This window comes from Macrosteles quadrilineatus, unplaced genomic scaffold (genome assembly GCF_028750875.1).
Source record: "Macrosteles quadrilineatus isolate MER2022 unplaced genomic scaffold, UCM_ALF_1.0 Scaffold_6__1_contigs__length_79288215, whole genome shotgun sequence".
Classification (NCBI taxonomy): Eukaryota; Metazoa; Arthropoda; class Insecta; order Hemiptera; family Cicadellidae; genus Macrosteles; species Macrosteles quadrilineatus.
The window spans coordinates 42819873-42964051 of record NW_026542599.1 but is presented as its reverse complement, the minus strand read 5'-3'; the positions used below and the strand labels follow the sequence as shown (position 1 = coordinate 42964051).

Here is a 144179-nt window from a genome sequence, read left to right as displayed (position 1 = left end):
ATACAATCCTAAAACCAATTAATAATTATTAATATAACACAAACTTAGCTTTATTGAATCACGTTTAATTAATAGATAAATGAAACCAATAAAAACTAAGTATCTTACAGTTTGTTAAAATAAAGGCGTAGTTGTTCAATTACGTTATGATCAAATTGTTTAGACTTCTCTATGCCAATGGTTGTGATCTAGTTAATTACACCCTATTAACACCACCTATTCAGCCTTAGTCTATACGACATGTTGCAATAAATACTAATTAACTCTCCTTCTCCTGTGTTCCTCTCTCATGCGCATATTTGCTTTAGTACAACCATAACTTGATATAATGAAATCGGTGTTAGGGGCCTATATCAAAATACAATCATTGTTAACTAGTCATTTTTTATTTTCATTTACTTAAATTGCGTGTTATTGTATTTACTATTTAGTGAGTTTGAATAAAATTTACATTCAAAAGGAATGTTTGTTTCATAATGTTCAGGGTGACTGATTATTAAGTGCGATTGACAACGGTGAGTAAAATTTAAGATATGATAGCCAAATATTGTTATAAATATAGATTAGAATACCTTTGGGACATTTTAAACTACGTCTTACTCTGTATGGGGCTAGTATAATTTTATATATTAATTATTGTTTTTACTTACTCTGAACCAACAAATGTTTTGTTTTGAAAAGGTTCATATATTCGGCTTCAGGGTTCTTTTTAAGTCTGTAGCAATACAACAATGCATTTATAAAGGACGTAAGTATTAATTTTAATATGTTTACTAGAAATGTAAACATTAAGTAAGATCTATATTTGTTCAAATAATTGTGTTATCTTTGATATTACGCTTAAACTATAGATCAACCGCTAGCCTTTAATTTACTATAAAATATTTTCAGAAGTAAATATTCTTAATAACATAACAACGACTACATTGTTATAGGACTTAGTAAATAGCTAAAACAAAAACAACGTACACCTTTGTTGTGACATTTCCACATTCCGTGCTTGATGGTGCAAACGACCTTACATCATGTAAACTACATCTTTCTTACGTTTTACTACAAATAAGGGTGGTATAATGTCAATAATAGAAAGTGAAATATGTCATCTGGTTTTGTTATATTGAGGTACAGTGAGTTACCTTGTACTACATACGTTTCAAGAAGAAATCATTAAAATATTAAAAATTTAACCACACATTTTTTTCCCGAGTGGACCTAGTTATACATCTCATAAAAGTATTGTCCTTCTTAAAATATGACATTCTACTTCTTAAATCATGTCGTCAGATAATCAATATATTGTAATTGGTTTCAATCTCAATATTTTTAGGAACAAGACCAGTGACATAAATGAACAACATTATTTCAATACTATTTTATCAAAATTATTATTTGTGTTAGCTTGGCTTATCCCTCGTTAGGATGATTGCACAAATATAATTGAAAAGTTAATTATCAATTGCAACTTGGCATTGGAATTGAACCTAAGCTAAGAAAATATCGATGGGTAACCCAAACTCCATGATTGTTCGTGTTATTATGTAAGTTTAGGAACAATTCATAGCTGAATGGGCCAACCTTAAGATAATTAAGAGAGTCACTCATTTAATCCTAAATCATATCTTTCAAGTTGATTGCTTCAGTTTCAAACGTTCATTACGCATCACTGAGATGTTATTAGTTATTTATACCCAAGTACTTATTTAGTTAACTCTTGTGTCAAACGTATAATAATAGACTGTATTTCTCCAATAACTTTTTTACCTTTTAATTTACCCCAATAAGAGTCAAACTGTTTAGTCACATTAATGAAAAAAAAATCACGCATTTTTCTTTGACAATCCTATTTTTAATCCAACCTCAAGAACTAATCGTATACAAAATTATATAGTTATACGAAATAATTAAAAACAAAACTTAGAACTTCAGCGATTGCAAACTAATTTTATGATGTGTGATCCCAAACGTATCATGATGCTTATTTGGGGACTTTGCTCTTATTTAATTGCACCAATGGTCAATTTAAAAAAAATTGGAACTACAATCTTGAGGTAAACGTAAACAGTAAGGACAAGGAAAATGATTTCAAAATCGCAGGTTTAGGTGCGACTAACAAAAAATCCTCAAATGGTTAAACTTTAGTCAAACCATTAACCGTTTACTTTAGGCAGGTCTTTCACATCACGCTTTGCCAGTCACGTGAAATTTTCATGAGTTGACATCGGACCTGACTTAGACAAGATGAAATCCAAATCCAATAATTGTCCACATTTAACTGTCCATGATATATTATAATAATGATATTACTAGTCCCACTACAAATTACACTGAATTTAGCAGTAAATATTGTTTAGTTAACAAAATAATAGTATAATAGAGATATTACTACCCACAATAATAGAGATATTACTACATATAATACTGATTTAAGCAATAACAAATAGTAACCGAATTTGTTATAGAGTTTGAGAGGGTTAAAGAAGTTTGTTTTTAGGCCAACAACGATTTCTTAACGTATTTTCCTTCATATTTTGCACGGAAAGCCAAGAGAAGCAAGTGTTGCAATTTACATGCGACATATCCTTTTATCCTGCCTGGAATTTACTCGGATTTCCAAGCTTGTTTGCTTAGGGTTGAATTTGAAATTCTCTTGAATTGTAATAAAATAAAAATATTGTTGAGGAAAATATGAACTGCAATTAAGAAACAATTAGAAAAATTATTGTAAAATTTTAGCTATTTATTTGTTAAGTAGATATTTAAATCGCATGAATACATGAGAAATATAAACCGATACAATATTCACATTTCATCCCGTGTAATAGTTTGCATTTATTTTTGATATTTGCATTTCCCTAATATTATTAACCCTTTAACGTTGGTGGAATTATTTACTTTCTGTCTAATTATTAGGCCTAAACTGTGTTACAATTGGTGGTGAAAAAACTAGCAGCATATATAGCAACAGTAAAAGTCGCATTTTTAAATATAGATTTTTTTTAAACATATGTTATTACAATATTATATACCAAAAACAAACCGACATAAAAACAAAAAGGATGACAAGTTGCGGTGTTTTGTATATGTGAGCCATCTCCCTTAAAAAAAATACATCAACCACATAATTCAATAGTGTATCAGTATAATTCATTGTCATAACTTCACGATAGCATTTTTATGATAAATAGTTGCTAAACGTACCTCGTCAGGCTATCCTTGACATGTAGTATTGAACCTGCTACTCTGCTTCCTGTCCTGCCTACCGGAAGTGCGTGCAATTTAGGTCTATCATAATTTTGTCATGTTTTAAATAAAATGTATAATTACAACACCACTAAAAGTGGATCCTTTTTTAGCCTAAAGATGGCAGAGTTATAAAAATAACCACCGAAACATATGTACCAAGTTTCGAAGATACATGTCAATGAAACCACCGAAACATATCTAGCAATTTTCGGTAGTACATGTTTGGGATTGTGACGAAATACGTTTATTCATTAATTGTTATAGGAGTTTGGTTAGTATTGAAATTTGTTGGTGATTTGAATTTTGCAGGAGTTCAAAACATACGTACGCTACCGCAATCGTATACATTTTTCATTCATATGGACCAGCAACGCATTTATACGACGGCAGGTCCCCATAGACCCATAGGGACCCATATACAGCCGTCGCATATATGAGACGGTTGGTCACATTAAAATAGACTGACTTCGCATATTTGCGTCGGTGTTTCAATGCTATTAAAAGGCTTAATACTTATGTAACTGTTTATTTGAAGGCATTGTATTCTAAGCATTGGTCTACAGGGATGTCCGTCACACGTTTTCGTCACTTGGTCTGTGGATATGATGATAAGTGACGTCATATGATAGTTGGCAAAACTTTTTTTTCCTACATCACAGACCTACACCTGGTCACCTGTTGACGTGGTGTACTGATAACCAACTGACACCCGGTCTATGTGTAATATTAAAATGTATCCTGTTATATTTTTAGATGAGAAAATATTAACCCCATCAAGAGCACATTTTGGTTAATTGCTACACTTACAGTGTAAGTGAGAAGATAAGTGGGTCTACTCTAGTCCTTGGTCTTGACCTTTGAGCTTTAATATGTAAACTTGCATTCTACTTCCTGTTTCTTGTTTAGCTTCTAATTTTATTTTGTTAGTAAGCATTAAGCATGGAATATGATTTTTTTTAGTTGTGTACAGATTTATAATATATGATTTAATATACAGCATACCTCGGTACGTGGTTATGACTACAGCGCCGCATGTGGTGATCAGTAGCAAACGTGCTAAGCGATCTTGCAAAATCAATAACTGTTGTAGGGCGTCCTAATGTGCTCAAATGTATCCTCTAAGGATACGTTGTCCTGTATTATAAAAAAGGAAGTATATTATTAGTTAAAGTAATTTTTTAATAAATAATAGGAAACTTATTGGCAAATGAATTAAACGGTGCATTTTAAAGAAATTAATAAAACTGTTTTTAATATATATGTTGTTAATACTACTCGATGCTATTCAAAGCAATTTTCTAAGGCCTAGAATGAGTGAGAGTTTTATTTCAAAACAAGTGTCATATGAACAAGTAAAGGTGTATATATCCCTCTTAAAAAAGAGAGAGAAAAAAATGGTTAATGAAGAATGGTATTATCTCAAAATTATTATTTAAAAAATCACCCATTTACTGTTAATTGACCAAATAATTATAATTCAAATAAGTTGGTCATTTGCTTGTCGCACAACTGAATACAATATATAAGTACAATTTTAACATACAGTAAAAACTTATTACACGATCTTTGCAAATTCATTATAACGCAAAAATTAATTTAAAGCCAGTATATGTCAATGCAAGAATCATATGATGTACGACGAAGTTAAGGTAATGATCCTGTCATAACTTTGATGTTGACTTGACTGAGCTTTGATCATTGATATGATGTAGGTGAATTGATAATTTGCGATGCTCCTCATACTGATATGATACTGTATTTGGAACCTTTTCCATTGGTTCACTACCACTAGTTTTTAGAGAAATATATTATTAACAATAGAAGTGGTAGTGCAATAAACATTGGTAAGGTTAGGTTGGGTTAGTATAGACTTTAGAAAAGAGTTAGAATGACCTCACCTAACCTAACAACATTCCACTAGTGGCAGTGAATTGACGGTAAAGGTCCTGTACTTGTATATACATTTTCATGTTTAAGGCAAAACAAACATGCCGATGGATAAAATACATGGTCAAAGATTATATCCATTGTCTTAGAAAAGAAAAAAAAATCCAAGATAACGCCAGTACGATTATGGGTTTATTGTTTTCAAACACTTTTGTTAAGGTTATAGTTGTTTTTTTTTGTGGTTTTTTAGACACTCAGCAAAAAATCTGAAAATAAACTCATAGTCTTTTAAAACAAAAATCTTCGATCAATTTTCAGCCCAACTTTTGGTCAAGGAATATGGAGAAGAAAGGGCCAAAATGGAACTCAGAACATTGTATCAATATCATAAGAATCAAAAGTAGAAGATTGAGGTGGGCTGGTCTGGTAAATAGAAAGGAGCTGAACTTCTCACTAAGAATGGAAGTAAAACATCTTCGACGAGGTAGACGATCTTTGGAGCGCCCACAAGACTGCGATGGAAAGATCAGGTGCAGAAAAATATGCAGAGGCTAAACGTTACACCAGTTCTCATGCGATACCGAGTTTGATGGCGAGCGGCTGTTGGCGATGCCAAAAACCTTCTGTGGTTCCAGTGCCCACATAGATGGCTTTAAGAACAGCTTTTGCAAGACCAATTAAACGAGTCATCAAAATTTTATCTGGTGGATTACATAAGTTTCCACACAAAAATATATAGTTGTATAGTTTCGTTAAGAGTCCTTGGAGGCTAGCTATCATCTTGGATAATTTCAAACAGCTGCTGAAGAGTAATTTATCATCCAAAAATAATTGTTTTATCATAATATAAACATCTAGTATACTGTGGGATTAGAAATATTCTTTGCCATTTTGAATTGTTCTCCAAGGAAGTTTATTAAAGCTAACAGCCATATTGGATTTGCCCGCCATAAGAGCAATGTTATTTTTTTTAATTTCAAACAGCCGCTGAAGATTAATATACCACCTAAAAATATTTGTTCAAACACCAGAGTGATTGTATTTTTGTATATTGTGGCATTAAAAAGTTTCTTTGTAGTTCTATAAATGTTATACGAGTTAGAATGTGTACGTCCAAGGACGCTTAATAGTCAATTTTATGAATCTTTTTGCTTGTATAACAAAACAATAGTAAAGAGGTTGAATCGTGAAAACTGGGTGATTTCTTGTCCTTAAGTTAAAAAACCCCTGTTTATTCGTAGGATTTTTTAAATGATAAAGAATAAACAAATATAATATACACAAATTATATTTTTATTTCATATGCAAAATTATTTGTTGTTAATATTGGTTACAAAAACTGTACTAAGTATTCTTGTTTGTGTCTTTTCCTAAAAGTTTCTTTGTACACCCCAGAGTTCAATAAGAACCTTATAAAATATGTAAGCGGGAAATGGGAAGCTTTTACGTCAGTCTCTCTAAGCTGTTTATAGACATACAGTATTACTTATTTAACATTGACATTAAATCGACTTAAGTAAACTTATGATAAGTTCTATGGTTGAACAATTTTAACCATACAATTTTGTTTTCGACGACTCAATGGTTTATTTTCCACTCAGCCCCTAAAATGACTAGTTTTTAAATCGTAACCCTTATTTTAAAGCTAACTGATAGTGTTTGAGATTTAAAAAAGGGGTTTTCATGAAACTGTAAAGTAATTGAAATTGTTCACTAGATGATTATGTAAATATTTTTCATACCAGCAAACTGATTTTTTTTTTCAAAAACAATCTATTAAATAAACTTAATAACTGTATCGTCTATATTTAGTGTTTAACTCCCAATATTGATTAGTCAGCATTTTTCTTAAGGAATTATTTTGAGATAACCATAGTTTATTAAGGAAAACCTACTAATAAATTTATATCTTGAAAAATATTTGAAGCTAAAAAAATTGGCAGTTTTTCTTCTTTGACTGGCACTTTACCATAAATTTCACGTTTGGCTTGGTTCCATCATAACACTAATTGGTTCTTGTGCCAAAACGTAAACTGTTTGTATCAATTTAAGAATCTCTATTGAGAAATATAAATCTATCAATACACATACACAAGGGTTTTATAATTTTTTTAAATAAAAAACTTTGTTGTTTGGTTCTATAATATTCTGTAACAAAGTTGCAAAATAAAATAACTCATGTTATTAAACAATGATTTTCATTAAACTAGATATAAACGTTCTTACGTTTTGTGAATACTTTTTGTGAGTAAATTCTGAAAAAAAACCTTTCTATTGATATAAATAAATCGTGCATCCGATTAAAGATGGGGAATTCCTTACCACCATCAATTCATTATCCACCAATACCATATTGGTGGATTTAAGTAATTTGGATTTAATTGGTAGTATATTAAAAAATGCTTAATGTTATTTAGGTAAGGATATTGTGAAGAACCTAGCCTCTTATACAACGAAAAATTTATGTTCCAGAAATGATATTGTTATATAGGCACAGAATAAATAACCATAATTATTCCCCGTAAATTTTATAAACGATTACAAAATTATATATCTTAACTTGCTTAGAATCTTTAAATTCAACCACTCTATATTGAGAAGGAACAGGTAAATTAAATGACATATGACGAAACGAAACTGATATTTAGAATAATAAACATGGTCTTTTTATAAGATTAATAACATTTAAAAACTGACCTAGTAGTACATAGGTTTGAAGACCTACATAGTGTTTGTTATAAATATGGCGTATTATTAACGGACTTTTTGTTTAATCGTGTTGACAAAGTTACGAGGTAAACTTTCAAGTGGACTTTGTGGATGGAAACGGTTTAACTCTGCTTACCGCCTTTAAGTGAAGATAATTGTCTCTACGTTTTGTGTGAACAATTATATTTTTTGCTTCTACAAAATCTTTTAAGGTACCATACATGATACTGTGACCAACAAAATTACAATATACCAATTTCTATTTTAATATATTTTATTTGAGGTATTTGTTTAACTGTTGTCTACAATTCCAAAAAATATCATTACATTTTGCAGCTGTAAATGGTACTTTTTCAAAGGATTTTCCCACAGTTTTTGGAAACCTGTACTTATCAAATTAGTACTTGGACTTGTGTTAGTATACGGGACCACATGATTGATAAAAAAAAACTAAAAAAAGAAAACAAAATCATGCTCGGATACATATGTAATATAATAAAATCATGTAAACAACGTGATAGTAAGTAGAATGTCGAATAAAAATGAATTATATATACTGCATATAACCCAACTGCATATAATCAAGTACTGCATATAACCCATAGCTCACTCACGCACTGTACAAATTACTTCAAAATTATGAGCTTTCCATTGACATTGAATGATTCTTTTCTTTGTTGCTCAATATTAATTTAAATGTTTATGATTTTAGAATTAAATAAAAACAATTAGTTCTGTATTTAGGAAATTCACGATGTATATCTGATGGTCTACTAAATACATCAAGATAATTTAGTTTAGTAAAAATTAATTAATATATAATAAGTTAATAAAAGTTGTACACACTATATACATGGTAAAAAATATACGTATTTACATTAAATAGGACATTTTTAAATTTTCTTTCGGAAATATGCGTGATATTACTTAAAAGAGATATAACCTGTTATATCGTGTACACCTAATCTATTGTATCTACTGCCGTTCATTCAACAACAACACTAACCATTTAGGTTTACGTTCGTTATCTCTGAGTGACAACATGAAGGCAATGTGTTCAAGATCAATATACAAACTCAGTTATACCCCTGCACCTGATGTGTTATAAACCAAGATATCTTCTATTGTGGCTTTCTTATCCAAGCCTTAGGAAACTTTAACAAGAATCAAGTACTGTTCACTGACCAGAAAGTCTTCTATTTGATTGTTTTACTGTCACAAAAAGCTTATTCGCTAGTTGGGTCCTTTTGTGAGAAGGATTTTTTTTGGATTTTAAATCAATCTAAGTTTAACGTACTATGCATTATATATTCAACGTTTATCTTTTAGTTGACAAATAAATAGCTCCATTTAAAGGCATTTGTCTATACAAGCACAATATTCAAGAAAATATAATTATACAATTCCAATTTACGACAAACGTAGGAATTCTCTTACAAGTACGATGTCATTACCATAGGATAGGTATTTTTAAACTAATTTACTTGTATATTATTTGTTTTTTTAAATTTCCAATGAATAGAACTTTTTCTTTTTCTTTTTTTTTTTGGTTTGAAACATCACAACTTACTTAGATTTCGCAGTAAAAAACGATAAAAGCTTATTCTCTTTATTGGTCAGTTCCCTAGTAAAAGTTAAAAAATACAGTTGCTCTCTAAATCCAACATAACAGATCACAACCGTCTATCACCACCAAATCACGGCGAATAATCATTTGTTAATATAAGTTTGATACTAGTTCTACCAATTCTACTATTTAAACCATGAGATACTTATAAGATAAATTGATAACAACTTAAATTCAAAACATTATCAATTCACCTAGAATTTTCTTACGGTAAATATTCCGCAGAATACTGATATTTTTTTCTTGAAACTCATTCAAAAAAATTTGCCAGCTCTCCAGACATAACTCTCCTACATCTCTCACAAGACTGCGAACAACTTAATGTGCGTCTAAATCACATCATCCAGATCTAAAATGAATCTATGCGTTGTGGACACTACATCGCTGTGCACATAGCATTATAAGCCCACAAAATCATTACACATTCGTACCATACTTAAAGATTAAAGTGAAATGGTCGATTAAAACTCGGGAGTGGGAGTTTAACAAATTTGCATTATACAGGAGACTAATCAAATTTAATATTTCAATTTGAATTGGCTAGCATTCAAACCAAATGTTATCAAAATAAATAACAAATATACTAAAAAACTACATTTAGTTGTAGACCTTAAAGTTTAAATAACAACGCGTTTTAGTAAAAAATAGGTTATAGTAAAGGTAATTTTAATACAAAAATATATTGGCTGCCTTGTGGTGGTAATTGGGTTATAACTAATTTGGGTAATTGGGTAGTAATCGAATAAAGGGAAAGGCTATACAAAATCATATATAAAACAAAAACCGAACTAGCGCTGTTGATTTAAGTCCTAACTGATCCAACGTTATATCGCTATAATAATAGTATTTTACTAGAATTTCGCTCATTATTAGATTAGCAATGCAGTCCTTTTGACATCGTCGGGGTAAATTGACCATAATTGTTTCGGCTATCTATTAAGTACACCTAGCTGTAGTAATTGGAAGATGACGTAAGCAGATAATAGGGCAGATGATAGGGAATATTCCTTCTTTCCTTGAAATGCGTTTATTTATTTAATATCCACAGTGTCACTGGTATAACGATTAACTGTCTTCGCTGTTATCGAACTACCCAAGGTGAAAAGGTCTGCATTCATAATTAATAAAGTATAACTGTTAAGAAATGTATGTGACATCTGTCTGTCTGCCCTTCTATCACACAAAACATTGGTCATATTTGTATGAATGTTCACTTAAAGAGGCTACCCCATGAATGAGTGGCATACGCTTGTTTTACTTTTAATTAATTGGTTCGGTCCTTTGTTATAACCCTTTGTTTACAAAATCGTGTTTCACACCTTTTATATACAAAATCCGTTTATATAATGTATTAAAATGTTGTATTTTTGGAATGTTAAAAGTAAGAAATCGTCTACCTCTCTAAGAAAAATTACCTCCGGAGAAAGCTTTGAACTCCCTTCCCTCCAAGTGATGTACTAATAATGAAAAATACTCAGTACTAAAATACAGTTATTAAAACCTACATACGTTTGCTCTGTTGACCTATGTAGTTTGTTGCATTCAGTAATTTCACTAGATTTAGTTTTCTAGGATTTCTTTGGAGCTACATATTTTACACTACGTTTAGATAAATATTTTGATTTAGAAATTCTTTGATTAAGGTAAAACACTATTTTTGTCCAATTTGCTATATATAGATAGGTGGTATCTCCAGCTGAATTCATTGGAAATCTGTTTATATTTGATAAACAAAATGTTTTAAATCGTTTTCCTTTACCTTTTTGATTACAGTTGAATCAGACAGGTCAGATGTTTTGTTAGTAAAAATATGTTTACAAATATTTAACGTGGGATATTGAAGCATTTGTCCATTATTCCATTTTGATTAGAATTTAGCTAATTATTATGTTTTTAACATGAACAATATATTCAGTTGGGTTATTAGTTTATGTTAGCACTAAACGCATGAACAATAATCATGCTAAACTGTAGTAAGGCATTTGGTTCATGATAGCTACATTATATCTGTATATTGACTAAGAAGTAAGGTTTTCTAATCACGCCTTTTTCTAATCACACTATTCTATTATTAATTCTTATATGTAAAACGTTAAGATATAAAAAAATTAAATATTTTAGGTAATTTTAAAAGTTAAATACTTTTGTGTATGAATTTATTTCTTACCCTTTTATCAAATTACATTAGTTTGGCGTTTATTTGCATATCGGCATTTTACTTGCGATTTACACAAAGTGCAATACAAACCATCATGCGTGAATCTCCAAGTGGTATTTTGATAAGGATATGAAAGTTATTTGTTAAAAACGTATTGGTAAAGATATTATACCATATCTCTGGCACCAGAAGAGTTTCCTGTAAGTACAAGCCCAAGAATAATTGTTTTGGATCGAAGAGCTACATGTTGACTGGGTAATAGCTTTTGTATTTTTTTTTTGTAAATGAAAAACATGACATAGTTCCATTATATAAAAAAATACACTTTAGTTTGTATGTTTTACTTATGCTCCAAGATTATGAGATTATGTTCGCCACCTTATATTTTCATATTTGAGCCTATAAGTTTATATTTGATTTTACAAACTACATGACTTTTACATGTTTAAATATAAAGTATATATAAATAATATCGCACAACAAAAGGTAACTCTTGGCATCGATGAACATTACATTATACTCATAAATGAGTTTCCTGTAACTTTATTGTACGACGCTTGTTTATTCATAATTACATTTTCTCTTAAGGTAACCCGATTTCCATCCTTAACACATACTGCTTGTTGTTTCCTTTAAATTTACTATCATACCATTTGACAGTTATATAAGTTGAAATTAGAACATATGTGGGTTTTACAATTTCAGGGATATGATTTATATTAAAAATACTATGTGATTTACTTTTTTAGAAAATTAAGGAACTTGTTTTTAGTATTTACTCGTAATATGGATGATGTTTCATTGCTGGTTTCATTACTATTAGGATTATTATTGCTGAGTTAAAAATCGTATACCTTCCTTCCTTTTGTTAGTGTAGTTGATAGGTAATAACGTTATGATCTACAATTAATTAATAGTTCCCAAACGTGGGCAGCCTTTTAAATGATTTTGGTTTTTCTTTTCTATAGTTAATATACAAGGTGTGTCCCATTTTAAACTAAACCCGTTTTACACTCAATTAGGCCTATGCATTTTATAGAGCTGCAACTAAAATGCCTGGTTAGTACTACTAGTTTTGCAAATTTCATACCTATCTTAAATAATTTTGTATTAGAACTTATTGTCAGAAAGGTCAGTTTAGACTCTTAGTGTAAAAAAGGATTTAAAAGTCGTTTATTAATATGATTTAAATAATCATATTTAATAACAAAAGGGTAGTCTGCAAATTGAAATCACAATTAACTGAGAAATGTTACGGGGAATTCTTAAGATTTGCACAATATTCACATTATGCATGTAACTTCAAAATATTAATTTTGTAATTTGTACATTTTTAAGAAACCATTTGCCTATGGCATAACAAACTAAATAACTAATAGAAAACTAGTTATAATAGGCTATATTAGACATATTCTTATCAATGAAACAGAAAATATATAAACTTACATCTTTTTACTAATCAATAACTAATGATTTTAAAATATGATCTAATGCCCTTCAACATTTTTAGAAAAATTATATCTGCTTTGACAAGTTTGAGCGATTGTAAAAGTAAGTCTTTTTAGAAGGTGCATTTGGCACTGCACTCCATATACCTCCATTTGGAAACCCAATCCCACTGATTATTATCCTATTTATATATAATTTACCTTTTATATAATTCCTTAATTTAACTCCCGTTGTAATGGATACGTAAAAATACAAGAAAAAAAACTAGCATGTTTAATGCATTATTAAAATCCATCTAATGACAAAAACATACTTCCCGAACAGTATTACTTAGAAACAATATCATAGAAACAATGCCAGCTGGTATCCACAAAGAATCATAAAATATACTGCAGTGCTGCGATATAGACAGAATTCTTAGCGTTTCTGATGTTTGACCAATTCAGCAAATGTATGCGGCTTCAGTATCTGGCGAGTCACACTATTGTCTGTATAAAAACATAAGACATAAGGTGGCTGTTTAACTTAAAGTGTATTAAGCTTAAACAAATTCTTCACATTAAATGCCTGATCGTATTTAAACTGAAAAATTTCTTTCGGCATATCCAATCCATCCCCTGTATAATAACGTTAGGTTTAAAGAACACATTTTTTTTATAAAAGGAATGTTAAAAATTGCGATTATTTTAAAAAAATATTGATGGATTGGTTAAAAATAAATAAATGTAATAAATTTGTACCAAATAAAATTTCTCTTTTCGACAGTTTGGGCACAACCCAACATTAACTGTGTTTTTTAAGCCCAAAAATTTATTTACAAAGAGATCACGAAACCTTATAATTAAGGGTAAACAAATTTGAAAAAATATTTCTCACCCCAAACAAACCCAAAATCCTGCTCCCATATTCTGAACATTGTGGTTCACGAACTCGTTCCAATAAACTTAATTGTATACGTGTTTACTCAATTTAATTAAGATTGCATAGTATGTACTTGGGTCACGGTGCCGACGGACATATAAATAAATAAATCTAATAATTAAATCAACAATATTAAGTAAAGCGGATTTGGTTCTAGAATTTACCATGAGACTCCGGTACGGTAATAGTGTATTCCTTATAATGAAAATTGGCTAAAATGTATTGTTAGCAGTTAGCAACCATACAAACATTACAACAGACATTGGACCAGATAGATGATATGGCTCAACATGGTCGTTCTAAATGTACTGGACTTAACTACAGTTAAACTCAGATAATTATAAATGTTTCATAAATTATGTAGTGATTTTGCCAAGGTAACTAAAGGGAATACTAGTTTCAAATCAGCATAACACGTGATTAATTACAAATGTGGTAAAGTTCGGTAATACCATAATAATAAGTTAAATGGTTAATACAGTTGGTCTATATTTATTTAACCATAATATAGTATTCCGGGAATTCATTTAGATGTAATTTTAAACACTATAATATTTGAATTTTATAAAATAAACAATATGGTGCCATTTTTACATAATGATTCATTTATGAACATAGTATTTGAGTTGAGGAAAACTAAAGCATATAAAATTATTAATTTACGATTATTACAAGTTTGATTTTTCAACATAACATAATTAAGCCAAGATCAAAATTGTAAAACACTAAATATAACCAGCTCCGAGGATACATTTTTATACATTTTTTTAACAGACATTGCTTTGGGACTGACAACTGATATTGCAGCCACGTTTATTTGATCAAACCGTCAAGTGCCAGAAATGTCAGCTGTTCTGTTATATTGCAATAGCGAAACACATTTTATGTTACTTTTCGTGATGGATACATAGAAATGCGTAACGATGAGCAGAGCTAAAAACAATTATAGTTTTCCATCGTGGATTTTTTTGGGATCAGGATATAATACCATGTAATTAGGAACGGATTGTATTTTTGGCCTCTGGTGACATCAACATAAAAAGGGATACTGGCTCCGGGTCTAGATCTTACCATGACACCTACGTAAATATCTTTTACTATACGGGAAATAGAGTCATTCCTAGACCGAAAATTCCTATCTTAAACAGATACTTTTCATTACCGATGTAATATAAAAAAAACTCCCTAGTTTACCAATCACAGTTTACAACAGATCACAATTGTAATGTCCTTTATAATAAAAAATAAAAAAACTATGTTCATTCAAATGAATCGTTTGATCCTGTACAAGTCACATGATGTTTCAGTCAGATCTGCTAGCACATTTGTACAGTAAACATTTATAGATTTGACATCTCCACATTTGTCTTAAAATTACAGTAGTTAACGTGTTACTTGCCCAACATTTGCAGAACAAGTACTGAAGACATACCCTTTGTGTGATTGAGTTCCACAAATTAACTCTGTCTTGTAGAGAGCCAGTTGGAACGCCTTGAGGGATGTGAAAACTTTGTGCATTTGAAGTTCCTTTCTTGTAACTCCGTTAGCTTTATAGTGATACAGTTTGTAAAATCATTCTGAAATATTAACGTGTATTATTTTACGTGTTATTAAAAGGGACAGTAAATAAAATATATATCTAATAACACTTCAAACATAGGGGAGACTGTTGTACCTTGGATCACTTTTTACATTTTATTTTTTAAAAAAAGGTTGGTTAAGAGATATAACAACAGAAACAGTTCCATAATGAAGAACCGGCATTCCTGTAAATTATATATTTATTTGATAATTTTATTGCTAAACAGTTTTGAATACAACATATATTTATAGTTAACTGATTAGTGATCAATGGTACAAGACCATCATGTACCATTGATCACAGCCTAGTGTACCTTGGATCATTGACGTTGTGTACCTTATGAGGTAAATAAATTAGGTTAAAGACATGTTTATGCAAAGAAAAGTGTCAGTATTTATTTTAGTAGAAATAAAACTAGACATACAAATATATTAAACCTGCTTTTTATAAAAAATTACATTTCAAGTTGGTTCGATTTTAAGTTACAGTTCATTTAACGTTAAAGTTGGAAAAGTCAACCTGAAACCACAACTGTCCTTCAGTTCTAGTTGAACCACTTAATTCTACTGGGTTTGGCAGTTTCGCTAAAATATCTTCTGCAACTACATCAAACACCTCAGCGGATTCAGTGATCAATGGTACACGACGTTGTTTTGATCCAAGGTACACGATGGTGCTCATTTCAAGTCTTAGCCTCGTGTACTTTCTAGGTTATGTTCAAACGTGAAATATGACATATCAAAATACTCATGACTAAGTTGTGATTCTGCAGGACTATGATTTTAAAGTCTTCTTAACTCATAACTGGAGATAAAAAATAAGTTTTGGAAACAAAATTTACTACTTTTAGCACGAGAAAACTAATTTTATGTCTCACTTCAAAACAACACCACTTTAGCAACCAAACTCAGGCACCTGCTGCACTCTAGTGGGTGATCATTGAACTACTATAGTTATTAGGGCACAGATGGCAGCACCTGTTAATAAACTGAAGGGTGATCCAAGGCACACTATTATCAAGGTACAACAGTCTCCCCTAATATTTACGCTTATACTGTTAAACTCACAAGACGGCAAATCTCGTACATAAAAGATGATAAGTGGTGGTCGACTTCGATTGGACACTCCAATTATCATCAGACCCAAAAGGCGATTGACGTAAGCTTAAATACATGTTTTAAGTGTTATTAAACGTATATTTAATTTAAAAAGATGGATATTTTGTTTCAAATATTCCTAATATTCTTAAAGTATTATATTGCTTGAATACCTGTCAGGATCTAGTTGCTATTGCCTACAGTACTAAAAGGCGATTAGTTCATTAAGCGTTTTCTCCTTATAACTAAAAAATTAGTCTTTCTTCAATGATCAGTTTAAATAAACAAAATAACACATAATAAAATACAAGGATGCTTAATATACTATTAAAATACATATATAATAATCTCACGGAAATAAAACGTTCCTAATACTGATTATTACTGAATTAAAGTTAGTCTTAAGGAAATATACATGTTGTAAGTTCAAGTAAATGTTGAAAAATAAAATGTAAGTAGATAAGTGAATATTTTGTTTTGAAAATGTTAATGAGCTACGAATGATAAATTAATTATGTTGTTCCGTGGTCAGCCGGTGATACCAACCAAACACTGGTTATCGCAGTGGTAGGTTTGTTTGTTTTAGAGCGTTAAAATATCAACATGATTATCGGAATATACATGTTAAATAAACTTTTGCAAACAATCGGAGTTTTATGATTCATCACCAAGTACAAATACTCGATTTCCAAAAGGATACCTTTTTCATACGGCTGCTATTTGTTGAGTCGGTGGCTCAGTCGGTAGCTCCATCCACTAATAGTCCAATGCAGTAATTTCGTGGGTAAGGATCCTGTCCTGGTACCTGCAACTACTTTTATCGGTACAGTTCACCATTCCACACACAGGCATCTGTGGCCAACGTTTATGAGCAAATTGAAGGTAACAAAATCACCAGCATCAAAAAAGAAAAGAAACATAGGCTAAATTAAAACTTAGTACAGAGGCTCGTAAGCTATCAATCTTCGACTTTGGTCTTCACGTATATCATGACAAATTTAGTTTGAAACATAGAAATTTATTTTTCAATTCTTTTTCCACAGCATATCCCCATTCATCGGTATATAAAGTTATGAATCAATGATCAAACTTGAACCTCTGATTACAAAGTGTCATTGCAATGGCTTGAATTGTAGTACTACGTGATGATATAATATTACGTTGTGATTTCTTCAGTGAATTAGTTGGGAGTGGGCTCGAAAAAAATTCTGAAGTAGAGTCATATGTCATCAAGATTTGATATTCCGCTGAATCAGAAATCAGCCGAAGATTTTTAATTTTATGACACCAAGTGAAGTTAATGCTGTAAATAATATTCTGTACATCGGACAAACTGTTAACTATATTAAACGTTTCAAAAACTACATATTTGCATGAAGAAACAACAATCCGGAGAGATGAAATATTTTAAAATACTTTTATAAAAATGGCCACTCATTAAGGAAAATGAATGACAATGTATGTATTTTAAAGAATGATAAGGCAATGTGATTTATATAGTTATTTATTTATTTATTTATTTTATTATTTTTTTTTCTTTTTTATTTATTTTAAAGATTTTCCATGAATACTATTTTGTCCGAAACTAGATTTACAAGATGGCAGAGGCTGAAAGTTCTGAATAAGTAATTCATTTTAATTCAAACTAACAACGTTAACTAATTAATAAGTAGCAAATAATGAATGTTGTAATGAAATAGTGATGTATATTTGGGAAGAATTCTTTATTCACAAGGAAAAATGTGAAAATATAAATAAGTTCATTGCTGAACAAGTGCATTTTGACCCCAGCTATATTTATAAAAAAATACTAGCTGGTACTCCGGTAGCCAATAGTATTAAGGGACGCCATTGAGATTCTTGTCATTCGCCTATTAGGTCTGATGATGATTGGATTGTCCAATCGAAATCGATCACCACTTACCATCTTTGTAAACCACTTACCGCCATGTAAACAGTAAAAGTGTAAATATATTATTACTAGTGTTATTAGACGTGTATCGTTTGATTTATTTCGGGTAATTTAATAGCACGTACGATGCTGATCACGAAGCTATTCAATATTGAGTTGTAAATTTAGAACAATAACAAATTTGAGTATATAGTTTTATATTATTGATAACAATTTAATCTCATTACAATAGGGTGATCAAACAAAATAGTGAACAATAAAAGTCATGAAAGGGAGCGGTAAACTGAATACAATAAAAAGAACAATATACCAGAGCAGCCGTCTTTATTACTATTGTATGATAAATATCGTGTTGCTTTCATCTTTTATTCTTTATTATGTCTACTGTGCCATATTAACTTTCAAGAATAACCGAAATTCAGTTTATATTTTCATAAAAACTAGAATGTACATACATTTACTTATCCATAGCAATTAATTAAATTTGTTAGGATATCATCTCATCTGGTTTATTTATCCTCCCACCATCAGTATGGTACAACAATTATATTCTATGTGAGTATATAGTTATATAAGTCTTTTATTGACATATTTGAATAAAATGGTGCCATTGGTAATTTTATCAGTTTTTTGTACATGTAAATCTTGGGTGTTACTCATATAACAAAATTTTATCTTATTTCTGCTGTATTTACACACTAGGCCGAAATGTAGCATTTCAATTCATTTCATTTAATTTATTTCAACGGCAAAATTGCCAATTTATACATAGACGATTCAAAATAGACATGATAAGTGTGCAATAAATTTCACAAGCAAAAGCAAAGAATAACATGTTTAACAATACAACAAAAGAAACAATAACAGATCAGTCAACGAGCATGTGATCTAATTGGTTTCATAATCTATGTTTTATAACATGTAGCTAACATCCTACCACAAACACTTTTAAAAACAGTTAAAACCAAATTGTACAAGTTATGAGGTATAGAATAACTCCTAGAGCAAGAAATACACTTGACACAAACATTATTATAGAATAATATCACACGCTGGAGGTTGTTATCCCACTACAGAAGGTGTTTGAGTTCAAGAGATAAAGGATAGTAAAACCTAACTTGGTTAAGAACACAACAGGTGCTCACCCTGAAACTGAGTTATTATATGGATCCTACCCTCATTTCCTTTATGTTGTCATGTAATATAAGGAAAATAAATCATGTTCAGAGTAGTGTCCTTGTTCATTTATGTAAGTGTGGTAGATACTGGTGCAAGACTGTGCAGGTTATAGTGCATTTAAATGATTTAATCATATAGTATGCTGTGGTTGTTTTAACAGTGCCACTCCTTATTACTGAACGGCAAATACATTAATTATACAACGTCGCCTTTGTACTAAATAGTTGATTGACAAGCTATTTTTAATTATTTATCACACATTTTGACCATTCCCTATGCAAATTTATCAATTAGTTGGTCTCGTATCACACTGAAATTGTTAAATGTACAAGTTAAATACTTACAGTAAAGTGTGATTTTTACATACAGAAACACTTATTTTTGCTAAACCTTTCACGACCTTAAAATTGGTTGAGGATGATAGTTGTTTGGCTACGGGTGAAGTTGCCTAATCATAAAAAAGTACAAGTACAAAGTAACAAGTAAATTGTAGTGTTTTAAAATAAAATATATATTGTTAAAATGATATATATGTTGTTGTTGTTATTGTTGGGAGTTATTTGGACCTCGTCGTTGAATTCAGAGGCTCAGGTAGCTGCCATATGCAGGTAGGCGAACAAAATGCTTGGGATTGTTCTTCGATTTCCAGAAATCTTACCAACTTGACCGCACTGAAAACTTTGTACTGTGCATTGGTGAGGCAGATGCTAGACTATGGTTCATCAGTGTGGAGCCCTCATCAGCGGTATCTCTGCGCCGAGCTGGAGGGGGTGCAGCGCAGGTTTGCCAGGATGGTTGGTGTGAGGAATGGCTACCTGTACCGCCAAGTCCCGATTGATGAAATCTATAGTGAGCTGGGTCTTCAGCATCTGGAGACCAGGAGGAACATCGCTGATCTCGTTGTCTTGCACAAGCTCCTTAATGGTTCATTTGACTGCCCTGATATGCTCCAGCAGATTCAATTTCGGACTCCTCAACGCACTCGTTCGAGATACCTGTTTGTTAGACAGCATCACCGCACAAACTACGGGATGAATGCCGCACTCGTCCGCATGCAAAGGGCGGGCAACAGCGTGCCAGAGACTGTAGACTTCTTCCTGGACAGTGTATCTTCGATGAAGAGGAAGCTTCAACGTAGTCCCTAGTTTGAAAATTCATTATCAATATTATATATTTGAATCGTACATTTTTATATCTAATTGCAGTGTCTTTCTTGGCAAGGCTGTGTTCTGATAATAGTAGTCTATTTGTATTGTTATTCTTGTTATTTCAGTATATATTCATTATCTATGTTATTTGTATAAGTATTTATTGTAAATGTTATTTATTGTAAGTGTTATTTATTGTTAATGTTATTTATTGTAAATGTTATTTATTCTTGTTGAATCATTAGGCAGAATTCTTTATTATCAAATGCATGTATTTTTATAAGGCCGTAGCGAATGCTACATTATTGTTATGAATATTTTTTCCATCTTGTTGTGTTGTATGAATGTAAAAATGGAGTTGTCCGTTGGTATGTAAAAAAAAAAGTTAATGGGATTTCTAGTCAGTAAAGTTTTTAGCTTCGTCACCTATTGAATATTGTCTATTTGAGTTCAACTATTTACGCGAGAGGCTTAATGAGGTCTTAGGCTTAAATTATTTTCTCGAAGCTGAAAGGAACCCCGCTCAATTATAATTTGCTTGGTATAGTAAAGTCAAATTCTCATACTTAATTAAAATTAACTTGAAATATTGAAAACATACAAATCATTACCGTTAAATAGCAAACGATTACAAAGACATCACAGAAAAAAAATTGGTAAATAGCAAACATCTGTAAAGCAGGAACACAGGCGTCAAAAATGTGTCTATTTACTTCATAGATCAAAATCGATTAGCAAAATATGTTATTTGTGCAATCAAGTGAGTAGATCTGGTGCTGTAAACCAAACAAAGATTAAACAATCGATAGAACATTTTTATTCTTCGTAGAATACAAATTGGTGGAACAAAGTGACAAATTGACTTGGCTAATTGGATATCTGATGGTGTCTGTGTTTTGACCAAATATCTGCGTAAAAAAATAAAGTGGTGAAACCGATTATCTAGTTCTCATCGTAGCTGGTATGAGTCAATTGATGTAGTAACTGGGTTATATTTTTTGTAATTTGAAATTTCCCCACTGCAGCACACCTTTGGGGGAGTAAGCTGGTCTTGTGGTTTGAGCGGGGAACATCGGTTCCTGGGGACCCGGGTTCAAATCTCGCCAAATCACCCATGGATTTGATCTAAATGATAATGCCGCAACCCCTAGGTCTAGCCTGAAGTAATGTGAACAAACATTCCGGGCTCGTTCCTAGCGTCCTAGGAAACCAAAAACTAGAGGTTTTCAGTTTTTATTGAAATGTTAATTAAAATGAACAAATTTGCCAAATTTGATAAAAATATATTTCTATTCAAGTAAACTTCAACCATTTATTTAACAGTATGACCATTTTAGCGAATTTCCCCTATAGGGAATAAGCTATTACCGTAGAACTCATGGTAAGACCTGGACCCGGGACCGATTTACTTTTTCGTTTTGAGGTCCCTAGAGACCAAAAACACCATCCGTTCAAATTCATATACATACATACTACAAAGAAGACAGAGACAACATTTTAAATATAGTACACACACAAACCACTAATCCTATATTTAACAAAATTATAAGTGTTAGAAAAAAATAAGCATTCAATCACATGCTAACAAAATTTACAACTTTATTTATTCATAGCATAATATTTTTGTTTGAAATTAGGTTAACACATTTGAAAAATGTCCTTAGAGACGAAACATGTTGTGTTTTATTAAATAAAAAAGAATATAAAAAAGGGTACTCATGTTATTTTATATATTATTTATTAATATACAGGTTATTTTTTTTTTTTTAACTTGCATCTTTATTTATGTAAAAACCGCAATAGATAGAAATATGCAGTTTGCGGGAATCATCTATTGACGTAGGGGCCCAATTTCTTTGAATTCAACGTTACATTCACATCCCCTCCCTTTCCCCCCTGCCACCAACTTAATTTTTATTGCAAGGTACACCTTGTGACATATTAAATGAAAGAGCATGAAAAAAGAAAATGTTTGGTGAAATTTATTTTTCATTTGATATGTCTCAAGGGGTACCTTGCTATTTAAAAAAATTAAGTCGGGGGCAGGAGGGGAAAGGGGGGATGTGAATGTAACGTTGAATTAAAAAAAAAATTGGGCCCCCTACGTCAATAGATGATTCCCGCAAACTGCATATTTCTATCTATTGTGGTTTTACATAAATAAAGATGCAAGTTAAAAAAAAAAACACCCTGTATAGGATATATATATATTTTTATTATATTAAAATATATACAGTCCGTTAGCGCGATAACTCGGGCAAAATCATCCGATTTTGATGAAATTTGGTACAAACGCGTAAACCTAGGTTTATTTGAACGAGTTCGCAAACCAGCATAATCGGACTATGAAAACAGGGGTTTATAGGGGGTTTCTATGGGGCGAAAATTGGGTTTTCCCATTTTTTACCCTAAAAACTTAAAATTTAGCATTTGTTTTTCTTAAACCATTTTGTAGAGCTTAAAAGAATAAATAATTTAGTATACTGAAGCGTTTTTATGCGCCTAATGGTTATGGAGAAAATTCCAAAAATCTGTAAATTTAAACTTGCCGTGTTATTCTTATGGAGAATAAGTTAAACTGTTGTAGTATGCTTGTTTATGATCATATTTTGATAAATCTTTTTGAAATGCATTCATTTCATACTAAACTATTAACATAAAAAAACACCTTTTTACCCTCCCTGTTGCAGCAAACCTAAGTAGTCGTTAAACTAATATTATTTAAATAGGGAATAAATGTGATATTTTTAAGGAGACATTTTAGCGTAAATCCAATCAGGTAAATGGAAATTCGCTTAGTCTGCAGGTTTGCTGTGGCGGGTGTATTTTTAAGTTTTTTGTGATTCATCCGTCATCATTAAGAGTAAACAATGCTGTGCTGTAATATTTAATTTGTTTTGTTAAGCTCTACAAAATAGCTATAAAAGAATATGCCCAAACTCTATGTTTCTAGGTCTAAAATGGGGAATAGGGGAAATAGAGAGGTCCCATAGTACCTTCAGGGTGGTTCGCCAACTAGTTTGAACTAGTAGGTTCACACTTTTATGGGAAATTTCTTCGAAATGGGAAGGGTTTCTTTACTTGAGATATTGTTCTAAAGGAAACACATTTGCATATAAATCAATTTATGAATTCGAACATATAGTTTTTACTCTGTAAATATTAAAAAGAAAAAGTAAATAGGACCTGAGTCTAGGTCTTACCCTGAAACCTTCAGTAAAATCGTATTTCCTTTGAAGATTAAGTTTTTTTCGGGCAAAGTCTTAAACCAGATTAGTTTTTTTTACCGTGCATCTTTAGGGAATTTTGTAGCTCCCAATTTTCACGAAAACTTGTTGATATCAATTTAAAAAATCATTGGTCTAAAGGAGGCAAGCTCGTATACCTAAAAACCATAAATGTCAAAACTGCTGTAAAGTCAGACGGAACAAAAACTAAACTCTGAGCGTACGGTCTTGGGTGGTGCAACGTAGAATTTATTATTGTTTTTGGTTCTGTTGAATTTTTGAGTGTAAGTTAGACTCAATCATTTGAGATATACTTTATTTTCTTAGAACTTACTTTTGTGATTTAATTTTCATAGATAAAATATATTTCTAAGGAAGAGCCACGTGGCAATATGTTATTGTTGAAAGGAAAAATCTTTATTTCATTGTATACCAATATTTTACTTTTATTTGTGAACACATTTCACCATCGTTTTGGATTGTAAATTGAACTTCACAATACATCACAATAAAAAAAAACTTGTTTCAGAAAATTACAGAATATAAATATCAAAGTAAATAAAAATATCAAAAGTTCTACAGAATTCTACCAACATCGTGTTTGGTTGAGTTTAAAACACCATGCTCCAAAGTTTTAATTATAACAATATCTGTCATTAATGTACGTTTTATTGATGATTTAAAACTTTTGATATATTTGGAAATACGTAACTTATTTGATTCCATAGGTCGAGGGACAAAAATGGGTTTTGCTCTTCGCACAAATGTATTGTATAAAACGTATACATCGTAACCATCGATATTTTTCTTTTTAAATAAACAAACAAAAGTTCTAATAACTTATGTTATTACTAAGATTTACTCATATCCTGGTTGTATATATTTAAAAGTAAACTCTGCATATATTAAATCATCTAGAACATAACTGTGGAAATAGTCATGTGCACATGAATTGTATTCCTATGGTATTAGCGACTTTCCCTATAGGGAAGTAGCTATTACCGTAGGTCTCATGGTAAGACTTAGGCCCGGGACCGATTTACTTTTTCATTTTGATGTCCCCAGAGGTTAAAAACACCACTCGTTCAAATTTTTATATATGCATATATATAGATATATATATATATATATACATATATATATATATATATATATATATATATATATATATGTGTGTGTGTGTGTGTGTGTGTGTGTGTGTGTCCGTGAACACGATAACTTGAGTAATTTTTGTCCGATTTTGATGAAATTTGGTTTGAAGGTGTAAGGCGGGATAAACTTGAATGAGTTCGCGATCCATCATGATCGGACCATGGGAACAGGGTTTTATGGGGGGTTTTATGGGGTAAAAATAGATTTTTCTCACTTTTGACCCTCAAAACACAAAATTTCCCAATTTTTCTCTAAACCTTCTTAAAGAGGTTAAAAAAAAAACAATGCAGTATATCAAAGTGTTTTTGTACGGTTATTGGTTACGGAAAAAACTAAAAAAATGGTAAATTTAAAATTCCCATGTTATTCTTATGGAGAATATTGTAAAATGTTGTAGTTTGCTTGTTTATGGATATCTTTTGATCAAACTTGGCAAATATATTCATTTTATTATTTACTTAAAACACACACTTTATTAGTTTCCTTGTAGCAGCAAACCTAGGTACTCGTTACACCTAATGTTATTTAAATAGATCAATTGAAAATCAATTCAGCCAAATGGAAATTCGCTTAGGCGTCAGGTTTGCTGCGGCGGGGGTATTTTTATGTTTAACTGACATATTATTAAATTAATTCATACAATAATCTACAAACAAGAGCCGAATATAAGATAAATGAGATTTATAACTTTTATAAAGGAGAGTAAGTGGAAAAGCCAATTGGATGACAATTTGTCTGCTAGACAGAGCGGAATGACTTCCTGGTTTAAACCATAACTGGGATGAAAGTGGAATCGCGTTAAACTTATACGATTTGTAAAGCATAGCCTTCTTAGCATTTACTTCATTAAATATTGATGCGTTTTACAGCGTTCTTAAATGTACCTAATAGTTTGACGTTGTAGGTAATCTAGTATTAGTACACTTTTACGTGTACTAATAAGTTTACACATCAATAATTGATGTGTAAACGAATGTCTTTTGTAAATATGTCTTCAAGGTATAATACAAATAAGTAAATAAGTATTCAACTTGCTACTCGCCTGCATGAGAATACATTGGACTCAAAACATTTTTCTCTTAGTCTACTAAATTTGGATTTTATAAGTTCTTAGGGTCATCATAACACAAGAAGGTGTACAAATACTTTCAATAAATTATTTTCATTTTGGAAAATAAACGAGTTGGTATTATATGATAAAAGTGTTATATTAAAGTCATCCTACATTAACCTTTGTGGTTATTCTGTAGTTTAGTCTGTCACCAGGTAATTTTTAAGTAAAAATAGCAAAAATGGTTTCAACATATAACAGACATTAACTTAAAGCAAATTACGTTTTGAGGTATTCAAATATTTCATTTTGATCTTAACTCTGTTTTGATCGTGTGAATATATTATAAAATAAAGTGTACTCCCTAGTTTGTTTAAACATTTCAAAAAATTTTAAATTGAAAATTTGCATTATTTTTTCTTTAAAAAATTGCTCTGGTTTTTCTTTTCATCCATGTAAACACGTTGTACAGTCCTTAAGACTCCATTTTCGTTTGTCCATTTTCTTCTCAGTCTGGTCAGGTTTAAAGAACTCTCACAGGAAAATAAAGTTCGGACGAGGATATTTTACCCTATTCTTTAATCCCAAGTGGGTCTTTACTGTAAGACTGGTCACGTGGAGATAGCATAGGATTTTTTATATTGATTAAACTTGCATTTTGAAGCCTTAGGATATAATTTTTTATTCGAAGTCCTTTTAATTTTGTGATATGACAAACTTGACTAGAATAAACATCAATAAACATAAAAAAACAGGAATTTTAAGTTCTCCGTGACCCCTTCGTCATCTATAAAAACTAACTTCATCAGTGAAATGTCGAAGTTTTTTTACGCAATTGCCTTTCTAAGCTTATAAATAATAATCAAATAAAAATTCAATACAACGTACCATCGCTTAGGCTGTGGCCACACGGGCGTTTTTTCACGCACATACTCAGCATGAAAACACGCGAAAAATATGAGCAGCATTAAGTAATGGGGAATGACACAAGCAGTGTGTTTTCCCGCAGTAGCGGGCGCCTATTCGTTTTGATATTACTCAAATTTCTCGCGTGTTTTCACCCTGCGTTTGTGCGTGAAAAAACGCCCGTGTTGCCGCAGCATTTTAAACACAGAATCCCATTACGTTTAAAGCTTTAAAGTTCAATTAAAGGGTATTTTATAAAGTTACTAATCTTATGTCTAATTTATTGAATTGATGCTCCCATAAAGCTTAATATACAATATTCAAGACACATTGATCTAATAGTTGATTTCTCTTTTCGGCACTGATGCACATAAACTGAAGAAAGAAAATGAGTCTCAAGTGTAATCATGTTGGGCATACATATTACATTAAGGAAACTCTAAACAAGTTGGAAACTTGGTAAACATCTCCTAACAGATTTTTCTCACAACTAATAATTAAAGGTTACATAAATGATAAGCATTAAGAAAACTCTTTTGATGTTACATTTTGGTGATACCACCAATATCTATGAAATTGTATATCAGACATTAAACATACCTTCAGTCAATATCAGTCTTTGAACTGTGAGTAAATTGATACATTGAGACAAATAATTAAAATGGGGTTTTATTTTCTAACAGAGTATTATAATATAAGAACTTAACACATTACTTAATGAAGAAAGTAGACAATTTAAATTATTTAGTAATATATACCATATTAATAATTTCGAGCATAATAAACTACATTTTGAAAACCATCCTACTTTACGTTTAAGTAGTAATTCTTCTGGCCAGAATATTACTATGAAGTAATAACTACTAAATATAGTTTTTAATAATTCAACAGTACCGATATTTTAAATTTAAAACCATACTTTAATTTCAATCGTATTTTATTTAAGTAGGCTAATATGTTTATCGTATTTTTCCATTACCTTAAGTGTATGTGATTAAAAAAAAACATGCGAATGGTTGTGTAACAAATTTTGTGCTTTCGATGAAGGGAAAACATAGCTACTATACGTACATATTCAACGTGAATGCACTAAATTAGTTTTATGTGTAGACAATTGTTTTTTACTTTGAATGCTGAAACGAAATTAATACATGGAAATCAATAATAATTGGGAATTCGAATAAATAAAAGTAATAATTTCCAAACGTAAATATAATCTTCAATTTGGATCGAAACATACTATTACAAAGTTTCATGAAAAAAAATTATTCGAAACATGTAATGATGTATTCAATTAAGTACACACGTATGCGTACTTACAATTTTACATAAGTAAACATGTGTGCCCAGGGTGTTCAAAAGAAGTTTTATTTATGAGTGATGCAAGTAAAACACTAGACAATTATACTTAATATTATATTACAATTATATGGTACAATCACATAAACGAAACATTCTGCAATGCATTCAAAAGGTTAAAGAAATGGATCATCAAGTTGCAAACACGATTTTAACTTATTTTGGTTGTTTAAAATCAAAAGTAGTGTTCAAACATACAAAAGTAAAGTAATAATTTTAATAAATCCAAACAAATTGTTTTACACAGGAATTTTCATGAATGTAATAATTTTATAGTTGTTTACCTTGGAGAAGTCAACCAACACAGCGATAAAGATCAATTCCGTCAGTTTTTGATGGTGAAACATCCTTACAAAATTTCGCGGACATTCCATATGATCGATCTGTTTCGGATTTAGTGTTGGAGCTGCTTACACCCTGGGACAGGCCTGCGGTGGAACCTCGCTCCGAACCTCTTCATCGCCGCCGTCTCTCCGATGGCCAACCCGGCCTTGACTCCCTCCCGCAACACTCTCACGTCGTCAGGGTCTGTCAGGTAGTTGTGGTACAGTAGAGGGTACTGCATTGGGTCGTTACTCCTCAGCATGATGTATCCGCGACTCTTAGGCCGTAATATCATGGGGAACACCCCGAACGCGTCCTTGTTGACGATGTCCCCCAGGTACTCGTCGAAGTACTCCTGCCTGAGCCCGTGGGCGCGCTTGGCCACAGTCCCTCCGTCACTGATGGTGCTGGTGGACGTCAACATGAACTCCATGTCTGGCCAGTCGTCGGTCACGTTGCCGTACTTGGTCGTGATGAACGCCACAGTCTCCAGGCCCACGGAGCTGGTGAGAGGGCCGTCCCCCGTGATGGCGTAGCGCAGGGCAGAGTTGATGTTCATCACTCTCTGCAGCACCAGAGACACCGGGTAGTCCACCAGGAAGATGATCCCTCCTACAGCGATGTGGTCCATCAGGTTGCGGCCCACTCCTGGCGAGTCGTGGATCAGGGTGATTTGTACTCAGTGTGACAAAATTTTTTTGATGTAAGTACAAAGTAAATGAAGTGTGATGATGCATATCAAATGTTCCAAGTCTCAAAATTAGCGTCACAAAAAATTATTTTATGTTTTTCAAAAATAACCATGCTTTTAAACTTAATACAGCGATTTCTCAATTACCTGTATATGGATTTGAGTAGATAATGTCATTTTCGTGTTCTACATTAAATTTTGAACAAGAATAATGGAAAATGACGGAGGATCAGTTGTAAAAACTCCATTGTAAATAGATTCAAAGATAAAAATTAAGATATTTGATAAAAATTTTAAAAAACAATGGTCTATTGTATTTTTCACACTCTGTATACAAGAAAGTGTCGGAATATGTTAAAAACTGTGCCATTTTATAATCTTTCCAACGATATGCTACACTATTGCGGTTTATGTCTGCTTATGTACGCTTTAATGGTTTGAAGACTACAAAGCATGGTGTCTTTAACATTTAAAACATAGAAAGTCGGCATGTATTAAGCAAAAGTTGTATTTTTGATTCAGCTTGAACAGTAAAAACAGTAAAAAGTTCCCTGTTTTCTGGTATTCAAACCACTAAAACAAACAAAAAAATATCTAAACCTTAATAGTGTAGCATATGGTGTTAAAATGTTTTTTTCGGTGTAAGTACAAAGTAAATGGAGTGTGGTGATGTATATAAGCCGTTCCAAGTCTAAAAATTGGCTTCCCAAAAACATATTTTAGTTTTTGATAAAATAACCATTTCTCAATTACCTGCAAATGGGTTTGCATAGATGGTGTCATTTTCATGTTCCACGTTAGATTTTGAATTAGGATCATTGAAAATTTTGGAGGATCAATAATAAAACCTCCATTATAAATCGTTCCAAAGATTAAAATTAAGTTCTTAAAAAAAAAATAATCATTGGTCTATTGCAATTTTCTACACCCTGTATAAAGGAAGGTAGCAAAATATGTTGAAAACTGCGCCTTTTATTAAGCTTATCAATCATATGATACACTATTGAGGTTTAGTTCTGCTTATGTTCGCTTTAGTGGTTCGAAAATCCGATTGCAGGTAATTGAAAAATTACTTTATTGTGTTTAAATAAAAAAAAAACATTGATATTTTAGAAAACAATTAAATAATTCATTGGCAAGCCAATTTTTAGACTTGGAACTCCTTATATACATCATCACACTCCATTCGCTTTGCACTTACATCAACAAAGTTTTGTAACACTGATGACCAGCCACCCTGTATATTAATATTATTTAATAGACGAACATGAATTTTGTGATAATTGTTCTCAAGCTGTTACGCAATCGAACTACATGTCCAAGGATATCCAAATTTTCTGTGGGTAGTACGTGGGAAATGAGAAAAAATATGTAAAAACTTCATCAAGGCTCAATCCCAGTAGGATACTAAGTTACCATGTTATACTTAGAGAGAATATGTTTGTTTACATTTGTACAGATAAACACATTAAAATTTAGACTAATAACACAGCTGATTGTATCGAAATTGAAATGAATGGTCACAAAATATGATATAACGATTAATTCGATTGGTTAGGCATAAATCATGGTTTAAGAACAGTTAAATTCTGTGAAACACTTCCTAAGATATGTTTGTTCGGTACATATAAAATAAGATTTTACTTTAGGTGTTTTTTTTTTTTTTTTTTTTTTTTAAGATCGGATAATATTCATATACATGGTAAAAAAATCTATCCATGCTAGACATAATAATTAGGTTATTATAACGTAGTTTCGATAAAGTTAGTTTGAAATGATTTAATAGTTTGGGCCATAGTTGTAAATTTCTGGGGCTTTAATTGTTTTATGTAAGGCCAACTGACTGTCTGATAATTTTTACAGCCCACAATAATGCTGCTAGTGTTTAATTATAAGTATTACCTATATATGTATCCTCTTAAACAGTCTCCCTATTATCGATTGTAATATAATGTATTTTATTTTGTTTCACAAGTAAAACACTGTCTATTGTGTGGATATAAAGCATAATGACAATAATGATTCTGATTCTTATTCATACTAATATTTTAATGCATTTGTTGTAGTTTATAACGAATAATATCACACTAACAATGTATAAATTATACGTCTTCAACATAAAAACTGCATTACATTTTCAGTAAAAAAAGATAAAGAATAAGGACCTATAATTGTTTTTCCTAATTCATACCAGTAATCTTAAACTAGTTCTCTATCAATAATTCGTCCGTTTTTTGAATTTGATTGAAATGATCCTTCAAGTTGAAAAGAAAACAGTAATAAATTGAACAGGTCTGTGATTGAGTCTTCAATCTAGGTTTCTTTGGAGAAAATACTTCTGGTTGATTGATATACGTGTTATTTTGTGTTAAAAATGTTTGCCACCTCTTTTACTGAGTAAATATTAACACCTACATACTAAGGTATTTCAACCTATAACATATAAACCAAGGCTTGTTCCTACAGAGTTATACCGGGTGTCCATAAAATAATCATTGGGGCTTAGTTACATATATATCATTAGTGCAAATTATAATGCTGTACGTGAATTGGTTAGATTTCTATGCTTGTTTTAGTGAAGCTATTACGGGTACTTTTAAAATTACACATAATCGGCCATTACAGCTTAACGGCTGGGTTTGGAAAATTAAATTTTTACATTTTTTTGTTACTTTTAGTGAGTAGATTAACTATAAGAAATTAACGCACTCTCCCTGTATATATCTGTAAAATAAAGTATTTTAAATACCAATAAAGTAATAAAGTATTAATTATCAATTATGTGTTTTGAAATCCGATGAATATTTTAAGGAAACCAAGTATAATATTTTTTTCACTACAGGGCTTGATGTTTTACGACGGTACAATGTCGGTTGACTTTTTATCTAAAGATTAGTTTGCAATAAATATGCTTAGAAGTTTAATTATGCTAAATAGACATCGAGATTGTAAAAATTATTATAAACTTACATATCGTTTCATGTTGCAATGCTTACTTATTATTGTTTCTTACGAACATCTACAGACCAATGACGACTTCGCGTTGTTCTAGAACTAAGTTGAATACAGTGATACCTCAGTTGATTCCAAACTTCATTGAATACACAAGCCCTTGTTATGATAGTAAACTGAAACTACCTGAATCCCAATGCTCTACTTGATTCGCTGGTTCAATAAAAGCAACAATCTTACAACTAAGAAGTTATCTACCAGGGCTATTCAGACAACATCTTAAATATATTTCAAAATAACAATTATAAGTTTATTATAATCGAAATCAGTTATACATGCAGTGTATTACCTTTAAACCCTTATTGATAACAGACGTTTTTAAATTGCAACTAGTGGGTCTAGAAATAAGACTAACAATGAAATTATAACAATTAACTAGTAATTGCTACAAACACCTGTAGTTTTAAGCTCTAGTCTTCTACGTTTAATGGTCAGTCAATGTACTGATGTGTATAAGTATATGTCATATTTTAAGATCAATAATTAAAGAAAACTAGCAGTCAGCGTCATTTCGAAACTTCAAAGTGTGTCCTGTTATTTTCTTTAAACGCACGATCTCTTCGAGTCATCTTAGAAAAATTATAAATACTAATGAAACGTACTTAAAAAACAACACATCCAACGTAAGTAATTTTCTTTATATTTTAAACAATTAGGATTACAATATTTTACTTGAACTCAGTAAAACATCACCGACTGTAATAATAACCCCATTTTCGTATAGATGTAAGCATAATTGTATTATGGCCATCTGTTTTGATGTAAACGTAAACTTGATAATGTTCAGAAGATTGACAACAGAATTCATCACAAACTCTGAAATTTTAAAGCTTATAGTACAAAGGGTTTTCTAAATATCATCCAAGCCCTCAAAAAGCACATCTAGAGGATAAGAGCTTTTACACCCAATATGTCTATGAAAATACATATTTAGGGGTCGATTTTGCTGAATACAAAGATCCAACAAGTTCTTTAAATAATATAGATAAATTTATAATTAATTGTGGAGTGAGCTGGTTGAGCATTGGCAGAGTGTAGCTAAACAAAATGGAAGCCATGGTATGGGTACACTTTTATGGAGATAATGAAGAAAAAGACTCATGGAGACTTTTAATCGTCATAGATCTTTAGGTTAACATTATTTATTTATTTATTTGTTAACGGTTGCACCATTTTTACATGAATAATACAATGTCTTACATGCAGAAGAAGCAGAAAAAAATCACAGGCCAGTACAAAAGTAGTGAAAAAAAACTGGAAAACAAGACTTCAATAACAAGACACAAAAAGATAAATAACAACTATAAATAACAAACTATGAATAACAAACTTTAAGTAACAACTATAAATAACAAACTATCTGAACAAGTTGACAAAACGAGATATTCGAAAAACAAAACCAGTATTATTTTGGTAACGTCATCATAGCAAATAGATGAAATTTAATTAAAATTTTCATACGATATCCTTACGTGGTACAAAGAAATCACCATTCAGGTAAGGTTACTAACATCTGATTATTTTATTCAGTCAATGTTATAGAATCTCAAACAAAAATTTGTATTTTCAAGACGACTTAAAAAAGTTACTTAATGGGGGGGGGGGGTTCTTCATTTAAATTACATCCTGTACCTTTTTAAAGAAGTCATATAACACCTAGTTATGAATTCAATTGCAAACGTTTAGCATATATTTGACTTAACTTAATTACTAATTCTACGAGGATCCATTAATGATTAACAGTTATTTACCCCGTAGACCGTTATCTTAAAATTGATATCTTGGACACGTGTGTTGTAAATAGTAACAATGTAAAATGCCTCTTGACTGCAATATTGATGGAACAGTAAAGTTATTGTTTCCGACGCTTGTCAAATTTTACAAACGGACGTGGTTTCAATTTCCGGCAAATAAAAGCATTGCCAACCATAAAAGATTTACTTCAACTGTGTCTGTATGTTATATTAAATTCTAGGTGTGTTAAGATCAACAAAATGCAAAATAATACTATTGCATTAGAATTAAATTAATTTTGTGGCAATAAAACTCCACCTGTGGTTTTGATAAATAAATTTATTCGAACTATTTAATTCATATGCTTTGTAAATGTAACACTAAAAGATATCCAACGTAATATGTTAAAACATGAATTATTTACGGGTTGTTAGATATTAAACTTTACAATGACAGTATTTTACAATAACAATATTTAACAGTGCAATAACAATATTTTAAAATCACTTACCTCGATATTCTGACGCTTGTTAAAGATTGACTTCTGTTTAAAAGATTTTGTAATTGAACAAAAAACTCTTGTTGGTAAGAAAATGGTAATTGTACAACGAATTATGTAATTTAGTTTAAGAAAAACCTATGTTCATAGCTTTGATTTATCCAATGTTCATACTAATGTCAAATAAACTGTAAAATAAACCATCCTTCAGACTAATTGAGAGTACGATATTCAATATCAACATGTTAGTTAGTGATGCTGGATTACGTTTTTACAAGATCCACATATATTAAACATCGTCTTAAAAGAATACACGTCGGATAAATAACATAAAATTAGGTTACTAACCTCTCGTCCTCTTTTGCCTTCGATGGGGTTATAACCCCATTTTCAAATCTTCTCTTCAGTCGTCAAATGTCAAACGTATTCTCTTGCGTAAGCCGTCGTCAAAATTACTTTACACATACACATGAACACACACGAAAACATTTATAATTACAAATCATGTACATGCGCGTGAGGCCGGCCAAGGACAAAACCAGACTGCGGGATTTGATAAGAGTGTAGGTTAGCCGATGCCTACTTGATGGTGTTGACCTTGGGGGAGGGAAACCAGCTGTTTATCTCCTCTATTGTTCTGTAGTTTGGTCACTCTGTCAAATAAAATGTTTGATCCAAAATTTAACTTCTCGTTTAAAACATCATTTGGAAAATGTTTGATTGCTTTGTAAATTTTAAAGGTTTTAAGAACGTTCATTTTGTTACCTTTATTACATTTGTGTAATATCTCTAAATTATCTATGCAACTCCTGACATTGTGATTTTCGTTCATTAGGTGTTCTGCAAACTTCGATTTTTGTGTTTGCAATTTAGGCATGGGAAGGTGTTCTACATACCTTTTCCTAAATGAACGACCTGGCATGTAAGACTACCAATAAATTAGAACAACAATTGAACACATCCCCTCCTGATAATAGTTACAGTCTTGAAACATCTGGCGTGTACAGATTACTATGCAACGATAGTCCAAAGGTTACCTAATGAACACCCAATAAACGAAAATCACAATGTCAACAGTTGCATGGATAATTTAGAGTATAAAGGTTACTTGCAGTCTTCGCAATCCTATAAATTGAGCACTACGGCCGTTTCGGAGATAACTCCAACCAGAGATAACCCGACGATGGAGTTATCTCCGAAACGGCCGTAGTGCTCAATTTATAGGATTGCGAAGACTGTAAGTAACCTTTATATTTATTACACGCAATCTGCCACACTGATTAATAATTTAGAGATATTACACAAATGTAATAAAGGTAACAAAATGAACGTTCTTAAAACCTTTAAAATTTACAAAGCAATCAAAAATTTTCTAAATGATGTTTTAAACGAGAAGCTAAATTTTGGATCAAACATTTTATTTGACAGAGTGACCAAACTACAGAACAATAGAGGAGATAAACAGCTGGTTTCCCTCCCCCAAGGTCAACACCATCAAGTAGGCATCGGCTAACCTACACTCTTATCAAATCCCGCAGTCTGGTTTTGTCCTTGGCCGGCCTCACGCGCATGTACATGATTTGTAATTATAAATGTTTTCGTGTGTGTTCATGTGTATGTGTAAAGTAATTTTGACGACGGCTTACGCAAGAGAATACGTTTGACATTTGACGACTGAAGAGAAGATTTGAAAATGGGGTTATATAACCCCGAAACTATAGTCATCGAAGACAATAAGGACTGATTGACGACAGGTTAGTAACCTCATTTCATGTCAATAGTTCAATCCTGGAGGCAAATTATGTATAAAAGGATAAATAATGTCTTATCTACCTACGGGGTTGGAAGTGTCTATTCTCAAAGATGTTAAACACACAAAACTTAATCACTAAACACCAACTTCAATCATGTAGCACGATAAAAATAACTAGTTTTCTAATTGAAAATGGACGCTTCAATTGGTGATAGTTTTCCTGGACTACATAAATCTACTTAACCAACTCCATACCTTTTGTATAAGTAAGCTTCAACTACTGATTGTCCTACAAGACAACCAAATGAATTAACATCTTAAATACAAAAGCAATTGCCTAATCAAAATTATATGTATTTAATGAAAAGGAATGATGTTACCCATTAATGTAAAATATTCATTATTTATTGGTGTATATTAAAATAAAATATACTTTTACGAATAATTTGCTAGGGTTCCTTATTCCGATGTTAATTTTGCAATGTTATCTTAGAGAATGCTTCGTAATAAAAGTGTACGATCTTAGAAGAACACTTATTTCTGAGTTTGTTAAAGATATAAAATATGTAGATTGTAAATCTAACATCACAAAGAGACGACTTGTAACAAACCCTTAAGGAAATCAATCCACCCAAGATCAGATCATTTTATCATTCTAATCCTTTCAGTACTGATTAATATTTCGTCTTATACCGTCTTACTTCAATTATATTCATTAATATAATTACTCTATTCAAACCATCTTATTTAACCTACCTGAGATTATGATTGGTTAAGTATAATCTGATAATTAACTAGTTAGTAGCTTCATCGTGGATTTAAAGGTTTGCTAATATTTAACCTATTTTATTGAATAACTACATTGTGAATATTTTTCGTGTGGTATTTATTAGAATTTGAAATCATAAAGTTGAGTACATTTCCTTTTTTATAATAAGTTAAGAAATTCGGTACTACCTTACAATTTCATAAAATATTTGTCAGAATTATTAACACAGGAAATAAGTTATCGTAATTTTATGGCCCATGATAAATTTATAAATAATGAAGTTGATGGTTTTAAATATTGAAATTTACTTCCTTTTTGCCGTTGATAACATATACCATGTACAATTATGTGATAAGAACCAAAGAATAAAACATTGAACTATATTGTAAACATTTTCACTATGGCAAAATCTGACAAACTAAGCTTGTAGTTCAATAGAAACCTCGTCAATGTAGTATAACTCAAAAATAAGAAAAAATATATATAAATCGCGGTGTTTAATACACAAACAAAAAGAATCACTCAAGAGAACCATTCTTTGTAACGCTAGAAAGCACATCGACTTACAAGAAGTTATATCTGGTCAAAGAGGCCGTTATTTTCTTTTCAGCGGACTTCAAAAAATTTACTTTGTGGTTTACGGTTTATAATCCTTTTGTTACAAAGACAGATTATTCATGATTTTACCTTAAAACGTTTTAACTCATACTATTAGACATATTTTTTTAAAGATTAATTTTTTTGGACTTAGAGCAAAAGTTAATTAACTATTCTAGCCATAACCTTTTTGGAATTTCTTATATTTCAAAATGTTGTTCCATAAATGACTTAAGAGCGAGCTTTACAACCAAAGATTCCAATCTTGTGTGATAATAACGTGTATGAATTTGTCATTTCTTTTCAATTTGTTTACAAAAGCCCGGTTTATTAACCACTGGATTTTCGTTTGTTGTTGCTTGGCTTCGTAATATGGGTAATATCTTTTTAACTTACTCAAAAATATATTTAATGAAAATACAAATGAAAATACTAAAACCTTACAACGTTATACAATTTACTAATTCCAGTGAGGACGTAAAGTAGTAATTCTTTATAAACTTTTTTTTATTATTAGCATACCATTGTTTGTATTAAGCTGTATCAATTAAATAGCATTGTCCTTGTCCATACTCTACAATTATTAATTAACGACTGCTATTTTTAAGGAACACCAGTTACGTTATAAAACGACACATATGCTTAAAATAATCCCGTATAAAAATTATTAATTTATGTTTTCAAACATTTTATAAATTTTTGTTGTTTAGTATAGTGTATTTCTTCTGCAGAAAATCTTTTTATACACGTTCAAGAGTCCATTTCAATTGTTTAATTGAGTAGCTGAAAACGTCATTAAAAGAACAGCAGACTCTTAATGCGTATTTCCCTAAAAAGTACTACATAGATGATAATTTGTTTACACCAATTACAATGTATTAAGCCCATGAATGGGGGTATTAAGTCTCCTAGTTTATAAAGATTATGGGAGGTCTGTAATCGGATAAAAAATTGTTCCTTTCATTTTTGGTTACTATTTAAACTGCATACTGTTTGAACGATAACGAACTTAAAATAGAATTTATAAATTATGCATAGGTATTCATGTTAATGGAATTGTGATGCTGAAACAGACGTAGCAATAATATTAAAATTATCAGATCCGTCAAAAGGGCTCTATAAGTCCAAATGTATTAAACCCCAATCGCAGCACACCTGTGCACCTAACGACGTTTAAATTCTTCAATGTTAAATATTAAAACATAAAAACCTTTATCAAAGAATTATAAACAATAAAAAGGATGACTTTTTTTTATTTATGACAACAGCTAATTTGCAGCCTAAAGGTGAGTGAGCGTAGCGAACGAACATCAACCTGGAGGTGAGTTAGCGTAGTGAACGAGCTAACCTGAAAAGAAGTGAGCGCAGCAAACGAGCTTAAACCTAAAGGTGAGTGAGCGTAGCGAACGAACTTCCACCAGGACGTGATTGAGCCATGCGAATACTTATGAAGTTAAACGGGGCAAAGCCCGCGGGTACAGCTAGTCTGATATAAAAGTGTAGGAATTCTTTCAGATATTCAGTTTTAAATATTAATAGTTCCGTCATATTAGGTAAAAACACCCCTCTACCTGAAAATTCCCTAAACGAGGAACTTTGCCATGTATAGCAATAGTACCCAGTAACAGCAAATTAATAATCGACATTCGTGCATGCTGTGCCACGGCTGCGATTATGGAAAATGGGGGCTTATTTAATTTCTTTTTGACCATATTTCACAAACCGTTAGGAATACAGAAATTCTGCGTGAACAAAAGTTAAGTTACACCTTTTCGGTTCTTAAACATTTGCTCTATCTCTAACAGTTATTGAGGAAAACTAAAATTAATATTAAATATTAACTTCCCATGTCATTCTTAGGGAAAATAAGAAAACTGTTTTGGTTTGCTTGTTTATGAATATCGAACTTGGTTATGAACAACATTTAAAGCCACCTAAACTTCAAACATATAATGGAAATTAAAATATCTTAAAAAATTAAATATAAATGGACATATCATACGGATTTTACAGGTAAACATTTGGTCTTTTCCAAAAAAACAAAAGTATGTTCTGAAGTATGTAGATGTAGAGGACATATTTAACAATTCGTAGTGGGAAACTTAGGTTACTTTACGTTATAAATGTACTGGTTACGAAAGACATTGATAATGTATAAAAACAAGACTTACACAGAGAGTCTGTATTCACACAAGAACAATTAAATACAAGGATAGTTAATTAGTGCATGTATACACACATGTTGTCCATGGTAAGGCATTGTCCTAGTAGTCAACAGGATCATGATCATTACCTAATGTCGTATTCCTCAGATGTGTCAAGCATTACAAGTTTCCTCTTTATATTAAATTATTTTCAGGTTTAATCTTGAACTAGAATACAAAAACATTAAAATTTGTATAGCTTAATATAAATTATACTAGTTTTCTTTCCGAATCAATTTTAATTTTTTTGAAATCACAAATTACACAAAGAAACTATATATTCCAACGATTTTTCCAAGATAGATAATAAAGGGACTGTTATGATTGTACAGGCTACAAACTCATTTTACATGATTGCTACCAAATATTCTAAATACACAATATTTACTCGCCTGTCATAATGAATTTACTTAATTTACTAGAACTATAAGCCTCTTAGGCAAAGCAATTGTATTACAAAGTATAAGTACAACTGGCCCTACTTAATTAACAAATAATAAAAGAGTGTTAACAATATTAAGTACAATTGATGTACAAGACAACTTCCAACGCGTCACCGAACACTAACTACAACTAAACTGATACACCCATAAACTGACTACAGACATCGCTGTAGTAAAGCAAGTCGTGAATACATTGGGTAAGAACTGATTACCCTAGGGAAATCAATCTTGAGCTACTATAAAATTGTAAATACACAAATGAAACTGTTGACATTTTCGCGATCTGAACAAGATGGATTTGACAATGGTACCATTACCGTTTATGCGACAGGCCTGTTTCTATTGTTTAATCGTGTAAATATTGATGCCAGTTATGTGGTTTATTTCAACGAAGCTGCCTTAGCTAAGAACTGCATGATCATGATGACGAAACGGCCGTAACAAAAGTCAATAGTTAAATCTTTTGAACTGTTTTACCGAGGTTAACCCCTATTTTTCGGTTAAAGGAGGATCTTAGTTGGGGATTTAATTCGCCTGTGATTTCACGCAGTTAAAACCAAAACCGCTAAACTAAAGCAGCTAGGCTAAGTCATAAGACTGCTTAAATGATAATAACATTCATCCCAAATTATTTGGAAATTCTAAATCTGAATATTAAACTTATAACCACTTGAGTTAACATAATTTTTCAATTTCACAAATATTTGACAATAGTAACAAACTACACATTTAATTTTGTGTTCATTAAAAATATTCTAGTAAAATGTCTTTAGCTTAACGCAGTTAAACAACAGAATAAACCAAGTAATTTGATAACTTCAAATGGGCTACCGAAGGGGCAACTAACATACATTTACTAATTAACAATGATTAAAAAATGTAAAATATTTTTTTCTGGAAAACTAAAATAAACGTTTGGTGTTGTGTTTACCAAACTGTGAGCAAATCCTCAAATCGTAAAGTCCTATTATCATTGTCAGGTTTGTTCTAAGCTCGCACAATGTTTTCACTTTACAAAATTAACTCCGACAAAGACAATCGCATCTTATGTAATAATTGTTTAATGTTAATGGTTACTCATACATATGACCAGTTTCAAATAGATCGCGCTATGAATAGTAAGGAAACTATGTTACAGTAATTAATTTATGGAAATACATTTTTCATCATTAATGTCGATTAATAATTTTAAAGTCAACTCTTATTTGTTCAGAAAACCTTACCAATTACTGCTTTCCAATAGAATTAACTTTCTTGAAGCAATAAATTTACAAAATATTTGAATAAGAAGTTAGTTTACCTAGCAATGTTTTATTTTGTATGCCTTATAAAATATCTTAAAATATGTTATGTTTTATTTTATATTAGTAATCTAATTATTTTTACCTTTATTATAGTCTATAAACCAGCTACGTAATATGATCAATAACAATAATTCATATATTCACATAACGCCGTTATACAACATTAGTAATATATGATATATTAAATATAATACGAGTAATCGTGTAGCTAACCATGTGATAGTCGACTAAAACAACTTTTTACAACTGTCCCCAAAATATCATTTGCTTTATATATTGTGTTCAATACAGCTATTTTACTGTTACTAGATTTATATTGGCCAGAGACTGAAAGTATGAGTCGACCAAATGACACAAATTGTGTTTCAATACAACAGTACTAGCATTTGTTCCAATAACTAAAGTACATTACACTGATGGAAATTTCGTTATTTGAACATATAACATTCGTTATATTTATAAGAAAACCTTCGTTGACATTAATACTAGTTTGAATTCAATGAATACAAGGAATTACTTTGTCCTAAAAATACTTGATATACAGTGGCCCTATATCTACTGCTTTTGATCATTTTAGCACTAGGTTCTATTATATATTTCAATATTAGCTTAGTTTTTATCAAATCGGTTCCGTAAATAAGAAAAATACATTCTGTCTACACATTCAAGGTTCCGTACATACATTACTTACAATACATTCAAGGTTGGTTGGTGCAAAGAAACCTTGAATGGTTTTTGCTCCTGTTATAAAATATGCATTTATCTATTGTATTGTCCAATAAATAAATTGATTGATTGATTGAATTACAAAACTTAAAATCAACTTAGATTCCTGTCGTGTTCATTCTTGACAAACCCTTGCGTGTAGTATTTTTCAAATACGATAAGAGTTTTAATTATACATAATAATTTAACATAACATAAGACACGAAATTATAATTCAAGCAAATACGCTTCGATAACTTTGATAACGGTCCTATTCAGAACTCCGTGATCTCAATAATTGTGAAAGTTCAACCACAATTCACAGCTAAATAAGCTAACCTAAAGATAATTAAGAGGGAATCTCAGTTAGTCCAAAATCCAATTCGTGACTTCCGCCTCATTGCTTCAGCTTTTATATTCCATTGGTGATCTCCAATCTTGTTTATCATATATGCATAATAAAATATGAATAATGGTTTTGAGTTATATCATTAGATTCGTATGTAATATTTATGATAATGGTATGTAATACTAATTTGCCATAAGCTACGACTTTCCTCTCTGTAAGTCAAATTAAACTAAAAACAACCAACAAGTACCCATTGGGGTTCTCTGACTATCTTACTTTCAATTAACTATTAACAATAAGAAATTTGTAACTTATTGCAGTCTTATTCTTAACACAGTAGACGTTAAAAATATCAGGAATTTGTAAATAATTTACTAACTCTTTACATATGTTGCTATTTATCTACTGAAAACCAAATCCAATTTCTTGCAAACAAATATTTGACCAAGTTTTATATTTACCACATTACGATAATCTACGAACGGTTAAACCGTTAATATCTACGGTTTGAGGTCCATGCATACAAAGAATCCACCCAACTGGCGAACCTCTTGTCGACCCATAAACTCTGTACTCAAGGTTGGCCTCTTCTATAAAGCAAGGTAGACTGATTTTGAGCTGAACACCAGACATGCTTTTTACGGAATTCCACTTAAGTATTAGTTCCATATCTTCTATTAGTTTACAATTGTAAAGCTTATCTACAATATGTATTTATTTTATACACGTAACGAAAACAGGTCATTTCCCAGTAGTGTAGCGAAAAACAAGTTGCGTTTTTAAATTTAATTAGTGGTCTACAAAAAATGTAGCATGAGTACGGTAGCAAATCTAATCCTGTTAAAATCTTTAAAAGAGAAGTCTGCTATTATAAGCAGCGCTAACCTCAAAGGAACCAAAGGTTCAATAATAAGGATCACCGCCGTCTCTTGGTTGGACACTTGATCTAATTGAGATTTATGTCTAATTAAAAGTTTTAGTTGCCAAACCTTTTGTAACTTTGCATATATTCTTAACATATATCTCCTATTATTGATTATTATTCTGGTTACTCTAAGAAATAATTTATATAACGAAACAAATATTCTTAAACTATATGAAGATAGCTAGCAAGTATTAAAACCAACAATCATCTAAATCTAAAATGAAATTATATCTATATATATAAAATACAATGTTTGTTTGTTTGTTTGTCCTTTATGCTTTACCAAACCAGCCATCCGATCATGACGAAAATTTGGGAAGTTGTTAAAACCCGGTAAGGTTTTTGTGAAGTTTGGTGCAGATCCGGCAAAAGGGCTCCGCCCCAGTGGCTATAGAGTTTCCCATGTTAACCTTATGAGTACTTATATTTAAATGGAATTAAAGAATCTTAACAGCTGGTTCAACTAAACATACTGCAATGTTCAATAGCAATAAAAAGTAAATTATTTTACCAACAGGGTGCAGCACTATTATTTTTTAAATTTATGACAACAGCTAATTTGCAACCAAAGGATGAGTGAGCGTAGCGAACGAACTTCAACCTGGAGGCGAGTTAGCGTAGCGAACGAGCTAAACCTGAAGGCAAGTGAGCGCAGCGAACAAGCTCCAACCTAAAGGTGAGTTTAAGTGTAGCAATTGGACTTCAACAAGAACGTGATTGAGCGATGCGAACGCGCTCATCTTGAAAATGAACGAACCTTTTGACAAAAAACCGCATTAGGACAGGACGACGTCTGTCTGGCCAGCTAGTAACGGAATAAATATTCTCAAACTATATTAAAATAGTTAGTATATATTAAAAACAACAATCATCTAAATCTAAAATGAAATTATCTTCAGAAGGGTGTACCTAATTCTACAATCATATTACTCTTTCTGTCTTCGTTCAACACAATGTACAAGCAAATAGCATAGACCTTTTATCATCATCAAAAACTATTTGATAATGTGTCTATAATGGAAAGTGTAAAACCGAGGTCAAACTATAGGTTCAATAATGTGCATGCTCGACCTATAAAAAAATATATAACAATCTAATTGATAAATGATCAAATTAACTATATCTTAGTAACCTTTTTTTTTTATTCTTTGGGAACAATCTGTCTGGGTAACAATAAAATCAAATGTTTTATCATTTATCCAAGTGTAGATGGATATTTTTCTTAAATCCTGAAAGCTATTTTGATATTTAACTAAATATTTCCTATGGATATTATTATCTAGGCTATTGGAAGCTATTCGCTTCTAACAAAATAAAATAAAATATACAACTCTTAATAATAAGGTTAAATGCCTGTAGTACTTGTCCATGATCCTGTTTTTTAGGTCAGTGACCCAGGTTTCGAACTTAAAGGTTCATTTTCAAGCTGATACCATGGTTAAACTCCTTTTAAACACACTCCTTCCTTATGTATTTAGAAGGAGTTTAAGCATGATATCAGCTTGAAAATGAACCTTTAGGTTCGAAACCTGGGTCGCTGACCTAAAACACAGGATCACGGACAAGTACTACAGGTATTTAACCTTTTTATTAGTAAATTACGTGATTCAGAGGCTAACCATGTTACAACTGTTAACATTCACTATTTGATTTGATTAGTATAAATTATAATGGCATATTTTCCGATTATTATTGGATGAACACGTAACACAAGTGTTTTGCAAATTTATTAGAAATGCAAACGCTAGTTTAAAGCCATGTCAGACATGTCAATATGAGAAGGATTACATGATGTACGAGGTAGTAAAGGAAATGATCCTGTCATAACTTTGATGTTGACTAGCTTTGATCATTGATGTGATGTAGGTAGGTGTATTGAAGATTCGTGATGCTCAAAATACTGATATAATACTGTATTATGTGGATTGGATAGTTCTACGTGTTAGTGAAAATAAAATAAATATTGACGAAGGAAGCATGCAAATACCACCGACGCAGCAAACCTGCAGACTATGCGAATGTCCATTCTCAATGCATAGAAGAACTTACAATAATTGCATGAACTTATTTAGAATGCATGTTGACTGTTCACCAAACAGCCAAGTTTACTTCAAATTTAAGTAGCCAGTTAAATCAATCAATGCATAATTTCAATACATGCATTTGCTTATAATCGGGTTTTACAAGTGAGTTTACAGCAGCTGACTTTTTTCTCCATAGAAACGAAAGAGCTACTTTAGACCCGCAGTGCATGTACTAAAGACCGTTGATTTTTGCAGTACTAGCTGCTGTACCCGTGCTTTGCAACGGAGAGGACACTAAAGCGAAACATTTGATCTTTAATTCTGTAGTATAAAATAGTTAGACATTCCCCTTTGGTTTCAGGAACATAACTCAACTGAAACTCTTAGATTGAAAAATATCTTTCTTTAAGGCTAGGCTAGCTTATAAGGATTCATGTATGGAAATAATTTACCCATACGTTTCATTTTTCAAATGATAAGCTTACTTAAACATTTATTCCGTTGAAAAACGTACATGTAAAGCAAACAAGGAAAAATAATCGCACAACGTAAGGCACTGTAGTAAAGAAAAAAAATTGTTATTTCCAATATTATTGATATGTTTTACCGTAGCTACTGAGCTTTTTTCAAAGTCCAATCTTTACCTGCAGATCAGTGTGTGTGTATATTATATATTGTATATTATATATTATATATGTATATATCCCAATAATAAGCAAAAATAAAATAACGGAATTCTTGTTTTAACTTTTGTTATAAAGCCTACCACTATTATTGTTAATCAGGGCACAAATTTAATCAATTTAAATATAAATCAACAACACGAAACATAAAAGTTTTTTATTTTTACTCGTTTCATAGTTCAAAACGTGTATGAATTTGCAAAATAATTTACATCATCATTTAAAACATTGAGTAAAGAGACATAGTTACATTACAGATATTACATGTAATTGATTTTAGAAACAAAAGTGAATTGCAGCTAAGTTTTGTGATTTCTCCATATTCATATCGAAAAGCAGTGTTGTAAAAACACAACTACTAAGGAGGTTTCTGTAAATGTAAAAAAAAGCGAATGTGATGTAATTCATAGAAAAAAAAATATAAGTAGTAGCTACCTCTGAACAGAATAAAAGTAGGAATAGTTGGAATTTAATTTGTAAATTGTATTAAAACACAAAAGAAAGTGTAAACATTGAGTCAGTTCAATTTTAAAACTGTACCAGTACATATATCTATGTATAAGTTTTTAAATCTTTTAAAAATGCTGATCCATAATTTTTTTATCAGTTCAAATTGTTAAACCAAAGCTACCATATCAAAATTATTCCAAATCATTTAGGCTATACATTGTAATGATTCTTCTGTTTCCATGAAAATCAGTATATTTTCATAAATTTTTTAAATTAACTTAGTATCTTGGGAGCAGAACCTGTACCTCTTAACCTCTGCTGTTTGAACTGTCAAATTAGTGTATTTACAGCTGACTTCAATTAATATTTATGGCTATTTACATTCTTCCAAAATGTAAACATTGAAACTTTGGAAGCCCATGGGGCGTAGCCCAAGGGAAATATGATATCAGGAATAATCCTATATGTTAACCAGGTATGCAAGCTACATTCATAAAAATTTATATTTTAATCGGTTTACTGGATCTTGCGTTATTAAGTAACAGACAGACACACAAACATACACCAACTCATTTTTACATATTAGTATGAATATAGATAACGAATGTATTTTTAATATTATTTTATTTGTTAAAATCAGCTGTGTTTAAATGTGAATTAAAATTCTTAGCATTGACTATACACAGAATTTGTCAACTTAAATTTAGAAATTGTATTTTCATGGTTGCCATGGAATCCAATCAATATTTAAATTGTAAAAACGTCACCCCAGATCCCTGAAAGCCCGTGGGGCTACGCCATATGTCAATATCGATCTGGAAATAATCTAACTTTGAAGTGAATCATAGTAACAATCTACTACTACGATTATGAGTGGGTGGTCATTGATAAATTGTTAGGTAAAGCATAAAAAACTAATTAGTTCTCCTTGTCGTTAGTAAAAACTCATTAAAGGCTGTTTTTTACACAGCTCATAACATTGCGCTATGTTCATATTGTCCTGAGGTCTACATTAATAGTTTGTTTATTTGCTTGTCATCTGGTTTGATATATTATTGTTTCATGTTTACTTTAAGTTTTGGATTTTGTTATTAAATACAATGAAAGAAGTGGCTCTAACAAAATGGGTTTTAATTTAATATATTTAAGGGCACAACATGGTGGCAGCGGTAAAGACCCAATAAATTGAGTAACAGGGTGTCTAATATATATGCTGCATTACAATGTCAGACTCAGAAAACTCAGATATAACAGTAAGAAGACAAACATCTAAAATGACACAACATTCAGCAACATTGGGCTTCATTGATAAATACTCCTTTAAACCAGAAGATTGGGGCCCATGGTTAAAAAAGTTCAATAGGTACAGAAATGCTACCAATTTAGATCAAATAGATGGAGAAAAGCAAGTAAATTTCCTTATAATATCCATGGGTGATAATGCAGAAAATGTATTAATAGCAGCAGGAGTAACAGAAGAAGATAAAAAGACTTATGATAAAGTGGTGGAAAAACTTAATAAGTATTTTACACCAAGGGTGAATTTGACCTATGAGAGAGCGAAATTCAATCAACGAGTACAAAAGCAAAATGAACCGATATTCGATTTTATAACAGATGTACATCAATTAGCTTCTTCATGTGATTACAAAGACATGAAAGACAGCCTTATTAGGGATAAACTCATTGTTGGAATAACAGATTCAAAGTTATCTAAGGAACTTCAACTGATGGCTGACCTAACCTTGCATGAAACAATAAATAGATTGAAACAAAGTGAAATTATAAAGAACCAACAAATTACTGTTAACAGATCAAGAGAACAAGATTTTGCAGAAATAGACCAAGTGAAAAAACATCCGAACTTGAAACAAAACATAAGACAATATACTTCTAATTGTTTTTACTGTGGAGGACAGAGGCATCCTAAGGAGGAATGTCCTGCTCAGAATATTGAATGCTACTACTGTGGATTGCAAGGACACTTCAGCCGATGTTGTAAAAAGAGACAGAATAATAAATACAGAAATCAGAACAATAAATACAGAAACCCAACCCTGAATCAAATTCAGGAAAATACCGAGAACAGATTGAAACAGGATAATAGAAGCGAGGACGGGTATTACATTAACAGAGCTGAAGTTAAGAAAATAAGAGCGACAACAAGGAACTACAATAAACAGAATGAATTTGAAATTGATGTAAAACTTGATGGGAAATTGGAACATTTCAAGATTGACAGTGGAGCCGACGTGACGATTGTGCCTCCAAGAATGGCTAGAAACAAATTATTGACTAAATCAAACATTGTTTTAAAAACACCTGGGGGGAAGTATTTAACAGTTTTAGGTAAATTTGAAGGTGTAATTCAGTATAAGAATAAAACAACTCGTCAAACAATATATGTGATCAATGGTCAAGAGGAAGCATTGATTGGGAAACCATGCATCTCAGCCCTAGGGTTCTTAAGGGTCATCAGAGGAGTTAAAAATTACATTCAGTCAAGTGAATATTGTAGCAACCAGAATATCAACACAGACCTACAGAAGATCAAGAATAAATATCCAAGTTTATTTAATGGGACGGATTTTAAGAACAACTCTACCAGTGAATAAAGCAACTCTACTTCCAGCCACTCCAAATCACAATAGATATAGACTTAGACAAATGGAAGAAAAGAGGAAACAGGAACAACAGTTCAATAAAAGACATAGAGTGACCCAGGTCAAGGATTACCCAGAAAACGCTAAAGTTTGGGTATCGGACCGAAGAGAAGAAGGGGTAATCAAGGAGAAGTTAGAGAACAGGAAATATAACGTTGAAACAAAAAAGGGAGGAAGATATATCAGAAATTCAAAATTCTTATTCCCTATGTTCTCCTCTGGAGAAAGAGAAAATCCTGATAAAGAAAACCCCCATACACAGACACTTCCTCCAAGACAGACACATACACCAAGATCCAACCTACATAATCATTCTTCAACCATACACAGACCTACCAGAATTGTTAAACCTGCCAAGAGGTTCATAGAAGAACTTTAAGAGGGAGATGTCCTGAGGTCTACATTAATAGTTTGTTTATTTGCTTGTCATCTGGTTTGATATATTATTGTTTCATGTTTACTTTAAGTTTTGGATTTTGTTATTAAATACAATGAAAGAAGTGGCTCTAACAAAATGGGTTTTAATTTAATATATTTAAGGGCACAACACATATGATTGACTAAATTTTGAAACTTAACTATATGGGATGTCATTTAACACTATACAGATTTTAAGAAGTTGTAGAGTAATGAAAAATACTGACTACCGTTAGTTTGCATTTTCTTCCTTCTAGCAAACTTACATGTTTTCTGTATAAATTAAAAAAAGTGAAATTTCTGTTTGATTCCATGTCCTTATAATGGCTAAGACCTGTGATATATCAGCTATTAGATTTCGAAATGTACGTACAGATGTGGGGATTACAGCAGAACAGGTTGAAATTGTATTAGTTAAAATGAATCTGGAATAGAGTTTCTCGAAAAGATTGTGAAACTGTAATTCAAAATCCATAATATTATTAGATCCACAAACAATAAATATTATATGTGTAATAATAATTAAAACTGTACAATGTAAATTTGAAGCTTCGCCAGTTTTCAGTTATAAAAATATAATATTAATATAAAAATTCAGTGTGGCATTTTAACATGTAATTTTTCAGAGTCTCGTGCTACCATTGTTTCTAATTCATTTATAGCTATTGACTATGATTAACCATAATTTTTCAATAACCAACTGTAACAACGCATAATTAACTCAGATTCAGAGTCATTATTAAACAATAGATCCTCATTATTGGGTTAATTTCAGAAACAAATTTCCTCAACAACAAAAATTATTGGCATCTCAGAAAATAGTGTCCAGTATATCTAGTTATTGGCAGTACGCCTTATTACTTTCATGTTTGGTTTGAGCCAATCAAAAGAACTATAAAATTTCCAGGTTAGGTCTTGCAACTTTCTAAATCCAAGAACACCAAACCATTTATATCCTCTAAGGAAAGCACCACTTTTCACCTACAAGATTTTTTAAATCTACTTCATCTGTAATGTATGTTAGTTGATTAAGGTCCATGGAGGAATAAACTTTACCACAAATCAACTGTAATAAAACTACACAGTTGCACTAATCGTTAATAAACAGGGTTTCTTAACAGAATAAACAGCCGTGATTTTATATCGAACATAAGAGATACTTACTTTGGTTGAAATGATGGTGAAAGAATTATTTTCACGTGGGCTCACAAAGTTACGAGAAAACTTTCAAGTGAACTTTGTGGCCTTAAATACGGCTTAACTCTGCTTAATGTACTTAAATGAAAGTAACGGTCTATAAGTCTCGTAATAACAATATTATTTCTTACTTTAGAAGCATGAATTTGTGAAAAACATGAATTATAACAAATTTAACCTTAATAAATATATTTTTTTTGTAAAGACACTTGGATTAAAAAACTTCTCCATGGATGGACAAGGAACTAAAAATTCACGTTTCTACACTTTTCATCACCTATATTTAAATTGCTATCTTTATTTAATTTAGTAAAATTCTAAATTCAACGTATTAACTTAGTATAACTGGATATAACTGTGCAAGGTATATTCAATCTCGAATCTATAAATAATAATATTTTGTATATATTTTCCCCTTATGATGAAACTCTTACCTTATACAGCCGTTCAAATTTCAGCCGTATAAATTGAGGCATGAAATCCCACTTGAGATCTGATGTAAGATTTTAATAAAGTGAATATTAAGTTTTTTAGAATTCAAACGGTATTACAGATTAAAAATTAATTGTGATATTCAAATTTTGTCCAGCCTTAATTATTTCTGGTTATTTGTTTTATCAATAATTATTATTAAAATTCATCGACAAACAATTATTGTATATAGACTTTAAATACATTACAAATTAGTTGAGGATAACCTGTAATTAAAACATAATTTATTTTGGGTATTTACCATTGGCATTCCTAGAACGTTTTAGGTTTTGCAAATAGTACTGGATCACTCAATTTTCATTCCGTAATCATTTGGTTGGTGTGTAAAACTAAACATCAATGAATAAGAATATTAGAAGCATAAGAAAATTAAGGAATACATACAATTAATTATCGTCTTCTAAAAACATCATATGAAAAGAAATAACATAAAATATAACTCTACGTGTTATTGGTAACCTCTACTTGTTAATAAAAATGGTGAGATTTTTGCTCCAGATTTGTGAACCATAAATATTTGAATAAATAATTTACGAATTTAATAATTTTGTATTCCTAAACTCGTAAATTTTTTATTCACATTACGTTATTTTTTTCATATATAGTTTTTACAAGATTTTTTAACGGGGTCATTTTGTACTGTTTAATATCATTTGACAATTTAAAAATTTATTCTAAAATGTACTTAGTTTATATTTCATCCGGTCAAGGAATAAGGTGAGATCCTACAACGCTGTTTTCTTTCACTTCGTCTGGCAGATAATCCGCTCATAGATTCGCTTATACACTGCTTGCCCACTCTACTGATTCGATTTGATGTTTGTATATATATATACCACATATATATATAAATTTCAACAGATGGTGTTCTTGGCCTCTAGGGACCTCAAGACGAAAAAAATCGGTCCCGGGTCCAGGTCTTACCATGAGTACTACGGTAATAGCTTATTCCCTATATGGGAAATTCGCTAAAAAGAACACTCAGCAATTGATAGAACACTCCCATTGATCATTGGATACGATAGGTGGAATGAAGTGACAAATGGACTTAGCTAATTGGATTTCCAATGGTATTTGTGTTTCAACCAACTATCTAAAACAACTAAGAGGGAAAATGGATCAACGTTTTCCAATGGGAGCTCAAGTTAAACTATTCATCGCCGTGTAGCAATATCTGGGGATTTTCTGAGGGATAGTTAGTATCAGATTACTTGCGTATGTTTACGAAATAAAGTAGGACCTTTTGGACTCCCGCCCATACTTAATCATGGTCAATGTTATGAACAAATCCATGGAACTAGAATCGTAATGGCACCCTCGGTGAATTAAAATATCTTATGTAAACTTAAAAAGGACGCCATCAATCGTAGTTAATATTGGTTCTTTTATAGAATATGTTGTATAAAGGTGTATAATCTTATCTTTAGTTAACATAGAACCCAATAGACTTTGAATCAACGAGTGTTTTGCCCTTCTATAGTACTAATTAATCGACATAGAAACATAATGTGACCTGTTGACCCATGTTATGGGTTGGGGGTACATTTATCTTAGTATCATAGCAAATAATCTGTATATCATTTGTATTTGTATTTGCGAGCTGGTCTAGGGGTAGAACGTGGAACGTTTTATCATGAAATAATGGTGAAGTAAATTTTTTAACTCATTTTTTAAACATTGTTTTGAGTATTTTTCATTCTGAATTCATAACCTTATTACTACCGAGGATTATGAAAACGTAAGAATTTTGAAGTAACAACGTTTATGTTTACCTAATCACCCAAAAAAGCCAGTTAAAAATAATCAGTAAAGTCGTATAATTTATGAGACGTAAAAATCTAACCATGTGAAACAGCCATATGAATTATTCTACACATCATTCATCTTCTAAGAATTAAATTTGTACATGTACTGCGGATAGAGATACAGAAGATACAACATTTCAACGGGTTTGTGATTTTTCACACAATGAAGGGATTTCTCCAATCCAGGTCAAAAGGCTTACTAACGACTAAATCCAGAACAATAACGTGCCCTACAAACCCAATCCTATCATTTCCTTATCTATTGCACTAGAAAAATCCTACTTGTAACTTTTTACATGAATAAATCATTAAATTAATAAGAATACAAATTATGGAAAAGTAAGGAAGCGTTTCGATACTTTTAAAATTTAAAATAAAATGAATTAACGGTTTTATTTTTGGTTCAAAAACGTAAAAATGTATCAGAATGTACTTGATTCGTTGTATTTTACCCTATGTTCTTTACTCGAGTACTTTAGGTAAAACTACGTTGTTATTATGTTTACAAATATACTAAATTATAAAGTCTCAGACAACACATATTGCAATGTATTTACTTTTGTTCCAAGAACTAATTGTGATAAGCTAAAGATGTCAGACATAAGCCATAGTAACAAAGTGTTTTGTATTTTACCTATTTATATCTTGTAATTTAAATATACATTTTTTTTATAACGCCTGATATGTTAAATAATCTGCGTTTCGTATTACTGTACTCCAGTTTCAGAGTTCTACGGTTTGGTTTAAAAGGTAAAATGAACACCAAATAAATGAGCTTAGCTTATTAATAAACATTAAAATGACATTAAACATTAAAATAAAGCCTGTAGATAATATCAAATTTAGTACAGTAGATTGATTAGAAAAATTGAAAGAGGTTACTAAAATACTACTTCAAATTTAATTTAACAAATAATACTTCTATGTGTACATATTTGTATGGTCTATAACACTAAAATACAAAATGTCAATAATGTATCTGTAAGATAAAAATCTTCAAAAGTAGTTTTTTGGGAGTTTTGGGATAATCCTTACGCATTTAGGGATAACGGTGAGCAGAGTGTGCATCTAATGTTTTACGTCTAAGACTTATCATAATAAATTATTTATATACAAGTAAAATATATTTGAAATTTATTTTATGTTTCAGGTTATATTTAGGCTATTTTGAAACATAAATTCAGTAATATATTAACCATTTAGGTTCATGATTGTATCGATAGCTAAATAGAAAATAGCATAGATGGACATTCATATTTAGGGTTAACGTTGTTTATTTTTTGATTTAACGTAGTTCTGACTTTATGCAGATGCAATGACGCAAAATGCATTTAAAAACGTCCTCAAGAACATAAAGTATAGTTTGATTTTGAATACATTGTAAATAAAGATTTTCAACGGGAAAAAAGGAAGAATAAGGACTTAAACATTCACCGGGTTAGATTGCTTTTGTTCTCTGTGTAAGTAATTTTAAAACATGACATTCAATTTATTCTCCGTTATTTATGTACATTTCTCTTTGCCAATGAATATATTTATATGCAACCAACATATAACTATTCTGATAAGGTGAAGTATTTAAATAGTTTGAAATTAAAGGTTTGGTAAACATTTGAAATGATTAATACAATACTAAATTCCAATGTTTAACAAGGGACAGGATTTGAAAGAGGAAAATATCTGCTAAACTTAGGCTCCTAACCATAGATAAACATTATCGTGACAAAAGCCATTTCTTTTTTTTAATTAAACACTCTTATCCTGGGTAAATGATTTCTAGCCACTAGAAACGCCACAAACACTATGTTTAAGTACTGAATGCGTTTGAACATTATTTTCCAAAATAAGTATATTACAAACTTATCTAGCCTATAAAACCCTTTTTTAATTAAACATTTAAAATATTAACATGTACGTTTATTTTTCATTCGCACTAATACTTCTAGATTCAAAAAGCTAAAAAGTCTGACAAAGGTGGCCAATGCATGGATGTCCCTTTGATGTAAAACCAATTTTTATGCTTTGATTTTGCTTTTGGACGTCATTGGTCCGTAAGGTTACGTTTTTAAAGAGTTTCATTGATCTTTATAAGGTTAAAAGAGAATGATAAATACACTGTTGGCCCTTATTTTTAGTGGATTTATTAATTTGTTTGAGATTTCACAATTTAAGAATTTACAAATTAAGATCCCAACGAAATTTACTGTCCATAGAGTTTTCTCCTAATTAAAAACTAAAATAAAAACCCGAAATATAAAATGACCTTGCCGCAGCAGACCTGCAGCCTTAAGCAAATTTTCCATTAACCTGGTTGTATTTTCCTCAATAATATTCCCACTATAAAAATATACCCTTTTATTTGGCAAATTTATATTGTATTTCAATAACAATAATTTGGATTATTACTTGGTTTTGCTGCTACAGAAATGGTAATAAAGTGAGTTTTTTTAAATTTTAATAGCTGAGAATAAAATCAATACATTTGCATATGTTGATCAACATATTATATTTATAAACAAGATTTTTACAACAGTTTATTCACTCTCCATAAAGATTAAATTGGAATTTTGAATTTAAAATGTTCATATCTTTTTCCATAATACTATTCCAAAAACTTAACTTATGATAAGGTAACCGATCATACTAATTACTATCAAAAACAAATGGCAAAAATGTATTAATAGGTTTACAATGGAAAGACCCCTTTTGCACCCCATAAAACCCGTCCAACCATGCTGGTTCACGAACTCGTCCAAATAAATGTGAGTTTACTTGTGTTTACAAAGTTTTATCATAATCGGATAATTTTTTTGTAATCGAGTCTTCTTGTTAATGGACACATATCTAAATATAATTCATATAAATTTTAACGGGTAGTGTTTTTGGTCTTTGGGGACCTCAAATCCTCTAAATGAAAAAAGTAAATTATTAGTCCCAGGGCTATGTCTTACCATGAGACCTACGGTAATAGCTCATTCCCTATATGGGATTTCACTAACAGTTTAAAATGAATCAATCAGCCCCAAAACGAATACAAGAACAAATGGTGTAGTTTATTAAAAAACAATCGTAAAACATAAAATGCTGGAAATGTTATTTATTTATTTTTTTGTGACGACAACAGTGCAATCTCGCACCTTAAAGTTTGGTAGTTTTCCAAATGTATACAACATAACCTGAAACAAGATGTGTGATAACACATACTCATAACTCTTGTGTCTACATGAGCAAAATTACTCAATGTAATTGTCCTTTGTTGAGACAGTGATCCTTTGTTGATCAACACGAGACAGCGTCACCACACGAAACACGTTTGACACAAAATAATTACCTACCCTCGTGTTTTTGATACGAGTTCTCGTACATGAGTGGGGCTGCAATCAAAATAATTACTGTCCTTTGTTGGCACCATCAAAATACAGTCTCACTACGGTAAACATGCGTGGATAACACACACTACCTAATTACCCTTGTGTCTATTACATGTGAGAGATTGTAATCAAGGTAGCTGTCTTTTGTCGGCCTCACCAAGGGTCTCATTACAGTCTGCAATATAACACACAATATTTAACTATTCTCGTGTCTACAATACATATGAGATTGTAATCAATGTAATTGTACTTTGTTGCTACCAAAAATAATGGGTCTCAATCCGGGGACACCGAGATTGCAGTGACGTTGCAGCAACACCAGGTAGACGGGGAGAAACGGGAAGCTTATAATTCAAATTTTTTTTTTTTACTTAAAGTTTACAGATTAACATTTATTTTTAAGTTAATACGACGACTGGAAAATAAAAACTATTTTTTAGCAATTTCGTATTCATATTTTAGGAGTTGGTTTAATGATGCTTACCTTTACTGGGTGTTACGACTGTTAGAGCTGGCAATAGCCTACACACTCTTTTTATTTTCTCAATTGTACTCAAAACATTAATTGTATTTCATTTGTATTTCAAAAACGTATCCTGCTATGATTACATGATATTGATCTTAAGTAAGTTCTACGATACACACCTTCGTATATTTTTTAAATTTAGTGACAGTGATGATAGAATATTTGTGAAACGATTTCATAAACTAGAGAAGTGTACCATAACGGGCTAAGAGCTTTTGTATAATACAAGGTTAAATACAGTCAGAAGTGATAAATCAAGAAACCGGCCTAAGGCCACGTCACACCGAGCTCGCTCCCGCGGCGGGAGCGAACTTTGGAAAATCGCTCACCATGTTATCAAATGTGCCAAGTCACGCCGCACTACCGCGCGCCCACGTCCGCCTGGTGAGCGATTTTTTGAGACTACCGCGGCGGGAGTTTTGTCTAGCGCATGCGCAAATAGGCATGTCGAATGGCCAAGCTATTTAAAGTTTAAAAGTAATACAGTTTGAAATTAAATTAAACATGTTTATTTTGTTTGATGAAATATGTTGTTTTGTATTATCTTCGTAATATGTTTATCACCAGAAAAAACACTTTTGTTTACCATACAAAAATAATGTTTACGGTGAAAATTTAATGTTTCCCATCAAATTTTTTTATATTGCCGACGTATTAAGCAACGTTTTATTGTTTCATAAACTGTATCAATTTGCAAAAACCAAACCTGTACAATCAATGTAAATTTGAACTTTCAATAGAAGGCTTTGCAAAAAAATTACATTAGTTTTAAAATGGTCTTATTTTTTTATTTAAAAATAAAAAAGTATTTGTAGTGTAGCGAAAAATAACGTTCAAAATACTGAAACCAGATAATTTATCCTCAACCATGTTTAGAATGCTTGCACTTCGAAAAAAAGATCTAAATTAAATTTAAAAAATAATTGCATTTAACTTTTTTAAAAGTACACTAACAAATAAATTAAGATTCAATTGCTTCTTAAACACTTTACTACTTAAGAAAATCTGCAAATTTACATGGCATACTAAACAGGTAAAACGAATTGTAATGAAATCATCTCAAAACTCCCGCCGCGGGCGCAAACTTTTGGTGTGACATGGCTCGAGGAAAAACATCCGCGCGCGGTACTCCCGCGGCGGGAGTGGCGGATGTCGGTGTGACATGGCCTAACTTAAGTATGAAAGCCAAACTTTAAACCATGAGCCATAATGATTTGCATAGATTATAAGCGTCTTTTTTACAAACTTACTATCCACCTCAATTTATTTGTCTTATAATGAGTCATAGTTTTAGGTGTATGTAAAATGTTTGAATAATTTGTAATTAAAAATATATTTGATGGTTTACAAATTGTAATACATCTAAAGTATTTAAATGCCTACGAAAGTTAAAGTGCCTTTTCCTCTAATAAAGGTTTGTGTGCGTGCAGAAAATAGTTTAAGTTCATACTTGTGTTTCGTAAGAAAAGCTATAAACCATTACAAACTCCTTTAGAACAAAATTAATTATGCCATCATTGGTAAACTAAATTAGGCTAATAAACTATTGGTACTTAATATAATTTATTGAAAGTTAGTATAACCTCTAAAGAAGTGAGATTTAATAACATTGCACTAAGTAATAACCCCGCCGCAGCAAACCTGCAGACTAAGCGAATTTCAACTCGTCTGATTACATTTTTACTAAAATATTTCCATAAATAAGACATATTATTCCCTATTTAAATGACATTAGATTTAACGAGTGCTTAGGTTTGCTGCTACGGGGAAGGTAAAAAGTGTTTTTTGACCATACGTCAATAGTATAGGATGAAATAAATAGATTCGCCAAATTTTATCAATATATACCCATAAACAAGTAAACTACAACAATTTTCATTTTCTCCATAAGAATAACATGGGAATTTTTAATTACACTATTTTTGAATTTTCTCCGTGACCGTTAGGCATACAACAGCGCTTTAATATACTAAATGATTTCTTTTTTTAAGCTCCACAAAACGGTTTAGAAAGAAATCGCAAAATTTTTTGTTTTTAGGTTCAAAAATGGGAAAAACCCATTTTTACCCCATAAAACCCCCCATAAACCCCCGTTCCCATGGTCCGATTATGCTGGATCGCGAACTCGTTCGAATAAACGTAGGTTTACACGTTTGTACCAAATTTCATCAAAATCGGATCATTTTTGCTCGAGTTATCGCGCTAACGGACATATATATATATATATGAATTTGAACGGATGGTGTTTTTGGCCTCTAGGGACCTCAAAATGAAAAATTAAATCGGTCTCGGGTCCAGGTCTTACCATGAGTACTACGGTAATAGCTTATTCCCTATATGGGAAATTCGCTAAAATGCAATTATGTGTTTCCAAATTGTCATTGTGATAAGTTACTGGAAATAAGGGATTTTCTGATTCCCGGTTTCCCTGAATGTTGCCAAATTGACCTTCTCTACTTGAGAAATCTGGTGTAACAATTTCAGTATGGATTATGATTATAAAACGTCTTGGCATTTCAGTACGCCCCTTACTACATACAAAATGTTTGTTCACGCACTTTGTTTAAATAAAGTTTTCATATTAAAAACTACTTTGTTATACTACTCTCTACTACTTGTATACTATTTTATTTATCTATTTACTTATTTGTATTAAGGAGGTTTCATTACATAAAATGTAACGTCAAACACAAATCTCAAACTAAAAGGCTGTATATAAAACGTAGGTATTTTTATTTAATATTTTCATTATCTTACAACATATAAATATTCAGTGTAATAAATATTTTCTGCACTAATGAATTTTGCTCGATGAATTCCAAGGACCAAAAGTATTAAGCTTTCCCCAATGTCATCTTAAATTAATAAATTGCTCATTTATTAAGGAATTCATGGTTGTGTTCATGTTTATTTTTGTTTGTATGTAATAGATTTATAATCTTTATTAAAACTAATATATTGTATTTTCATCGTAGAAACTATTATATTTTATCCAAACGGTTTGTCCAGCTAAGTGTCATGTTATTTGACCTTAGAAATAAACAAAAAATAAAAACTGACTAATATTCATTATTTTGTAAACGAGTATTAACGTATAATCAGATTTATTTTTGAACAAATTTCAGATCCTTCAAAACCATTTTCTTTCACTTCGCCTGGAAGGTAATCCGCCGTGTAAATTGGCTTAGGCTTACACCTTGCGCGCTCCGATGTTTCCATTTTGTTCTCTTGATTAAATAGTTTAACTTTTAAGGTTTTTTCATTAAGTAAAAAGAATTTGTTTTAAGTTATGAAAAAATAGAGTTTTAGGTTATGTAATATTTATAGAGATATATTAATGGAAATAGGTCATTTATTTTTTTTATAATGTATGTACTTTCTATCCTGCTATCTACTTATAATGCAGTTTAAACTTAATTTCTTTTCAATAAATACATTAAAATTAAAATAATAATATGATTTTTTGTTACTATACCCTCTACATGCTGCAGATTTATTTAGACTTATAAATGATACTCAACGTATAACTGACGTTGTAAGAATTTACCTAGAGCCAACAATGCTACTAGGTAATTAAATTGAGTTCTATTCTGTAAGATTCAACATTTATGCGAAGCTTATGGGGATATTTGAGTGAAAAACCAACTAGACATGTGGAAATTCGCTTAGAATGCAGGTTTGGTATTTTAATTTGTACCTTATACAAAAAATTACAAAAGAAAACAGTATTAAAGATTAAAAGCCTGTAAATATGATTTGGCGAAAATAAACTATTTTAAATATAACTTGTCTTACAAAAGATTTATGAACTTAATGCTATATTTCGTACATTGCATATACGAGAATCAAGTAGACTAATCAAATAAACTATCCTTGACTACTTTTGCAATTATATGTCTTTTTGCTAGTATAATGTTTTATTCGTACTAATGAAATATTTCAGAACTCGAATGTTAATGTATATAAATATACAAATATACAATATACAAAAATTCTAAATTTGCTTGCCCTAATAGCAATCTCAAAAAACTACACGTTTAACTTAATCTATGTCAACATCATTATAAGCTGGCATACTTAGATACTATAAGTGCTTAACTGTCCTGTCTATTAAAGTTCAACAGTTGGCTAGCTAATGGTAAGAAAGTAAAGGTCACCAAGTTTGTACTCACTTTAATCGTTTCATTGACTTTTATATAAAAATATATATTTCCATTAAACGAACAATATTTTACACATAGCCAACCTACAAGCTTAGTTTGGGTTCTGTTAATGCCCTTTGCTATACGATTGAAGCTTACTTAAAAAACTACGTTAAACATAGAAAACAGTGTTGGCATTGTTTATTTAGGTTTTTTGATAACACGAGTTTCTCTATATTGATTGAACTAAATACATGTGTTTTAATGTTTATGTTCGATTGATATTTTTATATGCACTTATTCACACAATTAGTTTTCTCCCAAACGTTAAAAGCCTTTGTATTTAAACCTTATTTACAGTAATAATAGAACTTCCACAGTGAAATAAAAGGGTCATTTTCAGAAGAGCGCCACCTATATTTAAACTTTGGAAAACCCATTTAGGTTATTTAGGTTAAGTTAGGTTAGTTCATAGCTTAATTAAAGTTTTATTTCTTTAATGAAGAGAAATAATCACAAAAACACTCAAAAATCATCCAACCTAACCTGTGGGTTTTCCAAAGATAAAATAGGGGTGGACCTCTTCTGAAATAGATCCGAATAAAAGCCTGCTGCTGATACAAGGGAGTAAAATGTATATTTTAGCTTTTGTACGGATTTGAAACCATACGGCCGAATATAACGTAATAACATAAATGATACCAGGTAAATGCTGTCCGCAGAAGCTGCTGACGCCAGATATGACGTCGTTTATCAAAAGTGTCAAAACAACGACACAACTTGTTGCCAGCCTTTGTAAATCGAAAGGAAGTTTTATTTAATGACAGTTTCACTCATCGCACATGATTTATGAGCCAAACACAAAAAGTTGGCCTATTTAAACATCTTAAGCCATCTAGTGCATTCTAACAAAATAACATTGATTTAAATACATATTATGATGTTTTCTTATGTGACGATATTTATTTTCAATGGCACAAAAAAACTAAATTCGGACTTTTAAAACAATAGTAAAATTAAAGTGTTATTAACAAATTTAAGGAGGTGTGTGTTTCTTCATTAGACTAAAACAGGTTCCCAAAAAGGCCAATTCAAAATATCTTATAAAAACTTACCTGTATTTGATACGTCGAATATAAAGGAAGAAAAGAAAAAGGAGTGCAAGATGCTTTTTACTCCTTCCACAAAAACATTTCCTGTACGTTTCCTTGCTGTTAAAGCTGGTTTTGTGTAAATCCCTTTGACTCATACATACAGATGTGTCTTGTGAAAAACGTATGGTTCATGATATTTATTTCAATATGTTTATTTAGAAAATGATTAAAGTGCTTTGGATTTTTTTATCATTGGCTCCTCTAAATAGAGATGTAATTCATAGTAAAGAAAGTTAGTGTATTTAATGTTCAATTTAGCTAAACCTTCCCAAAAATTACAGATAAAACTGTCAGGAGAGTATCGATTATTAATTACAGGTCGTTTGTATATCAAATCTTGGTTATGCAAACAAATATCCTACGTTGTGCTTTATTATATCCAATACAATAACAATTTCGTTATTTACGATTCAAAAGAGTATACCTGCTTAGTTGGGTGACATTAGCCATGATATAATTTAAAACTCAATAATAAAGGGTCCATTTGGATTGAGCTTAAATTAGTACCAATGACTTTTGCAAATAAAAAGAGTGCATAAAACCAGACGCACTTACTTCGTCAATTTGATTCTAGTTTAATTTTGTTACACAAATAAATAATTTTCTTATAAATAAAATTCTTCTCTTATAAAGAATCAAATATTCTTACATTAACGAAGTTTTTAATACCTGGTTACGTAAATTGAAGTTAATTTAACTCGTATAAACATAGAAACAATCTTTTTTATTCTACAAAAATAATTTTGTTAAGTAGTTTCTCTCTTAAAACTAACTTTTAATAATATATAAAATTCTATAAAAGATTACGGAGTATTGATTTTTAACAAATATATGTTTGTAGTAATATATATATATATATATATATATATATATATATTTACTTTACATTGAGCACCCTACACGTTTGTGACAACATTCTCAATTGATTTTCTTCTTGGCTCTTATGAATGTTATAAAAGGAAAACATTAAATGTCCTTATGTTATGTTAAAAAAATGTACAACATTGATAGCGTGAAATTTACATTAGGGAAAATAACGAGTTATTTCCAGTTTAAGATCGAGAAAAGTTAAAAAATAAGGAAGGCGAGGTAGCTGTTTTCAACAGGAATTTCAAATGTAAATGGTTTCATTTGTACAACTTGTACTTTCAGAACATTTCCATTCTACATACTTCTTTAACCTGAGGCTTCATTTGGAATATAGTAATTGGAATTTTCGTTAAAGCTGGAATACACACAGCTAATTTTAACATGTTTTATATATTTTTTTAATTTTTTTCGCATTTTTGGATTTTGGTAGAGTAATGCACTTGAACATTTTTACGTTGGAAAGATATTTGTTTAACTACATATAGCCTAGGTGTAGCCATTAAGGTATTAAAACTACTGTCAATTGTCACAAAGTAGTTCAACCTTGACTTGCAATACACGTTCATTGATGCCCGAGTACTACATTTTGTAACGGTGGTTACACTTTTACAAAGTGAGTTAGGTTTGTAAAATTTTTCCATGCGTAAAATACATGGAAATACCCTTTTTCTACGGATATATTTTTTATTTGAAGTAAAAGTAACAAGTTCGCAAAACAAACATTTAATACTATAAATCTAACATTATTTACACAAGACAACTGGGTTGCTCACACCTGAAACAGATAATTCTGGATGATTCTTGCTACGTGTGTTTATGTGTCGATATTTCTTTTATAACGGAGAAAAATAGTACAAAGAAATTGCTCAGATTAATTCCAACTAGACCACTGTGGTGTTTCTTCTTCCACTATTTCCGTATTTGTGTCAAGCACATTTCTGTAATTCAGGGAACAGCTGTGTCTCAAGAACTGTATTGTTACTTATTACGATGCTTTTGTTTTTTCGTAAATGGCACGGACTAAACATTGTCTTTTTGACTGTTGTTTTTGTTATGTATAAATATTTATCTAATTGCTAATGTTAAAAGTTTAATTTTTCTAAGGGGTTTTTCCAAGGTTTTATACTCAAGAAGGATAAAAACAATGTTATTTTTGGATGCCCAACGGTTACGGAAATATTAAAAATTACATTACAATAAAAATTACACCTCAATATCTTCCCTGTAGCAGCTAACCTAAGAACTTACTAAAAATAACGTTATTTAAATAGGAAATAAATCAATTCTTTTTTAGGAATATCTTAGTAGATATCCAGCCAGGTTAAATGGAAATTCGCTTAGTCTGCAGGTTTGCTGCGATTTCGGAATTTATATGTCATTGTTTGTCTTATTTACAAAGTGAAACTATGATAAAAGAATGTGTATCCATGGATACCTAAGAATTTCAAATCATTTTTCATTGCGCTTACAGACGTAAAGTTAAATTTGATTCTCAACGAAGAAAACTTATATTCCATCAAAAGATAAACTAGAGTTTCCTGGTAAAGAAGTGTTAATTCGTGTTAAGAGAACTAAATAGAAAAACACACCTAAGTAAAAGCTTGAAAAGGAACTAGTCGCAGAAGAAAAAGAAAATCCTTGCTAAAGAAGCTAGATTGGGGTTTCAAGAAAACGCTGTAAACAAATACCAGCGAACTTGCAAGAATGCTGCATATAATTTTTAAATGGGCAAGGTAAGAGTAAAATATATTTTGTTAACCTTATAATGAAAGTTATTGACATGTTAAGACAGTTATTATTTTTTTCTTTTGAAATGCTAGTAAACGGGGCCTTTAGTAGTCTAAGATCAACCTTTTGATGATTTTTGTTTTGTTGCTGTGAGCATGTAATTGAGATTACAATCAGCCTGGCCACTGCTGCCTGGGGGGGGGGGGTAGTGGGGTACTACATAATATGTAGTACATTATTGTCCCGACGAGACCCCCCAACTCCCCCAGTAGAAGACGAATACGACCCACTTTTGGATACCACTAGAAGAAACGCTGTAGTCATACAGAGACCAAGGAGACACTAAATTTATGTTTTTTTTTATTGTAACGCTTTGGATTTTTTTTATAATTTTTTTTAGTAGTTTATTAAGGCTATTTTCACTTTGAAAATTACCTTGGCATCTGCCCCACGGGCTTTCAAAGATCTGAGGTGACGGTTTTTAAATTAAAAATTTATTGGATTTCACGGTACCCATGACGATCCTCACAATGTTTACATTTACGTTGAGAAACTGACCAATAGATTTATTTCACAACTAGCAGATTACCCGTCCTTCGTACGGGATTAACGTATTAGTATAACATTCTTATTGCAGTTATACTCGTGTTTTACTTTTAAATAGGGTAGGACACGGTTTGAGAAGATTTGCTTCTTTAATTAACGACATGCTGTAGTATAATACATATACCGTAGCCATAATGTCCTTCCACTGCACCTACTGTAATCAATAGAAAAAAGTGAACCATCAAGCATTCCCACAATATTACAAATTATTTATTAAGTTAAAACCACATAACTGTAAACGATCCTACACTGACGATTCTCGTTGTGTATCACAGCTTTTTGTAGCTGCTTAGTTCAAATTAGCTGTTATAATTGTAAAAATCTTCTAGTGATGCACCCTGTTTTTTAAACTTAATAGAATCATTTATACTATTGAATATCATAGAACTAAGTTGTTTAGTAAGAATAGATGACTAAATTCTTTGATTCCTGTTAAATATGAATAGGCCTATTATTAAGGTTAACATTGAAAAACCCTGAGCCACTAGGGCGGAGCCAAAAAGGATTTTTGAGGTAAAGATACGTCTGTATGTTAATCGAGAATGTGAGCTACCATTATGCTAAGTTTCAGCCCAAACCAGTAGTTAATGCGTGATCAAACTTCAAACAAACACACAATCTTTCAAATCTTACTAATATTATAAAAGTAGGCAAGCATGTTTCTTAACACTTTTTTTCTCAACTCGTGTGCATTGCATGGAAAATCTACAGATACTGTTAGAAAGAAATTTGAATGTAGATGTGCAGAATCCCTTTATATATTAAAATAGATTAAAAAGAGCACAACAAATAATTTTAAATGTAAAAGTATTATATGGCCTCTATGGGTTGCTATTATAATATGCTGGTCACAAGATAACGACGAGATACAAACAGAAAAAAAAAAAAAAACTAGAAGAAATTCCAATCACATGTTTTATTTACAGCATGGGGATAGAGAAGTCTGTACATTACACATTTTTGGTCAAGTTTTCGACCACGAGGCTACCACTAGTTTATATATTAAGGACTAGCAGAGTACTCGTCCTTCGTACGGGGTTAGCATATTATTATAAAATGCTTATTGCAGTCATATTCAAAATTTGCGTTTGCAATGGGGCCTTATTTGATAAAACACAGTTTTATCAAATTTGGTTTTTTAAATTTACGGTATCCTTTAGTATAAAACATAAAGCATAGCCATCATGTTATACCACTGCACCTAAACAATAGAAACAAATAATTATCAAACATTTGCACAATATTACAAATTATTAATTGAATTAAAAACATAAACATAACTGTAAACAATCCTACTTTGGCAGTTCTATATCATAGCTTTTTGTTGCTGCTTGGTTTAAATTAGCTGTTGCCACAAATGAAACAAATAATAGTGGTGCACCCTTTAGGGAAACCTTATAACTTTTTATGCTATTACATATCAAATCAAATCAAACAATCCAACAACACAAACAAACTTTCACATTTATAATATTAGTAAGATGATAGGATTCCACACAGCTGGCTTGCACATTGTATGAGATGGGGTTATTGACTTTGGAAATAAGTAAGGATTTCTACAACTCATGCTGTATCTACCAAGGCTTAGCCCTTGAGTTAATAAAGTTAAGCCATTACATTTTTTTATCGATAGATTTTCATGGAAACTGAGTTATAACAACAATGTTTGCATGTTTTATTAATTTGAATTATTTTATTGACGTTTTGTTTACAAACCTATTTGGTCTAAATATATAGATATTGTGTTTACAAGGAGATAAGCTATGTGTATTTTTACAAATTTGAGATAATGTTTACAAACCAGTTACTTTGTTAATGTATTTCTAATTTTTAAATTTATATCAAAGTACACTACAGTATTAACTGAGGGGTTTTACATAGAGTATACATTTCTACCTACTTATCTTTTCTTTCATCATAAACTTTAAACTGATTGTAAAATCCTATGTATTTTTGATGTTTTGTGCGTGGTTCAGTTGGAGTTCTTTGATGTTGGTAATGTGCTTACTCCTATTTCAACTAACTTGTGCTTGACTATAACCTTTTTAAATGTCGAATAATGAACTAGTATTTTTTCCACATAAGTCCCTTAAACTAAGGCAAAGTGAATACGATACTGTAAATCGAAGTTAAACACAGGGATTCACCACTAAAAATAGTGAAAAATAAAAAAAAAATTCAAAAAAGTGTTTTTGTCTTGGTGATTTATTTCTAAAATCAATGTTAAATGTTTGTTTCTTTAATTGATGGTAAGTGTGTAGGCCTTTAGTTGTTTAGTTTTTCATATTGTTTATAATTTCGTTTTTTATAAGATCTAACATAACACTTTGAACCAGCTGATTATATATCCGCCAGTTTTGCTGCTGGTATTTATATAATGACCTACAAAGCTTAGATCAAGCGGTTAAGAGTGTTGGGTGCTGAGCGTGTGACAAAAATTTGACTGATTTACATTGATATAATATCTCGAATAGGTAGAAAATAATCTCCCCACATACGAGCAAAAAGTTATGAAACGAGAATCAATTTAGTTTTTATTTTAATAGTTTTAAGATCTATTAACTCAATATAGTTGTAATATTGTTCAATTACAACATATGATTGTATACTGAAAGTTTAATTACATGATTATCTCGAACAGTGTTAGATGTTGTGGTCACGAACTGTGGATATTCATAGATATGCACTGTGGATGCGATACTCTCTAGTGTGGAATAACGTCCACACTGGTGAGTACTACCGCAGTATTATTCTGATAATTAGACTAATCCCTTAATTACAAGGCAAACATGTGGTTCGGATTTCACTGTAAACTGTAGTTTTAGGTCCCTTAGTTTCCATTATAAAACAAAATTAGAAATAAAAAGTTACAGTACATTGGCTGTAAGGGTTATTAGTTTACAGCTGTGTTTAAGTAATATGTCGTCATTATATTCTGACAAGACTACAATATTGCGCCACTCACCATACACTTATCTCCATTCAAACTTGGCTTAAAAAATACCGACATTTGTATGGTCGCTATTTCAAAAGTAATGAATTAAAGTAATGCAATTTTTGTATTTTTATTGTTGCAACTAAACTATGTACCTAATGAGCCAGTCCTATCGTTAAATGATGTAAGTGTAAGTTTCCTTTTACCATGACATAATTTCAACGAATAATAAACTAATTAAATATTTGCCCGTATTTTTATATTTTCTGTACGGGAGGATCAAACTATAATCCAATTTCATTCACAACATTCACAAATGTCTGATACTTCAATGTAATTCTCTTTTGCTTCGTCTGACAGATAATCCACTGTTAAATTGGCTTAGGCTTAGCCTACACCTTGCTCGCTCTACTGCCTCCATTTTATCCTAAAACTCCATTATTTCATTTGATTATTGATATAGTTGCATTATTTTTGTTTCATACACCATTTCACTATTCATCATAACTAACGTTGTATTGAACATAATATTCTTGTCTATTTTTTTATACATGCACATCAGCATGAAACTAATGTTTCTAGTATACAAATTTAACACAAAAATTAAGCCACGGGGAGAAAACGCAAAGAAGATATGGCTATCATTTACTGCCTCGTCCAATGCACACTCCTCGGGTAGGATACGAGCGGTGAGCGGTGGGCGGCAAGCGGCGAGTGGCTACGATACAAGCGGCACATTTATAACGCTCATCAAATTCCCTCAGTTTTAAGTCAGTTTATTTGAAAATGGCAAACTGTGCTTACTCGCACGACGTATTGCAAATATTGTTGCTATCTGAAAATTGTTCGCCTTTTAAGAAAAACGTAGGCTTTAGAAAAAACTTAGCCCTTACTTCATCCGATACTTTTCTAGTGACTGGAGTGTTTTTAAAATCTCCGTGCTGTTCATTCCACAAACATTCCCTGGACTGCACCTCACGTATCAGTACGTATCGCACGTTTGCTGTTGTTCCTCTGCCATTTTAGGCTGAACTGAAGCATGACTCACCTGAGCGGCGAGCGGAGTTTTCGTGAAAATCGTTATTGACTCTGAACTATGAGCGGCACTGAGGGGCGTCGTTCACCGCCGCTCGCCACTCAGACGTATCGTGGCCACCCTCAACAAATTTACACGCAATTAAAAGAGACCTGATGTCAGAGCGGCGCCGCTCACGCCTCTCGCCGCTCACCATTTGCCGCTCGTATCGTACCCAGGGCCCTAAGCACTTGCTCTTGTTGTTAATTAGTTTCATCACTGTCCATGTTACAAGGAAAAATAGTTTACAGTTGTTCTTTTCCCAGTGGGAACACGCTCTGTCCAGACTCTACAGTTATTGTGTCACTTAATAATATAGACTACATAACATTTCTCTGTAACATAATTACTTTGTTTTATGAATATACTGAAATAAAAAGTAAACAATTGAAAAATAAGTCAACGGTTTAAACACTATCTTACATAAAAAAACCCGTGACACTTCTCTTGATGCTATATAGTAATCTATGGCAGAATTAAATGGCTAACTCAAGGAAAAGTAAACAAACAAACTAAAATAAAAACTAATTAGTTTTTTGAACAGCCCCTTAATTAAGGGCATACCCTCTAATTGTGGTTCTTGTCCTTAGGAGAGGGTTTATAAAAACTGAAACATTTGGGGGAAGTTTCAAGTCGAGACATTTTATTCACGTATGCGGCTTACAGTTTTCTCAAAAGTTCAAATCCTTTATAACTTTATAATATATCAAGAAGCCTATTCCGCTAACTTAATCTTAGTCAACATGATCAGAAGTTAGTAAATAGTTACGGGTAATTCAGTTACTAACTGTCGTTTCTGGTAAAGTTTAACAGTTACCTAGCTGATTAAGCTTTGACACACGGCAATAGCCATGGAAATTGAGTCTCTAATTAACAAGTTTATAATATAATTAGCATATTTTAACTATCTTATGACTTTTACAAAAAATAAATAATAATTAAATGAACAGTACTTAGAAACATAACTATATTTTGGTTGTGTACAAATAAAGGTAAACCTAAACAGTAAGTTTAACTTTATATAGGCCTTCCTTATAATATACTCTTGATTTAAAATCATAAATATCATTCAATTGGCATTTTGATGATGCAATACTGGTGCTTACAGAGTTTAAATTGTTATTGTAAATATACAATAACAAATAAAACATATATAGTATTATATACAAAAAATAAAATTAAACTCCGCAACGTTAAAGATGTATTGGTACTTACGTATTATACGGAGGCCACTTATTTTGCAGCGCGCTGCGGCGGTTAGGTTAGGTTGGGTTATCATAAGTTTTTATGACTCATCTCGTATAGTTCGATTCATAACGGAACTAGGAAAGTTCTACAAACATATTTATGATAACCCAACTTAACCCAACCGCCGCAGCGCGCTGTAAAATAAGTGGCCTCCGTATAATACGTAAGTACCGATGTATTATAAGAACTTCAATAATTGATTATCTAACAAACTGAACGTGTTTGTTTTCCTTTATATACGCAGAAGATTTGGTTAGGATCTTTAAATAATACGCCCATTCAAAACAAATAGTAATTTAAAGGAGGTGAATATTTTCCAACGCTTGGTGTGTAAAATAAGAATATGTATCGTGTACATTATATGAAATAAAATAGAATGAACTTCTTTTAATGAATTCATTCATACTTTATATTGGATTCAAGGTTTTATCAAGATAAAATGAGTTTAGAGTTTAGAAACAAGTTGCATTAATGTTAATAGTAAAAAATAAATAGTTTCAAGCAGACTGATATTTTAACCATCGTTGCAGATAGGTAATTTCAAAATATAATTATAAGAGTTAAAAATAATTAAGATATTTTAAACAAAAATACTTTTACTTAAAATAAATCACTTTATTTTTTTTCATTTTACATAACGATTCTGTTTTTTAAAACAAATACAAATAACAGGCAGTTTGCATAGCTTAGCTCCTCCCTGATAAAATTTACTCTAATTTGAGCATGTTTTACCAAATACGGCCAAATAGACATTGGATCAGTAAAAATAAAGCAAACCTTTAGGTGTTCTCCAAGGCATGGTGAATGTTTATCATAATAATTTTAATAAACTACTTAGTTTAGTAACTAAATTCATGTCAAGCATTTTTTTAATATTTTGGGTAAGAGATTTTTTTACAAAGGTGTGTTGGTCTTGTGCACTTTGAAAATACATAAAATATAAAATATTTATACCATATTTCTCGATTCTACTTTATTTGATAACAAAGCTATTTTTATGTTATACTTTTTAAGAGGAATATGGTCAATATTGTTTCTATTTATTTTTTGTTGTTGTAATGCTAAAGACAATTTAATGCCAAAATCAAAATGCATTCCTCCTGCATAATTTAGGTAACGTTTAAAAAAAAACATTACTCAGATAACTAGGTCTGGATTAACATAACTATACAATTCGATCATAATATCGTTCGCAATAATAGTAAATTCGTTAGATAAAATTTTTCTAGAAAACGCCAAAACAGCGTTAGTAAATGGTATTTACAGATTATTAAGGGAAACGTGTTTTCAGAAAGCATTACAGTCTTAGGCTTTTTATATTTTATTAAGGTTCAAATAGTGTTTAATGACTTGAGAATTGGGAACTTTAAACGTTTTCTTTGGCTGCCACTTTATGCTATTAAAATATTAAATTTTTTCGACATTTGCTACTTAAAAGTAAAACGATCTGATATCACTAATAATTATAAGGGTTTACCTGTATTAACTTAGCGATTAATTTATTTGACTTATTAGAGGTTTGAACTAATATACATGGTTAGTCCATAAGAGTAACATTACTGCAATCCAAAATTCTAGAAGAAAGTTAAATGTTTTGTAAAAGCATTTAATCATATTCTAAAAGCTAGAAATGCTGGTAATTATAAGAAAACCATCTCTCTGTGGCTGGAGCTTAACAAATTAACAAGGTCTATAACAAAGCCACTTCGAATGCCTCAAGGAATGAGAAAACTTTGTGCTTTGGGAGGTTCTTCGTGGAAAACAGCTTACTTAGAAATAATACAAGGAAATATTCTTCGTATATTTACCTTAGAAAATGTTATCTAATGGATCAGGTTAAATTTTACCTTTTTACTAATGTGTCCAATGAAAACAATTAATCTGTCAACATTTAATTTTTATCTTGAATACTGCCTTAAACACATGTGTATTAAAATTACTCTTTTTTGGGAACAAAAAACTTCACTACCTGCCAAAACTACGAGTGTTGTTGGGTTTTTTTTTATACCAGATGTCCCGTAATAGTCCCCCATGGTTAATTTTTAAACAGCTGCATATATTCAAACAAACTTCGATACACGTTACTAGGGCATTTTAAAGTACTTTTTGGGGGTATTTTGAAAATTCACCTCCCACCCAAAAATAGGGGTTGCTGGGGGTAACTTAACATTTTTAAATAGCAACCGCCATCAAGTAGAACATAATTTTAAAGGTCGTTGGTTAAAAAAAATATCGGCGAAAATCAGAGGTTTCTATCATAACAGAATGGCGGCCATTTTTACTTTCTCCCCATATAGTATACGGAGAAAGTATTGTTAAATAACTTCTTGATCAGCATTGCACGTGTTATTAAATTTACGGAAATTAGATAAAAGAAACGTCTTATAACACCTTAAACATACATTATATACCGTTACTTACAAGATGGTAAATAAATAAAAAAGATGCTGAGTGATGATCGATTTCGATTGCACACTCTAATCATCATCAGGCCAAATAGGTTAACCACCTATTCGAAATCGATCACCACTTAATTTGTTTATGTATATTTACCGTCTTGTGATTAACAGTATAAGCTTAAATATATGTTTTATGTGTTATAAGACGTTTCTTTTATTTACTTTCCGTAAAGTATTGTTTTCGTCACAATTTTTAAGTTTGAGTTTTCAGTGGATAAATCCGTTTTGGATCTCTCTAGACCCAAAAAACGTCGTTTTCGAAGTAATGTGAGTACACGATAATGAGCCTAGGTAACCTATTAATGAGCCTTGGAGTTGCAAATATCACTATCGAACAACCCTCGTCAAAGACGATGGGTCAAATAATCTACGTTTACAATACTTATCTTTGGATAACTTCCTATAATTTACCACGTTTAAACATGGGTGTTTGTGAACTCTCTCGAAAAAATTCACAGGATTATTCCTTGGGTTAATACATGAATATTTTACATTATAAACATGGGTCGCCGGAGCCTCGTTTTCTGTCTGTCTGTCTGTATGTGTTTTTTATAAATAACTTTATAACTCGAGTTTGAATCGAGGTACAAACTTTAAATTTGACACACTTGTGTATTTTAACGTGTTACACAAACATGCACAATTTCATTTCGTTGACTATAGCCGTTTCAAAATGGCGGCCATCTAAAGTCTTTGACCTCAAATTACATGAAAACCACTAGAGTTAGAAAAAAAACACAAGAATAACGAAATTTAGGAAATTTTATGACAAATCAAATGACACCTAGATCTCAAAGATCGGACAACAAACAGCTGAGTTATAAACTTTTTAAATAATTAATAATTTCTTTACTGGCTTTAAATTGTTATTGTTTATTCTTTAAAATCATTATTCCTTTCTAAATTGTCACAACAATGTAAGACAGCTGGTTGGACATATGATTTTGAGATGATGATCACATGATTATTTAGAGTTATTAATTTTTTTGGTTAATAATTAATAATTTCTTTACTGGATTTTAATTGTTATTGTCTATTCTTTAAAATCATCTGATCTTTTCCAAATTGTTACAACAATGTAAGACAGCTGGTTTGCCCTAACAAAAACATTTAGTTTTTTTTACTAGATGGTAAATGTATTAAGTAAGTGTCCTATTTTTACCTTAACTATTGAGATCTGTTTAAGGTTACGTAATGTACTCTGTATCAGATGATTTTAAAGAATAAACAATAACAATTAAAAGCCAGTAAAGAAATTATTAATTATTTAAAAAGTTTATAACTCAGCTGTTTGTTGTCCGATCTTTGAGATCTAGGTGTCATTTGATTTGGCATAAAATTTCCTAAATTTCGTTATTCTTGTGTTTTTTTTTTTTGTAACTCTAGTGGTTTTCATGTAATTTGAGGTCAAAGATTTTAGATGGCCGCCATTTTGAAACGGCTATAGTCAACGAAATGAAATTGTGCATGTTTGTGTAACACGTTAAAATACACAAGTGTGTCAAATTTAAAGTTTGTACCTCGATTCAAACTCGAGTTATAAAGTTATTTATAAAAAACACATACAGACAGACAGACAGAAAACGAGGCTCCGGCGACCCATGTTTATAATGTAAAATATTCATGTATTAACCCAAGGAATAATCCTGTGAATTTTTTCGAGAGAGTTCACAAACACCCTGTATTACAGCAGCCTACCTCTTACAAAAAATTTTCAATTATTTTTTTTTTAGGGAAATCCAAGTGATGAAAGTGGTAAGTATTTACGATTAGAATTATAACACCATTTTGGACAAGAAGCAAAACATAACGTGTACGGTCTACCAGTTTATTTAAGTATTGTACCACCCTGTATTTAGTAAGTTAGTATGGTATGAATAGTAATAAATCCATTTACCCCTTCCCCCGATCATGATTAATAAATAAACACACACCACTAAACCCAACCACAACAAACCACCCGGCAAACCTCGAACCACTCCCACAACCATGCTGTCTCAAAAACAACACCCAACCTACCTTCCCCTAATCAGCGGCTGCGGCAGAATTGCAATTTGTTATTACACTTTTCGTTATTTACACGTATCTGCCGTGGCCGCAATCCTTTCCCTGACTGAAGAGAACATAGTCCTGAAAAAGCCTTAGTCCAGTAGGGTTTCAGAGCCTTGGACTGGAACTTCACACAAAACATATAACAACTTTTAGTCAAACTAGATTATTATCTACAATTGTTGTTAGGATACACTTGAGATATTGAGCCCATTATTTCTTTGATTTATTATATTCATTGTAAACTTCTGGTTACTATAGATCCGTTCTTATAATTGGGAAAGTTTAAAATAAAGGTAAAAAGATATATTTATTCGATTTATTAAAATAAATTTACCGTGTTTTATAGCGTACTTATTACCATGGGCCCGCTACGACATCATAGAATTTCACCCATATGGTGATCCTGTTGGAGACCCTGTCTTAACAACTTTTAAACAAACTGATCAAAACCTCAAGCTCAAGTGCCAACAATACAACAATAAGAGATTCTTCCCAGCCGAATATTCTACAAAAGCAGTAGGATTTATAATGTATAAACATATAATCTTGGAAAAGTTGTCCCTTGACACTTGTACGACCGGAGTTGAAGGAATATACATCAACATAAAAAAATTAAAGACTTACACAAATGCAGACAAAGAATTTACACTCGTGTTAAAGAAGAAAGATGGAAACTGATTTAAAATGTACGTTTGGTTTTCTTTACCTTTATTTGGCCAAGATAAAGTTTCTATTCATCATTACGCTCCTGGTGGAGTCAATTGTCCAGATGATCGAAGTAATAGAGCCTAGTATTGTGTTTACTAGTGACGCAGCCTTGGAAGTGCAAGATATAAGAGTGCCTTAGTACAAGATTTACTGGGTTTCTCGGATTGGCTCGTCTGATGAAAAAGATGAATCAACTAAATAAAAACATGTTGACATAGTATTAGCTTATTTACAACCCTAGCACAATTGGTTACAGATTCCAAAGAGAACCTATTAAGGGATAACATAATATTTCGTTATTAAATCGACTCAGATATACTTTTGAGATATACCGATATAAATATCGGTTGTATGATTTTTTCTACAAATTTTTAAGTGAAAAACTCATAATCAATATTGTACTGTAGATTCCATCTAACTATTCTCTTTGAAGATTATTGAGGTCATAACACAATAATTTATAGATAAAAACATTTTTAAATACCCCATTTAAAACCCATTAAAAAGTATAAAATAATTTATAGATATGAGGAGGGAATAAATATGCAATAGCTAATTTAAGGTTATCTTAACCTATTGAATTAAAATTATCTGTTGCGCACCACGTTTTTCGTTTTAAATCTTACAAGTATATGTTCTCTCCGCATATTTATAAATTATTGTCTACGTTTTATTGCATTTAAAATGTAATATTTAAAAAAATGTTTTTATTTGTAAAATATTTTTTTACTTTTTAAACTGTAATATTAAAATAATATTATTATTTTATCTATTTGTAATGGTTTATTATTGGAAAACCAATCCTTATTAATTGTAATCATATGTTGTTGCTACTATCATAGATGAAGTAATACTTCATCCATCCCAATATTATCGTAATCATAAAACTTTAGAATATCTATGGAGCAGAACCTGTACCTCTTAATCTCTGTGAACTGTCAAATTAAAGTATTTACAGCTGACTTCAATTGATATATTTACATTCAGCCAAAATGTAAACATTACAAGTTTTGAAGCCCATGGGGCGTAGCCCTTGGGAAATATGAATATAATACCCCCGCCGCAGCAAACCTGCCGACTAAGCGAATTTCCATTTGTCTGAATTGATTTTCAGTTAAATATATTTTAATAACATTAGGTTTAACGAGTACCTAGGTTTGCTGCTACAAGGAAACTAATAAAGTGTGTTTTTGAGTAAAATATTGATAGCTTAGTACAAAATAAATAAATTTGCCAAGTTTGATCAAAATATATCCATAAACAAGCAAACTACAACATTTGACAATATTCTCCATAAGAATAACATGGGAATTTTAAATTTACAATTTTTTAAATTTTCTCCGTTACTAATAATTGAACAAAAATACTTTTATATACTAAATTATTTGTTTTTTTAAGCTCTTTAAAAAGGTCTAAAGAGAAATCGGGAAATTTTGTGTTTTGAGGGTCAAAAGTGAGAAAAACCAATTTTTCCCCATAAAACCCCCCGTAAAGCCCCGTTCCCATGGTCCAATCGTGCTGGTTCGCGAACTCATTCAAGTTTATCCTGCTTTACACCTTTAAACCAAATTTCATCAAAATCGGACAAAAATTACTCAAGTTATCGCGTTCACGGACGTATATATATATATATATATATAAGTCCATATATATATATATACATATATAAAAATTTGAACGAATGGTGTTTTTGGCCTCTGGGGACATCAAAATGAAAAAGTAAATCGGTCCCGGGTCTAGGTGTTACCGTGCCACCTACGGTAATAGCTACTTCCCTATAGGGAAATTCGCTAAAATGATTTAATATTGTATTGTCATCCATTTGTGAGCTATGTTTTAAGTTTCAAGTCTCTAGCTCATCGGGCGGATGGTTTAAAATCGATTGCAAAATTTGTACCGAACATACAAAAAAGCGAGCTAATAAAACTGTTAAAAATATATACAAACAAAAAATCTACGTCATTTAATACGTGTATTTTGTTTCCTATATTTTTTCTCATGTCGATTGCAGACTCAATCCAACAATACGTTTTTTCTCGAATTTTATGATTGATTCCGAAAACCCAACCAGGAAAATAACAACTAAAAGATGTCCAATCACAGGGGTGGTCATAGAAAACTCTTTCGTGAATTTTAAACATTCCTTTTTTTCTCGTCCCACACATACGTTTGAAAAAATCTAGATTTGAATCGTACATTTCACAAACTTCAAAGGCTATTTATTTTAGCACGTCAATCGTAAACTGTATTTTGTATGATGGCTACTTCTGAAGTATTTTTACATTTCTGTTAGGCGTGGGGGGTATTTTAGCGTTATGTCATGATTATTTTAACTAGCAAACAAGTTGAAAATTCGGGCTTTTTGTATACATTACTTACCCTTAATTAGTACTTACTTAATTACTGCCATGGCTTTTGGTACCCAAGGAGGTACTTCGCCTCGCCAACACACTGCCTCCAGATTTATCAATTCATTGCTTCCTCCCCTCTTTTTCTAATTTTTTAAAGAGATAAAAATCCTATGACCACAGATTACAAATATGCCTTCTTTTTTTGTACTGTGATTGACAATTCACTTCGTCTGCAGGTTTGCTGCTACGTTGGTATTATTTCCCTTCGCCTTGTCAATAAAACCTCCTGCCATCTTACATCTGTCTGTTTTGTTTGTACATGAATAAGTTATTCATGAAACGCTGACAGGCTTTACATATGTGATGTAGTTGTCTCATCAATATACAAATTTAGACAAACATTTCCGAAAAAATTACAGTTTGTTCATATACTTTGTAATGAGTAAATTATAAATTGTTTTAAATTACATTTATAAATATTTCTTTGTCCTATGATAGTAGTGCAGTAGTAGCTTGTCCGTACTATTAGGCCTATCACTTGTAAAAACTTAAATTCGTTGAAACCTTTTCAGGTCCACGCCATTAGGCTTTAAATAAATTATATTTTTTATTTCAATTTAAGCTTGATAATTCATTCAGTGTGGATTTATTTCACAACTCTACATAAAAACAGTAATCAATCAAATATTTAGTCGTATTTTCTAAATTGCAATTGTGTGGAATTGACATCTGAAACATCTAATTTATAGGCTACGATTATGCCTTGTACTATACCTAATCTCAATCTTAATCTAACAATCTCTGACAAGTTATTTACTAAGTTCTAAACTTATTTGGAGTTTCCTATAAGTAAAATGGAACGCGAAACTTGATGCCGGAAGCTCGTTTGCTAATTTCCAATTATTTACTTTCTTTCAATTTAAATAGAGCTACACTGGAAATTTCCTCAGCTTTCAATTTAATTGCCACTTGATGTAATCCTAATATTTAAGCTTCAGAGGTAGACAACTCAGAGAAAAAACCTGCTGGAAAAGAGGATAAGGTGGATTGAATTGAGGATTTACGTGAGGAAAATAATAGCTCTACTGAAGGTTTCATTATGAGAAAAACTAATACTTTGTAGGAAGTTAAAGATGCATTTGTTAAGAAATTAGCAGACAAAAAGGAAGTCGCAAAGCAAAAGATAAAGGATAAGAGTAAGGAAAATTTGGATTGAGGGAGATCTAGAAGACACAAATCCAGCTTTCCCCGTCGCTGATTTCTCCAAACACAAGGATTTTCGCTAGTGACTTATTCGAACTATTATTACGAAGAAATATTAAACCTCATACTGATACTTGTATACTTGATTTCTGCATCTTTGCCAGATCTAGTCCGATAAATTGCGTCAGAATCTATAATAAAATAAATAAAACTATATACATAAAAATTAAAAAAAAACTATAGGCTACTTTTAAAAAAGCTTGGCCGTCTAACGGATGGTACACTATTTGGATACACTATCTCACGAGGGGCTCATCGTACAAGTTCTTTTCTGATAGAGGAAGAGACTCTCTGATACGCTCTATTTAAGCACTGACCACTGACCAGACCCCAATACAACTATAAACAATAGCAAACGTCCTTTGTAATTCTTCTTCTTCACACAAGGACTACCAGGGAAAAAAGGTTTTATTGGGCTTCCTAGCCAGATCTACAACAAGGATTTATACAGGGTGGCTGAAAAGTAACTTAAACCCCCCCCCCTTAACCTTTCTATCATTTGAGATATTTGAAATCTGTTTGTGGCAACCTTCTTAGGTATGAGGGGCTACGTCAGTTTTGAAAATTTTTCTCTAAGGGTTGCGGGGTAGCTCAACATTTTAAAATTACAATTATAGTCGAGTTTGGTATAATTTTACAGGTCTTGACGGAACATAACAATTAACAAGAAGAAAATATAAATCGGACCATTAATAACAAAATGCCAGTTCAAAATTACTTTTGATAACCATTGTCTGAATCATTTATAGCTGCTATTTTGTTATTAATGGTCCGATTTCTATTTTCTTTATGTTAATTGTTATGTTTCGCCAAGGCCTGCAAAATGATACCAAACTTGACTATACTTGCTTTTTGAAAATTTTGTTGTACCCCCTACCCCCGCTACCCCTAAGGGCAAATTTTCAAAACTGATAATAATTCTTGTAGCCCTTTTTATCCAAACAAGTTGCCGCAAACCGATTTCAAATATCTCAAATAGTTAAAAATTTAAAAGGGGTGCAAGTTAAATTTTAGCCACCCTCGTGGTTATTTTGACTTGAAACGATTTTGAGCGCCATTTTGTTATTAGTAGGCAGATTTTGGTTTTCTTTATGTCGATTTTTATTTTTCATCAAGACCTGTAAAATAATACCAAACTCGACTATATTTGTATTTTGGAAATTTTGAGCAACTCCCTACTTCCACTACCCCTAAGGGCAAAATTTTCAAAATTGACCATAATTATTGTAGCCCCTAGTATCTAAGAAGGTTGCCGCAAACAGATTTCAAATATCTTAAATGCTTGAAAAGTTAAGGAGGGTGTAAGTTACTTTTCAGCCACTCTGTATATACATTGTATATACATACGGTACATTGCGATGAGAAGCAAGTTAGAAACATTTAAACAATTTCTTTACTTTGTTAAGAACACCAGCCATAACATGTATGATAAAATGTGGAAGCTTAATCCTCTTAACAATAAAGTACAAAAGAAAAATTTAGATCATTTTGTGCGGGCACAAGTTTTAAACTATCATGAAAAACTAGAAAAACTAAATTTTATATATCTAAATATTGGCCTTATAGGGTTAAGTTGGCATGATGTTATTAAGAAATTATAAACTAGCAAATTACAAAATACAAGACAAGAAATGACATTTGGATGAATAGAATTGGTTATAAAATATACCTACGAGTATATTACTGAGTAGTAAAATAGATACGATTATTTCACGGTTATATTTGTCATTAGAAATAATTTATTTAGAATAAAAGTAAATTTTCTGTATGCCTAACACAAAACTATGGCAGCTTGTAAAATCTCTCCTACACAAATTTAACTCAACCAAGCAATGTTTTAGTCTAATCTCCTTGTAACTTTTTGGTTGAATACACAATCAAACACATATAAATGGTCTAATGCAGGTCTTCGAATTGAAAATACGACTATATTATAATGCTCTTTATATTAAGGTCAAAATAGAACAACTTAATTTTATATTGCAAGAGTGTAATATTTTGCCCAATCTGGAAAAGCCGATTTGAAGATAATTAGTGTGCTAGATCAAGCAGAACAACATCCGTACCCTGACGATTATTGAGGAAAATCTTACCGATCCACGTGGCAAAAAACTCTATTAACAAATAACTTATAGAGTGAACAAAATGACAACAGCAGGATTTAATATTTAATAATAAACATACGGAGTTGTCACAATTTAATTTTTTTGGTACGTATTATTAGCTTCAAATATGATATGAATGCACTTACGTTGCTGTAAATCTGTGTGTTCATAAATGTCTAGTTAAAAGAATACAATTAGAAATAATATTTCTTATGAAATTTCTTATGATATATATTTTATTATTCTTATAAAAATTTGTTCTGTAAAGCAATTTCCGAGAGTAATATTATAGTAAAATGCTACTCATACGACAGAATATTGAGATTATTACTAAGGTTATATGTAACGCGAAAGTGTAAAATGTATTATATGTAAATAGCCGTGTGCAGGATCCATCAAGCCTTTAAGTAGATATTTAAAAACACATCTTAAAAGATTACAGTGCATAGATTTGTTTATGCAGTTTTAATATTAGTGCAAAACATGATATATACCAATATTTATTCAAAAACATAAAATGGTTTCAAAACAATCATTATTTTATACTTTATTGTAATACCAAGAACTATTTTGTACATTATTATTAAACAATATATTTAAATACTATTTATTAATAATTTAAGTTATACCAGTTCGATTATGGTAAAAGCTCATTTAATTAGGATAATTAATAAATCTGTAACCCCGCCGTAGCAAACCTGGAGTATAAGCGAATTTTCATTTGCCTGATTTGATTTTCAAATTAATTATATTTAAATGGCATTAGGTTTAACGAGTACCTGGGTTTGCTGCTACAGGGAGGGTTATAAATTGCGTTTTTGGTAGAATATTAATATCATCGTATTAAATAAATATATTTACCATTTTTGAACAAAATATATCCATAAACAAGCAACCTGCATAGTTTACAGTAGTCTCTACAAGAATAACATTGGAACTTTTTATAAATTTTTTTTCAATTTTCACCACAACCAATAAGCTTAAAAAAAACTTAAACATACTTCATTATTTGCTTGTTATAAGCCCATCAAAATAGTTTCGAGACAAAAAGGGAAATGTTGTGTTTTGAGGGTCCAAAATTAGAAAAACAGATTTTTATCCTGTACCCATGATCATGCTAGTTTGTAAACTCATTCAAGTTTATCTCACTCTACTTTGTGCACCCTACCTTTAGATACTGAAGGTATTACATAATATGTTTGTGATAAAAAAAAAGAGGGCCGAATTTTAAATTATATTTTGGGTAGGGTCAAGCCTTTAACATTTAAACGTGAAGTTTCCTTGTGTTAAGTACTGCATTATAATAATTTTATATATTTAAATTTTACAGTTGGGTGCGGAAAATGCTTCTGTTGAGTAAATATTTTTAATGAAATAAATATACTTAATACCCCTTAGCTTGTCATTGCAATTTTTCTTATGTAGTATGTTCAATTTATATCAGCCTTATAAACTCAACAGTAGTATATTTTATCACTAGAGTGTTAAGTGACCCTTTTCAACCCGAGCCCAAGTTTTACGATCGAGGCGAAGCCGAGTTTGAAATAGAGCATGGGTTTACAGACACTTTTCGCTCGTGTGCCGAACTATATTTGAGAAAACTAAGGAAACAAACGAAATAAGTTTTTATGTAAAGAAAACTTTAAAAATGACTTCCAACGCGTTTTAATTTTTTCTAATGCAAACAAGCGATTGTTAAGTAAATTTTAATTATTAATTTATTAAGATTGTGTTCATGGACATTACACTATCGATATGTCGAATTTTGGTCAAAAATGCAACAAAAAGCTACTACCTAAAATCAATTAATGTATCATTTCAATCCATAAAAGCTCACACTCGAAGTTTACAAACGAGTGTACAACAGCTGAATGTTACTCCCTAGTGAGTAAAAGAGTTACCTTAGACCCTTAATGCATGTATTGAAAATGGCTGTTTTTGATGTAGTGTGACGAAATAGGATATTTCGAACCTAGGGCCGAAAATTTTTGATTGGTTGAAATAAGTTTTTGCCAGCTTGGAATCATGTTGCATGTTCGAGACGAAGTCGAAAACGAGAGCTGCAAAATCCTTTCGGCCCGTGGTACGAACACTATTTTTAACAACACTATACAAAATTTCGAAAATATAATATACAATATGCACACTGACAGTCAACAAAGCTGCAAAATCAAGGTTATGTGAAGAAATATTTAAAGGAATTAGTAAAATTAATAATTAATAGATACTAAGACGCGTTATTAATAAAACAAGTCTATTGCAATGCATATGCGTACAGCTTGTGTATTGAATATACATTGATGTTTTAAGTAAATAAGCGAACAGCAGGTTTTTGGTCCTACGGCCGCAAAATGATGATGACAGCTGGCATGGACAGCAATACGTAGCTTTCAGCCTCCAATTATTGTTTATAAAACGGCTAGAAATATCTTAGCCTGGTAAAAACTTTTTTATCTTTGATTAATGAAATAAAGGAAAGAGTATCGTTGGTCATAGTCGATAAACTTAAAAATATGAATAAAGTATTTATGATTAAATTGCGACAGAGAATATCTTGAAATGTTTATTAAAATATTTAGTTCTATCACTGGTATTTCAGGTCGACGTCAATAGTTGATGATGGTTAATGACAAGTTCTTCATAACACTGAATCTAAATAATAATATTTAAAGTTCTGATGAATAAATAGTGAAATACAATTCTTAATTCTTTGACCAGCAGAAAGATATATATTAAACCGAAGTTCTTTTATGCTCAACTGAATCATTCATAAGTTAATTTACAACTTTAGTCCTGTTCATTCTCTCAAGGGCATTTACTCCTTAGAAACGGTCTTTATGGAGATTTTTTACGTTTAAGACATCAATTAGCTGTATAAAAATCAACTTAATAAATTAACAAGTAATAAGTTTTTATTGAGATTAGCTAATATTTATGTAAAGGTTTTAAAATATTTTTCGTAATAAACTTATAGTAAGTGTGGTAGTGTTATCGCTAAGACTGTTTTTAGTGTGCTGGAACGACATTGATTTAACCTATATTTAAAATTGATTATTCGTAACATTATTATTTTCAATATACTCAGATAAGTAATTTTTAACTTGTATTTAAGAGAGCTTTATTTTAATTATTTTTACCATACATATAACTTTTTTTTGTATTTTATTTTGGAACAAAAGTTCATAAAAACCGTTAATTTTACAAAATAAATACATACATAAATAGCAGTTTACTCAACGATTACGTAAAGATAGTGTTAACTATACGAGTAGAAATGTATGGTACGAGCCTTGGTGTGTGCCTTAAGAACTTCTACGAGTGTCGTTAACACTATTTACGCGAGTCGCGTACACTACTCTACCTACGACAGTGTTTTAATTTAAAAAAATAGCTAATTATAACTTCTAAGAGCAAATCCTAATTTACAAACACTAACAATTAAATTGGCCGTGACATCTGATTAGTTGAAGTTCGTATCATTACTATTTTACTTCTTCTCTTTCAATCCTTGAACCTTATTGGTCCGTTACCTATGTTGTTATGAGTAAAAGTATGCTGTTATGAAAGTAAACAATGCTGTTATGTAAAACTTTTCAATTCTAAGAACTGAACTGAAACGGCTACTTAAAAAATTGGTCATAGGTAAAATTTATTAAAAGTAAGTTTATGTAAAATGAAATCTCATAACCTTAGTTTGGACAAATATTAACCAAGAAATTATTTTTGTTTCTTGTTCTACCTACAGTTTTCTTCATTTAAATAATCTTGAAAAGTAGTGTTATCGATTTAACATTGTTTAAATGGAAAACACTTTAAACGTCCTGGTGATTCGTGGAGTCATCTCAGTCAAACTCTTGGCAGCGAAGAGGAAGACAGTCCACCAGGGACAAAGCTACATCGGTAGTGACAGCGCACAAGAGTAGAACTAACAACGCTCCCTTATTTTCCAGATAAGAGAGTCGGGAAAAGGATATTCAAAGAGATTGAATGACAGACTTATTAGGCAGATATAATCATGGATGGAACGGTGGCACGGTGAGGTTGACTACTGCTTAACTATTTCATATTCAAGAAAACTTAAAACTCACAACGCACAACCTTGATTTGGCTAGAATTGAGTAAATTTCATCTTGACTTAGTGATTTCCCTGCAGGTCACTGGGATTGTTTACATTCCAAGTATCGTTTTTCTTCCCTTTTCTCATACTTTGGACGTTTTAATTCTGTGTTTAAACAGTGTAACATAATATTATAACAGTTTAGTTAGATTTTACTTTTGGTTGTGACATTCATTTGTAATTAACTAAAATAACAGATATGTCTTACAGAAACAATCAAATAAGACGGAAAAAGCCTTTTTTTGTATCAACTAATCAACATTAAGATTTATTCTGAGGATTTCCGACTAATTTTCAGACTTATGTAAGAGTTTGTAAACTGCAATAATTATGTATGTACTTGTAATTCAACTGTAATATCCATTTTACAAAAAGCCTCGGTTCTAATTTTCTTAATCAGTGCCTTTATGAAGTGTAATTAAACTGATAAGTACCCTAGTATACATTACTATATATACTAATATATACTATATATTACGTATTATTACGTAATTTATTCATGGTACCAAACTAACAGAACCTAGGTAGATGCGTATCTATTGAAATCACCTCAAAATCTCAAAAAGCTAGGCCTATTTCATGGGTGAGATGGTTTATTGACCATGTGCCTTTTATGACTTGTCAATACATAGTAAAATGTGAAATTAATTAAATTATTCTAATTTTTTTATTTATAACATAAGTGTTATTTATATGATTAAAACTGTTGCAATAGGAAATGTCTACTCACTGTTCTGTTAAAGTGACAAAGAAGAAAAAAATGAACTGTTTGCTGCCAGAAAATGAAATGTATTAATAAAAATGTGTTTTTTCATCCCGCGCGTGCTTTGCATGGCACATGGGATTATGTATTTAATTTAAAAATTGCATGAATAAAATTGTTTGAATTGAATTGAATAGTGGATATGTAACAAAAGTAAATGTCAGATATTTATAAGACTGTTGTTTGGTCCTTTCTGATATGAAAATATAAACAAATTTAATTTAAAGAAACACACAAGAAACTAGGATGACGAAGCACAAATGTACCGTAGAAAATGTGATATTTCCAATACCATTCCGGTTAATGCTTGACAGCGTCAATTTAGATTTATTCCACTTGATTTGTCTCGATGGAAAATCCCTTCTTGGTTTCAAGTGAAGAGCAATCATGGGCACAAATTGTTTCAAATAAACTTAATATAAAAAAAAAAACTATTTGTTTTCGGAAATTGCATTTTGTTGTGATAATTTAGAACTGTCGAGTTTAAGAGAATGGTATGGCACAGTTTAACAAATGTTTAAAAACGTACCTTGTAGAAAAAGAAGTATATAGTTTAATAAAATTTATGTCTAACTGGACGAATTTCATGTTTTGTATGTCTATGTGTTTATAATTTGTTATTATATTTAATAATTGATGACTGATATGTATGATTAGAACGAATTATATCTATTCAGAGAATGAATAACTATGATTATACGAATACAATTTGTATGTAAACATTATATATATCCTACCTGTATATGAGCATTCTCCCAGTACATTAGTTTTGTCAGTGATTAACTAAGGTGAGATGTTTATCATGATATAAGACTTTTTTTTTCAAGTACTTGTTCTTCATTCAATTAATTTCGCTTTCAGTTTTGATAAAACTATTTGCAGAACAAGCTAATCTATATTTTTAAACTATTACATAACTTTAAACAATGTTTCAATCAAAGCAAATAAACTTATATTTCGTACGAGTTCTTTTAGTGATTTATAATGTTTTACCGAGATGCATTAATATACGTATTTGACATGGTTAAAGGTCTTGGTTCTAAACATTTACTGTTAGTAAAAACTCGTGTTTTAAATGTAATGGTTGACATTTGTGTTTAGGCTCCGATGGTTTTGGTTTTAACATTTCGAGGAATTCTTTCTCCACATGATATTTGAAAGCTCTGTTTGGATTTATTTATAACCAACAAGGTAGTTTAGTGCGAGATTTATAAGCTTAAGTGTCAGACATTGATAGCTCAAAACTTGATACTTACTTACTTGATACTTGTCTTCTTTATCTTTGACCGTGGTTACGGATTGATAGCGTCAAATTTTTAATACTATATAAAAGAAACATATATTTACAACACAAATACTAAATACTAAGGCTGTGGCGGAAATTTCTACCCGGCATGAGAGGTTCCTCTAACAACTTTAAAAGCTTTTTAAAACCACCCACCTACTCCATCGTGCCACTTAAAAATATTGTATACGTTAGTAAAACCGCAACTGTACATTAATATCACTACAGATCAGTAAGATCACTGTGCGGATCACCAGTAAAGGCAATTTCAGGTTAATAAAATATGTATAAACACGAGTACATGCATTTAATACGAGTATTTAGTTTTATTAAGAAACGTTATTGTACTGAAAAGAAAGTTTCCTTGAACAAAGTTGACGTATAAGGTAAGCTTTTCTTATCTAAAAAGATGTAAGGTAAGCGGAAGTGAATAATTCAGAAGACAACGATGCGCGCTCATCACCATCGCAAAAAGGGTGGTTTCCTTACATCGCCATATTAAATTCCGATTCAAAACTGTACTCTCTCCATTATCGTTTAGTTCAACGTTTCACTGTTAAGTCAAATTTTAATCTTACTTTATTACAAGAGCGATTGGTAACACTATTTAAAATATAAACACATAATAATAATAAAATAGCAACAGTTAATAGGTAAAGGAAATGGATTGTTAAATTTTAGGATTCATAAATCGTTGTGTTCATATCGTTAATCTATTCTATTATAAGGTTTCTGTCTGCTTGTTTAAGTGGCCTGGGTGCTTGTTCATATGCATTACTCAATCTTGTAAAAACTGCTGATCTGACTAGACTTATATTATTTCAAAATTATAGCTACCACGCTGAGGAAAGGCTTAGTATACTCGCATCAATACTAATGGGAGACTCTCAGCCATTGTCTTAAAAATGTCGAGGCATTTTAAAAGTAAATAGTAATCGGTATCCATGGCCGCGATACGATAACCATAATGTTTACATTTGCTTTGTCAATGTGAACAAGTAGAACGTGCAAATGCATTTGTTTCACAATGCCTCACAGCTGATAGTACATTAAGGACAGTATAATTTTGCACAAATATGAGGCAGGTCTATTTATTTTAAGATTGTGGACATTAATTTAATGACTTGTCTGTATAATACAAAATATATGTTTATCTTTTCCAAATCGGTTAGGCTCTTCTACCTAAACTATTTTCATAATTTTAGTCCAAAATTAAAGGTATTCACACACACTGATTTGCCATCAAGTATCGTCATCATTTATCTAACGAATATTTTGGCATATGCACAAAATCAACTCCCTCTATTTCTTAAGGCAGTTAAACTTTGTTTTCCTTTTTTCAATTAATTTGGCTCTTTTACAAGACCAGTTTATAATTATGATCTTCAATTGAAGGTATGCACGTACAGATTTTCCATCAAGCATCATAATTCATTTAGCTACTGTATTACTCGACCAAAAACCATATATTAGATTTTTTGAACTCTTACATCAATTTATTTCACCAGTTCTAATAACATTATCTTAAATGTTTTTGTCTAAGAATCTTTAGTAAAACACCAGCTTTCATTTTTGCTATTGAATTAGATCGTATGTACCCAAAGTACAGTGCTGAATCACAAACAACCCAAATTGTTTCAAAAATCCGTTTCTGTACCTACCTAAGTTCTTGCCTCAGGTATTCAATGACAAACTTTTATTAGTCACCTTATTTAGATTTTTGTGTGAAAACAGTAGGATAATTGTAATGTCTATATTTTTATGATTTAAATTATTTTGATAACTCTTAAGTAAACTATTTAAGATATTTATTGGTGCCAAATCTGTAGCTGCTTATTGTGTGTTAAAGCAATAGTTTCATCAATAATAATAGTCTCAGTAAATATGTTAACAGATATTCTATTTGTACTACCTAAACCATTAATTGAAAGGAGAAAATATGAAATATACAATATGAAGGATGCAACTTCTTAGACAGTATGGAACTAAAGTTAAACTTTGTGAAACTGACTCAGTTTCTGTCTCAAGTTTGTCGTTTGTTGTTTTTAATGTATTGTTTGGTTCTAACTGTTGTATGAAACGGCCAAGAAGAAGTATTATGAATTGATGTTGGTATGAAGACTAATGTATATGATTTTGATTGCGTAATTGAATTACTCTAAAATGTATCATATTACTTTCAATCTAAAACACCATGTCATCTATTTAAATAATTTACTGCTGGCATTGCTTCGTCAACATATAAACTAAACGCTGATTTATTCATGCAAACCTGGTTTATTAACTTCTGACATGCATTTTTTAAGTAGTTGAATCTACTTTGTATTCTTAAAAATATTTTATTTAAAATATATGAAATGATGTGTATTAAGGTGACCATGGGAACCTATAGTAATTTATATATCACTAGCAGAGTACCCGTCTTTCGTACGGGGTTGGAAAATAAGTATAAATGCAGTTATAGGCCCTACTCGACCTTTGCGTTTGAGAAAGACGTTTTGTGAGAAGACACGGTTTGGGAAAATTTGCTTCCTCAAATTTAGGGTATGCCAAATCTATTATTGGTATTACACATCTACCATAGCCATAATGTTCTACCACTTCAACTACACAATAGACAAAGATAGATTAAATATTAGCAAATTATCACAAATTATTCATGAAATTAAAAACATAAACATAACTGTAATAAAAGTCCTACTTTAACAGTTCTCATTGCGTATCACAGTCTTTTGTTGCTGACAAAATTAATAGTGCTGCACCCTGTTTATAAATATTAGAATTTTTTTATGATTTTGCATATCATAGAACTAACTCTTTTAGTTGACACAGCTGGCTAAATTTTTTAATTCCCTTAAAAAATATGAATACAGTACTCATAAGGTTAACATGGGGAACTGCAGAGCCACTGGGGCGGAGCCTGAAAGGATTTTTGAGATAAGTGAACGATTGAAAGGATCGTCTAGGGAAGAAGAAGAAACCTAAGACAACAAACATTAAGTTTCTACAAAGAGGACAAAGCGGTTTGCATTTGAAATGCAACTGAACGTTGATTATTAAAAGCTCAGAGTAATAATAAAAAGTAATCAGTTCTTATTTAGACATGTGAGGTAGGTAGACGTTATGTGGATTCGTGACTGTATTAAGTCCTTTGAAGGTGGTTTAGATAAAGTAGGTAAAGTTTAGGTTATAATGAAACATCGAAACAATTTAACTTGACGTTTTCACATCAAAGATAAGGAAAACCCCTAGACGTGGATGCATCGGTTACACCTTTGAACCGAAAAGTATTTTGGAATTTGTAAAACATTTCCTTATTAAAACTATTACATTTTGATGTATTGTTTAAAATATATACAGGGAACGAAGATGTTTAAACGTTTGTTTTATATCACTTGCCCATTTATTAACCGAACATTTTGAAACTTAAGAAAATGTATAAAGTAGGTTTTAAAAATATTCTGGGAAAGTTCAAATGATCGTAGTTTATTCTTAAATATTATTTTTAATATTACCAAAATATATGTTTGTTCAGTTAATCTTTAGTTTATTAATCGGGAATCCTTCCATAATTTATTTAGGTCCGGTAAATATATACAGTTAAGGCCATATACGTTCGAATTTATAATAAATATTGGTACTTTCTGTAGCAAATAAACAAATATTTCAATACGAACAATGAAGGAAATATAATTGATATTTGAATTTCAAACTACACGTGTAGACGAACAAATTAAACAAGGAAAACGGTTGCAATATTTTACTACGTTCTAACATGACTTCGTTTTGCGCTATAAATGGAACACAATTAATTTTTATTGAAACAATATACCTTAAGTATTTAACGTCAAAGAAAAGGAAACCCCTAAAGTGTGTATGCATTGCTTACACCTTTGAACCGACAAGTATTGAATAACATATGAGCGTGTTTTGGAATTTGTAAAACATTTCCTTAAAAACTTTTACAGATTGATGGATTGATTAAACTATATACAGGGTGTCCCAAGAAGAGGTTTAAACGTTTGATTTTATATCACTTGCCCATTTATTTACCGAACATTTTGAAACTTAAGAAAATTTATAAGTTAGGGTTTTAAAATATTCTGAGAAAGTTTTAGCTCCCTTATAGGAATAAAATGGTGGCACATTGAAAAATAATGCTTAAAAACTACAAAAATTGTGTTTTTGGTTTAGAAAAATATTATCGTCACATTATAGAGAAATAAGGATTTTGGGTACTTACGTATTATACGGAGGCCACTTATTTTACAGCGCGCTGCGGCGGTTGGGTTAAGTTGGGTTATCATAAATATGTTTGTAGAACTTTCCTAGTTTCGTTATGACTCGAACTATACGAGATGAGTCATAAAAACTTATGATAACCCAACCTAACCTAACCGCCGCAGCGCGCTGTAAATTAAGTGGCCTCCGTATAATACGTAAGTACCGGATTTTGTAATCCATCCACAGCAGTACACTGATAAAAACGTTTAAAAAATGAATCGTTATCTCTTACAAAGAAATTCTGTGGTATCCGGACAAGTTCCTCTTTAATTGAACGTTTTAGTTACTCATCATTATTGAAACTATTGGTATAAATGTGTTCATTTAAGATACCCCATAAAAATAAGTCACACATCTGGGGATCGGGGTAGCCAATCTAAAAAAAAATTCTTCCACGACCAAGCCAACGGCACCAAAGGTAACTTAACATGATTTGAGAAATGAGGTGGAGCATCATCTTGTTGGAAGATTGCTCGGTACTTTTCTTAAACCATAAAGTGAGTAAAGTCTTGTTACTTGAAAACTTGTGCATACCTATTCCCAGTCTGTATCATACGCAACGTAGTAAACAAATCAGAATTATCTCGAAAAAAATATTTTTATAGAAATTAAATTGGTAACTCTCAATATGCCACTATATTGTTTATACAACGTTTCACGTTCACAGAATTATTATACAGCCTAGTTCATACATTTTTTAAAGTTTCAAAATGTTCGGCTTATAAATGGCCAAGTAATATAAAATCAAACGTTTAAACCTCTTCGTGGGACACCCTGTATTATTATTATTAGGTTTCTATGAACGATTGAACCCAATATCAGTTAATATAGTCAAAACTATTTTGTTTGGGATCCAATTAACGTTTTGAACATAATTGCATTTAGTAAATACTTTATTTCTATTACTAATGGAAGGGTAAAAATACTATTCGTTAATGTCATTGATACATAGCATTTTATAGCCAGTGCATTGTTATATATATATCAACACTATTCCTGTCACTATAATATTTTTATATCCCATATCATGTTCTTTGTATACAGTTAATTTAGCAGTGATATAAGAAGCAAATTTTACGTTTGAAAAAATCTAAACTGTAACCCAATAAAAGCTATTTATTGTTGATTCTAAATAAAGTATTAAAAAAATTATACGGTAATACGGGAATGAACATTTAAAGTAGAGTATATGTGTATAGAGACAAGGAAGGCGGAATCGGTAATTGATGGATGAAACCACATAGGAATTGCGAGTCAAGTAGTAGCACAGCTCCCTTTCAAATTTGAAAGGAGGGGAAAAACATACTAAGGGTTTCTCGCTTATAAGGAAAATATCCATCCAGGTTTGGGAGAAACATATTTTTATACCTTTAATGTGTACAATGTAATTTAAAATTGAACAGTATTTTTCGAATATGATATTCATGTGTTGACATTTTTAACATTTTTTTTATGACGGATTTAAAGAGTTCAACAATTCCATTCAGAATGAGAATACAAATTAACTTGGAATTTACAGTTAATATCAAAACACAAACTAGAGTAGTAAAGTACACGATATTGTTACAAGCCAAATGTCTCCTTGTAGCACAAACGCGAGGTTTTGGGATAACAATTAGCAAACATGTATTTGAGCAATCGCCTCTTAACCGTTGTGTTTGCCAGGTGTGTGTTCAACATTGCTTGAAGTTTTAATTGGAGATTAATTGTTTAGAAAGTTGGTTGGCTAAATATTTTTCCATTCAAACCATAAGTTACAGCTCTTACTAAATACAAATTCATTTGATGAAAAGATTGTGTACATTATGAATATTATATAATGTAACAAGTGTTCAAAGCTCACGTACTTTTTACCAGAAATGTGGTAATTGCAAGCATGAAGTCTACATTTTGAGTAGAACACTTCGCATCACTATAAATAAAAGAAAGGTTTCGCTAATAATAGTTTGAAATTGTTGACTCCTTTTGAAATATTTATTTATGATTTTGTTCCACGATGAGACATAATGTGTTTAAAACGATACTGATAAACTAATGATAATGCAACCTCTAGGTTTTATGACTTAACAACTACCATATTTTTAAAGGCTTAGCGTAAGCCAGTTTTGAAAATTCTTTCTTTATTTTAGGTGATGATCGCTAGTTATAGGCACAATATAACTAGGACGGGTGTAATCCAGCTACTAGGTCACGAATTGTGGATATTTATAGGCATGCACTGTGGATGCGATACTCCCTGGTGTGGATTAACGTCCGCACGAGTGAGTACTACGACTATCCGCAGTACTATCCTGATAATTAGACCAATTCGTGTATACCATGGAAAAAATGTGGTTCGGATTCCACTATAAACTGTAGGTCCCTTAGTTGCCATTAGCTGCATGGGCTATTAATTAACAGCTGTGTCTAAGGAATGTCGACCTTAGTCTCTAACAAGATTACAAGATCGCGCCACTCATCATACACTCATCTCCATTCATACTTGGCTTAAAATACCTACTTTGTATGGTCGCCATTTAATGAAAAATTATTAAAGTATAAATAATAATTTAGCAACAAAGTAAGGGAGTTGGACCACCAAAGACTCGTTTAATAAGGAAAGCCCTTTGTGAACACTTTGTTGGGTGACACGAATACTTAACAACAATCGAAGTAATAATTAATTCGACGGAATAGTATGATCCCTGTCAAACAATCAAATTGTGTCATGGTTTATTTCGATTTATTAAAAAATACCATGTGAGTTAACTACATAATTAAAAAAAATTTGGTTTTCGTTTTTTGTTGTTGTTAGAGCATAAACGTATTGTTACGCCAACCAAAGAGAAACACAGTCAACTTTATATCCAATAAATTCTACTATTTCATTTAAATCAATAATGATGAAATTATCTGAATACTTTATAAAGAACTAGACACTTTTGGTATAAAAGGATAGGTTTCCTGTCCTTACCATATTAAATTCAAAATTAGATCTTGCGTCTTTTATTGTTTGATTCAATGTGCTACTAGATTTTTAAGGCATCCAGCTTAACTTGACTAACCCAGAACAAGAAAACAATATTTTATATCCAAAGATTTAAATTTCAGTAATTGTTACTTGTCAACTTATTACGAAATAATTTTAGATCATCAGATCTATAAGTTCCAATATCATGTTAATATACTATAATGGTAATAAATATGTAGGAGGTAAAAAAAGTAGGTTTCGATATTTTTGTTGTATAATATTTCTTCAGCGGTACTGTATACTCATATTTTACTCAGTGTTAATAAAAAACCCCAACACTTAACCTATTTCAGTAAAAATTGTCTTGTCATTCATTTTTTAGTCTTAGCTCACTGATCTTATAGATTGGTATTCAGTAAAAAGAGTAATTAAGTTTAGACTTATATTATTGTAAATATTAGAATTAGTAATTAATATATAGTATAGTATATTTGTATTGACCTGGCTAATGCAAACTGTATAATTGTTAATTTGGCCCAATAAAATGATTTGATTTGATTTGATTTGATTTGATTGCCCAATAACTTGACAAGAATAGATTATATTGGTGCTATATACGAATAAATGCATACATTGATTACTATTTGATCTGTCAAATAATGCCTAGGTTTGCACAGACAAGTATTTAGATTACAAACAACCACTTTTGTTATAAATAGAAGTATAATTTGCCAAAGCTTTGTTATACATTCTATTAGTCCAGAATATATGGTTAAATTACATAACTTATGTTGCAGAATTTCTCTCATTGTACAGAATATTTCTCAAAAGAAGGCTATTTTTTTATAAAAGGCTACTTATGGCTAGTGGTAAGTCTAATGGCAAAGCCTTTAAGATTTCCCACCAGTCTGTAATTTAATTTATTTAAACCTCTAGGCCTAACCAGAAGTAATGTGTTAAAGTGGTAAGTCCCAGGTTCCCTGCCAATCTGTAATAGTTTTTTTATTTGCATAGTAATGTAATGATTCTCTAGGCCTAGCCTTAAGGGCCTGGTTTTTTTCTTCTTTTTTGCCCTTGGACGCTGTCTCAAGAGCGTTTTCACATTACTTTAGGCTAGACAAAAATGTTACGGTGGATTATAATAAACTATGATAAATTAGATGATATCATAATTTCATTGGATGAAGCCCATTGGTTAATTGGTTTGATTTCATCCCGGGACCTTACAATTAATAAGTCCCGAGCTCTACCACTAGACCAGCTCACTCTTCAAATAGTGAATTAGAGTCTTAAAATGTCAAAATCGGGATATGAAAAACCCCAAAACTTAGTTTGAATCCATAAGCTTGAAAATTATATCCTTCCTACTAAATTAAATGTAAAACGATGCATTCAATCGTATTTTTCATATACAACTAATACTCAATGTTAAAGGACAATGCAGAATTGAATTTCCAACTAAGTACATTACGATAGTAAATATCATGAAACCTACATGATTATTAGCGCTTCGTCTAGCTTGTAAATTGATGTCAAATCTGATTTTCCTCTCATACTCCTTGACAAGATTGCTTTTTCTTTCGTCAATGAAACCAGTACACAGGAAATACTTAATAGGATTGTTTGATTTCGTTTGAGTAAAGCTAGTGTTTGTAAATAAGTCTTTTGAACCAGAAATTATTTGTAATAAAATAAATAGTTTTATTAATAGACAGCTCCGAAGTAAGCTTACCCATTATTGTTTATTGTTTGTTGTCACTGATACAATTATTAACAAGACTTAATATTTGTTAAGAAAATCGCTACTTTTTTAGATTTATAGTCGAAAGGTTTGATTGAAGGAGACAAATTGCAATACCTAAACATGTGTTTTAGAGTTCTAACTTATGAATAAATAATTCAGGATTGTATATAACAATAGTTAGTAAAATAAAGTAAAAGGTAATATTTATACCGGTAAACTTATTTCCAATTTACCAAACATAAATATTATGGATATAGGATTTTACTAAGCTTATGATATTTCTTCAAATGAAAATATTTAAATAGGGATATAAGCTGTTAAGTTAGTAAAATAAAACACATCTATGAATATTTAAGCTCCATCCACTTACGACTGCGTACTTTCAATAGTGAGCCTTTTAATACTAGAATATATTTGAGGACCAACCCAATAATTATGCTATTAGAGCAGCATAATTAAAATTATCTTATTTTTTTAGGTATTAAAACAATATACTACTTTATTGATTTCATCGGCATTTCTTTCCAAATTGTATATGTGTATAATCAATTATTCTTGATTACTATAAATGTTTGCTCTAAATTGTAATCAAAATGTGACCCCCCCCCCACATGATCTGAATTTAGTATTTAACTTATTTTTCTATGCAATGTACTACTAAGTAATATTTTCATTTTCATTATTTTAAACGGAATAAATTAAATGACCACTTAGGATAAAATAAAGTGTATTGAATAATTTGTTGTTTGGCTAAGAAAAGCAAAACACTCTAACCTGTTGGCAATCCTGCAAATCAGCTGTTATCATCATTGGTCAAAGATGAAATTCGATGAAATAAGTAAATAGTTTAGTGCTAGTTCATATCTGAGCCCCATAGCAAACACACACTCGTTGTCATGTTAAAAAGTTAAATATTTTTTATTGTATTATTAAGTTGAACAAATGTACATATGCATTGTATTTCAGGTATCAATATTCTTATATCACCAAAATATATAATTTATATTTTTGCAAGTCACCACAAAGTGTAAAATTGTAGTGTCAATACAAAGTAAATTTCCTGTTACAGATTGTATAAAAAGCACATGTTTCACAAATATTGAAATTTAACTAAATATGAGTAACTAAATACGCAAGACAAGTTTTATTGTTTTTTTAGAAATCATTATTTACAAACGATTAGGTCCCTACTTCATATTATCTTATCATATATTTTCTGCAAGATGAGTAGAAGCTAATATATATCTATACTTTTATGAAAATATCCGCACCCTTTACAAAGTTCTAGAATAGTCTGGTGTAGAAGGGTGGGTTTCCTTACATCACCATATTAAATTCCAACTCAGAATTTCCCTTACGTCTTCAATGCTTGGTACTATATGTGAAAGAGTTCTGGTTATTATAACGCTTGTTTTTACAAACAACGAAATAAAGTAAAATTCGACCCGGAACCCTGAACTTTAGTCACATTTGAGAGTAACAATCTGAAAATTAATTGATGATAAAACTGTTAAGGTTAGAATGTTGAGCTTCTCCATAAAAAATAAAATATATATAATTATTTATTACAATGTAAATGCTTTAAAAAAACAACCTTAACAGTTTAATCATCAATCAATTAAGGATTGTTACTCGTAACTATGACTCAACTTAAGAGTTTCAGGTACTACTTTACTTAATTTGTCTTCTTAGAAGAAATAAGCGTACTAATAACCAGGAATCATTAACACACATCTGTTCACAAACACAAATTCATGTTCAGCTAGCTTACACGTTTTTTCTCAACCTGAAATTAGAACACGTAATAATCGTAGAATCATTTTATATGTTCTAATATATTCTATAGTTCCACCACCACGAAATATTATTGGTACCATACATAATAAAATACATGTTGGGCTCTGTCTCTGGTTTATGACTGACTAAATTATTATTTATTCATTATTCGGTATGATTTTAAATCTTCCATACCAGCAGGTTAAGGAAAAAACCACTTTAAAAACAGTATTTTCAAGTAAATATAATATTCTAAGAATTGTGAAAATTAAATAATGAATAAGACTTAGTTGAACAAACATCATAAAAACTCAAATATAACCTTGCCAAAACTACTATTGTAACACAAACATATTTTTTGGTTAGGTATGCGATTTAAATAGTACTTTCGTAATATTTATGGTTCAAGTGGGATATTTAATTATCCCATTTAAATATCCTTATAATTATAAGGATTATAAAAAATCCATATTTTTTACCTTACAAGGAAAGTTTCTCTGAGCACATCACTAATGTTTCCCAGCTGGCGTCGGGTGGATAATTGTTTCATTGAATGATTTCTCAATCATTTGAAACTGAAACAAACTTAAAAAAGGGGCTAAGAACATTCAAAAATTATTTTTTTCAGCCTGTAGTTTGATTTAAGTTAAAAGTACAAAAGATACGTAGAATAACACTTATAATATATTTACAACTAATAATATATTTACACTTACACTGTTGACTCACAAGATGGTAAATAGATATAAAGGGTGGTAAGTGGTGATCGATTTCGACTGGACACTCCAATCATCATCAGATCCGATGAGCGAATAATAATTTCGCCTTTTGGAGTGGCCATTCGAAATCGCCACTTACCATCTTTTGTACGTATTAAGAGTCAACAGTTTAAGTGTTGATATATTATTGCAAGTGTAAATTAGGAGCATATTTTTGTAATTTCAGGTAATTTAATAACAAGTACCATGTTATTCAAGAAGTTATTTTGGTTTAAGCAAAAAACCTATAATATAACCATACATGCTATGCAACTCCTTGCATAGGGTCATTTACTGAACACATTATAATAATCACAAATTTGACAGCAAGAAAGGGAGTGGTTTATTTCATTACCCAAGGCGCTAATGTTATTTTGGGTAGTTTATTCCTAAAGTCATTATGTAACACATGGATACTGCAATCCCCCTTATGTTATCAGTAATGTTCAATGTAATTTCCAACCAAACGAGCATTACATTGGCTGATATCATGAAACCTTAATACCAGATTCGTTGTGCTTCGTCTAGCACGTAAATTGATGTCAGATCTGATTTCCCACTTTCATTCCTTTACAGGATTGCTTTGGCTTTGTCAATGAAACCAGTAAACACAAAATGCCACTTTTGGGATTATCTTAACATCAATAATCTGTGTACACCCTGTTTTGTTATAAACTAGTTAGGTGTATTTTAATATACAAGGTTTGTATAATGATATGGTTATTTTGTGTAGTCACATTCAAAAGTGCCACATGTGTTCATCAGCAAGCAGTAGACATAAATACTACAAATCTTTATATGTACAAAAGTTAAATTTAAATGTTTTACTAAATTTCTCTAAGACATTGTATTTAAAGAATGATTCTCTTTTCTTGTAAAATTGAATTAAAATTGAATTTATAATAAACAATAATATAATTAAAGGATTTGTGCAAATAATATTGGTTCATATTTTTTACTTATAAATTATCAGTATGATTGTTTTGTGCGTATTACTTTAAAAGATTTTTACTTTCAGTATTTAATGCAATAATTGCATTAAAAATAACACTTTTACTGTTTATTTGCAAGTTACAGGTTAAATGAAAGACTAAAATAATTTTCTAGATATTGGTGTTGTTTGAAATGTACATATCCATTTCACAAAACAAAACGGGATGTTTATAAATTAATACATTTTTCCCCGTAGATTTTAAGAATTAGATTAAATGTTTAAGCCACATTGTAATTAAAACGAGATTCCCACGGCACCTGTTGCTACGTTGAAATACAGTATTTACAACTGCTTTTGCTCTATTAGGAAATTACAGTTTATATAATCATCATAAAGATTATTTTTACCAACGATCTAGAAAACTATTGTTTTATTTGCAAATATATATATTAGTGTTAAAATAATACATTCAATAATGCGTCATCCTTAAAACCTAGGACAAATTTTAGTTTTTACTAAAATTCCTAATTTATATGAGGTAACCAATTCTTACTTTTAAAATTATATGATTTATTATTGATGTTGGTTTGGTTGCGTTTGCGCCAATTCCCTTGTTTAAATAAAAACAAATATTTTGTAAAAACATTATCATTGAACATAAGGGTGACATTGCTATGGCATCAAAAGGAAGGAAAATTGTGATTTATTACGTTATCCCCTGCAAATTGACTTTGAATAACCTTCGGGCGATAGTTATCACGTAAAACATGAAAATCTGCACTAAAAACAATACGATTTCATAACTGTTTATATTTACAATGCACAATTATTTGTTTGTTTGAAGTTCATTGTCCTCATTCTCATTCAGGAGGTTTCATTCGCCTCCCATGGTGGTTTAATGTTGTTCAAAGTTTTACTGCAGCCATTTTCCATCATAATGGTAAATACCCCCGTCGCAGCAAACCTGCATACTAAGCGAATTTCCATCTACCCGGCTTGATTTCTACTAAAATATTCCCTATAAATCTTCAGATTTATTTCCTATTTAAATAACATTAATTTTAGTAAGTAGTTAGGTTTGCTGCTACGGGAAAGATGTTGAGGTGTGTTTTTTCAATTGAAATATTGATAGCTTAGTATGAAATAAACCAAATTGCCAAATTTGATTAAAATATATCCATAAACAAGCAAACTAGAACAGTTTATTTATTCTCCATAAAAATAACATGGGAATTTTAAATTTACAATTTTTTTAATTTTCTCCGTAGTCAATGAACATTCAAAAACACTTCAATATACTAAATTATTTGATTTTTTAAGCTCTTCAAAATGGTCTAGAGAGAAATTTAGAAATTTAATGTTTTTAGGGTCAAAAATGAGAAAAACCCATTTTTACCCCATAAAACCCCCCATAAACCCCTGATCCCATGGTCCAATTACGCTGGTTCGCGAACTCGTTCGAATAAATGTAGGTTTACACGTTTGTACGAAATTTCATCAAAATCGGATCAATTTTGCTCGAGTTATCGCGCTAACGGACACATATATAAATATATATATAAATATATATATATATATGAATTTGAACGGATGGTGTTTTTGGCCTCTGGGGACCTCAAAATGAAAAAGTAAATCGGTCCCGGGTCTAGGTCTTACCATGAGACCTACGGTAATAGCTTATTCCCTATATGGGAAATTCGCTAAAAACACGACCAAACAAAACTAACCATTATATAAAAAAAATATAAACAAAATTAACATCCTCTTATTGCGGCATCGTACATTGCTCCGCCATTTTGTTGGTTTTATTTTCCAGCGACCGGACGTCATTTCCGGTTGTCTCCGTGTTTCGGATTGGTCAGTCACGATGCTTTGCTTCAGTCTCATTGGTGGAGTCTTTGCGAACTGTGCGATGTCACATTGTGTGACCCACATCTGCTACAGACTATAGTCTTTTGTGATTGGTTATTATTTGCGTGTTGTATCATGACTTGACTGCTATACAGTGCATATATTTTGCTGCTACTCTCTGTAGTGTATTTCTACAACTTAGGCTTTTGTGTATTATTAGTTTAACGTGTTAGTTTCATTCACCTAAAGACGTTGTGTATTGTATTTTACCATTGTGAAGAAAAATGTTCGCAATAAACCTTTGAACAACATCATTATTTGATTTGTTTTGTTCCTGAAGAAAGCTCAAGCGTAATATATTGAATCATTTTCGTTAACAAGTATGATTATAGTTTTTTTTTTATATATAATGAAACAGCCGTTTGGTAATAGTATAAAGAAACTTTACTTGTTATATTTGTTCGTAAAATTTTGTTTTTTAAAATTCCCTTTGCCAGTATTTTGAAATTCTTCTGAGATTAAAATTTACATGTCTTTATCACTTTTTAAAAGTATTTACACTAGGTATATAATTTTAGTATTAACTAACAGGTTTTCAACGATAAATTAAGATATTTTGTGATTCCACCACGTGGCTATTTTAGAATCACGCCCTTTATAATGTATTCTATAAATTAATACTCACATAGTTATTCCGTTAACAATACAGAGGAAGGAAATCGCTTAAGAAGCTTATTTATCAATAAGGAAACTCCATTAGAGAAGCGCTCGTTGGAACAGGAAAATATTAATTTTTTATTAGCAATGTTAATTAGCAGTGCAGTCTTAAAATAACACATTACACGCTGAAACTTAACGAAGAAAATAAGAGGTTTTAGTTACTAGAAACATCCTTCTGATCAAAATATTTGTTATAACAATCAAAAGATAAAATAATTCTCGTAGAATTTATGTGAAGCTTTTGAGTACAGATATCAACATTTCTCAGGTAACATGACATAATTTCGACGAACCCCTAAAAATGAAAAAATGTCGAAGGAGCTCAAAAGCCAAGTAATTACAATTGCACGTGAATATTAATTTACGCGTCCTACAGTTGAAACGCTACGTGTCGAAAAATGATTTGTATTACCAGATAACGTTCCATGCAAAGAAAAATTATCCTTATATTGGTGTAATTATCAGAATGTACAAGGGTAACTAAAGTACACGACATCGTTTCAAGTAAACGCTTTCCTGCAACCACAGAACACGAAGGTCTGGGATTACAATTAGCAAGAATTTATTCCACTTGTGACCTTCTAACTGCTCCTAATTTGCATGAAACAATGTAAGGTTGGTATTGGATTTGTCACGCTGAGTCCTGTAAATTATTTAGTGTATAGAACTGTTATATTTGTTTGATATGGCTATTATAAACTACTATGAAGGGACATTTATACAGTAAAAATTGTTACGGAAACAAAACGTTATTATTTTTTTTTTTAACAAGAAACCTTGTCATCGTGTTATTTTTCCTATTCAGAACCTTGAGTTAACTTAGATCTCCATATACCTAAACTGACTTATATGCCTACACCCAGGGTGCTTCTTTAAAATGATTGGGCAATTAACTGGCTAATAAATAAATACTACCTTTGTTACACTATCAGCTGCACTAAAAATCTAGTCCTACCTTTAATTATTCAAGGTTGTCTAAGTAGCTTCATGACATTGACTTGTAATAAAATATTTTTAGCGATAAAAATGCATGTGGACAACTACAACTAATTTACTAATATCCTTGAGCTGACCTAGGATTTCTTAAGACTAAACATTTAACTGAACTCCCAGTTAATTTAAGAGCTTAGTATACTGTACGATTTATGAACAAAAGCATGTTTTAAACACCGTAGTAAAACAGATAAACTTAAGCTAGGTGCAATAGAATGGGAAATACTATTTAATAAATCACTTCACTTTAAACAAACATATATATTTCTAAGTTTGTTAGTTGACACGACAGAGATTTAAGCCTATTTCCGAGAAAAGACAGATTGCCAGCCTTTGGCCAAATCCTCTTCAGTAACTTATTCTCATCATCAGCATGGCTGCAAGAGAAGAGTTTAAGTTTGTTGGAAACTTATAGCTTGAATTTTGATTGGCAATATTTTAAATATTGGAAGAGTCAGTAATTTACTGAAGGTTTTAGAAAATGATTTTATCGGTAAAATGTATCTTATTGTACTTGAAAATTGGAGTAGTAGAAGCTGTCAATGTTCTTACTCGTATTAAATCATTGTGGCTTGACTGCTAGAAGTGGGAGTTAATAATACAGAAGCTAATGGAAATGACTTCACCTCCACAAAGGACTAGAAATGTCTGGTATATAAGGTGTGGGTTTCCTTACATCACGGTATTAAATTTCCACTCCAAATGTTTTCCAGTCACCATGTTACCAAGTTAGATTCATTGTTTTTGCCAAATTCGAAAACAAAACACCAGCAAAATTAGATGGAACAGTTACTAAAACCCCTAAGTGGTAACATATTTTAGAGGGGAAATCAATTTAAGAAACATTTAAAGCAGTCGAACTTCAGAGCCTGTTTATAGTTATACAGTGTGTAAATTAAGTATTGAAACAAATCTGTATTTTTTAAACCGAAATAGATAGAAATATTCTGTTTGTGGCAATAATTGTTAACAAAGGTTCCGCAATTTTTTACATCAAAAATATTTTTTAACCCCCCTAACAGGGTACGGGGTAGGGGGTGACTCATTTTTTTCAAACAGCAACCCCTGTTGAGTGACCCGTCATTTTGAAGGGTTTGTTAAAAGAAACACAATGAAGCAAACCCGATGTGGATATCTCACCCCTAGCCAAAATGGCAGGAATTTCAAAATTTGATTTACTGTATGTGAAAAAGCACCAATTTCACAAATAATGGAAAGAAATCTGTATTTTTAAAACCGAAATAGATAGAAATATTCTGTTTGTAGAATTGATTGTTAACATAGGTTCCGAAATTTTTAACATCAACAATATTTTTTCAACCCCTTTAACAGGGTAGGGGGTGGGGGTGACTTTTTTTCAATAACAACCCCTATTGAGTGACCCCTCATTTTGAAGGGTTTGTTAAAAGAAAAACAATGACACAAACCCGAGGTAGATATTTCACCCCTAGCCTAAATGGCGGGTATTACAAAATTTAATTTTTGTAAAAAAGCACCCATTTTGGAATATCCGCCATTTTGGCTAGGGGTGAGATAATTACCTCGGATTTGCGTCATTGTGTTTCTTTTGACAAACCCTTCAAAATGAGGGGTCACTTAATAGGGTTTGCTATTTGAAAAAAATAAGTCACCCCCTACCCCCTACCCTGTTAGGGGGGTTAAAAAATATTTTTGATATAAAACTGCGGAACCTTTGTTAACAATAATTGCCACAAACAGAATATTTCTATCTATTTCGGTTTTAAAAATACAGATTTGTTTCAATACTTAATTTACACACTATTTTGAATATTGAAATCCCAGATTTTTTTGTTTTAATACAAATGTATACTATAAAGGAAATTAATTACTAACTTATGACATTCTTTTCTCGAAAATCATCCACACATATATCATGATAATTTGTTTTATAATAATATGCCTGCCACAGCAAACCTGTAACCAACACACTCAACAGTTTGGTTTTCACCTTAAATACGCACTTAATTAACAAATAATGTAATTCATATAAAAAATTATTAGTTTAGATGTAAATTAATATGGTTGTCTTTACTTTTAAACAGGGTAAAACTGTATAAGTTTAAAATTACATTATAATTTTGCATTATTTGGGGTGCCCGCTAGAAGTTAGAATAAATATTTAATGTGTGTATAGGTCGATATGCACACGATTTAATTTCTTTATATATAGAATATAAAGCCGTAAATTTGAGCTCAAAAGAAAAACTAAGTACAAAATGGCTTCTGACACGAAGCGGGCCGCCCATCGAAGTATATAATACAAGTTGTATTATTTACTTCGATGAGGCCGCCCACCCTGAAGAGGTAGCGCATCACTGAATAATGTGTTTCATAGTGCACAGTAACTGTGTACCAAGTTTTGAACGTCTATCTTTATTACTTTTTGCAATATTTAACCGTCTTGGGAATTTTTCCCACCCTGTATAAGGTGTCAACTAACCGTGCAGTAAAGCAAAATCAGATCGAGTGTATAATATAATATCCTGATAAAATTTGAAGTGTAATTTGCAAAAAAGTAATATTTAATAGCGTTTAATAATAGTATTATTACTATCTAAATACATTCTCATTACTTTGCAACAGAAAGAAAATCTCAAAGTTTAGGTGAGAAAATATTGATAAAAGTCATTTTCTGAAAAAAGACGGATTGCAATATTTTGGCCGAATCATTATCATAATCATTATCATTATCATTATCATATTAACATGCTCGCAACAACAACATTAAGTTGCCTTATATTGGTTTGACTTTTAATCGTACATTCTTTTACCTCGTTTATTGGATTTTTGTGTCGCAAATTAAAATATGATATTGCAAAAACCTTTTTAATGTAATTGTTTTATGAATAAACTCAAGCTAAGCAGACGTGTTGAGTAAGATTTCGTATCATGAGTTTCCTGACATTGGAGCATGTGGTGTTAAAAATAACTCAAAATAAAGTGTTTGTTGAATCATCAAGCATTTCCTCTTAAAATAGTGAAAGATATATATTTCTTACATTTTTAGTTTTGTACCATAGGTACAATGCTATTTCCTGTTTAAATAGGTCGGCCTCGTAAAAGACAAGTCTCAGAACTAATCAGACGTGTTTTTGTTTTTTATTAGATTTGTTTAAACCTAGGCTATATAAGGCCATCTGTCACTTCATGCATTTAACACTTGCTGCTGCCTTCAACAGTCAGTTGCTTAGAAGTCGATTACAGTAAAATTATTGCATGCTCCCTTTTTTGAGTAGGTTGTTCATGTAAGTATTTTTCTAAATGTATTAAATATTATCAAAAGTTTTAAATTAATACATGTCTAGGTTTATTATAAAAAACACTAAAAATAATATAACGTAGCTAATGCTACTTGTTTTGTCAAAATTCTGACTAAATAAATAATTTGATTTGATTTGATTGGAAAACAGTTTTTAAACAACAAATGCATTTTTTTATATTCATATGATTAGGTATTTTAAGTACGAATCACAGCCCATGATCGTAAATCAAATGTTTGTGACAATAAAGAAATAAATAATATAATGTTACGTAAATTTCACTTATTTTGCCGAGACCAGCAATGTTGATTACAACATAGCTGGCAGACATTACAGTGGTGGTGGATAAAGGGCACTATACAGTAAAGAAGAGGACATGTCCTGCGTTGTCATTGGCATTGTCAGCATGTTTTTTTTTTTTTAATTTTACATGACGTTCCACCAGATACGATTCCCAAATTGTTTTGCATTGTTTATTGATCACTGTTTCAAACAAGTGGCAACATTTTTAAATGCAGTTGGGTAATTAAGTTATCAACAAATTCTAATGAAAATAAAAGTTAAATATTGCTTTAGCAGTTTACACAATGATCGCGTAAAGATAGTGTTAACGACAAGGGTAGAAAATTAATCGAGAATTGGCGAGTGCCATAAACACTGCTACGAGTGTCGTTAAGACTATTTACGCGAGTTGCGTACACTACTGTACCTACATATTAATTACTAACAATCACTACTTATAACTTCTAAGAGAGGTTATGTTTTTGTGTATAGAATATCATTGCCACTGACAGTGATGCAACAAATCATTGTACCAAACACTAATTGCAACACTCATTAGCAATTAAATTGGTCTTAAGCTGATTAGTTGAAGTTCTTAGCATTACGATTTTACTTCTTTTCTCTCAATCATTGGACCTCATTGGACGGTTACTTGTGTTTGTAAATAAAACAATGTTGTTTAGTGAATTCTAACAACTATATAGCCTAAATGAAATAAAGTTATAGGTGTTGAATTATTCTCTAATACGAGCTGCGTCTGTTTGTCTGTATGTTTGTAGTATATATATCGAAATCAAGCGGAAGTATTTTGGTGACAGTCACTTCCTCAGGAAAATTCATATTTCGCTAAACAACTCATTTAAAAATTTAATATTGGCCTTAGGGACTGCTAAGTAGCTATATTGGTTGAACAAAATAACAAGGAAAAAGTAAACAAAAGAATTGTCACAACTCACATGTGTTTATAACAAGCCACCCATAGTATTCTAGCAAATTACACAATAGAGTAAAAATGGAAAAACATGAGTTGTAAACTAATTACATCTAGGGGTTATAATTGGTATAAAACTATTAGCGTATGCTAAATCCCTATATAAAAATTAAAATCAGACAGAATACAATTTTTTTTAAGTATTATTGGAAAATCTACAAATTATTGTAACATAACAGTTATTATTTCAGCGATCATATGTCTGTATATGGTGTGTAATAAAATGTTTGATTATCAATTATAAAATCTCTGTTTACAATATTGTTTTATTTTAACCCCGATTAACTAAAACCGAGCAAGGCTCGGTCCCCCGGTACTAAATGTTAACTGGCGAATTCAAGTAGTATATATAAACGAAGGGGAAGTACTAAGAAATGTGTTAATATGTAAGCTACATATAAATTATATTGCATGATAGAGGCTTTAATTGATTATTTAAAAATTCATTATAACATAAAAATAAGTTTACTCTATACCGATGCAAAGAGTCCATTTACAATTAGTCAGTTTAAAATATTCTAATTTATTGAAATGAAAAATCAATCTCACTTTATTTTTACAAAACTAATGATGTTGCTTGGTTGGTTTGCAATTGATCTTAACAATTTATTACTAGGTCACACGTTATTAGTATTGATGGATTGTCAACTCACCATGTTCATAAATCCAATACAATCAGCTTTATTTCCCTAAAACATGTCCCACTTAGTATGGTAAACACGCCATTTCCATTTTGATCTATGCTAAAACTTGAATAGCAATGAATCATTGTACCACTATTTTGTAATATTTACTCTCCAATTATTGTATGATTGAAGAGATGAAATTTCCCTTTTGCTACAATACAAGAAAATTGCGTCTACGTACAAATTATGTATGATTTTAGTATGAAAAGAAAATGTAAACTATTGCAATTTTTACCAAAGGTGGTAGGCCTATGAATCTTTATTTGTTATATTGTTTATCGGAAATTATTTCGAGGCCTGAAATCGTAGATTAAGATTATGTAATGTTTTAAACTTAGTGAATAAGTATTTAGATTATTCTTGACCAAATGAAACTTCAAAAAATGATTTGATGTAATATTTATTTAAAATAAGTTTTAAATGTTTTAGGTTCTTAATTATTTAGCACTAACTTAAGACATACTTGATGTTAGGGAACATTTTGAAATCCGTAATGTACGAGTAATACTTAATCTTAAGGGTTAAGGCCAATAATAATTTTGAAAAAAAAAGATGGCCGCTAAACATGCTAATGCTTCTGGACATGCCTCTATGGTAAAAGCTCTCAACATTCTAAAACTAATTTGTTTCCAATGATTGTTTGGTTGTTGTGCTCTTAACATATCAGAGCCTGTAGTGGGTGGAGCAAAACTAATATTTGACTATTTTAAGGAGTGATGAAGTTGATTTTAAGAAGAATGAGTTAAGAAGTTAGTTGCATGTAAAAAAGACTAATTTACGGATTTTCTAAATGATTTTGTACACACTTAAAGAAACAATTACAAGGTTTCTGTTCAGTCAGTGCTTAGTTTGGATCTTTGTGAATATTTTACAGTTCATCTCAACATGTCAAACACTTAAATAATGACAGGATGTTCTTTTTTGTATGACCATGTTTACGTGCTAAACAGCTGTTGGGTGGAACCCTCTTGACTTGTAGTTGGATTTATTAAAAAATATACACAATATGTATTTTTATGTTTTAGATAAAACCAAACAGACGTCAATATCCACCAGATTGTGAATTGTGATGGTCGTTGTTCACAAGTGTTATGTATAGATTGCTGTAAATAATTCAGAGGCAATGTCTTTTTTTTCAAATTTTGAATGATGTTTTACATATGTTTATTAATAAAACACTTTTTCATTTATTTTACCTTAATAAAAGATAGTTTAGTTGTAGTAAAAATATTCAAGTTGTTTCAATGTGGTGTGACAACATCGGAGAATGCATATTGATTTATAAATATGTGTTCGCTATATGGCTTAGTATTTTCCGTCCGTGTACGCATTAATTTTCATATTTATACACATTTTCTTTATACGTGTTTTAAATATTATCTCTTTGGTATGATGACAGCAATGTAATTTCCAAGTACGTAGAGATGAGTTCCTAAGGCTCTATAACACAAGGAGATCTTACAAGTAAGGAGATAGAGCAAGCGAGTAAATTGGCTTGTTGACGAGTACTACATAAAACTCCCGCTATTAACGAATACCTCCTTCCTCATCAATGATAATCCTACTTATCTCTTTTTCACAAGTCTGAGTTCCATTTGAGAGATTTACGATTTATTTGCTCAAAAACTGTGTAGTGGTGTTTAAAGTCACCAGCAGAGTAAGGAATTTCAAGCAAATTATTAAAAGTAGCCATAGAATGAGTGCAGCTGGTATACTGAGCCGAGTGTGAAAAAAACAGTAAACTACCCTTGTACAACCGATCCTTCCGACAAAGACTACACAATAAACACACGATAAATATAAATTTAGATGAACAATATTTTAATATAATAATAATTAAATCCGTCTTACATTTTACATTCACGTAAACAATTTTTAAACGCAAATCAATAACGTTCAAATACTACTTCCTTTGATATTATTACATGCCAACAAAACATCATAATCAAGTATTATAATTACAAACCAAGTGAAATATTAATACGAATTATATGTATAGGCCTACTTAAGCACTTCTTAAGTAATTTATTTTTATTTAAGTTTTTTTGGTACTGAAGAGAAAAAAAGTCAAACACAAAAGGTCTGCATCAGGAGTTAGGTCAGCTGAGGAGTTTATTTCTCATCCGATTAGTCCTTTACAAACACAAAAATCCCTATTACCCTGACTCTGATAATTTTTTCTTTTGTAAATGGCAAAACACTAACTCAAAACAATTCAGTGAATCCTACATTGAATGCACGACGAAATAGGTTAGTGTTGTGTAGGAAGTTTAGTGTTTGTAAACAGTCAAACTACACGTAATCAATGTCAATGACATTGCAGTACATGTACCATCCTCTACAGGGTCGGTCAACAACTTGCATGCATAACAGCAATGTTTCTATAACAAATGTTAATTTTTGACATCATCTGTATCGTCACGTAGCTTTAAAAGCTATCATTAAGCACTTATAAAGTAATTTTAAATGTTTTTTTTTTAATCCTAACATATTTATATTTATTAATTGTTGATAAGTAAAAAAACACGTGTGTATTAATTAATTTACATTTTTTTTATTAATTCAAGGCCTAACAAAATTGTAAAAAAATACTGACTTTCATTACCCCAAGAGTGGAAGAATGGTGGTCGAAGAAGATTTTTTTATTTTTTGTTTTTTGATTAGTAAAGTTGGTGATTTAGGTTTATATGGTGCAAAACAACTTTTGGAACATATTAGCCATGACAGTAGGAGTCGTTGAACTGAAATATTTGTTTTTATTGTGATTCTCCTTTAGGTGACTGCCATTACTCCAGTCTCCCCTATCTACAAATGTACAGATAATAATGCTATAACGTTTATGACATGTAGTAACGCAAAAATCAATGAATCTTCGACCACCGAAGTGAGTAGAAGGACCACGTTATCGTTAAATCCCATACACAGTGTTAGCGATTGGCAGGTCTTAACTTTCGCTTCCGCTGGAGTATAAAAGCTGTTTCTTCCACCAAGATAACTTTGTACAACGCTATATCTGAGCTTCGAACCCCTACAACGATAAAACTTTAATTTCGAAAGGAACAATTCTAACTGCATGAATTAATAAAGCTCCTGAGGAGGTGAAATCTCTTGTATAAAATAATTGAATGAACGAAGTGAATTCTCATACTGGTACGAAAAGCATCTCTATGGATTACAAAAACTCGAGAACGATTACATCTATCAACTTGATGTTTTGCACAAAGATTCTATAGTATAATATCATGCCGGGGATCGTTTTTGGAGCATATTTGTTCAGTAATTACTATTTAATCCTAAAAAAACCATTTTAATTTTCCCCCATAAGAATAACATTAGGAGCTACCTTCTTCTTCTTTTTTTTGTTTACATTTTACGAGCAACAATTTTGTTATTTTGCTTCTTGCTTTTGACAAAGAGACCAAATTGTCTATTATTTCTTTCATCCATGGAGTAAACAGTTTTACGCATAAGAACGCTTTACACTAACTTATAACTATTTAAAAGAATATTTATCTGTGGAAATAAATATCGGATTTAAAAATATCCACCGAAATTTATTAACTTACATTCGATAAAATTATTTAGGTAGTTACATGTTGTTATGGTTGTTTGTTCAGTAGGCTTGAATAATATCAGCCTAATTATTACTATTTTTTTTTTAAAGAGTCACTTTTTTTTCAAAATTTGTTTATCGTCGTCGTCGTCGATTGGATTGTGTTGTGATTCGTGATTGTGTGTGTTCGTGTTGTTGGTTGGGTGCTGTCTGCTGAGCTATTCATTGGTTTTATGTTGATGTTAACGCCGTTAGTTAAATATTAATAAAGTAATTAATTGTAGTAGTTAGGGTGTTATGGTTACACTTTGAAGTGTAGTTTGTGATACTACAGTCGTCAATCGCAACTAAAAGACTAGATCCAGGTTAAAGAGGCTCGATGCACCCCATTGGCAAGGAAGGAAATATATTACTGTGTTGTTTAAAAATTAATTGTCATTGTTGAGATATGATCTTTCAAGTGTTGGCCCATTTTAAACTGACAAGAGTGTGCCCTATCAAAACTGACAACGTTCGTGTTCGGGTAGCGTACAATCAAAGGTAGGCTAATAGCCTAGGCCTACCTTGGCCTATTCTACAGTCCAATTAACTTAAGCTTAAGGACCTAGGCCTTATATAGATCAATTTCTTCTTGCCTTTAACTTAGATAGGTAGGTAGCCTATATCTCTGGGCCTTAACTTAAGCTAGGTTTTTCTCGGCCCGGATTGCGGAAAAGCGAATAACAATGTGTGTCGCTCCGCTTCTAGAAAACAGTAGGCTAATTAAATTACTGTACTTAAGACAAGAATAGCAGCCTGTGTGGGTAAACTTCCATATCTGTTGGCACAAATAACCGAATGAGTAAGTTAATATTGATTATTCGATTGTTTAATTCGATATATTGTTTGGTTAGTTAGGTTAGGTTAACCTTACCTACCTAAGTAACCAAACGATACGTATTTATTCCGTATAGGTGCCTCCAAACGAATTTTTAATTTTGATATCTTAGGCTACTTTATATTTTTTTACCTCCTGAATCCAAATATACTATTATTTTTCACCGCTGATGAATATTTCTCACGATATAGCCGTAGAAATATACAACATTACAATAAACAAGGTAGGATGGATAACATTTACAAGTGGAATGAACTGTGGGTTAACTAAGCCTACAGCTGACTGTTTTCAACCACACGACAAGCAACTGTAAAATTACAGTTGGTTCTCATTTAGGCATGTCAGGGTGGTAGGTCGTGCTTTATGCGAATTGGTGACTGCATTAAGTGTTTTGAAGTTAGGTTAGATTAGGAAGGTAAAGTTTAGGTTATAATGTATCGAGTTGTTAGTTTATGTCGCCTGCATACTGTTTTTGTAAAATTAAAATCTTGAGAAAAACACTTCAAATTACCTTTTCAAAAATGCTTGCATTTTTATCAATACTTGCATTGTATTGATAATTTCATTTACTGAAAATCAATAATTTAGCTCAATTCGACACACATTCAAATAACAAAATTATATTGTGGAAACGATAGCTTCTTATGTATCGAACCGAATCAAAATCGATACAGGCCTCAATTTATTTATATTTAAAACGATACCGGTATTAATACATCACAGGTTCTCTGCCAAACTTTACTCCTAGGCATGTACTTCTTGGTTTTTAATTGACTTTGGAGTATCACCATGAATACATGTTTCATCCTAATTTTACTTAGTTAGGCCTAGGCCTGTAGGGGCCTAATAGTCGACAGAGTTAGAAAATAAGCCAAGTCGTAGTTGGCAATTTTTTGCTTGGGTTTATCCAAATAAGCAACTCCAATGCAGTGCCCCATTTTCAATTTTTAATAATAGCCAATTGCGTAATGAAGATACCATTTAAGGCTACGATATTGCGTAAATCAAGGCCATTTTGAATTGTAGTACCGTACCTATAAATGTTAGGATCTAGATAACTTATGTCCAATTAATTGTGCTTCTATACCTAATATGTCTTAGGGTAAAAAAACACATACAGCAATTCAGAGCGGAGCAGGCGGGCTGTAGCGTCGAGAGTGTGAGCGACTGATGTCGGACACATGCAGCGACTTAAGCGAGAGCGACACGAACGGGAGCTCGATCATTTCCAAGATACCACAAAGCAAGTTTGCAGCAGTTTGCAGCACAGCAAAAAGGCCGCGGCCTTAGAAGTGGCAACATCGCAAGTAGGCTTGTAACAGCTGTTTTGTTTTTTGAGGCAGCTAATAGTATTTGTGTATTTGTTAATAATATGAAAACTTGCTTACCGGTACTGGGCTATGAAAATATGGACTCCCCTTTTAAATGTACAAAAATATATTTTTGATTTTAAAATCTTGTTTTGGTCTTCAATTCTCTATGTTTTATTTTCAATCTTTGAATACATTTATGTTCTTAAATTTAAATTTAAATGGATAGTATGCAAATTAATGAGCTGGTGTCACCTGTTTGCCATGTTATCTTATGCGATGTTTGGCGCTAGAGACAAGTTAAAGGTGGCCGTGGCAAAAGACTTGGCTTAAAACATTACAAAGTGGTTATTCACATGTCAAAATTACGTCACAACCCCTTCCCGTTCCAGTATTGCAAAATAATAAAAAAAAACAGTTACTCTAGACCCCATTATGAATTACTTACCTACTCACTCTGCGAAGATGGAGGTTCCTTTAAAATTTGTCTATTTTGAAGCAAAAGACACGCATAATAAGTTAAGGATTAAACGTTCTAGAACAGTCAATTGAGCGCGAAAGCCATTTGTGTTATCAAAAGGGCCAATTTTTGAAATGCTACAGACAGTTTGGTTAGGTTAGGTTAGTTAAGAACAGTTAGCCTAAATTTCAGAATTCTACTATCATACCGTACCGGTATTTTGAAATGTTACAGCAAGTTTGATTAGGTTAGATGTAATAGTTTAGAACAATTTAATTTCATAATCAATATTATAGGTGCGGGCAGATAAAGTGAAGTTGATTCCATCCATTTCGGCTAATGAGGTTAAGAGGCACTACCGTTCCTATACGGTACTAGGTTTTCTTTGAGGGCAATCTATTTTTAAACAGTTTTAAAAGTAACTGGATTAGGAACGTATAATGTGGCGTCATTTGGAACAGACGTGTGGTAGCGGCGCACATCTGACGTGTTGTTAAGAAGTATTAATCATGATTTATGCAATACCATTCTACCTCAACCTTTGAATGCATTCTTTCAAAAATAGAAAAGGTTCGAGAAGGTTCTGAAACACTCTGGGTAAGTTTTGTTTAGGGTGGAATGGGCATACAGAGCAGCCTACTGGCGAAAGTGGACCTAAAAATGTCCACAGAATCGTTGCCCGCTCCGCTCCCAAATGCTAGTAAAACAAACGAGATTGTTCCTAAGTTAACCGTTTCGCTCCGCTATGCTCGCAACAGCAGTTTGTGTGCGTGTTACTACTTGATTGTATTGGTTTGATTTTGTCACTCTAAATCGCGCCGTTATGCTCTGTTCCCAGTCGCTGTATGTGTGTTTTTACCCTTAGGTTAGGCTAGACTGGTCATATAAAGTAACGCTAATCGCATCTTGGGTAGGGGTAGGCTACATACATAACATCATGTAAATATTATAGGCTATGTGGGTAACATATATGGTTTCACGTTGTATAAAATAGCTATGTTAAAATGAACATTTTGGGTCATAGGGCCTCTAGGTTATTTTTAAGAAGAAACTTTTACACTGTTCTGCGGGTATTTGGTTAGCTTAGTTGAGTTTCGCTAGGTTTAGTTCATGGTACAGTAAAAACTACCTTCTTTTTAAACACTAGGTCCCTACTTATCAAAAAGGTTGAATTTAAAAAATGATATTTTGTCATTATCATAAACTAAAATGTTTCTAACTAATCTAACCTATATGCAGCAGAGTGGCAGGGCTTTTATAGATATACTGATAATAACGACAGAAAAAACTATAACGTTGAATGAAATATTTGAATAGGCCTACATATTTATATCAAACAAACATTTCATGCGATAATATATCGTAAGTACTCTGTGAAACTGTTCACTGTGTTTTCCTGCTTACAGTAAGCATCACAAAATAACAGCCAATAGTGCCTTGGTAATCTGATTATTTTTGTATCATAGTCTGATCCGTTAAAACGAGTGTGAAATAACGCTCATCATGTCTTCCTTTCAACACGTTCGCTACCGATTGCCACATATATACGATGCTGAGATCATTGTCACGGACCAGGGTACATTTTAATATTACACATCTAGAGCGGGTAACACTTGGTTCACAGTACTCACAGACCATGGACCAGTGATGCAGCAAAGTAAAAAAACTGTTTTGCCAACTATCATACAATACCACTAATCATCATTTACATAGACCAAGTGAACTGCTTAGTCTCTTGTTTACATTCTGACTGTGGCTCAACATTCACACAAAGTAACAGCTGTTAAACTACCAGTGGCAATTCAAAGGGGGGGGGGGGCATAGAGGCTTTAGAAAGCCCCTCACCCCAATTGGACCCTGGAAGTATAAATTAAAACATAAATTTCGTTATAAAAACGTAACGGTGGTTATGGACCTTAAATACATGGCTTTAAAAATAGAAAATTGTCCGTGCGAGAAGCTCTTGGACTTCCTTCTGGTGAAGAACACCCTGCAAGCCCCCCATGATAAGGCCCTAGAACCGCCACTGTAAATTACAATGCAGATTTTAACCTTTATAAAGAAAGTTTGTCATTATACCAGACATGCTGACCCAAAGATCGAAGATCTTTGAAAATGGACTCTGGATATAAATTCAACGTAGAGGGGTCAAGCCCTAAAGGAAATTACCATTTGCAATTGCAGCTTGATTATTAGCTAAAATTACACCTAACAATTAATATAAAAATCTGACACTTACATTACCTATGTTTTAAAGTAAATTGGCTGGAAAAAGGATGTTACAGGGAAACCCCTTATTGTTTTATGATTATGGATAATTTAAAATAGTTTTAGACCTACAACTTTTTAGTTTGGTTTCTTAGCTACTATCCAGCGAATTTCTCATATATACAGTATTGGGAATAGACTAAGCTATTACTGTCTCAGGTCTCATGGTAAGAAATAGACCTGGGACCACTTTAATATTTAGTTTTGATGTTCCAGTGGCAAAAAACTATATCCGTTCAGATTCATTTATATACCATCCAATTTCAATGAAATTTTGTACAAATCTGGTCAGACGAGAGAGCGCAGAACTATGATCGAACTACAGGAACAGGGTAATGGGTAAAATTTGGTTTTTCTCATTTTGGACCATATCAAAATAAAATATTTTCTCTCTAAACCATTTTGAACAGCGTGAAAAACAAGTAAATTAGTACATTGGAATATTGTTGTACGGTTATTTAATACAGGGAAAATATAAAATATCCCCACCGCAGTAAACCTGCAGACTAAGAAAATTTCCATTTTCCTAGCTGGATTTCTACTCAAATATTTCCTTAAAATTCTCAGATTTATTTCCTATTTGAATAACATTAATTTTAATGAGTTCTTAGGTTTGCTGCTACAGGGAAGGTATTGAGGTGTTTTTTAATTGAAATGTTGATAGCTTCGTATGATAGCGTTGATAGCTTAGTAGTACAAAAATGGCAAATTTGATTAAAATATATCCATAACAAGCAAACTAAAACAGTTTATTTATTCCCCATAAGAATAACATGGGAATTTTAAATTTACAATTTATTTAATTATCTCTGTAACCGTTAGGCATACAAATACTCTTCAATATACATAATTATTTCCTTTTTTAATTTCCACAAAACGGTTTAGAAAGAAATTGTTAAATTTTGTGTTTTTAGGGTCGAAAATGGGAAAAACCAATTGTTACTCCATAAAACCCCCCATAAACCCCCATTCTCATAGTCCGATCATGCTTGTTTGCGAACTTGTTTGAATAAACGTAGGTTCACACGTTTGTACCAAATTTCATGAACATCGGATAATTTTTGCTTGAGCATATATAAGCAGCATATAAGCATATAAGGGTTGGCATTAAGTATAAAATGCTTGTTGCAGCAATACTCAAGCTTTGCGTTTGCAATTGGGAAGAACACAGTTTGGTAATTTTTTTTTTTAAGAGGTTTGGCGGCCTCTTTTAACCTTGCATTTGCCGGTCCACATAGACTACAGATCTGTGCGTGGAACGTATCCAGCAAAGCAAGGGTTGAGCCGGTACAGTTCCACGGTGAACTGTACTGATAAAAGTTAGTGGCAGTGACCAGGATCCGAACCCACGACACTACTGCCTTGGGCCCGAAGTCCGCGACGCTACCGACTGAGCCACCGACTCACCAAATTTTGTTCTTTAAACATACAGCATGCTATAGTATAACACATATACCATAGCCATAATGTTCTACCACTGCACCTAAACCTTAGAAAAAATAAACCATCAAACATTTGCACAATCACAAATCATTCAATAAATTAAAAACATAAAACATAACTGTAAACAATCCTACTTTGACAGTTCCCATTGCATATAAGTTTTTGTTTCTGCCTTGCAGTGGTTACCATAGGTTGTGGCGCACACCGCTGGGAGCGCCAAGTAGTTACGTAGCGCGTTACTACATGGGGCAGCTCCCAGCGGTGTGCTGTGCGCCATAACCTATGGTAAACGCAGCACAGCTGACAGTCTATATTTAATTCTTTTTGTCTATGATATCATAGAACCAACTTAAATTGTTGAAACAGCTGACTAAATTCTTCAATTCCTTTTAAATATGAGTACTTATAAGGTTAACATGGGGAACGACAGAGCCACTGGGCCAGAGCCCGATAGGATTTTTCAGATAAGATTAGGCCAATAAGTTAATCGGGAATGTGAGCTATCATCATGCCAAATTTCAGCCAAATCTATCCAGTAGTTAAAGCGTGATTGAACTTAAAACAAACAAACAAACACACAAAGTTTCACATTTATAATATTAGTATGATATGCAGGGTGAAAAAAAGTCTGGAAACGGCTTAATATCTGTTTAACCAAATCCGTTATAAAATTCAAACCTTTCACATAAACTTACATGCATGAAAAATACTTTTTGCAAGCATTACCATTTTTTTACCTTCACCAGGGGATGGCCCATGAGGAGTAGGTGTTACCACTACTTTATACATTACATTATATTTACCATTTGTTCTGTACTATTAATTTCCCTTTTTACTTTGTATTTAATATCATATGTTCAGCTGTTTTATGTTTTAGTGAATTTCCCTATAGGGAAGTAGCTATTACCGTAGGTGGCACGGTAAGACCTAGACCCGGGACCGATTTACTTTTTCATTTTGATGTCCCCAGAGGCCAAAAACACCATTTGTTCAAATTTTTATATATGTATATATATATATATATATATAGACTTATATATATATATATATATATATATATATATACGTCCGTGAACGCGATAACTTGAGTAATCTTTGTCCGATTTTGATGAAATTTGGTTTAAAGGTGTAAAGCGGGATAAACTTGAATGAGTTCGCGAACCAGCACGATCAGACCATGAGAACGGGGCTTTACGGGGGGTTTTATGGGGTAAAAATTGGTTTTTCTCACTTTTGACCCTCAAAACACAAAATTTCCCGATTTCTCTTTAGACCTTTTTAAAGAGCTTAAAAAAACAAATAATTAAGTATATAAAAGTATTTTTGTTCGATTATTGGTAACGGAGAAAATTAAAGAAATTGTAAATTTAAAATTCCCATGTTATTCTTATGGAGAATATTGTCAAATGTTGTAGTTTGCTTGTTTATGGATATATTTTGATCAAACTTGGCAAATTTATTTATTTTGTACTAAGCTATCAATATTTTACTCAAAAACACACTTTATTAGTTTCCTTGTAGCAGCAAACCTAGGTACTCGTTAAACCTAATGTTATTAAAATATATTTAACTGAAAATCAATTCAGACAAATGGAAATTCGCTTAGTCGGCAGGTTTGCTGCGGCGGGGGTATTTTATATTTTGTTGACTATGAGTATTTACCAACTCTAAGCCTGTGCAGGTATATTCTGTAAGAACTTTGGACTGCCGCCATTTTGTAACGGATTAACCTTTTTTGACACGGTTTTGGCCAATGAACTCCACTTGACCAGACCTTTAAAAAGATGTGAATATCAACCTATGCTTAAATTAAAGATTATGTACCTACTCCTCATGGGCCGTCCCCTGGTGAAGGTAAAAAAATGGTAATGCTTGCAAAAAATAGTTTTCATACATATAAGTTGGTGTGAAAGATTTGCATTTTTTAACAAATTTAGTTAAAAAGATATCAAGCCGTTTCTAGACTTTTTTGTCACCCTGTATATGAGTTTAAACGGAGTGTGTTTTGGCCTCTGGGGCCATAAAGGAAAAAGTAAATCGGTCCCGGGTCTAGGTCTCACCATGAGACCTATGGTAATAGCGTATTCCCTGTATGGGAAATTTGCTAAAATAAAAATTCCCACGCAATTTTTTTTATTTTATACTAAGCTATTAGGTATTTTACTAAAAATTACACTTTATTACTCTCCATGTATTAGCAAACCTAAGTACTTGTCAAACCTTATGTTACCTATTTAAATAGATTAAGTGAAATTCAAATAAGGCAAATTGAATTTCGCTTAGTCTGCAGGTTTGCTGAGTTGGAGGTATTTTTTAGACCCAATTCATGATGTACTGAATGTTTAAGATAAAAGAGTCCCATATTTTAAAACAAAACAATACTTCCATCGATGTAAAACTTTGAAATTGGGGACCCTCTTTCAGATTTTAAAGTTAAATTCCAAAAAAACAAGCAACCAATTAAAATTTACACTACATTGCATTAAAATCCAAGTTCAATAGCACTTAGAATGTAAAAAAGGGTCACACTTGAAGTTTAAAGATTGGTTTTAACTAACTTACAGCATAGCAGAGTCCATGATTACAAGTGCTGTATTGTGTACTGAGTTCTTTGAGTATAGGTAACTGATTTGTAAGTCAAGTAACAGTCTAATAAACACCAACAAGCTTTAAGATTTCTGCAGGAATGCCATCAGCTAAACATGTTTCACTAGATCAAATATAATCATCATGAAATTGCAAATATTAACATTTTGGGCCATAGGGCCCAGGTTATTTTTAAGATGAATCTTTTAAACTTAGTTGAGTTTCGCTAGGTTTAGTTCATGGTTATAACTATAAAAATAGTTATAAAAAAAACTAAGAAGTATTGATTGTGTGGCAGTGGTTTAGGGTTGAATATAGCCGTCTGTATAATTGTTGTTACTTTTTTACAATGTAAAGTAAGATTGTAGTCACCAGGTGCTCTTCCATTTCTCAGGGATCAGACAACGAAGGATAGTTCCTCTTCCCGAAAAGCTGGTAACGCGCCCTAATCTCCAAATTCCCTTGCTGGTCACGGTGGGTGCTTTGGAAATAACACTTCAATGACAGTAGCCACAGCGACAGGTTCCATGATCCATGACCGTAGGGGGTGATCAAGTCACTAGCTTTTGGGTTACAATCTTGTAGCCTATCACCCAAGGATTATTCTGGATGTCCTGATACAGTTGCTTCCAGCACCTGATGTTACTCCAGTTGATATCACCATGGTCATCTCGCATGGGGGCCTTGTGCTCTGCCGATCTAGCATTACCTTCAGGCCGGTTTCTGGCATGCTGCGCTGCTCGTCAGAGCCCTAGGCACATTCTCTGGGGTCCTGCAATCTTGGGTTTCCACCAGTAAACTGGCTTCTTTCTGCAGTGGGCGAAAGTCCTAGGCATGGAACAGTCAAATGCCGAAGATGGTGGGACGCATCTTCAATGTGGCTTGAAATTCGGCACTTCTAATGTCCCCAACAGTTTGATTTTTGATGTAACCCTGAAAAGTGGCCTGGCAAAGACGACTGAGGTCCCAACATTGAGACGGATGAGCTGAATTGGCATATGGATACCCAACTCAGGAAAGCTCGGGAAGTTCCCTGAAGACGATTGCCTGATAAGTCCCTTGCAGAGTAGTCCTTGGAGACTCACCAGTCCGTGACTGTTGGGCTAGGGCTTCAGATGCCAGAGAGATGTTAGGGATCATCTTTCCTTGCCAGGGGTGACAGATGATGAAAATGTCACCTGTATTAAGGATATATGAAGGTAGCTTGGCTGCCATCTCTACAACATACTGACCCTCTGTGTTTGTTTGGGCTAAACCCCATTCCACCGCCCTAGCATTGAAATCCCTTCAAACAGTCACCTCACCAACACCATCGATTTTTAAGATCTTGTCCTCCAGAGAGTTGACCATCTGACAGTACTCTGCAATGTGCTGGTTGGGTGTGAAGTAGCAGGAGAAAAAAATACTTGGTACAAAATATTTACTCCTGCATAATAATTTTGCATTTAAAACTATCTTACGAAATGGTAAAGTAAAGTAGTAGGGCTACAGTAGTAACGAATGCGTAAATACAGTGTTAACGTCACGAGTAGAAAATTTAAGGTACGACCCTTGGCGAGGGCTTTAAAAACTTCTACGAGTGTCGTTAACACTATTTATGCGAGTTGCGTACACCACTTTACCTACGACAGTGTTATAATTACTTAAAAACACTACTCATAACTTCTAAGAAGAGAGGTTATGTTTTCGTTTATAGTATCATAGCCACTGAAAATTATGGAACGAAACATTGTACCAAACACTGATTGTTGAGCACCACTCGACAATTAAATTAGCCGATTAGTTCGAATCATTACAATTTTAATTCCTCTATCTCAATAGTTGAACCCATGGTGGAAGGAAAATACAAAGGTGTGCTATTCCCGTAATTTGCTGTTGAAGTCACAGTCACCAAGATTGCAAACACCATTTCACCATTTAGAACAAAAATATATAAACAATAACAATCAAATCAAAAACAAATATATATATTTAAATATGGCAATACTGTACAATCAGGTGATCTTTCGTTTGCAATCTGGGTGACGTCAGAATATGACGGGAATAGCACACCTATGTATTTTCCTTCCACCATGACTTGAACCTCATTGGTCCGTTACCTGTGTTATGATAAAACTATGATGTTATGAGAAACTTTTAAATTCTAACAACTGAACTGAAACGGCTATTTTAATAAACGGTCGTAGGTAAATGTATTAAAATGTGAATCCAAATATATAAAGTTTTAAAACTGTTTCGGGTAAACATTTGTTTGATCATTCACACAACAAATTCAGCAGTATCTGATGGTTCAAAAATAGTGTTTCCTCCCATGCAACACCTAAAAGGTTTAAATTCTTGTATTTTGAAATGTTTATAATTCTTATGGGTCATGTAAGGGATGTCCTTACCCTCAATGTATAATGGTTCTCACTGTTATAATTTATTTCTGAATGTTGTAGAGCAATTAAACATCACAAAGTAATTGTTGGAGTTTCTATAGATTGACAAACCTAATATTATTTAGCATTTTCGAGCAATATTGCTGCTTTTAAATACATCGAAATACATTCAGTGATTATACATAGTTCCTTAGTGAATTTTCTCAAACCTGCCTAATGACCTTGAACCAAGGTCCCTTTCATATACCAACTCCCTGATTCCTGGTCCTGCTTTAATGACGCAAGTCCAAAGTACAGTAAAGAAAATTCTTTGGTGAAAAAGTATTATGGATTTGGTGTTAGTGCCTTAATGAAGTTAAAACTGCTTGAGCAGCTGATCAACTGATATGAATGTGGATAGGCCTACTGTTAAATAACATTTTTTTTATGTATGAAATGGTCTTCGTTCATTCTCATACGTGACTTCGGAGCGTACTCCTAGTGGTAATTATATTTAAGATTTTACCAAGAGTTTTAACAGCCAAACAATGAAGAAAAGTATTGGCAGAGTAAAATTTTATGTTTTCAGTCAGGCTGATGATGCTAAAAAGTTAAAGAGGAATATTCATCCAAAACTGGCAATTAATTTATCTTCTCCCAGAAACAAGTTTTTATTCGCATTTCGTAAAGTAACTTCGTAACTTCGGAAAGTAAGCTTTAGGCTACGACTTGTTGTTTGTAAAATAACTATAAGCTATACATATCACAAATATCAGTCTTACCCTTATAAGCTTACTTATGTTAAATGTCTTATGTTATAGTCCTTCTTTATATTCAATTTACTTTTGAACTATGAGTTTGATAACGTTATACTCTAACTAGAATATAAATTGCAGTTTGGATGTCAAGTTAACCTTTATTTTCTAATGAACACTTATAAGAAAGTATCACATTGGCCCAGTTAAATATGCCTTAATCAATAGGATTTAAATGAAAATGTCCCCACTTAATAAAAAATCATCGTAGTTATAAACACTAAACAAAGAATATAATTCAATTTCACACTAATTGTTCAATCATAAAACAGATTATATTTCACATCGTTGATCTTCTCCGGATAATAATGCAATGGCAATCGACAATTATTGACAAACAATTGATAATGAATGGTGATAATCTATTTGCTATAACCATCAATTCATAGTTTCAATCAAGCATTTAATAACGAAAACAAGTGGTAGATGACGAATAAACATAGACTGTTTGGAATGTAACTCAATACATTTCCTAACTATATAAGTTAGTAAATCAACAAAACTTTTTAACATTTAAAATTAATACTAATTAAAAATAAATTTCCCTTCAAGAACCTAACCTAAGTTCATATAACATTTATTTCAACTCTGTAAAACTACTCTATTTTATTTTATTTTATTTTTAACGGACATTCCATTTTGTTTGATGTGGTGCTATTTGTTTACAAACATTATCTGTATCAATATAATAGTTATGCAATGTGTACAGTTGCAAAACGGCTAATATTAAGTAACATGTATACAATTTTGATACTAAGACATAGGTGACAAACATTAATAACAATAATATAATAATTAACAACAATAACTAATAGCAAAAACAATAACAATGACAATCGCCCTATGTACTAACCATAAATAATAAGGAAAACAGGCATAATAAAAAATAAAAATTAGCTTAATAAGTAAATAATACTGTAGTCAATAACAACCTAACAAAATCAAAGATTCTGACTAAAGACGAGCAATTATGAAAGACTTTGTCTAATATTTGCAAAGAACATGCAGAGTAAATAAATATAATTTTAAAAAGAAACGAGAAAAACAATCGTGTATTTAATAAGATTTTTATCAACAAGAATATTACAAAAAAAACAAAAATAAATTAACAGAACACTCATTCACTATCTCCCATGTATACTGTACTTGACATGTTTATTCCTAGTATACTGAATAGTGAATAGTTACGGACCGTTGTTATAAATTCAGACCAATCAGCTTTATTCCCTCAAAACACGTTCCGCTTAGTATGGTAAACATATCATTACCATGTTGATTCGTTCTTGAACTCGGTAAATGTAAATGATCTATAATCCTATTGATTTAGGTTTATTTTTTTCATTAAAATTTAAATTCCTGATTTGACTCTAGTCAATTTTTAAATATTTAGAAAAGAAGGAGCTAGATTTGTTAATTCTTTTTTTAATATTAAACTGTTTGAAATGAATAGAGTTTTGAATTCTTACCTTTATTTTACCGTATGCTTTGTACAAACCTTGCAGTAAGGTTATAGTGAACTGTTTTCTTTGGTCTGATTATATTATATACGAGTTAATCTTACACAGCTTTTATAAATTTAACATTGTTGGAGAATCTTGCAAAAACTACGTAAAGTTAAAAATATGAGAAAGGAGTAATAAAAACCTTGAAGGTTTTTTTTTTGAAGATGCTATATTTTTAAGAACTATAAACACTTGGTTAAAAATGGAGATCAACCAAAGTGCTATACATTGAAAATTTACTACTTCGGACTCAGTGGTTGTGGTGTTTTTGTTTTGCTTTTTTATATTGGTTTTAACCTGAAAAAGATTGCTGAGCCAAACAATAATAAAATCCTTGCTGTAACGAATTGATAATTAAAAGAAAAGAGTATCTCTCGATAAATATAGTGTTAATAGTTAAAGTTTCAACATAATGCCATATTCCACATTATGTGTACCACAGTAGGTTTTAGTGGTTTACCCCATTATAAAACATTACGCAAAACCTGAAAATGTTTTTGAAGGGTGAAATATTACTGTCACGTTCTTGATAAATGACATTAATGTTCTTAAGTACGACAATTTTAAGGCGAAAACTCAACGAAGATAAGTAATACAGATGTTCTTCAATGTTTTCTTGACCGTGCTTGTTACGAAAATACAATACAAACCAAATTAACTGGTAATATAAGCTAAGTTTTACATTCATCCACTTATTCCTAATACTGTCATATTTTATTTCTTAAAGTAGAGGTTGTTCTTTATATTTAACGATGAAAAATAAAACACACACGAACATTTTGTTTGCAAAACACATTACGCATACACAATTGTTTGTATATAAATAATTGTTGTTATCAAAAGTTAAAATGTATAGTTTTTGTAGGAATATAAGTTGAATTGTGAAAGATCTCAATACATCTATTACGTACAAGTACGTACAGGTTATTCATTACTATTTTTTTAACATAATTCTAGTATACAAACATTTGCAACCAATTGTAACTTAAATTGAAAATTAGTTAATAGACTGATGACATTCTAATGGAAACTTACTTTAGTAAACTGCGCGTGGGTGTGGAAAGTCGACTCTTTTCATCCTCGGTTTTATAAGACCTATCGCTTTGCAGCAAGAAGGGCTAACGGAAAGAAATGGATCGGTCCATTTTTTCGATTTTGATTTTATTTACTTTTATATTGGTGAATGTGAAGCCTGTGTTATATGGGAAATAACAAGTTCATTCCTGAGAAAAAATATAAATAAAAAACACCAAAGCGGAAAGAACAAGCTCATTCCGGACCTTAAAAACGCTCTACCGTAAGACTTCCCAAAATGGACTTAGCTACTTATTTTCGTCAGTCCTTCCTGTAAATATTTAACATTTTTTTGCATGCAATATACTTCTAAAATCAGTCATACGAAAATAAAAATTAAGAAAAATAACTAAAGATAAAATTTTATCTATCTAGTAGACTGAAAACTTTAAAGTTACAATATACCCGAAGTGTGCATTTTCTGTAACATATGTCAGTTATTATTTAATGAGGAATAAAATCTTAACTGATCAACTTATAAATTAAAGTAGGTAACAAAAATCCAAGTTGAATAATATCTTTGCAAAATTATTAGCTTTGCCTGTCATAAAGTGTATAATTTACTAAAATAGGTTGTTTAGAATTACAGAATCAATAAATTAGCCAGTTTGTCAACCCCAATCTAAACACTGTGAGTATCATTCTTTCTTCTTCTTCTTTTTTCTTTTCAACGCCAGTGGCATTTTTACAAGAGAGTACGAGAGTGAAATGCGTAGTGGATGTGCCGGGGATTGAACCCGTCCCTCCCGCACCGAAGTCCGAGACGCTAACCACTAGGCTAGCAACACAACCACAGGTTGCCAAGGAAACGAAACGACATTTACCTTAAGAAAATCACCTCAGAGCTTCGGAAACCCATGCGGCAGAGCCCTAGGTCAATATTGAAGTAGAGATAGTCTTACTTTGAAGTACACCACTAGGGCAATCTACTTCTATAAATATGGGAGGGTGGCAATGGGTGGCCACTGAGGAAACGAAGGATATACGACAACACTCATTCTGCTTTTAGTATATGTATATAATATACTTGTATGGAATAGAATGTATTAACTGTTTTTGGCACTTTAGAAAAAGCTCTGTTTCAACATCTCATGGTTTTGAAGTGCGATGTGCTCTGCGCCTTGGGAAAATAGTTCATTTCGTTTCAATATCTTTATTCTATAATTGTACATTGTACATTGAACAGTATCAAATTCCTTACCTAATAAATACAGTTGTAAGCTAAAATTCCATATATTTCAGCAATCTCCACACCTGAAAAATTTTTTAAGGTGGTTTGTTGTTTATTAATATTGATAAATGGCTTAGAAAGGTTTAAAAGAAAAGTCCCGACAGTTCATATTTACCTGATATGTAACATTTAAGGTCTCAATAAGGAGTATCATGTTTCTTCATTAATTAATCATTAATTAAAAACGTTTTTTATTTGTTTTAAAATACTTTGGTTTAAGATTTCTGATGTGATTTCAAATCAAGACGAATATGGCAAACAAAAGCAAACAATTCTGTCTCAGACTGTTTATCTTTTTCGCTGATGATGAAAACTAGTAACTGAGGAAGATTTGGCGAAAAGCTGGCAATTTGTCTTTTTCCGGAAACAGGGCTGTATCCGCATTTCGTAAACTAACTAGCTTCACGACTTCTTGCTGCTGTTCTTAAGTTTAAACAATAGGAAATCGAATAATATTATTTTATTGGCTTTCTTACATTTATTCCTTTGCACAAAGTAAGTTCAATGTTTATTATTGATTTTTTAGTTTAATATTATTACTGTATACTAATATTACTGAACCTTTTTATTGTACGTTTTAATAGGTGAAATATATATTTCTTCTGAACTCTACATTAATAACTTAATAACCTTTTGTAATAGGAATGTATATAAGATATTTATAATTGTGGATTTTTCATATAGTACATATAGTTATATTAAAAACATTTGTCTTGATGAAATTATACCCAAAAAAGACTGAAAAATAATAAACAATAAATGAATTACCGATAAGTAACATCGACGCACAACCAGAAGACTATTGAGTAATTAGGGACTACTTGTGGCAAACAATAATGGTGGGTTGATGTCTACTTGTACCGGCGTCTGGGCATTCTTTTTTTTTTTTGTCAATGGCCTATATAATTTCATGTCAAACAATTTGAAAATCTTCAACAATTTTCTAACAATATTTTGGAAAAGTAACAAACAAAAAACTAAAGCCATAATATATCCAACTCCGCATAGTTTTACTGAAATAGGACAGCACATACTGGATTAAATTCGTGTCGACAAAATAATATCCCTATCGTATCCCTATCGGAATATTTCAAATGTATGCGCAAAATTTGGATCAAATAACTGTTTCGTGAAATTCTATCATTGCATATTTGATGTGTAATGGCAATAGCTTACCAGTAACTAACCAGTTTATCAGCTCACCAATCCTATAAGGCTGGAAAGAGAAAAACATAAATCTCTTATATTTATTTATATACTTACTTACTGCTGTGGCGACTGGTACCCTTAATGGTTCTTAGCCTCCCCAACACACCTCCATATATCTCTACATCTTGCGTTCTCCTCCTTTCTTCTCAGTTTTTTAGGACCGTTTCTACTTGGTCCTACCATCTCAGTTTTGGTCCACCAACGGGTCTTCTTCCTTCTGGTTTGTTCTCCAGTACTTTCAATGGTAAACAGTTTTCTTCTTTTCTTATGATATATCCTGCCCATCTCATCCTTCTACACTGTACCTCAAAGTATATACCTCGGCGTATGTGTTTAATGAAGTTTTTTTTAATTATTATCATGTAAATTACAATACACATAGGTGACAAATTTTATATGGTATTTCCTTAAATTGATATTAGTGTAGTAGTAAATTCAGACCAATCAGCTTCATATCATACCCTCGAGACACGTTCCTCTTAGTATGGTAAACATGACATTACCATATTGATTTATTCTCAAGCTTAGCGAATGTCAACTATCACGGTCTCTATTTATTCTGATATATTTATTCTCATATTTTCCTTAATTTGAATGCTTGATTTTGTCCAACCGTGATATTAAAAATAAAAAATGACATAGAGATGGGTTGTTTTTAAGTTGAACATTGCCTTTAAAGTTTTTGTACCCAAAACCTGAACTTAATTTTTCTTAAGGCATCCTTATTTTTTTAATACGAAACTACCTGTATATCTTTGTATTTTATCTAGTTTTAAGTATACGAGACCATTTTGCACAACTTGTTTGAGAAATAATTTAAATTCTTACAAATTAATGCAACAAAGGTACCTAGATTAATACCTTTATATGAAATTAAAAATACAAATATAAAGGAAAATTTGTTTAACTTACGGCATAATCCACGATGAGCATATTGTAAATCACTATTCCTGACACTATTCTTTTTTCCTGATATGTAAAAAGTATATTTTTTTATCATATACGAAAACCTAAAGGTTTCACAGTAATAAATCTGCAGTTGGGCAACATATTGACACCTAATATTATTTTTTATGAGTTACGCTAGGAAAGCCAAACTCTGCACACCTTTATATGGAATTAATGTAGAGTAGGCCTACATCTTTTTAATGGCATCACTATTTTGTCTCGAACCCCGAAACGGGTTATGTCGGAAGCAGCTCAAAAGCTGAAACGTAAAACCCTACTAATTTACACCTGGTATTTTTTGAATACTAGCAGTAAATAAATATCAGTGGAAACTAAAGGCCTTTATCCCAACCCATTAGGCATTGGCAGTATTTCAGCCTCACTTTAAAATATACCTAAATATCCATTATCACCTGCATAAAACATCAATCTGTACTTTTTAGTTGGTATCACATTGCCCTATAAGAACCCCAAATTGGGCATTTTTGAAGCAGCTAAAAATGCTAAATGCAAAGCCCGTGAGTAAAAAAACCAACACATTTTCGTACTGGATTGATATAGGGACCTGATCTATGAAGATGAAATGTCTACCACCACAGTATCCACAAGTCAATAGTTAAAGTTACACATTTAATTTATTTTTATATTTGAAAGATACTTTTAGGAATATTTTGGCTATACTGTATATATTCACCTTTTGATGTTACACAAAACGTTACTCTCAGTATTTATAAATTCCGCAGTTTACTCTACCTTACCAACAGATTTTTTTCTAATACCAAAAAACTACGATAAACAAATCATTTTGGAAAACAGATGATTTGCATTTTAGACCAAACGAATGATTTTATGTACAAGGTCAAAATACCCCGTATATCTTAGTGAATCATTTGTCCCTTGAATGAACTACACGTTTCAATTGTAGATACACGGAATAAGAAGAATAAAGATTCATATTAAGACTTCTTCCTATTTTGGAAAATTCTTAAGTTTTTTTTTCTTTGTTGTTGTTGTGATGGATACTTAACTACCACAGTTTTATGAGTAACAGAATTATTAAAGGAAAATTACTCAAAACATTTATGCGCAGCGTGTCTTTGTGCAGTACTGTTCTTGTTATAAAAGGTTTCTCTGAGATTACAGTTATTATCAAAATGTACCAGGGCCACATAAGTTCACGACCGTGTATAAAGCCAAATATGCCCGGCAATCTCAGAACACGAAGGTCTGCAGGTTAAAATTAACAATAACTAATTACACTTATGCCCTCTTAACTACTTCTGCTTGGCACAATGTGGTAAGTGTTACACTTTACTCGTAGTTTGTTTTATGAATTTTTGGGATCTTAACTTATTTCTATATAATCTTTGTTTAATAAATGGAATGTATGTTTTATACTTTACTCTTAGAGTTGTTAACTTAACATATTGTTATTTATAAGCAACTAGGTATAAAACAGTACTGTTAAACATATTGAAATAAAAAAAAGAAATAGAGTAAGCGTGTTGTGTATTCAAACAAGTATTTTCTCAAAAAAAAAATACAAATTCTCCAAGTAATGTAACTCTAAAGGTTGAATAATCCTTTTCAACGGAGAAAAAATACCAAAAACCAAACAATTTTGGGTGTGGTATATTAATACATGATGACAAAATAATTAATTGTATTAAAAACCAAATTTCGACGGAAATCTATTTCCATTCTTTTCAATTAATTACGAATTTACCTATTCCTTATACAACCCCAATTGTTTTTCTATTAGTTTGAGTAACAAATTAAAAACTATTTAATCACCTATTAAACCTGTGGCTTACAGATTATCTTGTTTCTTCTTAACTATGAGATTCAATACTTTAAACGGGTTTAAACGGAGGTATTGATCTACAAACACTGTTTATTTTTGTGTTTGAAAAAACCGAGATAATGAAATCTATATTTATCATTTATTTCCTTTTTATCGGACATTCTTGAAAATAAAATCATGCTATTTTATGAATGTAAACCATTCGCCAACTCAGGTCTGTTAGTGTAATTTAAATATGACAAATTAGCACTTTGGGCTACATATCGCAATTATGGTAAATTAAATTAAAAACGAGAAAATTCCGGTTTTCCTTGTAACCAATTACGTTTTTTTTTGTTTTTTTTACCGCCTTTTTTCTTAATGTACCAGCACATAATTGGCTGCAGTATTATAGTATATTCGTGTACAAAATAAATAAAAAATCTGGAATGAAAGGTATAACTAGATGTGCGGCTAATATAGTAAATACAATCATAATATTAGGCCTACATTTGCCTTAAATAGACCTTGGGAGGTTTCCAAAAGCAGGGTATTTTATAATGTTTCCGTATTCTCAATATTAAGCTATTTTGAGTATTGGAATTGAAAATTATTACATTTGAATATATTCTAATTGTTTTAGGATTTCAATAAGGTGCCGTAGATTTCTTTAACCCTAGTTTATATAACGAGAATTCCGGAATATAAGAAACGTTTCGCAAAATGATGTTCATATTCTGGTGAAATCGATGACAACAAAGTCGTTTTGTTATTGATAGAGTATGATAGTATGTTTTTCGTCTTTTATAACATAAAAACATAACATTGTTTGCAATCCGGTATTTGCAATAGCCAAGGTGAAGTTATAGCCAATATCTACAACATTGGTTTAGGAATTATTATAATTCGTTTAGAATTTTATGGACACTTTACAATTTACCTGGAATGTAAAAATGTCAAAATGAATCCTGTAACAAACCATTAGTTACTTTATTATTTATGTTTTGTTAAGGAAATAAGAAGAACATTTTCAAATTTAGTTTTTACTTTACCTCAGGTTGGAAGGTAAAACATAACTACATTTGTGTAGGTTAAAACTTCACCCACAGTAATGAAAGTATTCATCCGGTTGGATAGTATTTTAATTTTACCTGATATGTTAATACATTCATTACTTATTTGAAATTTGTTGTGCTATTGGTAAAGCATATAATATGTAGGACATTATATTTTATGGTACTACTATTTATAAATACATGTGTTGAATTAACTTATGTGTTTTAAGGTCATTAAAATACGACAAGCAGTCTAATATTTATAATCAGTTGTACTTGTTTTTTAGATAAACACACTGATATTATTAACTTTCTACGAGTTATATCATTGATATATGGTAAAAAATAGACAATTCTAATAAAATACTTTATTTAAAGTGGGTCCGTAGAAAAGTGTTTATATTCAGTTATACAAATTGGTAAACAAAATGAAGAAGATTGAAAAGAAAGCGAGGGACGATCTTCGCAGTGGTCTAAAGTTACTTGCACTGTCAGGCCGCGAAATTGCAGCAGTGTTCTCACCTTCTGTAAGAAATACAATGTCAAAATCATTCAACATAAACTTAAACAAGACTTATGTAATCACAGATACAGATTCTATAACGTTAACAACAATAATGAAATTTAACAGAGCATATTTTTATTAATATAATTTATTATTTTAATATGAAGGTCTTACTGCGAATAAACTTTAATTAAGCTTTATTTAGATATGTTGTTTTTTTATAACTGTACGATACCATAATGAGGCATTTAATCTTACAAATTCCTTAAGATCGGGATAAATTAAGTTTTAAAATTGTTGTAATAATATATTGAAAATTAACTTAATTAAATATTTTTAAAACCTTTCCTGAAAACAAATTATTTTAGCATAATTTTACATAAATATTGTATATTTATATTTTAAATTTCAACAGTGTTTAATACATTATCTAATTTATATACAAACTGCAGAAATTATCAAATATACTTTAAATGAATGACAGAGACAATTCACCGGCCACATTATTTTTTAATTCAAGTTTAATATTTAAAAAATATATTTTTTTACAGTGAGATATTTAAAATTAAAATGAATTACAAAACCAAATAAAACTCAATTAGGTATTTGGTATCACTTAACCTTTGTAAATAAAGCAATTTATTTTTAACTTTTAAATACAATATTTTATTATTTTAATTTATATGTAACACATGGAAATTGAAATATCTTTTAGCTTAGATTTGGTTTTAGGTGTAATCATCTTAATGAATGTATTCAATTCCTTTACGAATATAAATCAAATTCGTCTTCTGAGAGCCTAAGAAATTAATTTTTCACAACGAATATTATTGAGAGAAGATTTTGTCCAATAGTAGAACGCGGGATTGCAGTCGCTGTAGTATCGAGTTAGAATCCCACCAATCACCAAGTGATATTTTCTATGTGACAATGGCACAAACTGTCACGGTCGTGCTCATATTACTTAATGTTTGCATGCTTCCTAGCTGGAACCTACCATCCTAGGATTTGAATGTGTAACAAATTATAAACAATACCTTTACTGACGAACACGTAGATGGTGTCAGGGTCTGTGTTTGGAGCTCTGCAGGTGTAGTTGCCAGTGTCCGCTGGGGTGGCCTTGTTGACTATGAGTCTGCTGTGTGTCTTGGGTCCTGGCTCTGTGTCTACAGTGACTCCGCCTCTGACTGAGTCGTAGTTGACCATCTTGTCGTTGTGATACCAGAACACATACTGTGGTGGAGTTGGGCTCTGTAAAATGTACAACATAGTCACACAGAGATGATATATGGGTGGAGGATATGTCATAGAAGTAGAGTAAGATAGTATGTATAAGTCTGTATAGATTTTAATACATGTCGATCACAAGGCTTCGCTTAGTGTTGTGTGAGTCGAACTGTTTTGAAGCGACTTTCATTGACATAGTAAGAGTCCTCATAGCCGGCCTCATTAGCTTGTGGGCGTCAAAGTTAAAGAAGAAAACTTTTTTTAGAACATCATTTTATAATAAAAACGAGATTCACTGGAATAGAGTTTTGAAAGCAATATCAAAAACGTTGGGCCCCTAGTCTTATTCGTCATTTGACTGGTGGGTGAATCGTGGCTATAAAAGAATTGGATTTCTTCCGGGATACCTTAGGAAATATCTTTGTAACTTCTACGAGTGAGAAAAAGCCCCTAAACTCCTTACCTCTACGGCTGGTTCTGCCACCGTAGTGGGCTTTGTGGAGGAGATTCGTCGAATATACGAGATAATGATAATTGCCACCTACGTTAATTTTCCGAAATAAAATATGGATTTTACAAATATCCCATGTAGCTCAGGCATAAAGTCCTAAAGTTAGGTCTGCCTGTTCCCTTCCCCCGTAAGGGTTTCAGAGCATCTTACGGTGATCGTATATGAGTCTCAAACCCTGCATTTCTTCCTGCGATTGAAGATTGTCTCATGGTACCTTTTGGGAGATGTAAGCGTGGAGTATTCATTTTTAGAGTCGTAGTTACACATTTACACTTCGAGGTACCAAAAACCAAGAATGTCTCAACTACTGTTTTGAGAGAAGAGATTCGGGCTCAGTTAAAAAAACCTCTTATATATTTTCATATTGGAGAAATATAAAATTATCCATTAGTTACCTAAAAACTCCTCATGCATAAAAAACATTCAATCAAAGTACCAAAAACGAATTATAAATATAAAATCCATGTACATTTACTTTACTGTCAAGATAGTCAACTTTTCTAAATTGAAATCCAGAAATGGCAATTAATTAGTGGTGTACTACAGTTTAATTTTTGTCATTAACTTACATTCTCTATGATACAGACGAGGCTGATAGTGCTGCCCTCCCCAATATGATATTCTCCGCTGCCCAGGATGAATGCTGTAGGGACGATTACATGGAGGTTGTAGTAATGTGAGAGTATTCCAAACTTGGTCCCAACCTGTGAACATAAAGAAACGATTAGCGTAACCCTATATGATGAATTTAATCAAACGTATAGAGATATGGAGGGGAGAAAATGTATATCAGTATTTGAAATTATTTTGATTACTAATAATGTGAATTAATGTTTCACTCGCACCTCTGCACATTTCTAGACAAAACTACTGCCAAGGTAGTCTAATAAAATCGCCCAGCAAGTAGTCGTGGTAGACGTGCTTTAGTTCTTTTCTCTTTGTTTACATGCTAAACAGTTTTTAAACTTTGCACCCGCCGCGGGACTGAGCTCTAATGTGGGTCAGGATATGTTTCAATCTGCCACATCTACCACACGGTGTAAACAGTATGTAGTTTACCTTAGTGCAAAGCGAATCCACTCGCCTGCAAACAGGAACTGACTGTTTGTGGGGTAGTATGTTGTCAAATGTATCATGATCTATATTATTCTACAGCCCGGATGCTGTAACATTATTATAAAGCGAAACAAATCTTTGAACTTTGTCTTGTAATAGATTTACAATTTAATGTATGAGAGTCCGTCCCATTGCATCAGTTTGATCACCATTATTTGTTTACGACTGGCTCATTTTTAAAATATAATATTGTTTCTTTTTTTATTTATCGTTCGTCCTTGTACGGATTTTGTACATTTTACATGATGATGTGGTTTCCAGCTAAGTAACTTTATAATAATTTGAAGAATATGATATTATCTAACTACGAAATCGTCTCTAGAAAAAATATATTGTTTCGTGATTTCTGGCGGGAATGTATGTTATAAATTTTAATGAGTATATATAATTAAGAAGAAACAAATTTTGTTTCTCTTCATTCCATTAGGCAACCGATTGATTAGTTGTCAAAGTCACAGAGATATTTAAATTGTCAGAAAAACCAAAATTGCCCAAGCTTTAAAATGAATAGCAAGTTGAAATACTAATACCTCGTTAATGAAGCAGTAAAGCTTTTTCCAAAAATTATTTCTTTGAATTCCAAAACGTCCCAGATATAAAAACCCTATCAATTACGATATAAGTTGGCATATTTTAAGCTTTATGAAAGGACAATAACAATGATCGTACATCATTACTGCATTCCTTGAACTCACTTCATTCAATAAGGAAGATTCCTTTTAAACAGTATTATGCTTTTGTCTCTTTGTTTTGCAGACAATAAAGTAATTACCGAGTTACTTGCTGAGAACTTTGAGATAAAGTTTTGCACACGAAATACCCAAGCTCCAGATGCGCTTCCATTTTGCTTTCGTTAATTAACAAATCAGACTTTAAGGATTCCTCTGTAATCCTATTTCCAAGGGTAAGTTCTATATTCCCCTATTATTTGACGCACCGATTTAATTGGAAACAAGCTGATTATTTGAGTTTCAATATTGTAAATTAGAAAGAATTACAACAATAAGATGGAACAGAGCATTAGTTAAACTATGTATTAGATAATGATTTTCAGTTCTTCGTTTACTAGCATTTAATAGGTGTTTTAAATTATTAAATCAACATGCGTTTACTGTAAATATTCATTGATCACGGATGATTGTTTATTATTTAAAATGTTTTCCAGGTCATTGAGTTGACGATTACATTTTCAACATGGTCGAAGATTGAGTTGATTAAATACTTTTAATGTTTTAGAAGTTGTTGTCACTTGCTAGTATAACATATTATGTGAGTTATCATATATACTAAATGTTTAAATGACGTTCCTGAATCAAATTCCTTGTACAAGTAAGGATACTAAATAGTGTTTAAAATAATAATTTTCTAATGCAAATTAAAGTGTAAGTAAAATATGTTTTTAATTTGGATTGATAATAGTGGTTTTGTTAATGTTTACTCCTCAGAACGCATAGCCTAAAATCTTTATGAAACCCTTAAAACCAACAGGTAGTGAAATTACATGGCATATAGTTCCTTTCTAAAGAGATTCTTTACTTTATTAAAATACGTAATACGTTAAAAGCTTAAGTTTAATAAAACTTTGGCACCATAAAACTATGGCTATATTTAAAATTACGTCCTTTGATATATTAGAAATTATTATTCACCCTAACAGAAAATTACTGCATTCTATGCTTGATATTCTCAAGCAGTTTTCGCTAAGTGACTATAATGTGTTTAACTTGGTGTGGCCTAATTAGGGAAGTCAACGCTATTGACAACAAACTTTTGGTTAGTGCAAACTACTTTAAGTTCCATACCATGTAATCTAACCCAATTTAAGTACGTTTAATGTTATCTTTACCTGGCATTCGTATGTGCCATTATCTCTCCTCTGCACATATTTGATCTGTAGGTCCCAGTCGTCTGTACTGTCCACATGTACGACTTGGAACCTCTCATCATTGGTGTAGGTCATCGTCCCTGAACTGAGGATGTGCCAGTCTCTTCTTCGAACCCATGACACCTGTATCCCAAGGGAATAACATTAATATTTATGATTTAAAAAAGTAATATTGTTGGACACCACAACATTTCACTGATGATTATATTATGAATAGTGAAACATCAATGGGTTTGACTTTGATTTGTACTATGAGCTTTGTAGTTATGGATTTGTTATCATACATCTATGGTAAGTCTTAGATCAAAGATGGTTTATTTGAACAAAGTCTGTGGTAAAACTGCAGCTTGTAGTTGATTCGATGGCAGGTTTTTTAAAACTTGTCTTACAGCATATTTACTGCACCTCTAGTTATAATAGCTCAACAGCCATTGTGACTTTTGAATGTCCGTTAGTTAAAGTAAAATACAGCATGTTTTTTATCTTAAGTAAAGGATCATTAAGTAAATTATGATTTGTAGTTCTTAAAGATAGATCAAGCCTCACCCTGTCTTCTCGTGTGTTTCTGACTCTGCAGTAGAAGGTTGCTGTTCCTCCTAATTGTACTGAGATATTAGTTGTCAGGGACGTGTCAAACACTGGGACTTCGTAGGGAGCTGGAGAACTCTGGAACTCCAATCTCTCATAATCCTCAGGAAGCTCTATGGCCAGCTTCAACTTGGGATTGTCTAAACGTTACAAGAGTAAGAATTAGTTAGTTTTGATACTTGATTTGACAGGATGTTTCAAACACTTAGAGTTCGTAGGAAATCTGGTAAACTCTGAATATACGACCCTTCATTTGATATGGCATCTAAACACATTAAAATAGAAGGGCGATATTAATTTGTAAAATCAAGTATACATTTGGGCCATTTATTTGTTTAGAGCTGATGGCTTGACTACTCATTAAGATGACGAATAAGGTAAATCCTCATTGTCATACACTAGTTCAATATAATTACTTCTTTATCTGCATCGTACATGCTATAAAATTACTTGAGTAAACAGTGTAATTGTATAAATATATTATTAAAAGTGTTATAAGGCATACATCCATGTATTTTTTAAGCTAAAAAATGTATTATTTTTCATAATCTGTCTTACTTCATTTACTTAGGCATACAAAAACAACGTTAAAAAAAGTATATTTTGTAGAACTAATAATGTAAAGACATAGTATTTGCCATACTGGTTTGCTAGTATTTGGTAACAGAATTCTTTTCTCTCATCGGTTTGAATTTGTCCATGTTACACCCTCAGATCCTAGGTTTCAACCGGGAACCATCTTACATATTATTTCAGGCTAGTCCTAGAGGGCAGTTGCGATATCGCAATGATAAAATCCACCTCGGATTGGCGGGATTTGAACCCAGGACCTCAGGCTCTGGAGGCTATAACACTAGCCAGCCCTCTTCACGACGTCAATTTAAATCAAGTTCAAGCAGTAAGAATATAAGAGCAATTGATCATGATAGATATTAATACATCAATAATACACTGTAATTTACAACATTCTCTTAATTATAAAACTTGGCTGGCCCAAAAGTGAATTGACCCAAATATGCAATATTAAAGATTTTCCCCATTTTTTGTGTAGGTAAAAGTGTACAACGGATTTGACCACGAATATGATATTGGCAGAGTTTTTATCTTTTCAACAATGCTGAAGCCCTTTGGACAAACAATGCTGATTAAAACATAGCTGGAAGGCATTACAGTGGTTGGATGTTGGAGGACGCTCTTCACAGCAGAGAGCATACTTAAACGTTGCCGTTGGCATTGTCACCGTGTTATTTGACTTTTTACACAACTAGACGGCGTAGTGTGTATTTTGTATTCCACGTAACAGAACATTTTTCACTAATATTTTCGTAAATTTTGTCAAGGTTTTAAGCGAGAGAATATGGATTTCTAGAATAATGTTAATCTTTAAATTCTAATATGCATTTTATTTTTAATTAATGGTATTGTATTCCAAGTATACAATTATAACTTAACTTATTGATTTTATAAATATAAATCATTGACATAACTTATTATGCTATATTCTTTATTCCTTGTTGGTTAGCATACTTTAATGGATACTTTTGTGAATGATTGTTAAACACAATCGAGACCTGCTCGCTGTACCCGCCGCCGTGTTTTAATGAGTTGTATGGCCAATGGTCATGCATTTTGAAGTATTTTGCTCGTGTATATGTTAGGTGTTTTTTAAAGACTTTTTCGTCTCCCAGGATTGGTTTTACTTCCGGTTTGGCAATGACGCCATAGACGTCGAAACCGGTCGTCCTACAAATGACTTTAGGATTACTTTGACAGAATAATAGTAACTTAACTCCTTGTATACAATTAAAATACAAAGTTTACCTGGAGTCAAGATAAAACAAACATGTTTCAAGTTATGTGAACCCCATATAATGTAATAATAACTTGGAACTGCAACAGTGACAGAATGTAGTGGCAGATTCAAGGAAAACAAGGTCATGATCTATAGATGTATAAAAACACATTTTCCTTTCTAAAAACCAAGCGTTGCTTGAATTTTTCTCACACAAACTGATACCAAGAAGAGTATAACAGCTATTAAAGATAAATCATTGAAAAGAAAACGGAAGATTGGTGAGTATTTTCCAATTTTCAAAGGTGGATTTCTTCAGCAAACTTTTGGGTTATTATCATAACCTATAAAACTGCTCCTTATACTAAATATGGGCTAGAGTTGTACAAATAGAGAAAAAAGAGAAAAAGAAAGGTCTGTTTCATATACAATTAACATGGCAATTTTCATAGATGATGAATAGTTTTGCTGTTATAAGGATCCAAACGATCATCATAATGTCATTCTTGTGGCAAAAAAATAGGTCAAGTATAGGTTTTATTATGGATAAATAAGGTCAAATAAACGTGGATCTCCTACCAAGAAGCTTGGAGTGATCGAAGTCCTCATACTTGGAAATGTCCGAGGAATCATTGTAGCTCCAGAAACCAGAAAGGTCTTGCAAGGACCTGTCCTCATTGTCGGTGAATAGAGAAGTTAAGTTGAACGGTTCCTCCTTGGGAAACGATTTCGGACCTCCTCCTGTAAAAATAAATCAAATAACTTAAATATAATGTAGGAATAATGCAAAAGGTAATGCAATCGATACATCAAAGAAAATTAATACAGTTCAACTTATTATTATAAAGCTAAAGTTTCCTTATTTGTATTTCTTAGGAGACTAAGTTGCCTCTCAGTAGTGCAATGACCTTTACTGGACTTTTTAGGTTTCTAGATTAAATAACGTTTTATAAACATTTAGTAACTTGTCAAGAACGTTAAGAGTTTTCTCTCTTTTATGCTCGTGTCTACGTCAGTGGCATTTTTATAATGAAGTAAATTCAAACGCTTTTAAGGAAAAGCGCTCCAAAACCTTGCCATTTTTTGTGGTGTGCTAATGAAATGAGTTTTATTATAATATCAATATAGCTTATACCACCGAAATACCCTCTTGGTGTTGGATAACTATAGTTATTACATATCCAAAGCAAACCATTTTACAAATATAATACATAAAAGCAATACATAATGTGTTTTCTTTTAAAACTATGTGAACAACAAAGAGGCAAAAAATATAAAAAATAAATACTGAACTATTTTAGGGTTTATATAAATACTAAAATCCTTCAGTTCAATATTAATGGTGTTTATGGGATGGTGAAATAAAAAAAGTATTTCCGTTTTAAATTTAAAAATAAATTAATGCTGTATCAAGCAAAGTTGTTGGCAGTTGATTATAAAAAATTGAGTTGATTATATAAAGTTGTAGTCAGTTTCTTTTAAAGTAAATATTTGTAAATACACAACTAAATAGTGTTGTCGTTAGTTATAGCCTTTTTTAGTATATATCGTTAAATATGTATTAACATAAATCTTTATTTGTTTAAATCATAATGCAATAAGTTATGTATATAAATAGACAAAAAGTACAAAAATGTGGTTAAAAGTAAAGCGAACATCTTTTACCTGATTTCGAAGTTAGGCAAAGGCCTAAGCTGACAAGCGAATGAACTGTTGCCATGAATCGTACACGTGCACACATCCTAAAATGTATACACTAATAAGTAACTTTGAACATAATGTATAATATAAATTGTATCAGAAATCTGACACATACTTTCTTCCATTATCTTGTCATCAATCTCAAGTGATAAGAGTAACTAAATATGATATTTTATTGGTAAAAAGAGAAAAGCTACATTAACTCTTGAACTTCTTTTAGAGTTATATCATTTTGTTTAGAATTGGAAGGGCTACAGCATACTAAATTCTCACGAGTATTGTTTGGGTCATTTTCGATAAAATTCAATTCTTCCGCTATGGGTTTTTATGAAAAATCGCCATTAAAAATAAAACCATCAACAAAAATAAAAAATAGCGCCTAGATATACCATGGATTAGTACCTAAATTCCAAATTTTATCAAAATTGGACCACAGGTGTAGTCTAGTACACATCCACACATACACAGACACAGACATTACTTAAAAAACGACTATTTTGTGTCCATGGGGACCCAAAACAGATATATCCACTCAATACCCAAACTCGAAAATCTTTACAAAAATAATACCTTCTCTATATACTATGTATACGGAGAAAGTAAAAATAGCTTATATGCTGTAATGTTCTTAATGACTTTTTGCATGTTCAACAACCAGGTAAATAGACATTAAGCTTTATCCCACCGAAACACGTACCACTTAGTATGGTAAACAAACAATTTCC

At 31.5% G+C, this 144179-nt stretch overlaps 2 protein-coding genes across 3 annotated transcripts in view; both read right to left on the bottom strand.

Annotated features, from left to right (window-relative positions):
* Positions 1-29001: 29001 nt before the first annotated feature.
* Positions 29002-123367, bottom strand: LOC128997490 (glucose dehydrogenase [FAD, quinone]-like). The gene is made up of 2 exons (XM_054423129.1): positions 123238-123367; positions 29002-29609 (listed from the first exon to the last, which is right to left on the bottom strand). Exons 1-2 carry the CDS (start codon positions 123365-123367, stop codon positions 29002-29004), a joined length of 738 nt encoding a protein of 245 aa, XP_054279104.1.
* An 11115-nt stretch (positions 123368-134482) lies between these two features.
* Positions 134483-144179, bottom strand: part of LOC128996938 (hemicentin-1-like) — a 21288-nt gene continuing 11591 nt past the window's right edge. Inside the window, exons 2-8 of one of the 2 annotated variants that reach the window (XM_054422479.1) lie at positions 143419-143495; positions 142333-142494; positions 139920-140101; positions 139335-139496; positions 136942-137076; positions 135672-135885; positions 134483-134654 (exon numbers count right to left, since the gene is read on the bottom strand). In XM_054422479.1, coding sequence (XP_054278454.1) covers positions 134533-134654; positions 135672-135885; positions 136942-137076; positions 139335-139496; positions 139920-140101; positions 142333-142494; positions 143419-143494 — 1053 coding nt within the window. In that variant the 5' untranslated portion in view covers position 143495 and the 3' untranslated portion in view covers positions 134483-134532. The remainder of the gene's footprint in view (positions 134655-135671; positions 135886-136941; positions 137077-139334; positions 139497-139919; positions 140102-142332; positions 142495-143418; positions 143496-144179) is intronic. The other variant, XM_054422480.1, reaches the window with a different exon arrangement.

Excerpts from the sequence above, each read along its gene's own strand:
- LOC128997490 (XM_054423129.1), bottom strand. The coding sequence starts at position 123,367 with ATGGCAGCCAAGCTACCTTCATATATCCTTAATACAGGTGACATTTTC. Across the intron at positions 29,610-123,237 it reads AGCCCAACAGTCACGGACTG|TACAAATCACCCTGATCCAC; the intron begins GTGAGTCTCCAA and ends TGTCACACTGAG.